General features: G+C 38.2%; 1 protein-coding gene across 1 annotated transcript; it reads left to right on the top strand.

Annotated features, from left to right (window-relative positions):
- Positions 1–43,527: 43,527 nt before the first annotated feature.
- On the top strand, positions 43,528–121,070 carry ZFAT (zinc finger and AT-hook domain containing). The gene is made up of 16 exons (XM_088534937.1): positions 43,528–43,613; positions 52,176–52,346; positions 58,980–59,243; positions 67,628–67,801; positions 74,548–74,698; positions 74,975–76,434; positions 77,673–77,905; positions 85,766–85,853; positions 89,610–89,759; positions 91,412–91,585; positions 96,978–97,066; positions 101,843–101,981; positions 107,334–107,452; positions 109,316–109,442; positions 111,300–111,430; positions 120,684–121,070. Exons 1-16 carry the CDS (start codon positions 43,595–43,597, stop codon positions 120,921–120,923), a joined length of 3,729 nt encoding a protein of 1,242 aa, XP_088391063.1. The 5' UTR covers positions 43,528–43,594; the 3' UTR covers positions 120,924–121,070.
- Positions 121,071–144,179: the final 23,109 nt, after the last annotated feature.

The following is a 144,179-nucleotide window of genomic DNA, read 5'->3' on the forward strand; positions in this document are numbered from 1 at the left end:
GAGGGGCGGAGCCTCTGGGGGCGGGGTCTCCATGCCGCGCTCCCATTGGCCACCGGGTGACACCGCCCCTCTCCTCCCTTCGCGAGCGCGCGTGCGCGCGCGCGTGCGCGCGGCGGGAGGGGCGGGGCAGCGCGCGCGCGCGAGGCGGGAGGGGGCGTGGCCTGGTTGCCATGGCAGTGACGTCAAGGAGTGCCGGGGACGGGCGGCGGAGACACGGAAAAGGTCAAACTAAAGGCGAGCAGGAGCGGGGCCGCCGCGGCGCCCGGCGGGCCGGGCCGGGGCCCCAGCGCCCGCCGAGCCCCTCCGAGCCCCTCTGCGCCCCCACAGGTACGAGCGGCGGCCGCGGCCTCGGCGGGGGGCGCCCCCCTCCCGGCGGCTGTTGGGAGGCGCCCCCCTCCCCCCGCGCGGACTCGCGCTGTGGAGAGCGAGGCCTTCAGGCGCCGCTTTTTTAATCTATGTATTTTAATTGTAGTTTTTTTAAGCGCTGCTGTCGGCGGCTGAGGGCTGCCCGCTGTCTCTCTTGGGCCCCCCGCGTGGTTGGGGGGCGCAGAGCGGCTCGTTGAGGCCGGTAAAGTTCCTGCCGGCGCCGGGCTCGCGCGCTGACCTTGGGGCCGTCCCTCCGGAGCGCTTCTGTCCGCCCCCAAAGTGGGGATGGCAGCGCTTTTCCCCCAAAAACCAGCCGTGCGAGTAGGAGCTCCGAGCTGTTGATCCGCCGTAGCCATGGCAGGTCGGTAGTCCTCTTATTTCTGCCTCTCTTAGCTCAGATGCTGCTGCCGGGGCTCTGCTCTGCCTGCAGAGCTATCCTGGAGCCCTTAACCTTGGACGGGGACAGGACGCTGGTTTAAAAAGGCAGTTTCTAACTTGTGATGCTACATGGTGGGCCCTCTGCCCTTACGGTTTGTGTTGTTGTGCGCAGTGTGCTCTGATAAGCTGTAATTTCACAGTGAAAATAGTTTTTTTTTTTTTTTTTTTTTTTTTTTCCCTCTTCTGTTCACCTGTCACCATAGCAGAGCTGGTGCCCCCTTCCACTGCAAAGGAAACTTCTTATGCAGCCGTATCTCCGATAACGGGTGTCTGAGAGTTGTTCAGTGCTACGTGTGACATTTTGGGAGGGTGCAGGAAGAGAAATATTTTTAAAAATTAGATTAGAAAAAATACTTCTGGAAGTAATGGAAGTAACTTGCCTGGTACTATTTATTGTATTTATTATTACTGGGGCTGAGTAGTTGCATTAACTGAATGTTATCTCTGGGCACCTCTGTTTATAAGAAAATCTAGTAGTAGTGACAATAAGTTCGTTAAATGTGTAATAAAAAACAAACTTTTAATAATTCAATTTGGGGACCCGTGTTTACTTTCTCACCTTATGCGAGGCCCTTTACAGAAAATCAGCTGCCCCAGGTATGTTTTTGGATTAAAAACTTCCAAACAGATGTGTTCACCTGCAAAGTAGCTACCTGTAAGTGGTTTGCATCGTGCTCCAACGAGCTGGGCAGTCGCTGCTGTAACAGGTGAATGCACCAAGCGCAGAGCTGGAGGCTGCTCTTGCTGCCGTGAATCCTGACCTGACTGAGATAAGCTTTCTCTCTTCCCAGTTTTGCTTTATACTAGCTTGGCCAGTTAGGTTACATGTCCTTTTTTTGGCTCCTGTCATGGAAGGATAAATACCTGAGCCAATTCTAAAATATTTTCAAGTTTGTATATTTAAGTCAGCATGAAACCCCAATTATCGGATTTAAAATTAAACAGGAGTGCTGTTACGTGTTGAGAGAAAGGTGATTACAACACTGCTGCTGCTTTTATGTATATGTGTGTGTGTGCATACACACATAAGCACACACTTGCACACCTACAAAACTAGAAGGAGTTTTCTGGAAAAACGACAATTCATTGTGAATTCACAATATGTAGGTGCCCTGGAAAAGGAATCAAACGCTCAGTTTCATAGCTACCCTTAGGCATCTCTAATTTATGCAAGCAGGACTTACTGAGTAACTTCTAAGTCTCACTGACCTTAGTAGCTCTGTAGAGGTCATATTTTAACACAGATAAGTCAAGCTCGAACTATTTTTTTTTTTTTTTCCCCGGCAGGAATTAGGGACAAGTGTGTGTGTACATGATCACTTGTTTTTTTGCTTTTTCTACTCCTCCGGTAACCCTTTCTTTTTTGTTGTTGTTTAGATTCTTGCTTTTGAGTGTTATTTACAATCTAGATACTTTTTCTGATTTATTTCTTTACCTAGCATCTTAGTAGAGAGCTTTTTTTAAAAAAAAATCTTTACAAAGTCTCAGTAAAACAGAACAAATGGTCAGGTTCAATGAGCAACTGTTAGAAAGACCAGGTTTAGGATTAGGGAGGGTTGGCATATGGGAAGCCAGTTTTACTCAAATGTATACAAGTGACATCAGCATTTTTCTGAGCCATTTATGCTATTCACTTCTGTTGGTTCTCAGCAGTGCCTTGTGTCTTATGTAAGCTTGCACTGTACATCCTGTCCTGCTGTTCTCATGCATGAAAATTCATTGGCATTATCTTACTGTAGACTTTTTTTTCCCTGAGAGCTGAATAGCTACTGGCTGCTTGTTGTCTTGGATTTCTAGATGCAAATTTTTACAAATATTCTGAAGATACCTGTGCCAGGAGTAAAGTACTGTTCTTCTAGGTGACATCTGAGGAATGGCCTGGAGTGAAGCACAATTAGTCCTCCTGCTCCGCTTGGTAATGGGCGCTGCGGCCGCTGTGAAGTGCTGCACATACGGAGAGAGTCGTGCAGGAGAGAGGAGTGACCGTGGCGGAGTCTGTCCTGTTTCATACGCTCGTGATTTTGATAGCTGGTGATAAAACATAAGCCAAAGGATTATGGTTTCATTAGAAACTCCAGCAAAATTAGGCGAGGAAAATGGAGGCATTTATATTCTCTTGCTTGTGCCCTTCTTGTTACAAGGCCTCAGAAAGGAATTGTGCCTTCAGATAGACTGATGCTATAAGCTTGTTCCTGAAGTCAGTGTGTGTTGTTTGTTTATTTATTTATTTATTTATTTTATTAAGAAAGATATGCCACTTGATGGGTGAAAATGAAGCAAAACCTCCACCACATTCCTTCTCCTTTTCTTGTTTGCTAAATCTAACTAAAACCTTCTGATCTAACAGTATCTAATGGTTCTTCTCTTTTTTTCTTTTTTTTTTCTTTTTTTTTTTGTTCTTGAAGACTCCTGTATCTTTTGTTAGTGCTCTAGTGGTATTATGGAACCCAATTCCTGGTTCTCTCTTTCACTGAACTCGGTTGTCCTTCCTGGCTCCAGAGCCTCTATGGGTACATTTTGTTGAGTAGATGACAAGTTTCCTTGTGAGCGCTCATACAATGCTGGAAGATGCAGAGTGTTGTAGGGGAACTGTGTAAGGAAGAGAAGGATTGAATTGGAGAAGTACTCCTGGATAGCAGAGAGAGTATGAAAGGTCTGTGGAAATGCTTGTAAAAAGAGCAATTCATGTAACTTTCCATATGTGATCTCTTCCATACTACATGGAATGATTTATCTTTGTGGTGGAGAAGCAAGGGGGGTATGTAAGACCGAACAAGGCTCGTTATCTGGAAAGGAACAGGTGCAGTGTTTGACACTCTAAAGCTAAACAAATTCTTGTAAGTGAGCTGTTCTTGGAAAGTTTGAGGAACTTTACTAATAAAGCATTTAAGAGGGACTTGAATTTTCATTGTTGGTAGGGAATTGAAATACTGCCATTGTTCTCAGTGTACAAAATGCCTAGGGCCTTCTCCCTCCTCCCTTTCCCTCCAGTACTTTACTATTTTTAGAGGATATGCAAATGTGTTTTCAAACCATATGCAGAAAGATGCATAATGATGCAGACATATGCTTTTTAGCATAGACTTGTAGCAGCTGTAACGGAAAACCTTTTTAAAAACTGTTTCAAAACTATCTGCATGTAGCACATGCAAGATAGTATGGCATTTTTTTGATATAGATATTTATGTATATATATGAGCCCACATATATGTTATTACTGAATAGCCTCCATGTTTTCTAGGCATACACAAATAAAATGTAGCCTGGATGCTTATATCCGCTAAAATCTGCTTATGAGAAAATTGGCTCTCGGAAAAAGTTTCCCACAGGATGCAGTGGGTGTCGGGTCTAAAGGTCACTGGCAGATAAGCAAAGTGAATGCTCTTTTGGATTTGATTTTCTAAATAAATAAACAACAAAAAAGTAAGTGTGGTATCTCTTAGTGATACTTCCTGAAGTGATAAATGCTTATAGACATTTACAATTCTGTTCCCACTTAGTCTTCAAAAAAAAATTAATGTTTCTGTTTGTGAGAGGAGCAAAAATATTAATTTTTGCAGTTAATATATTCATGTACTGCTAGCTCAGAAGTTCCTGGTGCAACTCAAAAAAGCCAGATGGGGTTTTAAGCAATGTCATGTACAACTTGGGAAGTGAACATTTCTGATACTAATAAAGAGGCCAGTTTGGAAATGCATAATTAATTGCAGTGTCCTTTTCAGCACGTGATAAGTTTTGGCTGCAACTTTTGCAGCGTTAATGGAGACAACTGTCGAAGTTCTGTTAATCAGTAAATTGTTTTCCTAAAATAATACTTGTGTTCTTACTCTGGTATAAAAGCATTAATCACTAGTTAATATAGAAGTGTAGTGGAAAACAAATATGAGGGGTGGTGGACTAGTCCTTGAATCTGTTAAGTTATATATGTATATCTATTTTCATATAACGTTTTAAAAATGGTTCTATGTGTATATATTTTTAATTACATAGTGAAGGATTCTTTCCAAGTGGAGTCAATTTGAAGTGGCAGGACAAAGGAGCCCCAGGGAGCAACCTTGCCATTAAGTTTATTCTCTGTGTATATCAGTGCGCAGTAAGGTGCAAAAAAACTGCTTATGAGATGGCACAAAGTCTGTGTTGGAGACGGAAAGGAGGAGGAGTGGGCAGATGGCAGTCAGTACAAAACAGGTGAATAATCAGATTGAGAACAAGCTGACGAGACCATCCCAGTATGCTGCTTGCACACTGCTTGCATTTTGTTTTAGACAATACGATAGGGATTTTTTTTTAATGTTCTCTGTTTTACAGAGAGGTAAAAAAACTTACTGTGGGTGGAAACATACCTGTCACTCTGTGGAGCTTCTGGGGTGGTGGGGAACCTTAGGATAGCTGCAAAAACTTTGACCTAGAGTTTTAGCTGGACTGAAAAACCTTCATATTTACCTCTGGCTCTTAGTGCCACCTGGATAGTATTGCTGTGTTGTGTGACAAAACATGTTTTTGAAGCTGTATAGATGTAGTAAGACACATTTGTGATATTTTCCGTACATAATTTCTGGTTTATTTAGCTATCTTGAAAACCTTTGGGTAACTGTCAACCCTAAGTGTACACTGCCTAGCTCTGGAATCTTTTCCAGTCTGTCATATCTTTCATGTACTGTTGGAAGGGTGAAGGTAAAGAAGAACAAAGATGTACTTGTATTGATAAATATATATATATTTTGTTTAATTTTTAGCATTGTGCTAGGTATTATACCAGAAGACCCCTTCTTCCTCCTTTAATTCCCGCTTCAAAAAAGCTGTGATTTCCACTAAGTAATAGTAAAGGCCTCCAGATGGAGAAGATTGTATTGAGATTCCATTGATCAACATGATGGATGATTTTTGTAAAAAACACTATAGCAAAAGGAAAGACTAAGATTGCCTTTTTTTTTTTTTTTTAAAAAAAAAAAGGGAGTTCCATGGCTTACAGCAGCACTAAATTGGAGAATACCCTACTACCAATAAAGTAGAGTAGCTTTGTCTGAGCTTGCACTTAACGACAAGAAGCACAACCCACCTGGCAGCTTAAAGTTTATGTGACATGGATAATTTTTCTGTGCTTGAAACTAAGCGTTAGTATGTGCCTGTGTTTTGTATTTCTCAAGATGCTACTGTCTGAATGATATCAGTAAAGATTTTTAACTGCATGAGAAGGTTGAGGGAACTAGGTCTATATTTCTGCAGAAGTGAAGGTTAGAAAGATAAAGGAAAAAAGATTAAAATATTCAGAAGAAATGCCCTAGATAAGATTGTTTCATGTCTTGGGGCATATAAAATCCTGTGGGAATGAGGAAGATAAAATGCTAAAAGGGTGTTTAAATCTTATGTTTCACACTGAATCAGCATGGTGTTAGAAGCCAAAGCAATTTTAGTGCAAGCTGTAAGACCTTACTTTGGCATTTTCTTATAAACAGAATATAGAAGTAAAATAAGCCTGAAATGGATCTTTTGCTGGCTAAGAATGATGAGGAGAATTGAACACTGGAGGCTTAACGTTAGTATAATAAATCAAAATGCCAGATGACCCTCTGAGGACTTTCTTTGCCCATTCACTTCATTGTTCTCTCTGCAGATAGAGCGAAGTTCAATCAAATGCAGGATCGTTATTGTTAAAGTGTTCCTGAAGACTGAGCTTTCCCTGGGTGCTTGCTTTTTTTTTTTTTTTTTTTTTTTTTTTTTTTTTTCTCTTTAGCTACTCAGCTCATCGTTCAAATTGTTTAATGCACTAGCTGAGTGTTTTTCTGTGCAGAAGTCGTGGTGAGAGTCCCCAGCTTGGGAAAGCTGTGAGGGATGTCATGTACCATTGATAACATTACAGAAAAGGCTCAAGTTTGTACCTTCTGGAAACTGCTCTTTACTGAAGCTGATGCTTGGCAACAGAAGATGCCCTGCTGACCTTTTGCAGCTTGGCAGAAAATGCTCCTTAGCGTGTGGGCCTAAAGCCTCTACCCTATATCCCAGGGTACAGATTGCTCAGAGCTGCTGGCAGTTGTGGGAGTGTGTGTTCTTTTTATTTTTATTTTTTTTATTTTTTTTATTACTTATTCCTATACAGTCTGCTGACTGACTGCTCCATATTTGATATGCATCAATATTTTTACTATATAATCATATGATTCATGTGTTTTGTTAACCTGTTGTTTTCCCAACTTATTATTAGCCCTCTATACAGACTGTGTATGATATAGTGTCACTAGTGGTGGTAAGCCTCATTACTAAAATATCCAACTGTGCAGTGTCTGCATTTACAAGTATTCTTTCTCATCATTACCTTTAGTCTATTTGTATTGAGATTCTACTTAAGTTATTTTTCAGGCAATTGAGGCAGTAAAGCTTCTTACCTCAGTGTTGCATTTGTTTCTCAAAGGATGACTAAATACTTTTTTTCAGTTAAATTTAGGTTCAGACAAGAAAACTAGTTCAGTTTTAATACTAGCCATTCAGGCAGGTTCAAATAGTAACCAGATGAGACAAGTACAAATGATTTCAAGAATGTTCTTCATGTTGTTCTGCAAACCTAACTCTCTGATCCCTCTCTAGGTCAAGGACTCTTTAACACAGCCCTCCACTGTGGGAAAACTAAGCTGTTTGCTGGCAGAATTGGGCACTTTCAGGTAGATCCAGGTCACTGGAACACTGCGAATGTTCTGGTATCAGGGAAGCTACTTTATTCTTTTGCTCACTCTTTCTGAATATATCAAGAGGACTTCAAGCCTTCCATAGAGCTAGCTGTGTTCAAAACCTAAATCAGCAATGAGGAAAAGAGATACTTTTAACTGGGAAACCTGTGATAATTTATTTACTTAAAGTATGCATCTGTCTTTTCAACACTTCCCTCTGTTTTTTTTTTTTTTTTTTTTTAGCTTAATATCTGCAGTATCTAAAATGGCTTGCCAAATCCAATACTTTTTTTGATGTGACTAATTGCAGGGCAAATATAATAGTACATATCCTCAGATGCTATGTGCATAGTTATCTGAACCTGTATTTCTCACATAATTCCAACCTGTATGAATGCACTGAGTTCAAAAGCTTAATCAAAATTTTACAGTGACCCCTTTTTTTTTTTCTCATTTTGGATGTGGTGACCGATTGACTTGTCTTGATAACCATGCTGCTTGACTTGGGAACTACAAAGCTGGTTGTTCAGTTAAAAGGCAGTTTATGCCAAATATTAACTAGCAGCAGTAAATCTCAGGAAAGAAAGATGGAAAGAGGTACTTAAACATTCCTTGCTTTTCACTGAATGAGGTTGGAATTTTGTGTGTTAACGTGAAGTTGCATATTATATCAGGAAGACCTTCTGGCCCTATTTACTGCTGGGTTTTACACACGACTAATTTCAGTGCAAAGTTTCTTATCGTTGTACTTAATGATATCTGACTTTAATTCTTGCTTATCTCTGTATTAAAAATTAGAGGTTTGTTTACACAATCATCTTTTACATTTCACTTAGTGTACTAGACATCCGTATAAAACTAGGTCTGCTGCAGGTTTTGAAGACTGTTAATCATTAATCCATAACAAGGTGTGTGTGTGTTTATATAGCTTTTTTTTATGCAGAAAGAGTAATGTTTTTGTAAGTCAACTATTTTGAAATAAAAATCATATTCGCCTTTTAGGTTTATAAAATCCTTTTAATTTGAACTCTGTTGTTGTCTGCTTCAGCCTTTACCTTTTTGCTTCTGTGTGGAGAAGGAATTCAACTGTCTTGCTACTTGCAGAGATAGGAGTTTCAGATCATTAGAGACCGAAGCACTGCATTATACTGGTTATCGGTAATACTATGACATTTTCTTTTAAGCTATTGTTTTAAGTTGGAGGTTATAATTTGCTCTACTTATTAAAAGTTTATTAAGTAGGAATTTAAAAAACTAAATGTGAGGATTTTTTTTTAAGTTGTAGGCTTGTTTCATGGCAAATATTGCCAGCTCATCACTCGCTCTTCATATATTGGTGTGATCATGAATTCATTAATGTGACAGTCCCAGTTTATTCAGCGGACGTTAATATGCTGACTTTAAGATGAGCAAAACCTCTCTTTACAATAACAGTGATGGGGCAGTAGAAGTTTAATTTTATTTTCCAGCTTTTTTTTTCTTTCCCTTCTTTGTGTGACCTTTTCCTTACGTTTAAGTGGAGCCTAAGGGAGTTGATTTTTGGTGAGTTTGTGGAAAGACAGGCAGCTTGTCTGTGTGCTTAACTTTATTTCTTTACATTGACTGGAAGTCTGTATTTGCAAAATTTCCTGAAGTCTGCCTCTGTTGTGCTCAGTAATTGATATGCCTAATTCTCATTATTTTGGTATCGATTACATTTTTTTTTTTCGTATTGAAAGATTGCAAACTTCGTCTGGAGTGATCTTGGAAAATGAATGACTTCTTAGGTGTCCTTTTTTTAAACTATGATTGTTACATTTCTGCTTAGCTAATATGATTTCCACTGGCTTCTGTTTGAAGTGTAGTCCTCTTGCAAAAGCAGCTGGGAAGTTGCAGTTAAATACTGAGTTGAAGAATAACAGTCGCAGGTATCTATAAGAAGTGCTTTCAGTAACTTGTGCACTCGCACATAAACACGCTGTAGAAAAGCTTGGGGGAAGCAGCTCTGATTCACGAGCTGAGTCAATCTCTAAACCCCTTGAAAAGATGTACTTCAGTTATTGATGCTGGTTCCTTTGGTGTTTAAAAGTTCTTGAAACGGATGATTAATGGATCCCTTGTAGAAAGTTGAATTCACCTTGCAGAGTTTTCAGCAGGTGAAATAAGAACTTTTTGCTCTTCAGAACATTTTTCTGTGAACATCAGCTAGCCTGAACTATGGAGGCTTCCTCTTAATGGAAGGAGATTATATATAGATCTCTCTCTAAGGTATGAATGCTTTCCAGACTCATCTGTGCTGTCTGCATACCAGCAGGTGGAGCTGGTGGTAGCATAAGACAGATTTCCAACCCTAAGTATAAGGTGTTTGGCAGGAAAATAACCCCTTTAGCATTTAGAAAACACACTTGCTGTGTAAGTCCTGCTCAGCTGATTTCCATGGAGCTGGAGCCTGCTCCCTGTGTTTGGCACAGAGTTCTGTGGAGGCAGTTCCATAGTAACAAACAAATACTGAAAGGTGGTTTTCAGAGACTTGTCATTGGGGTAGGCTCACATACAGAGAGTGAAAGGCAGCTTAGTGTTTCTCTATTGGTTCTTTTAAACATCAGTTTTGTGTTGCAGCTGCAATGACTCCAATTTTTTGGCATCTAAGTAGTTTTAAAATTACCTTTAATAAAGTAACATGATTTTGCTGAACTTGTGGCTGTGGTGGTAGTTAAAGTGGTTAGCATCTTCCCTGTGTTTTATTTCTTTTCACTCTGGTAATTTGTTGTGTCTCTAAGTAAGATATAATACACTTATCACTAGCTCTCCACTCAAAATATTAGTAAAAGAAGTCTTCAGTATTGTTATCTTTTCTTTTTCAATGGGGTGGAGGGGCTTGTGTTACAGTTTCACAATTTGATCAAACACTATATTGCCACCAAAATGGACAGTCCTGTTCTATACACTTCCTTCTTACTGTTAATGCTAAAAAATGTCCTGCTATACTGTCAGTTAGATCCAGTATTTAATTTTGTGGTAGTGGAAAACAAATCATCTTTTTCTCCTTCTTTTCTTTTTTTCCAGGAGTAGTTTGCAGCTAGATACAGTGATTGATTTTACTAACTTGCATCATGAAGCTCTCAAATACAAGGAAGGGGGAAGAGAGACTGAGATTTACTTCTCAGCTACCATCCTGAAGTTGCACCAGTGAACTCTGTAGTACATGTGTTTGTGAGTATTCTTTTAGTATTCTTGCCTCTTTAGGATGGTCATTGTGCAAGAGTTAAGTTGCCTTAAGTAATGTTCTTATTGCACAGTTTCTATTAGAGGTGTAACTAAGGGTTCAAGTGCAGCTTTTGCATTTATGCATTACTGTATATTTTATAGACATGTAAATTTAGGTGTTCAGGTTCTGTGACTTAAAGTCTTTAGACTTAAACTGTTTCAGGATTGACTGTGGAGGAGCTTTGCATTATCCTCTTCAGAATGCCTGTCTCCATGCAACAACAGCAACAGTGTTTGCTACTTACCTTATTTTTTTCCTGCGCTGGGGTATTATTTCAATACGTGTTGCTGATATAATGAAAGAAAGGAGTTACTACCCCAAGTGGTTCTACTTCTCCTCACATTTCCATTACTTACAAAACTCATTGGACATCTCACTGAAGTGATTCAACTTGTCCAACAATTGAAAGGTCACTTAATGAACTACATCCATGTTTTAATTTGGGTCAGGTGTGCAATGTTGACACAAGTATTCTGATGGTCTTCCATTACTGTTGTGCAGTTTATCCTGTGGGGTATCTGAAGTGAATTCCTCCTGGATGAAAACTTGGGTGATGTGCTTCTTTGTCTCATGTATTCAGACTAAGGGCAATTAGATCATGGGTAGGACCTGAGCAAGCTCTCGATTAAGACTTTCTAGAGTACGTATAGTTTACATTATTGTATCTCTAGCACCAATTGTCTGGTTTTGTAGCTCTGCTCCCATTGCACTAGCATGCCCAGTGATGTGGTTGCAGCTTTTTTTTTTTAGCATTTTTAGCTTTTTTTAGCTCACCGAAAGGTGTGACAAACACCAGAATCAGTGCAAGGAAAAGAGTAGGAGGGTTCAGGAAGAAGCCACTGGACTCTGTCTTCTGTGACTGATGTCAGTCCTCTAAAGAAACCAGCTCAGCTTGTGCCTGAGTATCTCAGAAGCTTCTGTGCCTATGTGGAACTGAGAAGCCCAGCGTTGATACCTTGTTGATACCACATTCCTGGATCCCAAGTCAGTATCTATTTTAAACTTTTCCCAGGGTCCTAGTGTGCAGTCAGTTTTGGAAGACTCTGAGTATACATCAACTGCATAAGGCTGAGCCTTTCCTAAAAGGAGGTTGCTAATGATATTTGAAACTGTAAGAAAAGCTGTTGGCCTTCCCTCTCCGTTACTCACTTTCTACCATTTCATGTTTACCTTGGAGCTGGGAGGCTGGGATCGGTTTCTGCCATTGCTGCAACTTGTATTTCTAGGAGAGTTCTTAACCACTAGCCTATTGATTAGACTGAGAGCCTTTTGTCCTTATTTTGAAATGCAGTGACAATATAAGATAATTCAAAGCTTACTGGACCAAATGTATCCAAAGAATGGGACTGCAATGTCATATGAATGGGGAGACCTGGGAACCTCCTTCGCCAAGTTGTTTTTCTCTGTCATACTGAGTTGTTGCTTAATGTTTGCAGTCCTGTGAATAAGTAGTAGGAACCAGTTTTCCTACTCCTAAGGCCAAACTACTTGTTTATTGTAAATGATATAATTCTGATTATCAGCAAAGCTCTGGAACATGGAACGGTTTGATAGTTCATACTGTATTATATTTAATTCTTTATTTAGTTTCTATAGCTTTTAAACTGAAAAAAAATAACAGCAAGAAATGAATTTGTTTACTTGGAAAAATACACTTGAAAATTTAGAGTAATAGAGTAATCAAAGGTGATCTTGGAATAGGGTTTGCCAGCTTACTCAATTTGGTAGGCTTAGCTGTACAATGTGTCTTTACTCTTCAGTTTATTTTCTAATGTATTTGAAACTTGTAGATGAAAATAGTCTTGCTATTAAATGTGTTCAGCTACAAAACTTCTGGGCATATGTAGTGTGACTATTTGAGATGCTTAGAATGCGGCCCAGATTCATGGTAACACTTGGCTATTTATAGGAAAAGCTGTGCTGATGTCATCCATGGATAATTCTTTTTTCCAAAGATGATTCAGTTCAGCATCGTGTCTGAGGGGGATTGTTTAAACAAGGTCATGGTTACTTGGAGCATATTGCTGTGGTTGGGTCATACAACTACAAGAATGCTGGTTGGAAGGGTCCTCTGGAGGTGGCTGGTGCTTGTTCAGAGCAGGGCTGTGACTAGCACTTGATGGGCTCAGCTGTAGATTTGTCCCTCCAAGTCCCGAAAAGCCCCAAGGAAAGAGAATCCAGAGCTGCTCCGTGGGAAGGAAAGCCTGTTCCTGGGCCCCACCACGCTCCTAGTGAAGATGTTTTTCATCATCCCCGCCCTGAACCCTCCAGGATGTGTTTTGTGGTTGTTGCTCCTTCCCAATTGCTCTCTCTGCCCCTGTGGAGAAGGTGTTTGGCGCTTCTGTCTTGGTCGTTCCCCTCCTGGCAGATGCAGAGAGCTCTGGGGTGGTTGCTCGCCTTGGCTTAGCAGGTGGAGAGGCCCATGTGCCTTCAGCTCTGCCCATGGGTGCTCTCCTCTCAGCCCATGGCGAGTGTGGCCATGCTGTGACCTGGGGCCTCGATGTTCTCTTGCCACCATTCCCCATCTCATCCTCAGTCTTCTTCCCTCCTCCCTCCAGTGCATGATGACACTTTGGCAGTTTGCGGAGCGTGTGCTCTAGGTCGTCATCCTGGGTGCTCATGAGTAGATTTGGAACCCATCATAGGTCCTGGGGTCCCCCATTTACCAGCTGGCAGGTGAACATAAATCCTACGCTTTCAGCTCTGAGAGCCAGCATCCCAACCAGCTCTCAGCTCACCTTCCTTTTTATTAGTTGAGCTCCTACCTGACCTCCTTGTAGCTTACCTTAGTAATTCTGTCAAAAGTACAATAAAAAAGGTGATGTTTTAGGTTGCTGGTAGACAAAATTCCTTTTTTCTTTCTTCTTGTTTTTTTTTTTTTTTTTTTTTAAAAAAGCTTTTCATTATTTAGGGAATCTTTTCTTTCTTTCTTTTTTCTTTTCCTCCTGTTAAAAGCTCAAATCTGTCTTTTCCAAATTAAGCTATATGGCTGGTGTTCCTTCCTACTGTAGTCCACTAGCTAAATGGGAAATGTTACTTTGTTCCAAGTAGGCGAATATGGCTGAAATGCGTCAAGTAGACTGCTAATACGTCAGAAGTACTTTTTTAAAATTTCTTTTAATAGCTGAAATTATTTAGGAGGTGGTGGCTTGGCTCTAAAGTAAATGCTTAAGTGAGAGAGACTGAAAGTAGTAATTTTGAGTATGTTTGTCAGATCTTATGTAAGATTGATCTGAGAATATGGAGAAGTGTTAGGAAAGCACACTCTATTTGCCAGCATATTATGTGCCTTTTTTTTTTTTTTCCAGATACTGTTAGTAAAATGAAAACTCACTTCCTGGAAAAGACTTGTAAAAATCTCAGTTTTTTAAAATAAAGCTGATAATTCTGGGAATGGTTGAGAGCTTGAGGGTGTTTTTGTCTGTTTGCATGTGTTTTGTTTTGTGTGTGTATTGTGTGTGGATTGGTTGGTGCTCAAATTGATGTCAGGATTTCTTGCTGTTCTTGTGTGGACTCTTTACTTTGGGGAAGGAGGCTGTACATGTGCACTGAAAAGTATAGGCCTCTTGGGTATTGTTGGAAAACAAATAGTTAACAGTTGTATGAACTTTTGCACAAGGACGATGATGTTTTGTAGCACTGAATGCCACATGCTTATCTGTTCATGGCCTGTGTGCCTTCTGGGTTAAGAGTGTATTCTTTAAGTGTATCATTTATGTCTTTAGTAAGTTTTAGGGTTGTTTTTTGCCCTGCTTCTATGCTCTGTACTCTTAAGAGACGATCAGATGACCTGTTGCATATTTAGTAGTCTGAATCTTCTTTTTAATTTCCAGACTGGGTGCAAGATGTTGATGGTCACCCAAAAATAATTCTAAAAGAGCTTATTTTCTACATATCTATTTTTTCTGGACCAGAGATTTTGGTTACCTTTGAAGAAGGAGAGGCAGACTGCGGGTACCAGTTGAGAAGTAAACAACTCTTCAGGATGGAACGGATATGTGTCGTGTGGACAGATAGCTGTATTACATTTAAAGTGACTTGTTTTAGTGGTTCTCACTTAAGTTTCTCCAGGAATCTACCCCAGGTTAAACAAACCTTTCACTGTAACTCTTTGCTGTGGAATGAGACACGTTCCCTTCGCTGTACATGGACCATGTGTTTTTGAACCTAGTGAGTTATATAATCAAAGTGTCTTGATAAACTCAAAGAAGGGATTGAATGCTTATGTGAAATGTGGTCTTACAAGTTCTGATGACTCATGGCTCTTCTAAATTTCACCTTTCTTTTGTGGTGGTTGTAGTGCAAGGTAGATGTCCTGTTAGATAAGTTTGAGGCATGGGGGGAGGATGAAGAGAGAAGGAAAAACCACAGTGTGTGATGGTTTATGTAAGAGTGCTATAAACTGTCCAAACCAGCAAACGTACTCACACAAGTGAAGGTTTGTGCCCCGTGCAGTGGGGAAGAAGAAAAATAAAATTCTAATATGTTTTCTTCCTTTTCTTGTGCTTCACGGCAGGTTAACCTGCCAGTGGGCATTTTTGAGGGTAAATCATTTTAAGTTCTTCATGTTACTGATAGATTTTTTTTTTTCTTTTTTTCTAGTGCATTTTGAAAGGAAAATGTTCTTGAGTCAGCCACTTGCTGCCCCCTCATATAACTATTTTGATCACTGAATACTGTAGAATCTTCCAGGTTAATTGAAGTAAAGGCTTAATTTGGCTGGATAACTTCTAGGATATGCTAGACTACCCACTAGAGAGTCAAAATGGTGTTCCATAAAAAATATGTGGTTTCTTCAGGCTGAGCCAAGAAGACCAAAGGTGAGGGGAAGGAACAGTGTCTAATTGCAGTCTTCAGTTACCTGTTAGGTTGTGTAGAGAAAATGAAGCCAACTAACTCTTGCACATGCACTGTAGAAAGTTGAGAGTGAACAGGCAATTGGCTACGGGGGCAATTCCTGTTAGATGTGAGGAGAAAGTTCTTCACGCCTGGGACAGTCAGACTCTGGATTAGGTTGTCCAGAAAAGTTGTGAAATCTCCATTCTTGGAGATGTTCAGAATTTGATTGGACAAGAACCTGAGCAACTTGATTTTATTAGGAATTTAGCTCTTATTTTGAGCAGGTAAGTTGTATTAGGTGACCTCCACAGGTCCCTTGTGCCCTTATTACTATTGTTTTCTGTGCATTGTAAGTAGCTGAAATTTAATTAGTTTCCCTTAAACAAGCACAGGTTTGGCACTTTTGTTCTAAGCTATGATTCTGATCTGCTACTGCTATGACTTTTTCACGTTAAAATCTATGCTTGTTCATGTCAGAAATGGGATCTTCAGAGTCTACTTTTCCAAAGCATGTACTGACTTACTGCTGTTAATACACAGGAGCTCTGGCTGCGTTTCTGCTTTATTGGATCTGTTCATTTCAAGCCAAGCTGTATGAAAGCAAACCAACCTGTAAGGTACTCTTGCGATGATGTCTGTGCCTGTGGGCTTTTTTCATTTTTATTTGTTTATTTATTTATTTACAGTTTGCAACACTAAAACTTTATCAGGAAAGTGTATTGGAAAAGTAGGGAGACAAGAAGTCAAAATACAAATGTCATTGTTCTTTTCTGTGGGAAAACTTTCACAGCGTGAACTCTGCTGCAGATTTGAAACTTGGTTGTATATACATTTTCTGCATACTGTCCCTGTGCCTCCAAAGTGCTTATGTTCTTTCCTCCCTTCGCATGCCCCCTCTCATTCTCCCTGCCTGCTTCTAGCTTTCTATAGATTCAATATCCTCCTATTAAAATTGAGATTAGGTGAATTAAAGGTGAACGTGCGTTTAAATTTTTGTAGGCTGTGGAGAATGAAAGTTCTGCATGTTTGCTACTCTTTCTGTATGTTTTTTGGTTGACTGCAAGAAGTGAATGTAATGGATGAAGCCAATTTCCAGTCTCGGATGCTGCACATGTGTCTGTGGTTCAGCTTGTTACAGTGCAAGAATTCACTGTGCTATGATTACGGGTTGATTTACTTTTTCCTGTTGATCCTTTGTTTGAAAAAAGGTGAGTGAAGGTTGGAGCGTTTTTAAGATCTGTTTGTTTGTTTGCTTCTTCATCCGTTCCTGCTCACAAGAGACTAAAATAACTTTATTCTGAGCTTGAGGGGGCTGAGATACAGGGCACTAGAGTGGAGACCCTTTTGAACTGGAGCTGAAACTTCTTGTTGCTCACACAGCTATTCCTGCTTTCTGTACTCTTCTTTAGCTCTCCTTTTGTCAGACGAGAGGACTGTTTTACAACAAATTCTTAGTTAGGTATATTTTTTTCTGAAGTGATTTATATACTGTTGTTGCTTTCTGCCTTCACTTAACCATCTCTAAATTCCATCTTCAGTCTATTAATAACATCCTACTGTTACTTTCCCATATGCTCTTAAGATCAGGCTCTTGTTTTGTTTCTTTTTCTTTACAATTAGTAGTATTAGTTTCAGTCTTTTTTTTTTCCCCAATTGGACCTTGAATTCTAAATCTTTTTTTCTACCTCTTGTACAAAAAAAGGTGGTTGTGCTAGTGTGTGTATAAGTGATCATAAGAAATAGAACGTGTATGTTCCTGAGAATGCACAGGGGATGCGTTTTTAAAACTACGTATGTACTTTTACCATACCTTCACTGAAGCTAATCAGGCAGTACCAGTTTCTAGTGCTACAGAGCACTTCTTGACTGGTTATGGCATCACAGCGGAGAAGAAATTAAGAACATGTCATTGATGTAGCTTTAGCATTAGTCTTTAACCAACTTGTACTACAGAATTTTAAAATTCAATTTCTTAGTATTAAAGAATTATTAAATGTTAGCTGTTTCCTTGAGTGTTTTTTTTCTAGTATTTTTTTTACCTATATGCTGTTTAAGATTTTATTTATTCCCAGAATTTAATATTTAGTTTTCAATTCTGTTCTGGCTGATAAGTATAACATAACAATTGGAGCAATAATGATCTACCTTCCTCTGTCTTAGCAACACTACTGGTCACTTGGCTCTTCTGCTTGCGTCAAGCATCTGCTAAACTGCTTTGATTGACAAGACCTTGACTGCAGAACAGAGCTCATGAGTGTGCACACACCTAGACTTCTTCCACAGCTAATTACTCCTGTCATGTTGGTGATGAAATGAAGGTTTTTGTGTTTAAAAAGAGTGGAGAAGAGAATGAAGAATCTTTCTTTAGCTTTTCTATTTCTTTCTTCCCCTGTCTTACTGAACTCTCTTTACCTACAGTGATAATGCAAGGCCAGAGTTCAGCGTGTGATAAAATTCTGGTTTATAGAACACTTCTGTTTTGGTTTTCATGGCTCTAGATTGGGAGTAGTTAAAGAACAATATATATCGTATTGGTGTCCTGTTTTTATTGTTTAAATCTTTTAATTCTTCCAAAGCAGTGACAGCTAAAGAACAGTCCCTAAGCAAGGGATCCAACATTTACTGGAACATGGCAAATGAGTATATTTCCTATATCAATAGGACTTAATGTCCTGCAGATTTCCAGTGTTCTGTATCTTGTCTTGAAAGATTTGGTAAAACTCACCTGTGATTTTTTTTTTTTTTTTTTTTTTTTTTTGCCTAGTTGTGGAGTTAGAGGATTTCACACCTCAAATAATGCTACCATTATTGCTGTTCCTAACAAACTCCATTAATGGAGTGTTCTTGTGTTCGTGATGGTGTTGGAATAATCCCTGTTTATTTAGTGTGTTGCCAAATGAGCATTACCAAAGTAATAACAGGGCCTTTATTGAAAACTGCAATATGCCATGTGCTTATTTTAAAACAAACTGTGTGTTGAGGAGAACATCTGAGGAAGATATCTAATAAGGTATTCAGCTTTGATTATTTTCATTAAGTTTTTATAGAAGTTATAACCTTCAAGAATGTCACTGTACAAAATCTGTTCTACCTCTTGTAAAACCCCTTATTAGGGCTATGATTGCTCTGTAATATGCTGTGTAAATATTGGTAGTTGAGATTGAGTTTTATAAGTCGGGAGAGACTTCACTGTATATTGGCTATTTGGTGGTGATTTATGTGTGAAAGCAAAAGGGGTCTGAGGAGAGCTTGTTCCCTTCAGGTAGGTGACCTTCATCGTTCCTCAAGAAGTGGAGGAAGTGTTGAAGGAGAGCACTGTAAGAAATGGTTCACTGCGACTTAATGCTCAGCAGCTGGATTAGTGAAATACCAGGTGCTCAGCTCTGCATGAAATAACCCATTTCATTCCAATTGGAAATAGGAATTTTCGTATTTGGAACAGCCTGAGGAAGCCTTAGTTGCAAATGACCACTGGTTTTTAGAGTACTTGCTCTCAAAAACAGTAAAGGTCAGTATGGTATCCATAGTGACCGCATGCAACTTCCCCATTAGCCTTCGTGGACTCCTGTAACAATTAGTCACTCACTGTTAAGAAGTTTTCCAGTTTCAGAAGGAACTTCAACTTGGAAACAAGATATGACTAGGTTGCTGTAACTGAGAAATTCTGAGTGTGCTTTTTATTTATTTATTCCCTCCAAACTCTGTTACAATTCACTTTTTATTTGCTGATCTGGAAGATTAAACAGATCTCTCCAAATGAACAAAGTTATATTAATGTAGTCTACATCTGCTCTGACAGGAGAATCCTCTTTGCTTATTAAACTTTTTTATTCTGAAAGAATGAACAGTGCTAAATGGGAATATATGGGGGAGGGACATTTAACTCTCTAAACTACAAAATTAAAGCATATAAGTAGACAGAATTGCATGGTTTAAAAACCTGCTAAGAGCAGATACAAATTCTTTTACCTTCCGTATCCCTCACAGTGAAGGGGGGCCCTTTCTGTATCAGCAAGAGCACCACTTAAGTCCTTTGGATATTGATGGAACATTTGGATTACTTCTGTGTGGGACATCATGGAATCAAAGCTCTTGAGAACACGCAGCATCAAAATGTGTGATGTACTTAATAAATGACTCTACTTCTTAATATTGTCTGGTAAATATTTATTTTAAAAACTTCTATACAGGTTCTCTTAAAGGAAACGATTGCAGAACCTCACACAGTTTTGTGGGAGTTTCAGTATTAATTTATTGTTGAAGATCTGTAAACTGATTCTTCCCGAGGCCATTGATTGTTTCCCTCCATCCCTCCCCCTTAATGTTTTCCTCATAGACAAGTTTTTGTTTGTTTGATTGCCATAGAGCCTGAGCTGATCACGTGATAATTTTGTCAGTGAAATGAATATTTTCAAACTCCTATCAAGTTTCTGTTCCTAACATTTTCTTTATTACAGCCATGGTTTGTTTTGCCTCTCTAATTTTCAATAAGACTTTAGACATATGAAGTGCATCTCAAAGGGTAAATAAAATGGATATTCAAAGTGGAAGTACATTTATTTTTTTGAGAGCTCTGGCAATGAGGGAATGCAGAAATAGAACTTTACAAGACTCTCTTAAAATGCATATATACTCAAACCTAAAGAGGTCTGAAAATGTGTATTAAAAGCTGGGTATTTGTGTGCAGAAGTGCTGAGTTAACATTCTTGGTTAACTTGAGAATCTGAAAATGCTTTTTGTTTGTGAATGTGTGATTAAGATTTTCTTTGGAACAAGCTGAACAGTAACTGATTGGGATGTTATGGGAGATGTCTTAAATCTCTTCTCTTCTTCATTCCCCCTCTGCTCAAGGTAGCTGACTGCTTTGCGCTGTTACACAGAGGCCGCGATGTGTAGTAGTCTGTTGCTGTAAACATCCCCGACTGGAAGCTGTAAGAGCAGTTCTAGCTTTCAGTCAGATGTTTGCTGCACCTGGCTATTCCTGGGCAACACGGGGAGGAAAAGCTGCCACGTGCATACGCACTCGGTAGAGACACAATTGAATTGACTTAAAATGAGTTAACCTGAGTGTTGTCAATATCGCACGGGTGATTTCTTGTAGTCTACTCTGTTATGAGATGGAGATGCACAGATACGGTGTGTGTATCACTCGAGATCAAACTGTCTGCTGCTCTGTGCTATGAGCTATGGAATTCTGGTTTGCTGCAGCTTGATGGCAAGGAGTGTTTAATTTTGTGTACGATTATCCAGAAACCAGGCTTGCTTTGCGGGTTCTTTTTTTTAACAACTTGTGCCATCTCTGGCATTTAGAAAATTATTATAAATGCTGTCTGATGCTTAACAGACATCTGATGTGCTTAGACTGCAGTTGTTCTTTTTGAAGTTCCATGTTCTGGATTCCTTATGAGTGGGCAGCTCTTAATGGTTTGTAAGCAAAATATATATATTTAATCAGGTTGTTTTTGTAGTAGCAAGACATAACCCATACACTTGCAGGTGGTATGGTCTTTGTGTGCACCCATCATGGCATTACAAAGGTTTATTTTTGTGTGTGTAAATAACAGCTTTTGAAAGTACTTTTTCGGGCATTAACACTTCACTAGTTAAACTTCAAAATGACATAAGGAATCATTTCAGCAAGAATAGCTCTCTGCAAAACAGATGCAGTTCTTTATTCTGGATATAAGATTTAGGAAGAAGAATCTGGGGATACTATTTCCTCAAGTTTTGCCTGCAATTTTTAAGAGGACGGGGGGAAATGCCCTAGGTGAGTAATTTACGCAATTCTTTAGGCAGAAAATATTCTTGAAATGTATTGTAGCTCTCCATTCCTTCCCCTCTCAAAATGTTAATTTTTTAATTCCCTGACACTTAAAAGACAAGTTGTATGTTCAATTTATTTGTACTATAGTAGGCCTGGTTATTATTTGATATACTTGACTAAAGTGATTTTGTAAAAGAAAAAGATGCCCAAAGACATAAATAACTTTTTTCTTTTCTTTTTTTTTTTTTTAAAAAAAAAGTTTGATTTACCCGAATAAAGGCTACTGGCATTTCTAAGCTCTGGGAAATGTATACTGAAAATTGTTGCCTTTCCAATGCTTGTTAAACAGGCAATGAATGACCTAATGTGACCCAGTCCTGTGACAGTCATTATTCTGTTTCTGTTACTTGGCTGGTCTGTCTAGTGTGAAATACAAATGTGTGTGGTAGGAGGAGGCTCTGAACTTGCATATTGATCCAGTTCACTTCTAACGCCTCTGCAGAGACTTGTTTTCAAAGGAACTTGCAAAGTTAATGCACAATCTCAATGAAAACCACTTTAAAATAATATTATCTATTCAGCTTCATAGTTTTCTGTAGGTACAAGTGCTTCAAAGTAGGATGCATATATCAATATTTTTAAAAAGAACAAATAGTGCTGGTAGTCACTTTCCAAATTTTCTTTGCTGTAAATATTTATCGTTTCATAGCTCTAGCTACTATTTGGACTTCCAAGAAAGGAAGTATTTTCTGTTAACATTCTTGTTTGGCTGATCAGAGTAAGGATGTTATCTCAGAATTAATCTAGCAGTCGTTTTGGGCAGTGTCATCTTAGCCTCTCAACACACCAGGTTACCATTTGTCTTCCTCTAAGCTTCATTCATCAGTAGGCAGTCTATCAGTCCAGGTTTGTGGCGTTTTATTTGTATGTGTACATTATATTGTACTAGTATCTAATATATGTTCTCGAACTCAGCTATCCACCACTTGAAAACAAACTTATGGGCCTTGTAACTGCTGGAAATAAATAAAATCCTACCCTACATTTTTGTTTTATGCTTTATTTTTTCAATATGTTTTAAAGAGCTCCTTTTTGTACTCCTAGTGCACTGTGAATGTCTTGGTATGTCTAAAACGCTGCCACTCGCAGTTGAGCGGAGGCTTTTCATTGACCAGCCGCAGAGTTAGGTAGTGAAGGAAGGTCATCCTGCCGTGCTGGAAGGGGCCGCTGGCATCCGAGGTGCCTGCAGGGCAGATCCTGTGCTGGGCAGGAAGGGTCCCGGGAGGCAGCGCAGGGAGCTCTGCCCATGGAGGAGGCAGATCCGACACCAGGATAACGGTGACGATAAAGCGAGTTATCAACACACAGAATTGTGTGACTTGCTTATAGGCCAAGGAGCCAAAGCTCCATTTCTAATGTTTCTTAGTGCACTGAGGTCAAAGGAGGGGGAAAAAAATTAGTGAAAGGCAGCCTGATGGCCTGGTGTGCAGCTCTGAAACTGGGACACATAGAAGTCATCCAGAAATATTAGATATGTGCTACACATAGAGGTGCAATGTATAGTTATGTCTGGAGCTGGAAGATTGTAGCATACAAAAGTCTGTAGAAACTTCTAGACTGTCCTACACTGGGTCCTTGCTGTGAACCCACAGCTGCCTTGGGCAGTGCTCTTGGTGTAGAGAGCAACAGTTGCCCATCTGGAGGGCTCGCCCCCCAGCATGAAACAGCCCGTGTCTGTGGCTCCCTGTGCCCTGTTAATCTGCAAAACACTTCTCCTGGCAAGACCTTTGTGAAGGGTGAGGGTCACAGTCACCTGAGACCTCCTCTTGGCTCACTAAGTTCTAGGAGCTAAATAAGATATATTCTTATTTTGCGAAGTAATATGAAAAGTACCCTAAAGTCCTCTAGAGGTAAGGGAATTAAGAAAATAGAACACAAATGGAATTTCGTTTAGATGCAGCAACAAAAGCTGCAAAACTGCAGCACATGAAGACAATTTATTAGTGTTAGACACCGCATGTGCACAAGTGTGCGTTTTTGAATGGGATGTCTGAAGATTATTGAGCTTGTGCCACCGTATTGATGTTCCACATATATTTTGGCGTTCAGTCTTAATTTTGAAAATGATCTAGATCTGAGGTTTTAGAAGGCATGTAGTGGGAGCATCACGGGTCCTGGTAGGAAGTGCAACAGATTGCGAATCTTTTGAGTTACGAAAAACGCTTCTCTCTTTCCTTATACCTCTGCAAACACTGTCTGGATCTGTATGTGTATGTTAATGTCTTCTGATAATTGTAAGTTTAAATGTTAGTACAGCTTCGTAATGCCAATAAGATACAACCGTGCTGCATGTGCCTGATGAGTGGTGCACATTCTAGCTCACCCAATGTATTCAAGTATGTCTGTGAGGATTCGTTTTTGGATATCTTGAAAGCCAATGCTGTATTTATATTGTTAAGCTAACTTTTAGTTCCTGTAAACATCCTACACTCAGCTATAACAAGTGGTAGGGCTGGGGGGTGGATGTTTACTTCAACTGACTTGGAAAGGCAGCTTTCCTGAATGATCAAGTGACCTATTGGCAAGACTGGAATACTATATATTTTTTCATTAGTATTCAAACAAGTTTAATGAAAATACTGTTCTTTCTGTGGAAGTAGTATGTATTTTTATAAATGTCTTAAAATTTTGAATTATATTGACCATGTAAAAACAGCCCTGTCTATTGTGAAGCTGAAATATGTATTTTTCTAATCTGCAAATAAACTGTAATAATGTACCTTTTTGTCTTGAATTGTAACTCCTGATGTCCTTAGCTCCCTTGGGATACACTGATGATAGGGAAATATTTAAAATCTAATAGCGAATGTTCAGTTCTCAGTTGTAGCAGTGATTGTTACTTTGTCTACTTGTTCATCATCAAATAAAGGAACAGATATGTTAGGTAATGCAAAAGAAAGAAAAAGTGCAACTCTTCAGACTTAAGTATTGTCCTTACGGCTAACAGAATGAGAAACATCTGTTTTGATGGGGAATATCTTGGTAGCAGAGGAAGGAGACAAGTGTCTTTGGTTTTCCATGTAGTTCTTTGTATCATGTCATATCCCCTGGAATCCCATTCCTCATACTGATGGGTTTGTTATTAAATGAATACAGCCTCAGCACTTCAAGAATGTTAAATGCTGGATTTAATGGTTCAAAAAGAACTCAAATATTTATTTTTCAGCTTAAGGAATGAAGGACATGGGAATCATTGTGAAGCCCAGCCTGTTTTCTTGGGCTTTCATCTCAGATCTTTTGTATCTCTGAATATTGGATAGGTTTAACACTTCCTGCTTATATAACAGGAGCCGCGTTAGGAATATTAAAAAGTCTTTTTAATGTAAGTGTAATAAGTAAATATCTTTCTGTTTAATTAAAATTTCAGTGTTTTCTTTTTGTTTGTTTCACTTTGAAAGCAAAGAAATTTTCATCTGTAGAAGTTCAAGTGGGCAGATTTTAGGCAAGCAATTGCATGCAGGGAATTGGATCAGAAATTCTGTAGTCACCTAGAATCACACAGTGAGAACACTGCGGTCCATTCAGCTATTTACTGTGTACGTATAGAAAAAAAAAATGTTTTCCTACTCTCATATTTCAACTAACTGTTTCTATTTGTGTAATCAGGGCAAATCTCAGTGAGTTTTCCATTGCATGTGCAAATCATGTTCAGAAGAGATCCATGTAGTAAGAAAAAACGCTTACCTCCAGAATAGAATCTGCCTTTTAACTTGTTATTATTTAATTTCCAAGAGTTAAATGCTCTGTGCCATCCCTAGCAGTGTCAGAGAGAACTTTAAGTTGGTTGTGTTCCTCTTTCTGCTTTGGGGAAACGCCACGCTCAGGATGGCTGCGCTCTGGAAGCCCTGGGTGATGCAGCAGGACAGTGAACGTGGTAACCGTAACCTCTTGCAGCTTTCCTCTCATGCTTTGCGTGCTGACATTGAACTAGCTCAGTAACATTTCCTACTCTTCCTCATATCGTAGAGAGGTGGATGTAGGATAAACAGCGCATCTTAACATCCTGGAGAACGCAGGAAATGCCCTGGCTGTTCTTTCTCCTCAGATCCATTTCCTTCCCTGGTATGTTGTGTGGCACCACAAGCAGTCACGCTAGCACAGCGGGGAGGGAGCACAGGGATTTAAGAAATACAGAGAATCCTCAAGTTGAAATTACTGCTGACCAAAAAGGTGGAAAGACTCAGGCTTTCAATGAGCAGCTTCAATCTGGAGCTACTTGGTGGTGTGAACAGTGAGTAAAAAATGTGAGCAGATCAGGTGTGGATGGATACTTGATGTGCTCGAAAATAGCGTTTGTCATAAATATCCAAAACGGGAGGCTTGTTGACTTTTTATTATACACGGAACAGATGCAACTGTTTCTGATGGTATGTTCAAAACATAAAAAGGAATAAAACCTGTTAAAATTGGTAATACCAAAGACTCTGTTGAAACTTTAATATATTTTGAGTAAATATTTAGGGCATGCGGTAGTTAAAATTTTACAGGGGCAAAACTTCAAGCCTGAAAATAAATTCTTGATGTAATGTGTACTTTACTGCAGGCTTGAGAGAAACTTTACAGTCAGTGTGGATTGGCCTTGAGATAAACAAGCTCTGGTAACATTTTAACAACTTACAAAGTCCCAATTATGTTATAATGATGCTGCTGTGATACAATTCCAGGTAGTTTGGTTCCTGCTAAAGAGACAGCCTACTTGCAGAAATGTGTCAGGTAAGCCGCTTTTTAGTGAGGATTTGAGAGGAGAATAGCCTTGCATGTGGCTGGCTTATCGTATGATCTTATGATGTGGTATCTTGTGATTCCTTTGAGTATCTTATCTTAAAAATTAAGCAAACTAAGCTTATTGTGGTGTTGCCTTTTTTTTTTCTTTCCTTTAGCCATACTTCTTGGCTAACTATATGTATTTTTTTCTAGTTTGCAGTAAAGCAAAACAAGACCAAATCAAACCTCCAGCCTTAGAGACGTGTTTAAAGAACCTAAACATAAAATAACACTGCAGAATTCAAAACTCTGTTTTACATCATGTGGTTCGTTCTTCTTCCATTGTGTCGGTGCTTTTTAAACAGATAAGTCATAATCCGGTGGCGCCAGTGATGGCATAAAACAAAGTTGGATAAATAGCTGGGAAAAGGATACAGAATGTATGACTTATAAAATTGTCTGGACGTTTTTACGTAGATATGTCAGCAAAGGTGAGTCCCTTAACATTAGTCAAAAACTGAATTCGTTTTGAAAAACATGCATAAGTAGTTAATGTATTTTTCTGTGTGGTTCTGAAAACAGGTATTTATTCTTGTTTAATTCCTTCTGTTTTTACCTTTCTCTATGATTAAAACTTCAAATATTTAATTAAATAAAAGCACCTTGGCATCTGTTTTTCTTGCCTGTTTTGGTATTCACTAACCTTGTTCTTACAGTAACTTGGTGTGCTCTCTCTCAACAAGTTATGCCAGGTTTAACCATCTTAGTTCACACTTCATAGTGGTTCTGTGTGTGTAGTAAATAAGGACGTGAAACCACTCAAGCCATCCACGTGCTTCTATAGTGGTTGAGTATGAATAATAAACCTTAACTTTGTGGAAATCTGTTCAGACAGTTCAATAACACTCCCTGTAGGTTTGTTTTTTCTTTTCTCTGTTAAGAGAAATGAGAGCACTGAGAAATGTTCCTTTAAAAAGAAGAAAGCCTAACCAAGAGATGATGTATGGTCTCCGTATGCAGAATGTGGAAAATTTGGTTTATGTCAGTCTGGTCATTTGTCGTCTGATAACATCTTTTTCTTAGTAGAAAAATAATTTCCTGTAAATAGTATGGCTTTATCTGTCGCAAAAATCTGCCACATTAATAAAGTGAAAAATTATTTTTCCAAACTTTACACAAGCCTTATCTTTCTATTACAGGAAAAAAATAAAAAAAGGCGGGGGGGGGGAGGTGGCAGGGAAGAAAGATGCTGTGTGATCCTGACTTTGTTTGAGGTTATGAAAAACATGCTGAAAAAATACACATTAAATGGTTGACGTAATACTACTTAAACACGTATTTCCAAATTTTACTAAGGTACTTGGACAGACAAACTACAGATTAGTAGAAATTTTAGTATCCTGATCTGCTTGGAGATGTTCTGCTCAATCTAAGGAAGTTGTAAACCAGCAAATTATCTCTAATTCCTGCATTAATAGCCAGCAGGCATGTTAAGGGGGAATGCCTGAAATATGGGCAGATCTGTTGTGCAGGCTCCGCCTGACACCTTGTCTTTGCTGTTAAACCTTCTGCTATAGCTGTCGTAGTTTGCTCTCTTGCCCCCTCCTACCAGCAATGGAAACATGGCATGTGCCAAGTAATTCCACTTTCTTAGGTACTCCTCTAACCATGGGCACTTCTCAGCTGCATCACGCCAAGGGCCAAGGTCCAGTCCCCTCAGCTAGGAGATGTGAATTGGAGTAGCCCTGAGAGAACTGTTTATGAAATGCTTTGTTTAATAATTTTTACTATTAAACAAAGAAGCATTTCTTCTCAAATTTTAATCTCCCACAAGAGGGGTTTCCTAGGGCAGCAAAAGAAAAACTGGATCATATTAGGAGGAGGGATCTTAGTGAGAAGTGGAGGGGAGGAAGGAGAATAACAGCAGTTTGAGATGGACCTCGTGAGTGAGGCGCATTCTCAGTGTTTGTGTAATTGGATTTGTGATTTTTCATTCAACCCCTTAACTCTCCAAGTTCTTAGCACTGGCAGTTGTGCTAATTCCAGAAGTTGTTCCTTGGGTGTTGCTCAAGCCTTGTAGTGGCCTCTGCCATTGCAGCTGCTTTGTGAGGCAGCGTAACTCGGGACTTCATGGTTGAGCCTGAAACTGTCAGAATTGCGTAAGAGATGCCGAAGCCTTTGTACCAATGTTGGCCTATGTTGTTGGGCTTTAACGTAAGAATGAAATAACTTGTTCATGATTCAGATCAAGGAGGAATTGAAATATGTTTTATCAGTGTTGATATATTTGTTTCATACTCTTAGAAACAGCAGAAATTTTCTGTTGTCTAGAAAGGGTGTTATGCCTAAGTATGGTTTATACTTGCTAGTAAATTATGTATCCAAATAGTGCTTTTGAAGCCAGTTTAAACTCCAGGGAAAGGAGAATTGAACTTTCAGTTTTCTTTTAACTTCTCTGCTTTAAAATGCAGAGATATCTTTTGAGATATCTTTGAATTTTGCTAGATAAACTTTCATTTTCCTTATGTAAATACCATAGGCTGTGCAATACATGCTGTCAGCAAATAACTGGATGACATTACAGTATTTTCCCTTATTTTACATCCTGTTTTATATCAAATTTCAGGTGCAAAACCGGCTCTAGATTAATTTAATATGCATTTATGCTAGAACAAGTGTTCTAAGCTAAATGGGAAACAAACTATTTTTGTTCCCATGTGGAGTTAATTGGGAATAGCTAAAAAAGCAAGCGGCATTTCTGACCTACTCAGCAACTAGAACAGATGCTTTCTGCTTCTACTGTACATGGGTTTTTTCAGTTGTGAGCTATCTTGCTGCTTGTTACTGCGTTCATGGAGCTGTGGCCTGTTTAATTTTTGACTTGTAGAATACAGAGTATTTGGTCCCCGACACCTAGGTGTCTAGGTGGTCTCTAGGACTCTAGGTGGTCTCTGGGATGAGCTGCTCCATCACCTTTCCAGGGATAGAGGTGAGGCTGCCCGGCCTGTAGTTTCCTGGCTCCTCCCTCTTGCCTCTTCTGAAGCCTGGAGTGACTTTGGCTTTCTTCCCATCCTCCGGTACCTCTCCTGCCCTCCACGACCTCTCGAAGAGGTTGGAGAGCGGCTGAGCAATGACCCTGGCCTGTTCTTTGAGTGCTCTTGGGTGCATCCTATCTGGGCTCGTAGATTTGTGAGTGTCCAGTTTGCCTAAATAATCCCTAACCCAATCCTTCTCGACCAGCGGAAAGTCCTCCTCTCTCCTGGTTCTCTCTTGTCTCTGGGCTCTGTAGTTCGTGGGAACTGGCCTTAGCAGTAAAGACAGAAGCAAAGAAGGCATTTAGTAACTCTGCCTTCCCTGCATCCTCCATCACCAAGGCACCCTCCCCATTCAGCAGCGGACTACCATTTTCCCTAATCTTCCTCTTGTTGCTGATGTATTTGTCCCTGAGATCTCTCGCTAACTCTAATTCCAAACAGGCCTTGGCCTTCCTCGTTGGATCTCTGACAATGTTCCTATATTCTTCCCATGTGGCCTGGCCCTTCTACCACAACATGCACGTGCTCTTTTTCTCATTCAGTTTACCCAACAGCTGCTTGCCCATCCACGCGGTCTCCTGCCCGCTTGCTCGACTCCTTTCTTGTAGGAATACTTCTTTCTTGTAGGCATTATTCTGGGGATGAAGTATTGATTCATTAGGCTCTTTATTATTATTTTTTGTATACTCACAAAATTACACTTCAGGGCTTTGTACCAATTCAGAAATCCTAGAGCAGTCCTCTTACATCATTTAGAAGAACTGGAGAGTTCCTTTAATTGCTTTCGCTCCTTCTAGTCTCTCCTCAGAAGTAAAGGATGAATCCTCCTTCTGAAGGGAAAGAAAGCGGGAAACCAGTGTCTGTAAGGCAAAATAAGGCAAAATATCTTTGATGGCCAGGGTTTGAAAATACAAGAAAAGGAGGTAATCATTGAAGCTTAAAGAAAACAGAGATATAAAAGTCTTTTTTTTTTTTTTCTTTCCCCAAAGTTTCTAGAGTACACAGACTTTATAGACAGTAAAGAGAAAAACTTCTCAGTGAACAGGAATATTTTAACATAAAGTCCAGAAATGTTTACAAAGCTCCTTTTTTTTTTATGGGAAATAACTTTTCTTTAGAGTTAAATGCAGTCAGACAGACAGGTTCATCTAACAGCAATTCTGCAGATTTGTTGTGGCTGAACAAGGGTTTTTGTTGACTCTAAGAGCTGAGTAGCTTCAGGCTCCCTTTGCTTAAATCTAGTATCAGAAACATGTACACGATTTTTTAACATTTTGAATAGGGACTGTTTTTAGTTCTGAGCTTCAAATGGATGCAGTAGGGAATATCATGTTTTGCATTTTAAGGAATTTGCATATCAGGTTTAGCTGCAGCTATGAATAATTTGTAACTTTTAGTGCGTTCACGAGAGGCCATTTTTTTAGGTCTGAAATGCTGTCAGGTTGACAAGTCTTACAAGTGCTGGTGTCCATGAGGAGGACATCTGAGCCACTAAATCCCCTAATTCAGCAAATGCTTCTGTGAAGGTCCAAAAGACCGACTGCTGTTCTGAGGATGTGCTGCATCTCTGATAAGTAAGTTGTCATAACAAAAGTTACACAGGGCACAGCCCAATTGCTGAGCAGGCTGCCTGTTTTGAGTAGAAAATGTTCACTCAGTGTGAGTCTGAACTTCTTAGATTATAAGTAAAACTTCCAAAATTATGGAAGTGACTTGGGTGAATATCTTCTGTTTTGAAACATTTACAATTCCCAAGGATTATATGGGATTAAGTGCATAGGTACCTTTGAAAATAGTATTTGCCAAAGGAACTGTGCTGCATGAAACTTTCATCTTGTGCTACTTGACCCTTCGGCAGTGTGTGGTGGCCTTGTGATTTTTATCAGAGACACGCAACAAAACATTAAGCAAAAGCAAGTATTCAGAAGACCGTGGTACCACTCTTGGTTTTAAGCACATTTAAATGTCACTGACCTACTTAACACCTGACTGGTAAGTACTGGAATGCAGGGAAACTTGCTCTTTAATTTATTCGCAATGTTACAAGAGCACTTCAACATCTTATAAGGATTTTAAGTTCTTTGTAATCACAGTTTAAATTGCTGCCTCAGTAATTCTGATCTTAAGAAATTTGTTTAGCTAGCTGGGCTTGCAGTGGTTGCTAACACTTAATCACAAGATTGAGGAGAACAGATATGTCTCTTTCTTGTAGAATGGAATATAAGTCGCTGTATTCTTCAAGGCATCTAAGAAGTCATATTTATGATCATGCTATAATTTGAAAATTTTCTGAACCAAAAATGGGATCTGATTCTACTGAAAGATAAGTAAATTAATTATATATATAGAGAAAATGAAGCAGTAGTTTGCCCATTTCTTTTAAATAAAGATATTGGGGAGGGGGAGAAAGGAAAAAAAAAAAAAAAGCTTAATGCCCTACTTTGAGCCCCTTATTTATTCCCTAGTAAATCATGATATGATAACATACACAGGTCCATCTGTGTAATGTCATGAAGTTAGTGCCACTGTCCTGCAAACAGCTGCTGTTTGGAGTGACTCCTCAAGAACATCTGCTAAAAATGAGCCCATTACTCTTGGAAACCTTCATGAAAACATTTTCTTTCTGTCAGATCTGGTTAAGCTGTTTTGTTTCCCTCGTCAAGGTTGGATACGTGTTGTGCTGAGGCAGCTGCCTGTCACGCTGAGAGGTACATACTGTTTTAACTGGGGTGTTCAGAAGGATTTTGTCTCTACTGCTGCATTGCAAACTTGGTGAGCCCAGGGCCTTGTTATTTGTGTATTTACATTCCTTCTGGTTATGCAGGAGCTCTGCTCACAGCTGTGATGATATCTCACACTAGTAAACATGCTTACATGCGTGTAAGCTCCGGCCTCCTCTGGCTGGAGGAAGTTCCCTCAGCTCCGGCCTCACTGAGCTATTTGTGATGACTCTGCCACGTACGTGCTCCGAGTTATGGTTCAAGTGCTGCTGCTCCATAACCTAACTGGACCGGTCCTTTCCAGGCCTTCAGTGCAGCACAGACTTTCCAGTTTTTGGAATTTGTTGCTGCTTCCTGAGCCCTCTTGCATTTCTCCCCTGCTTTTACCAGTTGTTATTTTAATCAACTATTTCAGGAAACAGAAACTTTGTACGGCCATTTCAGAGGCTTGGTGGCAGGCAATAAATTTTCTAATAATCTTGGCATTTCATGATAAGACTGGAAGTTTCTGGTATAGTCTTTCAGCTTTATTTTCCTTTAAGGAATTGAAAATCTATTCATAGAATCATAGAATCATAGAATCATAGAATGCTTAGGGTTGGAAGGGACCTCTAGAGATCATCTAGTCCAACCCCCCTGCATATGCAGGGACACCTACAGCACGTGGCACAGGACTGCATCCAAGCGGGTTTTGAAGATCTCCAGAGAAGGAGACTCCACAACCTCTCTGGGCAGCCTGTTCCAGTGCTCTGTCACCCTCACTGTTAAGAAATTTTTCCTTAAGTTCCTATGGAATTTTTGGTGTTTCAGTTTCCGGCCATTTCCTCTAGTCCTATCAGTGGCCACCACTGAAAAGAGACCATGACCGTCCTCTGCACTCCCTCCCTTGAGGTACTTATAGACACTGATTAGATCCCCTCTCAGCCTTCTCTTCTCCAGGCTGAACAGGCCCAGCTCCCTCAGCCTCTCCTCATAGGGCAGATGTTCCAGGTCCCTGATCATCCTTGTGGACCTGCGCTGGACTCTCTCCAGCAGCTCCACATCCCTCTTATACTGTGGAGCCCAGGACTGGACACAATACTCCAGATGCGGCCTCACCAGGGCTGAGTAGAGGGGCAGGATCACCTCCCTCGACCTGCTGGAGATGCTCTTCTTAACGCACCCCAGGATCCCATTGGCCTTCTTGGCCACGAGGGCACACTGCTGCCTCATGGTCAACTTGTCGTCCACCATGACACCCAGGTCTTTCTCCGCAGAGCTGCTCTCCAGAAGGTCAGTCCCCAGCCTGTACTGGTGTCTGGGGTTATTCCTCCCCAGGTGCAGAACCTTGCACTTGGCCTTGTTGAATTGCATGAGGTTTCTCACTGCCCAGTTGTCCAGTCTGTCCAGGTCCCTCTGGATGGCAGCGCAGCCCTCTGGGGTATCAGCTACTCCTCCCAGTTTTGTATCATCAGCAAACTTGCTGAGGGAGCACTCTGTGCCTTCATCCAGGTCATTGATGAATAAACTGAACAGGACTGGACCAAGGACTGACCCCTGGGGGACCCCACTAGCCACAGGCCTCCAACTAGACTCTGCACTGCTGATCACCACTCTCTGGGCCCTGCCGTCCAGCCAGTTTCTAATCCACCTCACTGTGCACTCATCTATCCCACACTTCCGGAGCTTGCCCAGGAGGATGTTGTGAGGGACGGTGTCAAAAGCCGTGGTGAAGTCGAGATAGACGACATCCACCGCTCTCCCCTCATCTGCCCAGCTGGTCATTTCATCATAGAAGGCTATCAGGTTAGGCTATTGTGTATAGAAGAAAATTTCCATATGGATCGTAAGCTTTTTATTTCTATTCATTTTGACTACTTAAAGTATAGAGTTATAGAGTTAAGGTACTGTATCTTAAAGACCGCTTATTAAGTGGTGGTAAGAAAAGTGAAGCTGTAATTAACTTTTATTTTAATGTTTTACTGACGAAGTTAACTTACCTTAAGCTGCAGAAGCAATAGAAGTATTGTGGGATGCACAATAAAGTCTGTAATATCCTGCTAAAATAGCCCCTTTTGATGTAGAAACACTTCAGTTCATTAAACTCCATACCTCTTTTTAAAGTAAGTACTAAAATTTATTTTACAAGCAGGCAAGTATATTCTGTGCATCTATGAGCTGTTGTGTAAGGCCAGAAGATGTGTCTGGTAGATGAGGGCCGTGCTGTAGCCCTGTGGAGGACTGTTCTTGCAGCATGAAACTGGGCACAGGTTGCACGCCTGGAAGTGGGAAAGGTGAATTCTGGTGCATGGGGATCAGAGGGTGGATTTGCCAGGCGATACTGGAGGTCCCTTTTGGAGGACTCCAAGTAGAGGACCCCAGCTGCTGCGTTGCCTGAAGGTGCCGCTGAAGCCAAGTGGTTTTGGAAACTCAGGGGTGACTGTTTTGAAGGGAACTAACTCTGCGTGCTCCAAAAGAGAACTTGGGGACAGCTATGACACACCTAAAATGTTCAGTTGTTTAATGACATGGACTTACTATGTAATTACGACTTTGCTGTCATCTGTTCCTTGCTCCCCTTCCACCAGTTTTGCCGTTCAGACACCTTCTGCCCATCAGGGTGTCATTCGTGGTTCTCTCTAGCTCAGCTGGGCCACGGTCCTGCTCTGCAGCACCCCTCGACGTGGAGGGAGCGGGGGAACGTCCAGGTCAGCACTGCCGCGCGCTGACACGGGGTCACAGAGGAGCTGCCCTTGGGAGGGACGTCCGGGCACAACCCGGGCCAGCGTCTCTGCTCCGGCAGGGCCAGCTGAAGCAGTTGCCCAGAGCCACGTCCAGCTGGGCTTTGAATGTCTCCAAGGATGAAGAAGACAAGGTGTTTTCTTACGTTCCACTGAAATTTCCCCTGCAACATTTCTAATAGAAAAATAGGCAAGGTATAAAAATATAGAATAACAGCTTCCCATACCTAGTTTTAAGTGGTAGCTCATATCTATTATTTAGATCTGATGCTTGCTTTTACTGCAGAATATTACTACAGATGGAGTTAACGCTCTTTAGTTAACTCTGTGACTGAAGATTGTGATTCCATTAAATTCTGTTATACCTGGATGACTGCACTGATTTCCAAGGATTTTTTTTTCCTAGCTTTCATTAATATAAAATGAGGTTAGAATCAGGATTCAGTTACAGTTCAGGATATAACTGGAGAAACTAAATATGTGCAGATGTAAACAGTCTTATACAACACTTGAAATGTGCACATAATATAGTACACAAGTGAGTTTAATTATAAATAATCTGTAAAATAGATAAGATATGACAGGCATGACTAGCTTATTAGCTTCCCAGTAAAAAACATGAAAGCTGAACTCATTTATTTTTATTAGATATTTAAGCAATAGTGTCTGTGCTACCAAACAAAATAAAAAAAATCCTTGATGTTAGGGATTAATGCAAGCAGACTGAGCAGATGGTTCTTAGGGACTGTACTTCACAAATCATGCGATTGTACAGCTCTTTCAGGGAAAGAAGTGAGGCAGAAAAATATATATGTAACTAAACCTTGAAAGAAGCATTTTAGTCAATGTCAAAATAAAACAGAGCATGGTTTGAAGAACAATACTCAAAAAAATAGGAGAAATATATATGTGCATAAACAAAGCCTTATTTCTTTTACCCTCCAATTTGAGCACTTGTCTGACTGGAACATTGGAGTTTAAAGAGGAAACAATGCTGAATGTTTTTAATTTGCATCATAGAAGAGGGAAAAATTACTCTTGAACCAGAATATATATATATATATATATGCACACACACATACATACATATATATGTATATATATATAGCTAGCTTGGCTTAAAAAAAAAAAAAAAAAAAAAAAAGCACAGGTAGAACATACTAGTTGCTGGGTTCTGAGAGCACAGAAATGAAGCCTGAATTTTCCAGCTTCAACTGAAAGGAAACTGAAACAGCTTATGCCATTTAAGGAGTTCAACTCCAGTTGGAGTTTAGTGAAATTAAGTGCTCTTCTGTTATGCTTGTGATGTCACCCTTACGTTTTAGTAGCTGGGGTATTAGGAAGCTGATCAATACTTGTCATTTTTAGGGGGCAGTGGTAAATGAATCTTCAGATTCACTGTGATGTTACTGGCTGATGTAGGGAGAACTGGTATTGGCAGGAAACAAAGCATCAGAACACTGAACAAGTTAGATGCCTCAACTGTTTTTTTTTTTTTAAACTTGTTTCATAATTAGACATAGGCTCTTTTAAAATGTTGTTCAGATGGTCACGGTAGTGATGGTCACACAAAGTCAGTAGAGGGGGATGTGGCTCAAGTCGCTTTGGCTCAGTCCAGCATCTTGGCTTAAATGGCCAGTGAAAAATGGGCTTGTACTTAACTGTGAGGCCAACCTGAGAGGTGCCAGAGCTCAATTTCCAATCTCCAAGAATGGGAAATTCTTCATCTAATTATCATTTTTTTAATATAAAAATTATAAAGAAAAGATTGGGATAATTGTTACCATTGTAGCTCCTTCCTGAATTCCAGGGTGATTTTTATATCACACTGCATTTGAAAGGCAACCATCAAAGTTTAATTTTTAGAATATTGCTTCTTATTTATAACAGTGTATTTTGTTTTATGAAAAAATGATAGCTTTCAACAAACAAAAGAAACAAACTGTTTTTACTTGCTTATAAGAAAATCCCTATGGCTTTCTCATCATCTGGGTGTAAGTTCTAGGGAAATGCTTACATCTGCATGTTGTTTCTTCTAATTTTGCTACATATTTTTTAACATTAAGGCAGCAAGTTCTGATTAGAAAACTTGAAGTTGTCTTAACCACAGAGCTTGATGGGTAGATGAGAACATAATACTTTTAGGTTTATTTAAAATAAAAACAAACAAAATAACAGCTACATAAAATCTGAGACAGGCATTTTATTAGCACAAGTAAACTACATGGAAGACAAAATGTAGGTAATTGTATGTCTGTGTAATATAAATTTTAGTACATATTCATCAGAGGAACACAAACCATCTAGGTAGGTATTGGTGGTGGCTCCTGCTTTCCCAGGAGAGTACCAAGGTATGCCCTTCTTAGCCTGTTAATCTTGCAGAAAATTGGGGATCAAGAATAGAACTGATATCCTGAAGCCAAACACATATTGCAAAGACACATCAAAATCCTCCTAGAAATTGTGCATGACCAGTCAGATTGGTGTAGTTTGCAGCTGAGGTCACAGCTCATCATGGTCACAGGCTGTAGAGCTAATAGATCCAAAGGGCAGCGCGATTGGTGCTGTTTTTCTCTTTGCTCTCCCATAAATAACAGCCAGCACTGTGGTACCTTACCCAGTGGGAAGACGGTAACAGAGATGTCTGTGTTCTGCACCTGTCCTTTTGCATTTTTCCATATCATCATTACCCGGTATTCACAGCTTGTAGTATGTATTTATTTTTTCAATTTGATGCATACATATTTGCTCTTCACCCAAATTACTTTAATGGGGAAGAGAATGAGATCAGGGTGCTGTTTGCATGGGGCTGTGTGTTTTGTGTACGTTAGCACACATATAAATAAGCTTCCCTTTTGAAAATGCTAGAGTTTCAAAAGGTCGTGGCAAAGTCTTTCCCCCTCCCCTTTCTCCTCACATACATTTATATTGCTGTCCAGCTACCTGGTGTTCATGTGGTGCTGAACTGAAAGACCAGGCACATACTAACTCTCCCAAATCCATTTTTCCCCTCTTTTTTCTTTCTTTTATTTTTAATAGCAGTTACAAGTTTCATAAGAGCCTATATAAGACACTCCCTTTTTCCCTTCCTCCCCTCAAAAGGCAATAAAAGAAAAAGAAAGAGTAAGTTTAAATCTGCCCATGTCCCAGCTGCTCTGCTGTCTCCAGATAGCCTGACTTCACCTACCACAAGAAAAATAGGCTGTACATTTGTAATAGGATTAAGTAAGCATAAACCTGGAAGCAGAAATGTGATTAATACACAGTATTTCCAAAGCCTGCGGTGATTATATTGCCATGCTGAGAAACATAGAATGTTTATTAGAAGCATTTGCAATATATATCTTTTTTTTCCCTTCAAGTTATTTATAATTGTTGCTGCCTTTCAGGCCTACAGGAGATAATTTTTAAATTAACAGTGCAGCATAATCAATGTCACTAGACTATACAATCCTGAGATGGCAAGAATTATGATAAGCCTTATATTAAGCTCTGGAGAGCTTTGTAAATGTGCAGCTTGCAGTACCACATTTTTATTAGCATTTCCATTATAAAGATGTTATTGGAAGCATAAAGTTAATGTTCTGTAACAAGAAAACAGCAATTATACAGTACTAAATACAGAACTCCACGTTAAACATAGTCCATAAAAATAAAATTATATGCAGTTGCTCCAAATAGATACTGTGAAGAAAAATAGGCATTCACAAGAAAAGAGTTAACTTTTTTTTTCTAAGTATAGATCTAGTTGCAAAACAATCTCCTATAATTTCTAACTGCTAAACTGCTCTAAATTTTTAGGCTTCCAAAAACACATATCATCAGCTTGAGCTGTTTTCCCTATCTAATTAATTGGAAAATAAAAGTGAAAGATAATCAAGAACCTTTTGGAAATTCCTTTGAAATCTACGTAGTGGTGGCTCCCTTGAGCCATGCAGGGATGATCAGACGGTGGGACCAGGGTGAAGGGCGATACTGTTCCCTCAAGGGTGAAGGGGAAAGGGGACTTCATCGTAAGCAACTTTTTTTGTCGTTGTTGCTTACCACATGATTTGAGGTTTCTCTCTGGAGGAAACCATTTTTCTTCACAGATTTATTTTTTAACAGGAAATTATATACCTTCTATACCCTAAATTACATACATACATACATAAAATAGTTTGAGAATGTGCTTCCTTATGTCCCGAGAATCCATCTTAAAGGGGCACTATTGAGTATCTTTAGCAGTAACTAACTCCAGCTACAGTTTTCCTGTAGTGAAAACTTTGCCAAACCCAGGAAGAACTTACAGCCCTTTTGGGATCTGTGCAGCCCTATAATTTTGCAATCCTAAAATATGCTAGAACCAGAAACTTGTGAGTGAGTTTGAATACGGTGAAAAGTAATGGATAAGAATATGATGTAAACAACAAAAAAAGTTTAGTCAAAACTTTCAAGATCCAAAATATTTAGAGAGATGATTAAATGTGCTGTGAGCAAAAAAAAAATGAATTATGTTCAATTATATTACAGATTCCACTTTCTGCAAGATCAATGATTTGCACTTTAAGAAGGAAAGCTTCTGAAGAAGCATAAAATTTGGGGGTGGGAATGGGGGAAGACCCTTATTTTTGCAAAATGCTTGTGGAAACAAAAGGAAAATAAAGCATTGAAGTATAAGGTGAAAAGTTTCCCCAAATTCTCCTGCTCAATTTAAGAATCTAGGATGAGCGTTTTTAAAAATAGCTATATATTTTAAGTACAGATTCTAATAATTTAAATTACAGAAATACATGACACTTATTTCTATATCATAGGGAAACTGAGAAAAGTGCATAGATTTTTTTTTCCTCCAGGAAAAATATTATTCCATTTCAAGAAATGTCATGTTTTCTTCTCAGAGGTTTGCAGCTTTTGCACCAAATGAGGCAGAAGTCTATTGGAAGTCTATTGTTTTTTTCACAACCACCCACTTTGCTATGTAGCCCTAATTCATATCTAGATCAGGTCCATCAGTGACGCCAAATGAGTCAGAAATACTGCAGAAAGGCGATATATCATTGTGGTCTTAATGACTCCTAGAAACTGCTTATATGCCGAAAGGAGTGGAAGTAAAAGCTGTGCAAGGCAATATTAATTCTAACTTTTTCCTGGAGTCAGATCTTTAGTGCTGTGGGTCCACTCTGTTGCACACCAAAGCAGGCTGCATTCTGGTTTTACGTAAGCAAGCGGAAACACTTTTCTAGGTCCCTGCTTTTCCTGTGTTCTGTCAATAAAGCCAAGCCCTGCACTGGCAACGGGAAGACTCCCTGTCTATCTATCTGCTGTGCTCTCAGGGAAGGCAGCTGCTCCCTTGTAAACCGCAGGTGCAGAAGCAGCCTGGAGCCCAATGAGGTAGTTACTTTGCCGCGTACATGAACTTTACAGTCCATAGCATTCCTTTTTCATTCCTCTCTTGAATTTAGAAGAGTTGTTTAAGGGAAACAGAAAGGGGAATCAGCTGGTACAGGCTAGACACGGCGGCTACAGCAAAGAACCACTGAGGGGACTGAAGGGCAGGATCGTAGCTGTGTTGGACAGGTACTGGTGTGAGCAGGAGCGCAGTTCAGTAAATAAGGCAAACAGGGCAGGAAGAGACGAGGTGAATGAGCAGGGTTGTGTTCATTCCCTGTGTTCCTCCATGGGGTGAGCGGAGCGGGGAGTACGGAGAGACCATCCTGCCCTGAGGAGCTTGCATCGGGGTTCACAAATGCCGTTACTCCTCTGTTTCCAGAAGGTGTCACTGAACCTCACCCGTCCATTGGTATCTTTATTGTCCCTTTTGAGAGGACGTCTACAATTGAGGCGGGTTATACCGTTGGGATCAGGTTTTGTGTGTGGTGAATCTGCACTCATTCTGCTGAAAAATTTTGGGGTTTTTTTAGTAAGATGGTACATGTTGGAATTTCTGCAAGAACTGGAGGGTATTTTTGTTGAAGCTAGGAAAAGAGCGATTGGGATTTGCCAAGATTTTGTTTACTTTAATCTGAGCAAGTGCTATTATTAAGAGACCCTAGCACTTAACGTTCTTTCTCCTTCTCCCTTGACCTCCAACAATCATAAATCCAAACTACTGTGACTAGGCCTAATATCAAAACTCAGAGATCTTTGCTCTGATTTTTATTTTTCCCTTCCATCTTTTTATATTAAAATTAAAAAAATGCTTCTGTTAGTGCTGCCTTTTACTTGGGGTTGTGATAGTGCAAAGGAGAATGCAGCAAATGACAAACCTTATGTAACACACATGCCCAAGCAGTGGCTTTAACTATGTGAACTAGGTTAGGCTAGCTAGGATTTAGGACAAGAACTTTTCTTGTGGAAAAATCCACCACGGCTGCTGCAGGGAGGGAGGCTCAATGACTCAAGAACCAGGGAAGTTCTTCTGGCATCAAAGGAAGGATGAAGAGTACTTACGCCCTGAAAAGAGCACAAGCCTTTCCTGTCCTGGGAGGTGACTGCCTGAGCATGCAATCGCTCTTTGATCTTTGTTTCTAGGAGAAAACACTGTCCTGTAGTCTTTTCCTCCCTTCTTGCCATGTTTTTGGGTCCCTAGCACAGCTAGCAAACCTGTTTCTGTGTTATCCTCTTTCACGAAGTGAGGGGTAAATTGTTAGGATGAGCACTCGTAGGGCACAGCCTCTCAGCCTTCATCCCGTCTGTTAGAGCTGGCGTCTGTCTGGCTCCGGCCCTGCCCCTCGGCCGCAGCACTGCTCAGTCCTTGGAGCAACCAACGCGGCACAGCTCGGAGTAAGATATCAGTGAGGCTGTGGGCAGGGCAACAGCGGGAGGCCAGAGAGGAGAACTGACCTGTTTTACACAGAACTGATTGGCTTCCTCACACCTGCCCTTCCATACTCCAAGCACCAAGCACCAAGATGTCTCTTGAGGTTGTCAGACCGGAATTACGTGTGGTGACACAGAGGCCAAGGGAGATGGGCTGCTGAGTGCTCCTCCTGTCTCCTGGGCTTTCCTTGATTGGAAAATTTGCTCTTGTTTGGATGTGCCTTTTATGCCATTTAGGAGTCGATGATGATTGATTTTTAACCCATTCCTCTTGTCTTACCCCTGTGAGTCATTTGGTAACACTGCATCTTTTGTCTGACCCTTTTGTCTTTTGGGGGGTGTTGTTTCCCACTGCTTTTCTTGATCTGGGTGTCTTGAGAAACAACCCTTGGTTGTGCTGTGTTATTAACGACTTGCTGATCTGGATGACAGCATCACCTGCCATGCTTTGGCTCCTCCCAGATGGTACATATGTGCTGCTAACCCGCGCACACACACACACACACACACCTCCAATGTATCCATTCACACCAATCTTAATGTTTTCCTCTGGCTCAGAGCTCCGCCTTGTTCTCTGCCTGCCCACTTTGTACCTGGCTTAAATGACCCCTGGTATGGGAAGGATTTTGTTGTCTGGGCCAAACAGCTCTTACATAATAAAGAAGGGAGTAAAATTTTAAAGTTGTGTGTTCGGACAAATGGCATAAAGAAATGGATAAACATCCTAATTCTTCAAATATCTAACAGAGAAAGTTAGAAAAAGAGAATGCAAAAGGGCCATCAAAATTGCAAACGGTTCCTAGTGTATCTGAGATATGCTGCGTAGGGTGCTACGGATAGCACTAACATTGCCCTCACAGCCAGGACTTGTTAGTGTTAAAGTGGAATATAGTGGAAGTGAGCATGAAATGCCCAAGAGAATGGCAGATTTGTGCAATGCCAGAATTGTGCATCTGATTTCAGGCTCTAGGGTATTTTTTTAGAAGTAGGTTTTGCATCACATAGCTGTTTTTGGGATGCTGGGAATAAAAATGGCCTACAATTTAGTGTGTCAAAATGCTCATTAAGAAATATACAGATTTGTGGTATTTTCCTGCAACTGTCTTTTACTCCTCATGATGGAATGTAAGCTGTTTAAAAAGTATTTTAAAAAGTGGCTTCTCAGTAAATGAAATATGCATGCATCACTGATCTTATGACAAGAAATTATTTAGGTTTATTATTGTAGTTAATATTGAAATGAATTCTTGTTTTCACAAATTTTGCTCTTTATGCTTAATTGAATATATTCACTTGCAGTCTAGCAAGCAGTTCAGATAATTTAATGCCATTAATGTCTAGGAAGGCTAATGCAATCTCCATGCAGCCCTTCGTTCCAAAATTAACTCTGGTGACAAACTATACAATGCTGTATTAAATTAATATCAAATGAATTCAACACTTAAGAGTGAAAATGATACAAGATGATAAAACTGATATTCAGTGAGGCTTAGTGTGGAAACGAAATGGAAAAAAGCAACACAACAAAAAAAGGACACCAGGCAGAAGTGCGTGTTCATGCAGAGTATTTGTACTGTGTCAGGAAAAGTATCTCTATTCGGGCTCCTATTGAGAATAGCAAACTAAAAGCAATTTAATGCTCGTATGCAGAGCTTGGAGTTGAATCCCAAACTGACTGCATGTGATTCACCAACCCGTTCACAAACGCGGCTCTCCCCGGGCACGCATAAAAGCTCGGACCTGAACAGACAGACTAAAGAAACAGGGCGAAATAACCGCCTGAGCTGCCTTCAAAACAACCCCCGGCAGCCGCGAGGCCCGGGCGCGTTCACCGCGCTCCGCTCCGCACCCGGCCCCGCCGCTCTCCTCAGCGGAGCGCCCCGCGCGCCGGGACGCGCTGCGCAGGCGCCGCCCAACGGTCGCGTTCGGCCGTTGGGCGCCCCGCCCTCTCCGCGCGACGTCGTTGAGGAAGAAGCCGCCGTGTCGGACACGGCAGATTCGCCATAATCCGACCGTCTCGCCTTACCCTAATCCATTAAAAATATATATATATATAAAATATATATTTTTAAAAAGAGGGTAGGCCGCGAGGGCGCAGTGCGCCACGCGCGAGGCGCGGCGCGCTGGCGCCAAAGTGATTTTGCTTTTCTTAGTATTTTTCACTTTTTTGTTTTAAACCGCAACGCTTGGCGCTGTCCCCCCTCCGCCCCGCCGTGCGCCCCGCTCGCCGCCGCGGCGATGGAGGCTGCGGCCGCAGGTGAGGATGGAAGCGGCGGAGGGGGAAGGGGGGAGCCGGGAGCGCGCGCAGGGATCCGCTCAGGGAGGACGAGCGGCGGCGGGCGGGGGGGGGGGGGGGAGGAAGTAGTTCCGGCCGCGCGTCGTGAGGCGGCTTCCGCCGGACAAGTAGTTCCCCCTGGGGCGGGACGCTAGAGGGGGGCTTAGCCCCCCGGCGCGGCCTGTGACAGGGTCCGCGAGGTGGCAATGGCTCAATACGACCTAATTACCCAGTAATTACCCTGCGGGACGGCTCTCTGACCCGTAGCGGGGGTCGTCCCCGCCGTCCCGCGCGTGGGCGCAGACCATCAGTCCTGACAGGATTTCGCACCCGCACGGGAGCAGCCTTATCAGGGAAACTTATCTAAACAGAGTTTCTAACCTGCGCTGTGTAAGGGCTAGTGGAAAATAAACTACTGCAGCTGGTTATTTTCTCACCTGGAATTGAATCAGACGATAGAAAGTTCCCCGAGAATCTAATCTTATATATATGTGTGTGTGTATATATATATATATATATATATATAGTTTGTGTAAACACACTAGTCTTCATAAAAATAACGTATGGTTATTTCTGGTGGTTGAACATAGAAAATTCCCAGGTGGCTGGTGAGTTTGGTGTTGGGACGGCTGAGCTCTGTGCTGGGCTTCGGAGCCATCTCTTTTAGGTGCCTTAAGAAAATAAATACTCAGACTTTCAGAGCCAATCCTGGTGCCGACAACCGATGACAGCTCTTGTTTTCTTCTTTACTTGTAAAGGGGGGTCCAAATGTTTTCCGGGCTGCTTGTAGTGTAGTTTAGGACCTGGAAACACAGTACTTATTTTTGGAGACTTCTGCAGCGCAGTGTTTAGCCACAGGAGGACTCTCTTGCAACATATAAAAGACTTAATCTCTTATAAACATACTCTGTTGCTACAGAGTATGTTTGAACGTGTTATTTCTTAAGGTTGAGGAAAAAGTCGTGCTTCCATTCATGTACTGATCTATTTTTGCTGTAGTCATATGTAGTGTAGTAATGGCAGTTCATAAAACAAAGTTGTAGTAGTAGCAATTAACAATCATATGCCAAATAGTGACCCTTCTACAGAGGTAAATTGATTATTCTGAACTTCCATGGATTAGTTAATTTGCTTATTTTGTTGCGTGTTTCATTTGAAATCATTTATGGAGAAAACTTTGTGATTGGCTAAACTAGTTATTAGCATATCCTTTTTAACCCAGGTCTGTGAGTTTTTTGTTGTTATTTTTAATATATTCCAGGTAATTGAAATCCTTTAGGCAGTGCTTTATTTTGCAGAACTTTATGTGACTACTGTGAGGAGCAGTCTTACAACTTTACCAAACTTTGCCCACATTTTACCTTGCCAACCCTTAGCAATGTAAGTAACAGTGGGATGTCACAGGATAAAAGATGATTTAGTGGATTTTTAAGGATAAACATACTGCTATCATCTCCTTACAAAGGATACAATTTGATGCGTTCTATTTCCCACTGGGCCTTAACGGGTTCCAAGGAAAAGCTTGAGAAGAGGGCAAGGATGCAGTCATGTTGCCTGGAAGCCGCTGGGCCTCGGCTAGATTTTCATTATTATTATTTCTAAGAATATAAATATTGACTGGTCACTGTGATTTCATTTGTCACAATTTATAGTCTTTTTTTGTATTTCTTATTTGAAATTAACTTTAATGAACTTTAACTTTAGGAAGATGTTTTCCTCTGCAAACTTCTTTGCTTCCTTTTCAAGCTATTTAGCTTTTTTTTCCCTCTGGGCCTTTTTAAAATCTTCTTTATAGATTAGCATCAAATATGATGCTTTTGTCTTCATGCTGTTTTCAAGGATTCAGCTCCTTGTAATGTTTTTAGCCCTCTCCCCACTGCTTTTAAAGATACTTTTAATCTTTATTCAGTTCAATTGCTGCAGTTAAACACAAAATCTTTGACTTTTTATTGCTCTTGTAAAAGATTTCTGAGTACTTGTTTAATCTCGGGTACAGAGTGCTTCTCTAGTAGTATCACCTTGAATGAGGGCTCTATATTTTCCTCTGGATAAAGTCAGGAACTCTTTCCCCTCACACGGTTCCTCATGCATTGCTCGTGATGCAGCTGTTAATGGTGTCTGAACGTTTGATCTTAGCCTCCTGTCCTGACCTGATGTTTGGTCAGTCTACCTAAGGGTAACTGAAGCCTCTATTATTATTATTGCTCTCTCCTTTTAACCTCTTCTATTTCATCAGCCTCTTGCAGTCACTCTGACTATAGTGCTTAGGCAGTAGACACTGCAGGGCTGACTTCTCCAAACTTCTAAACTGACTCTTCTAATGTGCTTTACTAAACCGTGCTAGTTTTCAGCCCTTAGAGCTTTTTGTTGCTGGAAGCAACTTGATAAGCAGGTTTCTAAGCTTCCTTTGACAATAGCATCACTTTACAAGCAGCACAGCCTACTTCCTTTCTTGTATACTTTGTATTTTTGTTCTGGTATCCTGCTGGTGTTACGCCTTCAACCTACTTTCTGAAAAATATGTCAAAATCTGTGTTCGCAGCTAGGCATGAATGGTTCTGCCCTAGAATTAGGTTCTTGCATTAGTGAAGAGCATGTAGGTGCTTCGCTTAAAGCAAAGGAACAAAAAGCAAAACCAACAACATATTCCAGCTGTCCTTTTCGGTTTCCCCTTACAGTTCTGCTTTCAGTGCTCCTCTGAAAGGAGCCTTCATGGTTTTACACTGCAAGGGGAGGCATCTTGATCTTTATGGCCTTATCCCCCTGTCTTTAATCTTTAACTTAACGGCTTTTCCATGATCTTAAATTTTATCGTAGATGAAGCCTATTTATCCTCTCATTTTTTGTTTTGTTTAGTTTTGTTTCCTCAGCTTGCAATATTCCTTTAGGCATATGGCAAAGTATCAATTTGTTCTGCTCACCACAGCACTGTTGTGAGTTCATGCCTCAACTGGTTAGCAGTAGCTTAAAGAGAGCTTTTAATTTCCGCACTTTTGTTTTCTCTGTCACAGAATAATTGTATTGCATAGATTTCTTGAATGCTGTTTATTTCTTAACCAGAAATACTCACAAGCTTCTGTGTATTTTAGTCTTAAATCATCATTTTCAGTCATAAAACCTAAGAATCCAGTGTGGCAGTTTACCTTGTAAACTTTTGGTCTGGTTAGAAAGTTTTGGATATTTATGACGAGATCTGTTTTCCATATTCATTTTAGTAAAATCATTTAACAGATACAGTTAACAGAAGTAGTTTTTGGGCTATTTCTGCTCTAATGGTATCAAATAATGAAAGTTTTGTATAGGTGTTTTCAGATCCTTAGTGAGGACAGTATCTTTGTTCAGTGCAGATAATATGCCATAATCCCATGCAATAATTTCTCGATGAAGCAAAATGGAGAAAATAGGTGTTAGGAAACAAGTACTATCCTTTCCTTTATCAAATAAAGAAAAATAAATGTAGTTTATACTAACATCTTTATTAAAATGATTACTAAAATGTGACAAGGTGGAAGAGGAGGTCTATATTTTTGGATAAATTTATTCCTTTGAGATTGAAGCATATGTATTCAAAACTTAGATTCATTTGAAGTTCCTTCTTTGGGAAATATAAAAATGCCCTTGACAGTTATTTGTATTTTACTGAGATTATGAAATAATAATGATTGCCTGAAAATATTAAGAATGTGTAATCGCACATTTAACAGTTTTAAAAAAGGCTGCTTCTTTAAGAAACAGGTTGAAGTGGATTTAATGAAATCCACTGAGCCGCCGGCTGCAGTAGAGCAGGGAGTTAAATGACCTGGAACAAACTGGAAATATGTCTGGTCCCGGGAGCAGCTAGTGCTGCAGAGCCGGAGCAGCAGGATTGACCCGGAGACGGATTCTGAGCTGAAGACACAGATGCGGTTTTTGTATTTTTTGCAGATTCAGTAAAGAAACTAAGTAACTGGCACGCAGGAAGCTAGGAGAGAGAAGAAAAGGGAAACTAGGGTACCAGAGGAGCTGGATATGTGACAGAAAATCCTTTCGTCTAGAGTAAAAAGTGATGATCAGTGGCTAGAGCAGTGACTTTGCAGGAAGAAAATTCTTTAGTTGCAAGTATGGCTAGCAAATAGGTGGTTATTTTTTGTTGTGGTGTGTAACTAGGTGTTAACCCTGGAAATAAAGATACATTTTCTTACTTCACTGGAGGAAAGGAATTCCTGAATCTCTCTTAGAGCAGAATGCTGCAGGACAGTTTTTGGGAATCATTCAGTGTGTGTGTCATGAGGACAGAGTGATAGCTTTGGATCTGATCCGTCTAAAATCTATGAACGCTTGAAGCTACTTTTGTCTTTGTTAAGATTTTAATTTAAGGATGAATGATTTAAGAATAATTTAAGAATGAATACTGTTAGGTTCAAATGAAGCCCCAGTAGAAGCAGTTAGTTTAGCTGGGCATGGGAATGGAAGTATAAGTTGAAATTAATAGGTGTAAGTTAGAGTAGTTGTGTTGTAAACTTGGAAATACAGTGAGGAACAGAGAGAATCTGATAGAGTATGAAAGACACCGGAGAAAGAAAGGAAATGATTAAAAAATGCTTGATAGGAAGTGAACAAAAGAATTGGAAACAAAGTCTAGTCTAATTTGAGAGCTGAAGAGCTACAAAACTGCGAATAAAAATTATATTAAAATGATACTGCAGGTGGGAGGAAATCTGTCAAACATAATGCTAATGGTGAAGGAGAAAAAGGGAAAAATGTATAATTTTCCGTTATACAGTCACACATACTTAATTGTCACTAAATAATAAGGGAAAAAAATAAGAAAGTGCTATTCTGGGAGTTAAGTAGAAGTCTTTTAATTACAGAAAGTTCTCTGTAGTAAGGATTTGATGGTGATCAGACAGCAGAGGCTTTTTTTTTTTTTTTTTCCTTCCCAAATGTGATTAGTAAGTTTAGACTACGGTAAGTTCTACTTCATATTTCGAAATTTATTACTGTGCATATTAGGAACAAAGCGCAGTTGGGTAAATATTTGTACTATTGATTGCAATATTCCTCAGGCCGATAGATGTCAGCTTAACTCTTTGTATTTACTGTGGGGTTCTAGTTGCCTTTAACTGCTACAGAACTGTAAAGGCTACTATAGAAGTTCTAAACTACTGCCCGTGTTAAAAGATGTGCTGAAATGGTAATTTAGAAAAATGTATATGATGTATATGACATAAATGCACATGGATAAGCTGTTTTTTCTTTTCTTTTTTCTTTTTTTTTTTTTTTTAAACCCAGCTGTATGTTTCTCATGGAAATACTTTCAAAAAACAAAACAAACATAGGCTACATTTTATGCTAGATGTAGTCTTATGCTTTGTTAGTTCTGGCATATATGACAATATTATGTTAACTGTGTCTCTTAATAACTTTTATTTCGTACATTTTTTTAGCTTGAGTCCTTCTCCTGCCTCCTCCCCTCACTCCCCTAGCTCTCCATCGAAACCAGGCAGGTGGTCTCTGAACTGCTTTGTGGGCCGCACAGTGAGTAAGGGAGCCTGCTTCCTAGGCTGTAACTAGCTATTTGCCCTCTAGTTACACCAGTTTTTAATTTCCCTTTGCTGAATTCTTGATCAGTAAAAGGAAAATGCTGTCGATGAATTAAGCAGTACTTTGAACCCTTTGGAAGAAAAAAAAAACATTTAAAAGACTTCACTTGCCATTTTTTGTTTTGTTTAGAAAGAGAAAATGATAATACAAGTTTCTGGGTATATTTAGCATAATTTTTGTGGGCAAACTGGAGGCAATGTGTAGTCACAATGCATATTTAGAAGCTAGTATGTACCCGATTGTCTTGGGCTGAAATTTGTGTTTGTTTACCTGCACACTTGATTACTATTTCTTTAATTCTCTGCATATTTAACTGCTGTCTAATTAATTACCCTGTTGATTTCCTACATAATTAATTATCTACTACTTAATCATAGAATCTCTGCATAGTTAATTGACTTATTGCTTATTTGATTTTTACACTTAATTGACTTTAATTCATTGCTCTATTACTATACCACCTAGTTAGCAACTGTTAATCAATTACCATTTGCTTGCTCCTGCTGTAGTTGTTTAGGCCCATGATCAGCCCAGTTTATGCTCTGCTTTTGGCTTCCGAATTTGTCTTCCGGTCATTCTTCCTAAACTCATTTATTTCCCCATTTGTGATTTTTTTTTTTCCCTTTCCTCCCATTTCACTTGCTTTTCCTGTCAGTGTCTGGGCCTTCAGAGGCATTACTGTTTACTTATACTGTTCTCTGCTACTTGGTTTATTCACTCTATTTTTACTTCTTTTTGAAGCATTGCTTTACTTGAGTCATTCCTGTGGTGTTTCATTTTGTTTTTTTGCTTTAGGTGATTACCTTATGACCTTAAGCACATGGGGCTTTAACAACCTTTAAACAACCCTTTTTGGGGCATTCTTCCTGCTCTTCCACCCTTTGCTATGTCCTCACTGGGAACACTGAGAAATAGCTGCTGTGTGGGTACAGATGAAAACTGTTGAAGGAGGAGATGGGAGGCACAATGTGGTGAGCCTGAGTTTTTAGGGGAAGAAGAAAATTGCAGGTTAGAAAGTAGTGATGGCAGTAGATAATAAAACCTCAAAATAGAAGTATCACCCAGATAGTGGAATTTGTATGTTTAGTGTTAAGTATTTTGATAAATGTTCATTTTATATATAAATTTATACATATATATGCATGTATATTAAATATGCACATATGTGTTTTTTACTTTTGTATTATGAATCTTAAATATGCATACACGTTTAGACAGAATAGTTCTCATTGTTTTAATAATGAGCCTTATCATGTTTTAATTTTAAAAGAAAGAATAAATGCTAAAACTGCTCTAGCAGAACTGTTTCAAAGGGACCTTTCCATTATATACACGCTGCAGTGGAAATAAAAATATGTGTGTGCTCAAGGCAGGCAAATGCCTGAGAAGGAACCCTGTTGATCTTACAAGGATACATTGAGCATTTTATGTATTTTACATAACTGTTTTTATGCTTAATATACTGTATCTTTGGAAGGTAGGTACTGTAAAAACAAACAATATTTGAGGTGTTTTTCAGAGGGTTTATTATTATTATTTAAGACATGTCATGTTTTTTAGTTTTGAGGTTGTTCTATTATAGCTTCCTCTTATATTTATTAATATGTTTATTAGCTATTTATCAGCTTCCTCTTCACCCCCCAAATCCCCCCAAATCTGATAGAATATAACATCTTTTCTGACTAAGAGGTGGTTTTGTGTGGACCCCAAGCAGTATTAATTATTTCATGTGGACGCTATTCAGCTTTGGGAGCCTGAGGGAATGGAAAGTTTGAAGCAGATCCCTGGGCCAGAGGTTTCTGTAGGTACTTGAGGAATCAGCATAATGTTAGAATTGGCTCCTAGTTGTTAGTTTTCACTGGGCACAGGAAGGAGCAAGGGCTATTTAAAAAATCAAAGCATTAAAACAAATCACACATGTTTTAAAATGGAAACTAAGTCTTGTGGATTAACTGTTTTCCAAAAGTTTGGGAGTGTGTTTTATTTTATTTTTTTTTAATCTTGATTTTTTTTTTTCAGTTGTTAACTTGTAATATGCAGTAACCCTTCTTTTGTCCTTTACTGTCTTGTGGTTTTGCTTTTGCTGTGGCAGCACATGTCTATTCTCAGTGAATAAAGGAGACAGAATTTTAACATAAAGAGAAAATCTGCTAAATTTCAGTTTAAATCAGTGGACAAGGAAAATTAGAATTAGTTTTAATGTCCTTCTTCATTTGGTAATGGTTAAAAATTCATTGGCTTTTTTGTTTGTCTAAAAGAGGATTGTTTTGGGAATCAACAAAAAATTTTCATAGGACGTTTAAATCAAAGGATATATGAAATAGTGTTTCTGTTAATGTCAAATATATAAAATATAATTGTTTACACCTCTAGGACCTCTAGGAAATGTTTTGTTTTGAGAGTAAATCTTCCCCTGCCTCTGCCCATAATTTTTCCTCCTATTCTTTTCAGAACTTTACCTGTTTAGATCAAGCAGATAAGATGGGTAAATGTGATTAGAAACAGCAGTGAGGTCCATAAATGTAAACTGGATGTGGAGCCCAGCTTTTCTACCTTATAGGGTCACTTTGGAAGGATGAAATGTGTTTTATACCAACATGGCACACGCATGGATTGCATGCAGTGACTTCACATTTTATATAATTTTCTATTTTTCACTATCTGAGGCTTAGAGAAGAAAATATTTTTTGTCTGTCTTTATTCCTTTTAAGTCTTATTATTTCTAAGAAGATTTGAGTAAGGATGAATTTCTTGCCCTGCGAGAGTCTGAATAGAAGTTCTAACCATTTCTTAAACTGTTTAATTTTATGATTCACTATGAATGCATTCATTTATTGGTGCAACAGTCTTTAATTACTGTCTAATTTGTGTTGTCAAAAATAAAACTCAGTACCTAGTGGTATTTTAAATTAACCACTAAAATTTACAAGTATTAACTCTGCCTTTAAACTTTTTTTTTAGGGGTCAATTCCATCTTCATGTGTAAACTTTGTAACTTATTTTCACCAAATCAGTCGGAATTACTGTCCCACGTCTCTGAGAAGCATACAGAAGAGGGGACTGATGTGGACGACATCATTATTCCGCTCCAACCACTAGCAGCACCCACAAATATAAGCAAAAATGGAGAAGGTACTTGGATAAATTGGAAAGAATGTATTTTTCAATTAGTTATTTGTGTTTTACTGGAGTCTGTCATATCATGATTTCACACTGTGCAAGGAATTACTTACATAGCTTGTTTCTATAATGGTCACTGTGTACTGCCTGCTTGAATTTCATTCCGTGCCAAGTGCATCAGAGGATGAACTTGCATAAACTCAACATGTGTCAGGGGATGATTACATTGGTTCTTTGATTTTAAATGTCAAGTATGGCAAAATCTGCTTAATAAGGCCTTAATTGGAAGCTCTGTGATAAAAATGGAAACAATGTTAGTTCTAAACAATTGAGTTTTCCATGACAAGCAGACAGTGCATCCGGAGCTCAAGGTAGAGAGGGAATGTGGGTCTTGAAGCTTAGGATAGTGGCATGCTTTGAGTTGTCCAACTCTTGGCTTGTTGTGTTTAAGATAAATAATAATTTTAATAGAATTATAGATAATAGTAGATAATTCTATTTAGAAAAGAGATGGCATAATCCATAATTTTTAGTTTTTCTTTGATATTGGTTCTAGTAAATAAAGCAGTCTGGTAGTGAAAGGTTGGATTAGTTTTTCAGAACAATTTCACTCAGCTTTGCAAGAAGTTATATTGATTACCTTTTCAATTGATTATAATTGCAACCAAGTGTAATAGTAGGGAGAGGTATAAAGTAATTCATATTTCATAATTACACTTTTCTTTAGGCTCTTATTGAACAATGTTTTTATTGTTGGCAAACCTTTTATTTAACACAACTACCATGATTTTGCAAATACTTAATCATTACGATTACTGGATTTCATGAAGTGTGTGTTTGTAATTAAAACAACAACTACTAATGTCATACTTGAAAGAATACTTTTCTTATTGTTAACATATACATGCGACATATATTTTCATTTGCTTACTAGCAAATATAGAATCATCAGTATAGGAAGATGCTTTTAATAATTGACATACAGTATTAGCCTATAGCTGCTATTTCCTCCTGTAGTTAGTGCGGAGAAGATTGCCCCAGGTTAACGTTTCACACTGCATGGTGCAGTGTGCATGCAGGGCGCATAAATACCAGAACTGCATCAACTACAGGATGAGTACCTCATGAATGCAGAGTCCATCTTCCTTTCTTACATTTTCTTTCCAGGTAACGCTTCACTCAGCTGTATTTCTGAGCACAGTGATGCTTTGTAACACATTCCTGCTCCTTTTAGTTATGGGGCAGTTTGTAAACTGCTTTTGCATTTATGGCAGGGACTCTCTGCCATTTCTGTATTGTATACTGCCAACTCTACATTTACAAAATTTTGCATTTTTCAGAACAGTGTGTAATTTCAGTACTGATCTGAGGCAGAAACTAGACATATAAGGCCTGAATAGCCTACCGTAGCCTGCAGCCTAAATAAAAGTTTGCAAATCTAATTATATAAAATATAGCATCAGATTTTTAGTTATTCTTTGTTTGATGAGTACTTTGCATAATCTGATGTGATGTTGTTTTGAACATAGCTTTCAGTTTATGGTATAGGAATACTATGATATTTGCTTCTTTTCCTCATACAGATTCATCTGAGATGGATAATTTGGTCTGAGGTCTTGTTGAATTCTTTCCCACATTATGTTTAAAATTTAGAATATTTCTCAACCGAATCCTTTTTCAAGGCATTACATTTTCCTCTCCTGATTTGGAATCTACAGCAGAAAAAACTCAGCTCATTTTTATTTCACTTTTTTTGTTGTTTCTCAGTGGTCCCTTTTGTGCTTTTTTTGCAGTTATTCAGTATTGTCACTAAAAACAGAAGTGATTGATGAACGAGCCTAGAATTTAAAACTTCTTTTCAGTACTTGTTGGCTGGTAAATGAATGTTTTTGTGTCCTTTCTATTTGTTCTGTCTAGTTTCTATTCCAAGTGTAGGTAAGCACTGCAGTTATTCCAAAATTGTTTTAGATGAATGAATGGTGAGTGCCTAATGGAGTTCTGGGTTCTGCCTGAGAGATAAATTAATAATTTTAAAAGCACTGTGGAGAAGTAAAATGCTAAACTTGTTTATTACATAAACAACTAATATTTATTACTGTAATGTATTTTATTGGCAGTGCTCTCTACTGAATTTTATTTCCTTATGCCTCTTTTCCATGCTTGTGTCATGATACCCTTAGACTTAATTTGTTTTGGTTTTGCTATTGTCATACATGTTGTCATATAGACCGCATTTTTCCAGAGCTGAAGTGTAGCCTCTTTGACTGTGAAAAAGCCAAGTGTTTACTGGTTACACTAACCAATCATACTCTGCTTTTACATAGGATTTCTTTTTGTAACTTTTCTTAGTGATTGTCCATCTCTTTCAAAGTACTTCTCAACTCTGCCGTTTTGCTTCTACTTGGTCAGATTGCTGGTGTTTTGAGGGGGAGCATGGATGGCCGAAGCTTTATTTATTCATAATATTCCCAGAAGGATTATAGAGTTAACCAAATAAAAACTATATGTTCCTCATTAGGTGTTTTGCACCAGCAACTATTATTTACTTCTTATCATAGGCTATGTCTGCATTATGTGTTCTCTGCAGCACAGTCTTCAGGCCTGATTTATTGATTGTGAGACCTGGAAGAAAGTTAAAGTATTAGAAGCCTGGAAGGTTAATCTTTTAAGATTATTTAAAAGCTAGGTGGTATGTATCTCAGCTTCATCCTGACTTGAAGATGAGATGCAACAAGAACTTATATTCTGACCTGCCCTAAGAGCTGTTCCCGAGTCCTAGGATGCACAGTAATGGAGTCTGTGTGTGTATATATGTAATGATAACAGTAATGGTGTTAGGCTGTGGATGGGATTTATTTAGCACATTCTGAATACAGCCATGTACTACTGCAATTTATATGATTAAATAAAAGAAGATAAGCTTTTATGCTCACACTTGAGGGGGGATTTATATTGCGTAATACATCCACCTATAGAAATTTATTTAGAATGCCTTAATTAACACTTTCTCAAGTGTCACACTTGTGTGACTTCCAGCAAACTACTTGTGTTTTGATGATGCTATATCTGACAGTGTGATGGCTCCCCAAAGCTATTTGTCTATACAGGTTTGGGGGAAAAGAGCCAATTGAATGGTAGGAATCTCTTACATCACCTATTCCTCTCAAATCAGAGCTATTTACCCTATGACTACGTTAACATGATTTGCTGAAAGGCTGTATATGTGTAACCTGAATTATACATGCCGTGAAGTTAAAATTGAATAAAATAACTTTACAAAATTATATTTAGGCCTGGGTTGCGGATCTCTGTTTTTATGCAGCGTGATCCCAAACAAGTAATTTGTGAAAACTATCACGTATCCCAATAGATTTTTTTTTTAATAGATATTGTATAAGGGAATAATTAAATATAATTTTTCTGTATAATAACATGAGGGCTTCATAAATGGGGATGTTCTGTGCTACACACAGGCTGAACATTTTTCAGACAATTGATTATTAAATGGACTGGTTTTGAAAAGCTTGTGTAATTTCTATGAAGGAGCAGCACAAAAAATAGTCATACATATTTTATTTCACTATTCTTTTTGAAGTGTCTTAGAATTTTTTTAATGTCTTTGAGGACCTAATTATATAGCATAGTACAGATTGTCTTCCCTGAATGTTCCCATTGTGTACCCAGTAAAATCAATGTAAAGATTTATTTCAAGGAACCTGTAGTGAGCATAAAAATCCCCAGGGACAACTGAGATTTAGAAGGAGGGAAATATTAAAAAATGCTAAGATTGTACTTTAAAAATCTTTTTTAAAGACCAATTTAAAGTGAATTTCTGACCAAGTGTGCTTGAAACAGTTGCTTGGGTGTGCCTATGTGCGCATATGTGTTTTTCCTGATATACTACTTTTGTCATTACCAGTTAAGCAGATGTTTTTCCAGTGAGGGGCAGTGTTGCTGGCTGGCTTGGTTATGTGCACATGAGCAGAGGACACGGTGCTGCCCCGGCCCCGTGTGCTGCTTATCACAGGCTGCACGTTGAGCTGCAGCTAGTGCCGTGGCCACAAACAGCTGGAACGTACGGCCATGGCCATGGTTAAACACCCGATTCTGCAAGTGGCAGCCCAAAATAGCTTGAAATACACTTAGCCCTGGAATGAGGGGAAGAAAAAAAATGAGAGAGGAATGAAATAAAGTGACTGCCATAAACCTCAGAAGTCTTGGTGGTCTCCTCCCCAGGGAATGTTCCTACCTAGCACTTGCCGAGAAGCCTTGTTAAATCTCTGAGAACTGTTGTGGACTCCTCCGCTTGGTTATTTACAAGTAGGTTTAAATTTACAATCTTAAAGTTACGGGATTGTTTGCTTCCCCATTCTGTGGGTGAGAGGAACTCTACAATCAAGCTGCTATAAGGGTGCATTTCTCACATTTCACTTACTCATGTGATTCCATTTCTGTTTTCAAATGCTGTTTTGTCTTTCATTACTTTACATTAAAATGATCAAGAAGAAATACACCTTTTTCAGCTGACTCCATCTCCCTTCTTTTTGGATATTTTGTTGGACAATTTCATGATGGTTGTAAAAGGATATTATGAAGAGTGGATAGGGTGTTTAAAGTCACACTTGGAGTCTTAGAATTTATATTCTATACTAGCTTCAGCAATATCTACATCTTCAGTCCTCGTAATATGATTTACACTGTGAAAACTTGGGAATTTTTTGTATATGCTAGCGTGAAAGTATGTTTTTGTTTATTAATTATGATGTTATTTTCTTTCAGTTGAGGCTAGTGATTGCTGCAAGTGATGTGTATCCAAATAAAAGCAGCAAAAAGAGCTTTTGAGGGCATTGAAATCATCTGTCTCTTTTTGGCTGATTATTCTGTAGCAAAACCACTTTTACCTAAATGAAGTAGTGTGGAAATTCACTGGTGGTAAAGGGTTCTATTAAAGTGAAAAGATTGCTTTTATTTCTATCTCTTAGGCAGCTTTCAGTGTTTTTCTTACTACCTTGCATTTAAAAAGACAGGTGATCAGCACTGTACCAAGATAGAGTGGTTTGTCTTTCCTGTGTTATCAATTAGGTGATTATCTCAAAGCTGTGGTCTGTGCAAGAGGGTTTTTGTTTGCTTGGAATACTTAAGGGAAGTGTTGAAAAGCGTTGAAAACCTCTTGTTTTTTTCATCCTCTGCCCTTAGGATTTTTGAGGTCATCTATTTTTCTTTTTTTTGTTTTCTTCTCTGGCAAGCACATATATTTGAAAATCATTCGGAATTATTTTTAATGTTTTCTTCTCTTATGTAGTTGGGAACTTTACGTTGCCAGTGTCAATCTACCAGACAGAATGTAGGCTGTTGGCTTAATGAATACTTGATAAAGAGGCAGTTCTCATAGTTCTTAATATACTTAGACGTTAGTGAAAGTTTCTGGAATAAGAGCGGTAAAGAAACAAGTTGCTTATGAGGAGGGACAGTTTAAGTGTTAAGCTTGTTCTTCTTGTGGACAAACATGTTCACAAACAATCTGAAACAAAAAATCTGAAAATTCAAACAATCTGAAAGTTCCTCATGAAGTATGGTATAAAGCACTAAAAAATCACACACATGGCTTCCTCCAAGATCTGTGAAGAAAGATACAGACCAATTCCTTTCATTTTTATAAAACCAGTAAAATGGGAGTAACTGGTAGCCAAACTAACTAACTGAATTAATTGGTAGTGAAAATCTTTTAAAAGATTTCATCACTATCTGGAAATTTGTCCCATTTCCTCTTATTTTTCTCGACTAAAAGTACCCTGTGGATTTAGTTGATTAAGTCAATCTCATTTCCTAAGTTTGTGACAGGATATTAGCGAAATGGCTTTTGAAATAACTAGAGTAGTGATAGGAGAAATCTAAAGACATGTAAAGTTTTTTCTATTTTCTGTGTTTCCAGTATGATCTGCTATATGTCATTGAGTTATCCCAATTTCCTCCATAGAAATAGGAAAATGTAAATTTATATACTATTTACCAAGTATCATGGATGCCTTCTGCTTTTCATTATTTGTAGTAATCATTAGGATTTTTTTTTATATGACTTTAGGAAATCTCTTTGTTTCCAACAGTTTTTCATCCTTGCCACTTCTGGCTAGAAAGTGCTACAAATAAAAAATTCTGGGTATTATTTGAGAGTAATTGTTCAATTCATTAAAAAGACAGCAAAATTTATGTTTTTAAAAAATAAACTTATTTTCTCTCTCTGAATGCATCTCAAATGTTTAAACCACTTCTCTGGGAGTGATTTAAATTAAGATGATATTCTGTGGAGTGTCAAAGAACACAGCTGAACACCTTTCTGGGAGTGCATATGCTGATACAATCATATGGTAAGCTGAATGAATGCTTTTACTTTAATTTCTAAAAATTTGTTGCACTTTGACATATTCAGTAATGCAAATGTGATTGCATTGCAGCTAGGAGAAATGCCAACAAATGTCTTCCTGTAAAAATAAGTTTGTGGGAAGCTAAGCTATTCTAATCTTCCAGTGGAGGATTTCAAACTTAAATTAATATCCTTACTTTTCAGAGAGCTGTATGGATATTAGCCAATTATCACAATAATCCTGTGAATTTTCATTAAAGCTCGTTTTCAACTTTCTTTCCCAGAGCTTCTTGTGCAGAAGAGAAAAAGGGGCAGACCAAAAGGGTCTACAAAGAAATTCTGTGCGGATGAAGAAGTGGCAGAGAACAGTAATTCTGCTCCGAGCGAGGAAGCTCAGCCTGGCTCGGAGGAAGGACCAGAACCGGCCGAAGTCTCCCCAGGCAGTTTGGAGTGCAAGAAGTGCAGTCGGAAGTTCTCAAACACGCGCCAGCTGAGGAAGCACATCTGCATCCTTGTTTTAAATGAAGGAGAGGAAGATGGAGATGGAGGTAAGAAACGATCCAGCAAAAACATATGAAGTATGTTGTACACCATTTTTTTTTCTGTTTGGATTGTTACCTGATTGGTGACAACTTGTTGCACCTAATGTTAATTTTAAATGGAATTTTCTCCTTTTCACATTCATTTGGATGAGTCCATGTCAAAAGTCAACTAGGCTTTTTGTCAAACTTACTGGGTCAGTGAAGACTAGAGTCATCTGGAGCAAATGGAACAGATGGAAAGCAAAACTGAGAAGAGAATCAGGCGTTTTTTCTGAAAGGTCGAAATGTTTATTACACAATAGGTGTGTTAGACTCAATGAAACAGTTCTTTTGCATAAGAAACTATTGCATTGCTCACAAAGAAGATCATATTTTTGAGTAAAATAAGATTTGTCCACATAGATGGCTATCATATGTCAGGGAAGAAGGATGGTGCTGTTGGGTTTCTAACGGGAAACTTGAACAGGCTTCAGTGATTAAAAATATTTATTGTTTTTGTTTGTTTTTAATGGGGATAAAAACAGGGATCGTCTTCTGGCAAGAAACTTGACCAGGCTTCAGTGATTAAAAATATGTATTTTTTTTTTTAATGGAATTAAAAATAGAGATCGTCATATGTACTTATGAAAACTGGGATACAGACTTTTGCGTCTTCTTCCGGGTTAGATATAGAAACAAGCAGTCGACTGAAAACTGAAAATTGTTTTAAGGCCTACTATTACAACAAGCAGTATCTTTTTCTTAAGAAGCAATTGCAAAATATCTCTATATTTTTCATATAATCAGAGGGTTTTTATTTCTTGTTTGTTTGCTTTTCTATTTAAAGACCACTTCTTTGGGTGACTTGTTTTATTGCATTAAAAAATTAGTGCCAAACATCCCTCTTATTTTACAATAGTTCATATGGAAGGGGGTGTTTGGAATCTTAGAGCTCTCTCTTTAATCTTGCTTTAAGATTGTTTGCAATGGTGGTGAATGTCACAGAGAGAGCAGTACATTCATCCAGGTTATCTAACTTGATCTGAGTTTTGTGCTTCTGTTAAATTTAGCTTTTTGCTTTTTTCTGTGCAATATCCTGTTGGTTCTGTTTACTGATCAAAACTTGTCATTGATTTTTCTCTACTGTTTTTTTTTAATTATTCCTTTGTGTCCACTGTGCCCTTGTGGTTCACAACTCGTATGTACTCTGTGAGATGTAGAGTATGACTTAGACGCATTTTAATTATTCTTTCTTGTATAAGATGTGTTGACAGAACACAGAAACTCTTGCTTTCATAAAATACCTAATTTTTTCCACTGTCACCAGTGGCAGGGTTTTTTAAACACCTTCAGTGCAGCTGTCTGATCTCTGACATCCTAAGTGTTAGTGCCCTTTGCTGTTTGTATGTGCTAGATACAGTGTTAACATTTGCTTTATTTCAGCAATGTTACCTTTTCTAACTGACCTATTAAAGTAAAGTTGCAGAGGTCAGAGTATGAGTTCAAATTAGCTGTTCTCGACATGCTAGCTCATTAGAGCTGCTAAACATTGTTTATTCTCTTACATTACACACTGACAGACTTCTCAAACTGCTTAATGTTGCATTACGAGCTCAAAAAATTTCTTTAAAGTTTGAACCCTTGGAATTGTGCTGTTGTCAGACTCAGTTTTCATTCAGAAAAAAATTCTGAGGATGATATGTGGACCTTCTAAACATGAACAAAAAAGCCTGAAATTTGACTGCTACAGCAATGTTGACCTTGAGCAGTGAGTCCTTGAACTTGAGGTTGCATCAGGATTGTTGGCAACTGAAGGCCATTAAACTAACGAATTATCTAAGTACATTACAAAGCTATCTGTATTTCTGATTTTCATCCTGCTTTTTCCTAACAAATTCCAGAGCGTTATTGCTTTCGATTGTTTTTTAAACTTGCTTCCTGCTTATTTTATTGAGTGCTGCCTTACTCTGTAACTCTGAATATGAAAACGCTTGGACTCAATTCTTCTCCCGTAGTCTTTGACCTCGAACTTAATACACACTAGCTAGATTTTCTGCCTTCGTCCATTGTTTAAGGTGTTGCCTTTCCAACTTGAAATTGCTTTTCGTTAGTTTTTGACTCATGTTTTTCATGTCTTGCAAAGCTTAGCATTATATGGACCTCTGATTAATAATCAAATATGTTTTCATCTGTGCATGTACAACACATGTCTCTTAGAAAAACAAACAAAACTGCATCGATTTGGCAGTACTTCAAAAAGTCGCACTTTATGTAAACTCAAACAAGAAGAAAAACCCTAAAAAACCCTTGCCCAGGTAGAGAACATTTGTGCATAGAAAGAAATTGAGAAATTCAAAGGCAGTGTTTCCACAGCTGTGGCTTCACTAAATTGTCTCTTTAATTGAGACTTAAAATTAAAAAGCATGTTTAATAATAAAACTCAAAACTAGAAAAAAGATCTACATGCACTCAAATGTTCCAGATAATTATTGCTGTTTTTTTGATTGCTTTAGTGCTGCTTGAAGCATTGCAGAACTATTGTGCTATTAAATGACAGTCATTTCACATGAAAATAAGAAAGAACGGTGAATGTAGGGTATAACTAAAAATACGAATGTGGTATTGAAAAATATAATCAAAATATTTTTATTTGATTAACAAATAAACTCTTTAAGTTACAGTATGATTCAGAGATTTTATGCCAAAATTAAAAATATTGACCAGATATACATTTCAACCTGATATTCTTTATCAAGACTAACATAAAAAGTGCAGTGAGCTGAAGATGAAGTTAAATATCAGCAGAAAGTTTCCAGGTAATAAAATATATTGCTTTTCTTCATTGAACCCCAAGGGAAGTGTTGTAATCCTTATCATATTGAAGGTGCAATAGATACAACACTAAAACAATATATTGAAACAGCGTGTGTATTGGGCAGAGAAGTAATCAGTGGAAGTAATCGGGCTCTGCCATCCTTTGGATCATCCGTGATCCACGCTGAGCTCTTGGGGAGCGCAGCTCCTTGTTGATGGCTCTCCCTCGATGCCAGGAGTCAGGAAGCCCTGTGAGTTATTGACAACCTCTGTGCAGCTCTATGTAATCTTTTGATGCAGAATGTCTGCCTTCACCTTATGGGTTTATCTGCTAAATCAATGAGAACAAAGTGTCTTTCTTGCACAGAATTAAAGAAAAATATGACCACTGTTTACAAATCCCACATATGCAGGCTCAGTAGATAATACGTTTTTAATAGAAGGCTTATCCCTAAGAAAGTTTCTGTGCTTTAAGCAAAGTGGTATGTATACTCACTTGTGTTTCTGTTTGATTAAAGCAAAATGATTTTTTTTTTTTTTTTTTTTTTGGCTAATGGGCTGGCCCTGGCTGTACTGCCACCCTGCTTGTTGGCAAAGCTGAGCAGCAGTGTGTGCAGCCATCTGGCTTCCTTCTGCCTGCTCCCAGCCAGGAAACGGAGCTGCCACTGGAATGGGATGAGGGTTTTGGGCTGTTCCTGCATTGAATCACTCCCCTTGTCGCTGCTCTGCGCTCTCTTGGTTTGAGGGACAGACAACAGACAACTGTTTTTATCAGAAGCTTTTTCCCACACTGTGTCACACATGAATCTCTGGTTGATGCGAGAGAGTGTATTTGGTAGCTGGGAAATGGGGTTTGATGGAAGACAGATTACAGCAGAACATGGATGGATTTGGTTCTGTGAATTAAACAACACTGACCTAAAAAACAGACAAATAAACAACTCTAACTTTAGATTTACAACAGCATACTTCCCATCGTCTTGGTGTCAGTACAGAAGAGCTCTCACTGGTGCAAGCAATTATATTCAAGCAGCTTAAGAAGTCACTCTTTTTCCTGTTAATATTACAGCCTCTCCATTGAAACATCATAACAGACTTTGAGAGTGCTTTTGACCTGTAAAAATTAACTTCTAATGGTCAGAGTCATGGGACAGGTGAAGCCACAGGGCTGCTTAAACACATTTTAATAGGCAGCTTACATTCTTTATGTATTCTGGTTCCTTATCAGAAGAATTTCTTATGCTGGTGCTCAAATTTGGCTATGAAATTTGTGCAGGTGATTTTGTTGTTGGTAGTAAACCAGTGGATACTATTTCATGTAAGAAATGCAGAAAATTGTATTGTTTATTTCCCCTCACCCCCTGTTCCTCACACCAAAAAGTAATGCCACACAGCAGTTTCTGGTAGAAGGGGATATTTGTTGTAATTGGGATAATCCATTTGAAGGATTCCAATAAAATGTTGATGTTAGAAATACGTGATCTCAATATCAGCCAGTAAATTACAATTCTATTAAAGAGTTTAGTGGGGAGATGAGACCATATATACACCTATAAAACAGGAATATTTTGCAAAATCATAGAAGTGTGCAGAGTAAAAAGCAGGTGAGGAGAGCAATATATATAATGAAATTGAAGGAAATGTTATCAGGCATTGAAAAGCAAGTAATGAAACTCTCAAGGCAGAGCATAATTTACAAATTTAAAAACTGAAAGCTTTGGGCAAAATCATTGCTAATGTAATTCCAGACGAAGAAGGCTTTCCACGTTTCAGTTCGTAGATGATCATTCCTCATGCTAGGCACTGTTGTCAACAGTTCTAGAAATAGATTAGTGTTATTAACAATTAATAATTTTCTGTAAACATATTTTTGTCTCAGTATGCCTTAAGTTAAAGAAATACTTGAGCTGGTTTATACATAGCAAATACTTCTTTCTAATGCAAAACGTAAATTTTATCAAGGGTTGGATTTCACTGTGTGTTTATATGATCACTGAAGATGGACACTGCGGCATAAAGCATTTTAGTCCCAAACCTTCTCCAGATGTAAGTATCTCTAGGGCATGTGCATATTCAGATCCATTATTATGCCAAAATAGGCAAAGCTAGAGCACGTTGTCAGTTCTCGTCAGCTATCTGGATGAGTTGAAGCTTCTTTTCTAGTGATTTGAGGAACACTCTCAGTAGTCTCAACCTTCAGACTTGTTTCCTATTTGTTTGGGTTCCCCACTCTATTATGTTTCTTTTCCACTTTACTCTCCCCTCTCTTTTTTATTTCCTTCTTATGGTTCTTCTGGCCAAATCATCAGACATCAAATCTACACCTCATTTCTAGTTACAAGGTCTAATCTAGGTCTCCAGTGGTGCTACTCATATTGTCCTTTTTTGAGTATAGTATTGATTTTCAGATCTGAAAGATCTAAAAAGAATGCCAGGGAAAATAGATTCCTTAATAAATTCTGAAATCTTGAATCACCGGTATATCCAACATTAAAGGAATCTGTCTTGAAATAATCTCTTGAGAAAAGGAAAGCAGTTGTAACAGATGATGAATCAAGCAGTCATTGTAGAGGAGCATCCACACTGAGAGATCTCAGAGAGATCCCACCTGCCTCAAAATGAACATCTTGGGAAGCTACCTCAACAGCCACCGGGGCTGATTATAGCCACTCTGGATTTAGTGGCTTCAAGGATTTGCCTTCTTCAAGATCATTTGAAGCACTCAAGATGTCCTGTTGAATCTAGAATTTTGTGTTGTTCTTTTTTGTTGAAGAGATATCTAGTCACGTTAGGTCTAGTTAGGTTAGACCTTATACCATGCATCACACATGATTCCAGAAGCTGTGGCTTGAGCCTGGTTAGAACTGCATCTGAGTGTGTTAGTTTTGTGTTATCTTCGTGCAAGATCTACTGTTGAAGACATTGCCTTTCTTGCCTACAGGAAAGTCTTTTGGAAAATGACGGGGCTCAGTTTAGATGCTTTTCAGAGACACCTAAGATACATGCCAGTATCTTAGGGATACAGAATTTAAGGAATGCATGCTGAGCATTCATCCGTGTAGTAGACAGTCACATAATGTTAGGATATTAATAAATTGCACCCTCATAACTTATTTAATAACAGGAAGAGTACACAGGTGCTCCTTTCTGTCAGGAAGCAGTCAGCCTGTGAAACTGCAACATTTGATATCTGATCCACGGAAATCCCCAAAGACTTGAAAACCTCAGCAGATTCTGACATCAGGTGAAACGATCTAGTGATACTTGGGCTTTTTAGTTGATTTCTAGTTGCTTCCTTTACCTTGGACTCTGTCAGCAGGACAGGCAGCAACTTGGTTCATATAATTCTGCCGCCAGTATCTATTTGTACTGGTCTTATGTATTACATCTAAACTTTATGTTTCTCCATCTCATTGTCTAGGTTTGGCTGTCCCAGATTGAAGATGCACTTAAAAAGAGATTAGATATGCAATAAAAATAAAACTTTTACTGGGTATGTCTGTGGGATAAATGGTGTCTGGAATCCTAGCACAGAATGTGGTCAAATCTTATTTTCCATTGGCAGTTCTGGCATAGAAAGAAGATAAACTTAAAATAATTTAACTATTTTCAGCAATTCATATTAGGCTGATTATTTTGTAGCTTTGAAATCCCACCCTTAGTAAAGAAAACACCCTTTGGCTTCCCTGGGATCATGTGGAACAGCTCTGATTATCTTGGAATAAAGGTACACTTGGACAATTTGAAAACATCTAACATACTTTAGTGTCTCATCTGTGTTTTCTTTAGCTATGATATCCTTTTTTTGGATTGATAACTGTAAGCATGTTGACTGTGTGATTGCACAAGGTGTCTTTTTTGCATCACTTTTCACTAAAAGCACTTGAGCACTTCACTCTTTTCTGCTTTGGCAGCTTTTATTCTCTATTGAATAGAGACCTAGGACTTTCTTTGGTCTTTCTTTTACTACTAATGTAACTGTATTAGAGAATGATTTTTTTGTTGTCCCTTGAGTCGCTTACTTTGTGCCTTGGCCCCTTTGATCTTACTACTATATATTTGTTCTTTTGTACTTGAATCCTTAGAAATCTCACATAGCTCCTACACACTTCATTTTCATTTTATTTTTGAGTATAATTTTGAGAATCTTGTCTTGTAATCTAACTAATAGTTTCTAACTAATGTTCTGACCAAATGATGCTACTAATTTGTGCTTGTGCCCATCATATTTTAGGAGACTGTCAGCTCTCTTTAAACTGTCATTGCATTAAGCTAAGATCATGTGAGACACTTCTTTCACTCAGCTAAATATTAATAAAAAATATTACTGCAATTAGAATGCTTTTACATATAGCAGCATATCTTGCCACTGCTTTGCTATTTGCATTTCATAAATCACTGCTGACACACTGCAGCTTTGCTGCTGTATTTTTTGTTTATATATTGTTTCTCTATCTCAGTAGAACAGCTACAGCACTTCATGAATATACATTAAATGACTTACTGTGGAGACTGTCAGCTGCTTCAGCTTCAGAAAAAAGCTGAAATTCATTTGGCTCATTTATAATTTTCTTCTTTACATCAGGTTTTGCTTTCTTTTACTCATTACCCCTGGAACATTTGCATAATGTCTTTATTTGCTAAAAGAGTTTTTCTAGCCCACTTGTTCTGCCCCTTAATGTAAAGAAATACATTGGTATATACTTCAACCATCTGATTTTTTTTTAAATTGTAATTCTGCTAACTCTTTTTCTATAAAGTCATTTTTTAGAATATCAATAATGAATTCTTCATTTACTTAAAGGAAATAAAGTAGATTCAAGGAACGACTTAGCTGCTTACTGATTAATCATTTCTTATATCAGATGAGTGATGTTGCTTTCTAGGTACCAGGTCCTGAGTCTGTGATAGCACAAGATGCCTCCCTTAAGAAGACAAAGATATTCTGAGCAGCAAAAGATAGAGGGTGATTTAGAAGCACAAGCCTGCAAAAGGCAATGTTATATGTCAGGAGTCGGACTGAAACACAGAACTTACTTTTTTCTTGAATCAACATTTAAAAAAAAAAAAAAAAAAAAAAAAGGTTATTGATCCAGAAAAACTGTAGGGGAAAAACTACTACTCCAGAGAGTCCGTTGGAGAACTTTCTATTTAATGAGATGGATAATGAACCAACTACTTGGAGAAATAATCCTAAAGTCACTGGAATGGTTGCTTATAGAAAGGAGAAAAATAATTTGTTCATGAATGATGAAATCATGAGAAAATGTACAAAGTTTAAAAGTTTTTGTGGGTTTTAAGAATAATTTAGGAACACAGGTGTTCCTGAGAAGATTTTTTTAATTTCTGAGTTTTTTTTTTCCAGTTATTTGAAAGTATCATATTGGCTCTATGAATGAGAGGAAAAAAATAGCTGGCTTTAGGAACTCCTGCAACACTAGTTTTTTTTTTTTTTTTTTTTTGATAACAAGCAGTTCTTTCTATAGTAGTATTAATCCTAATTAGTATGAATCCTAAGTCTTTCTATACTGGTAGCAGCTGTGTCACCTGCATTTATTTTGTATATAGTTATATTCTTTCTGATGTTTGCTCTTTAGGTAATGATTCTGACGTTGACCTTGACAGGAAGGAAGACGAGCGAGAAAAACCTGCAAAGAAGCCCAGAGTTCAGAAAGCAGAGAAAACTCTACCAACTAAGGAGGCTGAGCAGGTTTCAGGAGCTAAAAATCCTATTATAAGTGTGGTTTTGACAGCCCATGAAGCTATTCCAGGTAATCAGAATCTTCCATTATATAAGGAAATCAGATTTTAATCATGGTGACACTATTTAAGGTGTCCTTATTTTAAAACTGACAACTGCTCAAGACATTTGTTATCTGAAAAATATTTAGTTTAATTTGGTCATCTTTTATATAAATTTCTGCATCTGGCAGCTGTGCATCATTTTAGAACTACCATTATATTTCTTCATTGATGTGGCAAAGGTTTGGAAAGGACTGTGTGGTATGTATCTCCATTAACATTAATTATGTTTAGTCTGTGAATGGTTTAAAGTAGAAACGGAAAAATCAGTCACCAAGGAAAGGGAAAGTGATTTTTTTAATATCATTGTTTATTTCAGTTCTGGGTAAATGTTTATCGTAACTGTAAATCTGGTTACAAAAATGCAAAGAGCTTAGTGCAGTTTGTATGGTAATGTAATAGTGGTACTATTCTCTATTAAACTACTAGGATTATAGTTTGACAGAGAATGCTTGGCCATACAAATGAATGTATAAAATATTTCTGGAAATCACATAAGGTTTCTATGCATTAATTAAAAGATTTTTCATTTAAAGATTTCTCTCGTGTCTTTTCATGAAAGGCTTTTGAAACAATTTACACCATTGCTTTTAAAGCTAGGCCTGTATTTGTTTATATAAAATAGTATTGTATCTAGATGAAAAAAAATCCCTTTTTAATGGTATCTTGCGTCTTTTTTAGCTTTATAGTCTTTACTATTCTCCTCTTTATTATTGCTAACATTTCTGAATAGTTGTTTTTCTTGCAAATTGCGGACTGACTAGACTGCATGTTTAGTCTTATTGTTATGGGTTGGAAGCTGTCTGAGTTTACTGTGTTTTCTTCAATATCCTTTGATACTGAGATCCGTGGTACCCTTGGGCTTCGTTTTTTAAAACGTGTCCTTACTTGTGAAGATAGTAGAGGAAACTGGATGAACTGAGCTAATCCTGCGTGCTCAGGAGAAAATAAATGACAGCATCAAATCTATTGTTTGAGAAACATAATCTAAGAGCTTGGACTTCAAATTCTCAGCTGTTAAAAAGTTGCTCTTGCAGTATTGTGAATATGGGGGAATGTGGGAGAGGGAAGAAGTGAAAAATAAATTTTTTACTGTTATCCGTGGGCTGCTTTGCAGCTACTGAAACCTGACATCAAAGTTGCTTTATCTTGTTATCTTGCGTGCTCGTTTCTCTCGTATGACTGTGACTCCAGACTTTTTCCTAGCTGTTGAAAAACACTCTTTTTCCCTACTGTGTCTCCCAACTCTTTTGTTCCTTTCTCACAATGTTCAGCTTCTGCACCCATTCTGCTCTAGTTGCACTGCCCTGCCTGAGCATCCGTCCAAAAGCCTCCACTTCTCTGGGCAAAAGGCAAGATGTGGTGGAGGGCTAGGGGGCTGATATGGGTACTGATTTATAGGCTTCTACATTTGCCCTTACTCAGGAATTTCACTAGGATTAGAATTTAGGTTGTACTTCTATCCAGGTACATCTGAATCTCAGAAATCTTAGGAAGGTTGTAAAATTTCTTTTTCTTTGACATCTCTACCTGTCTGTCAAAGAGCAGGACAATTTTCAAGAAGGAAAGACACAGCAGACAGAACTATCAGAGTCTCATTTTCTTAGGAAACCAGCCTAGAGATGAACAAAAAACATAATAAATACAGTCAAGAAAGTGTAGTAAGTGTGTGATGAGGGAGAGGAATTGAAGAAAAAGAGAGATAACTGCATTCACTATCTAGCAAACACTTTTCCTCAGACAACAATTTCTTTATAGATATGCTTTCTGAATGACTTGGAAGGTTAAAACAACCTGCTTCCGCTTCAAAGATATGTGTGGATAACCTGTGTTATATACAAAAGCCTTTGATAAAATGAATAATTATTATTAGTTGTTATTAATAATATATTTAGCTTGTTTACAGCAATGACTTTTATATAGATTCTAGCTGTTAATTTCATGTTAATAAGAATAGTAATCCTTAAGTAAATGAGAGGGCCTTCAAACATTGCTTCAGTTTCATATTTTACTGTACCCCCCCTTCAGTTTATTATCTTTCTGCAGGAATTAGCATTCTATAGCCACCTGCTGTCTAGACTTAAACATGTGTATAAACACCTGTTTCGATATATAGTGCAATAAAATCTTGTTGAAGGTGTCACAGTCATTCTATCCATTAGGAAAATAGAGAAGCTTTTAAGAAATTTTGGGGTTTTATCCACAGTATAGGAATTAATTGTGCTCAGACAATGATTTTTGTTTTCCTTTCTTTTATGTGCTTTCAGGAGTAGCATATTATCTCTTTGCTGTAATTTCAGTGTTCATTACTTGGGTTTGGGAGACTGCTTAGCATCATAAGTACAATAGATACTGGCTAAATCAAGCTCTTCAAAATCTCTTTGAACAAACAGATCAGTTACTTCTTTCTGAGAAGAAACTATCAGACAAGACTAATTTCACCCCACCTCTTCTAGAATATTTTGGTGAAGGTACATGAAAGGTAATAAATTTACACCTTTAGAAATCAGAAAGCTCATATCAGCCCATAGAGTAAGTACAGTTTAAATAATAGTGGTAGCAGCTCTTCTCTGCAGTCATAGCTAGAGAGACCCGACTCCCGTAAAGAGAGGGTGAATGTTGTCTTCACGAGCACTTATTCCTTGTATGTGCTTGAAGGGAGCACAGTTTGCTGTTAACATCCCAATTAAGAGTGGAAGTGAAATAGTACAATTATATGCACATCTAAAAATACTTGATTTTTGAATGACAAATACTTTTCTTTGTAACCCACTTTCAAGGACTAACAAAGAAACTCAGTGTCAGATATTCAGTCTTCTGTTTTTATTTATTTATTATGTATTTTATTTTCTATGTTTCAATTCTCTGTTTTTATGAAGGCCTCTCAAAATGACTCCCTCCAAAGTCTCTGGCCACAAATTCCTACTCCCTGGACATCATGCATATTTGTGCATTTGGAGGGTAAATTAAAAAAAATGGGAAAAAAAGAAATGAAAGAAAATGAATTAATTGTGGGAGAGGAAAAATGGTTCAGACTGTAGCCCAATCCCTTCTCTGATCTACATCTGCATAAATCCTCGTGTTGCTACCAAGGTATCAAGAACATATACCTGGGAGGATGGCTAGACAAAAAAAAAAGGAGCTAATTTGTCTATTTAACACAGCTGTGGAATTGCAACATAAAATTTAAACTCTTACCTCAGAGTATGAGCCCGTATTTGTATTGCCATAGTCTCAAATAGGACATGGTTTGATTTAGCTAAACCAATCCAATAATCAACTATGTTGAAGGGAATAGTAATCTTTGTCCTACTGTATTCAATCTGTGTTTGTATTTGTCTTTATTTTAAATATGTTTTATTTCATAGTGAAGTAAGCTGAAGGAAAATTAAAAGCTTTTGCTGCTGTGTTGTCACTGTGTAAGATTTTTGGGGAAGAGAAGATATAGTTTGCACGGGAAGGGCTTATGGTGGGGTTAGTTTCTGTTAGTCTCAGTTTCAGAATCGTCTTGGCGAGGGTTGCCTGCACTTGAAGCACATTGCACAAGGTATTGTAGAAGCTGAGAAAATAAACATGTTCAAAAAAGGGATTGTAAGAAATGGATGTTCAGTTCATACCAAGCCCTAAATCAATAGGGTTTTTTAAATCTTCGCAAATAGTGTAGCTGTAATTTACAGGTCAATTTAGCCAAATCAATTGTCCCCAAAGATAACTAGCAGCATCTCGGTATGAAAGAAATGGAAACTTATTATTTAAAGCTTCCCAGCTTCTGACAGCTATTGAGCTGGTGGATGCATCTGGATCATTTTTTTTTTTTAATACCCAGCTATTAATTTGTCTAATCCTTTCCTGAATGCATTTATATTTTCAGTCCCTGTAACATCCTGCAGTAATTGTTCCATAATTTAACTATACACTGTGTGAAAGTGTATATTCTTTTAAACCTCCTGCCTGCTTATTTCTTTGAACTGTTCCTTGTTCATGGTTTATGAGGACAGAATGATTATTCACATGCTTTCATGGTGTTCCTAATTTTAGAGGTCTTTGTCATGTTCCTCTTTCAGTTAGCTGAGGCTGACTAAAGCTGAAGGTCCCTGAGCTTGTTTGTCCATTTTTTTTCCAAGGGAAATACTTCTATTTTTATTTATGTTAACCCTTTTCTCAGTTATTTTTCTATATCCTTTTTGCCTGTATTTTGTCTGTATCCTTGTCTGTATTTTCTATGTTGCAGGAGGTTAATGGAATTTGGATACTGGCCTAAAGATGTCTTCTTGTTTCTGACCCTTTCCAATTCCTTCCTTTCTCTTAGCCCTCTGATTGTTGATGAGTTTTGGTTTTGGCCAAATTACTTTTCTCAGGGATAGATAATAAGAGATTAGAGACTTTTACTGACTTTTAGCCAGAGATGAAGCATACTGGGTGACAGATACCTATAGAAGCTGCTCTCACAAAATATCAAGAGGAACTCAAATCTTGTTATCCCTAAATCAGACTTATTTGGAGCTGAGAATTTTGACAGAAGAGGAGAAAGCAAAAGACATAGTAAAGCAAAGTCCATTCCAAGTTTAAAATAAAGATGTAACTCAGCTAGAGGAGGGGGTTTCAGAGGGGGTATTTTCCCCTTAGTATTTGTATACTCTAACTTCATGCAATGATTTTATAGGGAGACAGGCAAACTTTTATCTTCCTTGATAGAATGTTTTGATGGTGTTTTTAATGACCAATGAGGCTTAGTAGCTGTTTGCCGCCTCCTTACACTTTTCCATAGGCATTTAGAGACAGCAGGACATTCTCCTGGGATGGGGGGCAGGTGGGTTTACTACTTATTAGGTTGTCTAGAGCCTAAAAAATAAATTTCTTCTTTCCTGGGCAAATGTTTTAGTCATTAGACTGTGATACAGGAGTGATTACTGCAGCCGCTGCTCACTTGGGAGCCCATTCTCAGGCAGCATCCCAAGTGGATGGAGGGGTTGTTTCCTAATGCAGGAACTATCTTCCCAGCATAGGAAGTGACCATCTAACAGGATGCTGCTGAAAGGCAGTTTTACTTTGGACTGAATTCCTTCCATGGTGTGATTTTGTGGCCACAACAGATTGTAATTTCAGAAGCTTCATGTTAATACTGCTTATATTTTGTAAAAATCGTCTCCAAAAACATGATGTTTGAATGGAACAGTAATGATCTTAACTTCATCCTACTGTAAAAATAAAAATTGATACATCCTTTGGATCTCTCTGTCTTCAGGTGTTCCATTTTATAGGTAACTATATGTGGATAAAATGGTGAGACTCCACTAGACTTAAAAATTCTTTGACTGGCTTGTGCTTTCTAAACTCTTGTTTATGCCTGTTTTTCACATTTCTTTGATTCTTATTGTATAATCCTTCCTCTGTCAAAAAATGTGTTCTACCACCTTTTTTTTCCCTCAACTTTTAATCAGGTGAATTGAAAAGGGATCAGATAGGAAAAGAAAATAAGGAGAAACTTTCTAAACTAACTTTTCCTGAACTTATTAACTTCAATATTTAAATCAAAGATGTCTTAATGTGCAGTGTTACTTGCTGCTTTGTACCCAGTATGTTGTAGAACAGTCTTTAATTAAAGGTCTTGTAATAGTTCTCTCTAAGATGGAAGGATGCTCATCTGCTACCACATGTTTGGTATCTTGTTTTCTGTTTGTTATCCAATGTATGGTTCGTCATTTGCTATCCATGGATAGGTATCAGCCTTGAAAGCAAAATTTCAGTTTTCTTCAGAGTTTTTCTGTACTCGTTCTTAATATAATATAACATTTTCACAAATTAAATATGTGTGTGTGTATATATATGTAAATTTATGAAGATAAAGGCATTTCCATTTAATGCATAACTTCAATTACAGATGGACTAAGAAAGTAAAAAGTAGGGAGATCAATCAATATAAGATACTTTCTTTGAAATGCTTAAGATTTTCATGATTTTTCAGTGTAAATTAACATTTATATGAATTTTCATTCACTTCAGTGGTAACTGTGGATGCCTAGTATTTCTGCAGATGAAACTTGAAGGTTGTCTGCCAGCTGTGCAGAAGATACAGAACTCCTATTAGTTATCACATCTCCAAATTTGCTCCATTTAACATGAAATCTCTGTGGGGTAGAATCTGATCTTTCTGCATCCAGTGGAGCTCCTTTAATGGAGTAAGTGCTAACAGAGACAGAGAGGTGCACTTGGAGCACACACATTTGTTCTGAGGGTTGATGGCAATAAAATATTTACTCAAATAAAAGATTTCCTAACTTCTAAATGTGGACTAAGCAGAGATTTTTTTTTTTTTTTTTTTACCATCCAACTTTATTTCTGGAACTGATTAAACAGGTTGACTGAGGCTTTTCAGAAAATGTTGTCCAAGGCAGAAATGGAAAATTTAAATTTAAATTTTGTTTTGAAATGCTAATATTTTTTAAAGATACAAGTACTTGAAAATAGGCTATTATGACACTAGGTATCAAGCAGCTTTAGTAATCCACAAAACCAGCAGTCCTATCTTATGCAAGCAGTGTACATCCTGTATGTCTGACAGAAGTGTATTTGTTTTGTGCAGGAGAATTGAAAAATAGAAAATAAAAATAGTTGAGCTAATAATTACAGAGTTAATAGATTGTTTACACTCTGTTTTAGACAACATACATTTTAATAATGTCACTTATATTGTACTTTTTGTCTTTCCTCCTAGGAGCCACTAAAATAGTCCCTGTTGAGGCTACTCCTCAAGAAACTGAACCCAAAACTCCAGAGACAACAGTTCAAGACTCTTCACAACGGAGAGGGTATCAAGAATATGCCATTCAGCAAACCCCATATGAACAGGCCATGAAATCAAGCAGGTAGTTTTGAGTTGTTTATATTCATGGTCACGCAGAAAATGAGTGAAATGCTTCCCTATCCATCTTCTTAGAAATGAAATAATCTTTTTTTCTTTTGATAAAAAAAAAAAAGCAAAAGGTAATCCATGCATCATTTGTAGAATTTTGAAAACCTGTGGTGGGCATTTTTTAAAATAAAAAAGAAAAAGAAACATTACTGTTCATTATGACCGTGTAGGAAACTTTTGCTATTTTTATATCAATACTGTAAATATAACTGGTTTGGTTTCTTTTTAGGTTAGGCCCAACTCAGCTGAAGATCTTTACATGCGAATACTGTAACAAGGTGTTCAAATTTAAACACTCCCTCCAAGCACACTTGAGGATTCATACAAACGAAAAGCCTTACAAGTGTTCTTACTGTAGCTACGCCAGTGCAATCAAAGCCAACCTCAATGTTCACATGCGGAAACACACGGGGGAGAAGTTCAGCTGCGACTATTGTACATTCACTTGTCTCAGCAAAGGCCACCTCAAAGTCCACATTGAAAGAGTTCACAAGAAAATTAAGCAGCATTGTCGCTTCTGCAAAAAAAAGTACTCGGATGTGAAAAATTTAATCAAGCATATCAAGGAAACACATGATCTTCAAGACAAAAAAGTGAAAGATGTTTTTGATGAGCTTCGTTTGATGACACGAGAGGGCAAGAGGCAGCTGCTTTATGATTGCCATATTTGTGAGCGCAAATTCAAAAATGAACTGGATCGAGACCGCCACATGCTTGTTCATGGTGATGAACGGCCCTTTGCCTGCGAGCTCTGTGGTCATGGAGCCACTAAGTATCAAGCTCTTGAACTTCATGTTCGCAAACATCCTTTTGTATACGTGTGTTCTGTCTGCTTGAAGAAATTTGTTAGTTCTGTGAGACTCCGTGCTCACATCAGAGATGCGCATGTGGATTTGCCAGAGAATTCTGTTTTTAACAGTTCTATCAATCAGAGTTTCTGCTTGCTTGAGCCAGGAGGGGATATCCAGCCAGAAGCACTTGGTGAACAGCCAGCACAAAGTGCAGATGAATTGAGTATCATGAGTACTGATGCTATTAACATACCCAAACCATCTGCTTGTGAATCAAAGGCTGCTGAGGTAAACTATAATGGTCAGCATAATGGTGACTTAAAAGGCAATATAGACCCTTCCTTAGAAACTGAAAATTCTCTGGCAGAGAATGTTGCAGAGCCACTAAGTCAGACATCAACAGACACAGCAGCCCCAAGCACTCAGTCCTGTGTAACATCGGATTGCTTTGGGATGAAAAATGGTACCTCTGCTCCCAGTGAGTTAAAAGTTTCTTCTGAAAATGAAGAAGTTGTTAATCACTGCAGTTCTGTGAATATTCAGGGTGAGGAAATCCAACTTTTGTTGTTGGAAGACAAAAATGTAAATCAAAATCAGGACAGCACAATCGCTGAGAACCTTTCTGAAGAGAAAATACAATCTCTTTCCCCTAATGAATCAGAAACAAATAAGTCATCAAATCAAAATTCAACAGAAGTCCCTCAACCTCTGCCAGCACCAGATTCTGATGCAGCCAGCAGTTCACAGACCGACTCTGCTAACCCAGTTTCAACAAATAATCAGAGTGGAGCTGTTGCCTTTATGCAGATCTTGGAGAGCTTGCAGAAGAGGCAAATGAGCACAGAGTTGTGTGAGAGGATAAGGAAGGTTTATGGAGACTTGGAATGTGAATATTGTGGTAAGGAGCAATTGAATTGTATTTGTTATTTATTTTAAATGCTGTATAGTAGCCCGTCTTTTTCAAGATCCGGTTTATAGCTTTTGATAGTTTATATATACTGTAGTAATAATTCTGTAGCTTAAGGTGGATTCTGGGGTCCAACTAGATTTAGTTTGGGCCATATAAACAGTGTGAATGAACTCAGATCTCCTCAAGAAAGTGCTAGGGGAATGCAGCATAGCAAAGCTTTGTGAGAGTCAGTTCTCTGTTGATATGAAATTTGGTGAAATGTTCTGCTAACTGCGGAAAAATGGCTTCTTTCTGTCAACCAGACTCTTCCCCACCTCATTACTTTCCCTGAGGCCCAAGCAGAACAGACATAAGCACGCACGTTGTGCTTTTGTCAGACCATGTTTTCAGTGTTTAAACTTTGTATTGACTTGATACGGAATTAAGAATCTGCCCTTTTTAATGTAAAATGTAAGGATGTATAAATAATATACATTCTGTGCATTATATTTGTATGCTGACATGTTTTTGTAACTTAGTTTTAATCAGGTTATGAGAGATGGAAAACTTCATTGTGTGATGTCAGATTAAAACTATTTTGATTTTAATTGTTTTTTGAACTAGAAAATAAGAATACACCTTTCAGTTCTAGCTGAAACTTTTTGTGCATATGTAACTTGAAGTACAGTTTTGGCTTCAATTTGCAGTCTTCATTCTTGAAAAGAGACCAGAATCAAAGTTAAAAAAAGTCATTTTTTTAAAAATACCATAGCATTGTATTTGTATAATAGATTAATTTCTAGTTAGTTTTTCTTTTTGGTGGTCTTATGCCAGAACAGCCTTTAGGAGGAAATGATGAGAAAGGACGTGACAAAAGAAAGATTTCTGGCAATCTCTTTTAGGATACAATTGCATTATTATTCTTTGTTTAGAATAAGAGCTTTAAAAGACATCATTTTTGGGAACAATTTTGTGATACATCTGATATTAAAGATACCATTAGGCTGTTTCAGGACTTTTGACACAGTCTTTTTAGACAAAAGTGTTTGTTTGTTTTTTTCCCTAAATATATTTTCATTAGTGAAGGGTCTTTAGAACAATTTGTTACTAAACACAAAAGGTACAGGACTCAAAGACTGTGATATTTTTCCTAACATAAAGTTAGGTGTATATTAGAATTTTCATTATGTCTGTTTTTAAACTGATCTTTAGAATTTACTTGTTTTCATGTCTGACTTTGTTTTTAGGCAAGTTGTTTTGGTACCAAGTGCATTATGACATGCATGTGCGTACACACACTCGAGAACATTTGTATTACTGCTCCCAGTGCAGTTATTCCTCAATCACCAAGAACTGCCTTAAGCGTCACGTCATTCAGAAGCACAGCAGCATTTTGCTGAAATGTCCCACAGAACATTGTGACTACTCTACTCCAGATAAATACAAGCTCCAGGCACATCTTAAAGTTCACACTGAACTGGTAAGTAATAAACAAAATAGCATGTTTATCTAAATTTAGTGTCATTACCGTGATGTTTGGAGTCATATAATATTTGGAGACATAGGTCATGCTTTTGAATAAAGCTGGAATAATAATGAGGTTCATGTACATGGTGTTGATTTTCTCAGCGATTTGTGACAGTGTCACTGAATGAATCACATCACATTATGTGCACCTCTCAGTCAGCATTATGAAGTTTCTGTTGGAACTTTTTGTAATTGATACAAATCCCATAAGCCTTTTTTTGTCAGTGCTGTGTGCATACCTCTGTGCAAGAAAACTCGTAGGGGTTTCTGTTACTGTACATCTGCACTCGTGTTTTTTCTTGGACTCTCTGGGTTTTGAGAGAGTAAAATGGAGCCTGGTACTATTGCTTTACTTCTTGGAGCTGAATTCCCTTCCTTCTTAAAGAGGTATTCTGTTGAGATGAAAATTTGCTTGTCTCTTCGTTAATTGGATAATCGAATGCCCATCTCAATTGCTTCTCTTGTCAAAGCCAAATCAGGTCTACTCCTTCAGTGTCCTTCATATTTTATTTGTCACTGTGTAAGGGGCTGTATCCTTGACTGGACTCTTTCTACAAGGCACTGCTCTGCATCCTCTCTGCATGTAGAACATATAATACATATGACAAGGACATGAGAAAGCAACATCTGAACTCACCCACAGTACTGTGATAAATATTGACATTACACTCCCTTTTACTAATGAAATGTGTTGTTTTAATTAAGGATATATTATTTCTTTCCTCAGATAAGGACAATTTCAGCATCACTACTTTAAAGAGCTGTTAAACGTACAGTACTTACTGTTTTTAAGTCTCTCTTTTTTTCAGCTGGGGGTAGGCTCTTGGCCAATATTTCCAACAGTTAGAGTTACTTCAAAGGGATTTGGAACGGAACACTTCACCTCCTACTCTTTTTGAGTGCTAGCTCTCTGTAACTGCAGGGCAGCTTTTAAGGAAATAGCAGGTGACACAAAAGGGATATGTTTGAATTCCACACCAAATACTATGGACATTTTAAACAAAATCTGGATTTGTTATGTATTCAGAAGGCTCACAGAACAGGCATACCTTTAGCTTGCTTTGGAATTTGTTAAGTTTATGATGTACATCTGATTGCAGAAAATCTCTATAAATGATATCTGGGATAACTTTAAAACAGAGCTGCCAACTAGGCCTCCTACCTGCATACATAAATACCTCTTTTTCAGGCATGGCGAATGTCCAGCAGCTCCCACCAGGATGCCCATTTTCTTGATATGGCCAAAAAACTTGTGAAAATGCATTTTGCATTCAAAAAGAATGTGACAGCAAGATCTTTGAGAATTATGCCTACTGATGCTTACTCTCAAAAATATTTTGAGCATTTAAATGTATCGAAAAATTAATGTATTAGAATTTACTTAGTAACTAAGCTTTGCAGTTTTCCTCGTGGTCTTTGTGCCCAATGCTTGATATATTTACTTACTGTATATGCCTTTAGTTAACAGGACACTCCTTCCAAAATACAGTATTTAACAAACTATATACACATAAGTATGGAAAGCTATTTTAATGCTAATTTTAGTTTTCAAAACCAATACTTAGTAAATGATAGAATTAAAACTTCCCCAGTATGAAAATCTCAGTTCAGTTATTTGAGCAAATGCGTGCAGCAGTCTCTTATTCAGTTGTTGCTTTTTGCTTTTTAACTGGATCCCTGCCTTATATCGTGTACAGGATGAATGCTACCATTGAAAAGCAGCTTTCTATTTTTACTGTTAATACCCATCAGGCATTGTACAGCCTCCCATCTTATTATCTACACACAATTCAAATGGTGCACTGAATTTGGTGCACTCATTTCCTAGGGAATGGTGCAAGAGAAAGTCTATGTCCTGCCCATTGCTACCGTGTTTTCCACACATCTTCGTAATAGAGGATTTTTATTTCTGAAATCTGAGAACTGAGACTCAGCTTGATTTAAGGGTTCTCCCCCCACCACCCCCACCCCATCTTCTCTAATTATTCGTGACTGTCTTTTACTTCCAAGGCTTGTGCAGTGGCTTCTGTCGGTTTTTTTTGGCATTATTTGAGCTCTGTAGAGAAATTTGAAACCTTGAAATGTGTAACACTTTGCTGTCATAGCACCTAAGGAAGGAAGTGGAGAGTTAATAGCGACCTTAGAAAAGTGAACAGAAGCAGAAAGGTATTACAGGTCTGCAGGTATTTTTAAGGACCTGATTCAAAAAGAAAGTTAAGCACTGTAATTTATAGTAATGAATAGATTAGTGTTAAAAATTAGGAACCAGGAGTGAAACTAAGCATTGGTCATGTTAGGTACCAATTTTGTTTGCAACAATCCCCAAAATGAGTTTTACAGTAGTCAGTAGGCTGAATGGATGAATGTTGGAGAGAGGTTTGTGTAAATGTCAAAGAAAATTTGTGTCTGAAATTCTTTTAAATCTCTATATATGCTTTATTTTCCAAGATAAGCACCTCTGTAAAAGTAAGCTGGGATACAACACTGCAGATTGCTCTCAGCTGACGTGTTTATGAATGCAAATGATTCTTGGCTTTGGAAAGATGCTTAGAAATGTATTATGACGTTATCCTTTTGTGTAATAAAGTAGTTAGAACATTTAGCAGAAAGCAAGGTGCTTGAGCTCTGGTTGCTCACTTGTCACTTGTCTACCTGTGGTCCTTTTGTAATAAACTCCCCCAAAATAGTATGATGATTATGGTGAGCAGTTCCAGCCTTCCTCCTGGAATGTAGGTACAGAAGCCTAATTCCATTCCCACTAGTGTTATTATTAACATTTTTGTTGGTTTTATTAGGTGCAGTAGCAGGCGCTGGCTCTGCATTTCTCTGGGTAATAATCTTTTACAAATTTTACAATTTTAGGAATTAGTATTAATTGAGTCATGGGAACTTTTGCATGGGAAATTCTCTTAGTCAAGGGCAGATATGAGAGAGTGTGATTTAGCTTAGCCCTTAAAACAGGATGGGGCTGCAGTAGTATGTCCGACAGCAGCTTCCTTTTAGAGAAGACCTAGAGCTATAATTGCAGGGAGCCTGTCCAATAGGTTGAAATGCACTGGCAGATGCTTGAGTTTTTGCTACTTGCAAGTTTTTGCTACTATGGCAGGTTTTATCTGTCATTATTGATTGTAAGTATTTCTTGATATGGAGGAAAACACATTGTATCAGCTATGGAAGCAAAAGTACCATTTTACTTTTCGCAGTGTTTTGGCTTGATCCCTCATAAAAATTACTATCTTGTTAGCTTAGGCATTTTCTGTAATTTATTACTTTTTTGAGCATTAATTTCTGTATGATGTCCTGTTATTTCTTCCTTTTTATTTAGCTCATTTATTCTTTGTTTTGGTGCTTTGACATATATGTAAGTTAGCGCTTGTATAAAAACAGAGAAGTGCTACTACATTTTCTTTAAAAGCTTCTGTAAAATCTTGTAGCTTTACATAGGTGTATAAAATATGTGAGGATCTGTATTTGTGAGGCTCTGTATTTGTATACACATATGTACATATGTGTGTGTGAGAAAGAGATGTAACAGACAAATATTTCAATATTTGGAAGGGACAAATATTTCAATATGGTAGGGAAGTGATGCCGCATGTCTCTCTTCCTAGTTCATTTTCTTTAAAGATACCTTCACTGGTGCAGTGTGCCTGAGGATCAGGAAGATAATCTGTTGATTTTTGTTTCACAATGAAGGAACAAAGATTATTTGTAAGATAGTATCATCCATTTGGCCTGACTATTCCACCAGCAATACAATTGGGAGGAGGCCAAGAACAGTCACATCTGGCAATGAGGGCCAGTATTTAGTAGAGCTTTGTTTTATTTTCTGCTCATGAAATAATATTGCTACTACTAAAAGAAGCAGAATGTATTGTTTATGTGATATTTGTCCAATTTGTGCAGAATAATATTTATTATGTCCAGAGATTGTTGAAGATCTTAATTTATACTATTAGTAAAATTGGTAACAAAGCAGGCCAAGAGTTCAACTTGTCTATTGTGAAATTAGCAGCAGAACTTCCATATAGATCATGAATTTATAATTTTATATATATGTATGTGTGAATGTGTGTGTGTATATATGTATAATTATATATATAATCCCGTATATAATCATATGCTTCCTATGCATATATTTATTTGCATATATTTATAGGATATTTGTATTGTCAGAGTGCCTCCTTATTGACAACTGCAGTATAGTAGCCTGCTAACATTTTGATACTTTGCAGGGTATGTCATATTTGGTACTGTTTGATTTATTAAATTAACTTCATAGTGATCTGCCTTTTTAAGAGCTACGTATCCAGAGGCTTCTCATTTTTCTTTTCTTGACTGTATACTGGTACTTCTGCTTATTGAATTATCTTGAAACAATTGCCTCAGAGAAACAAAATTTGCTACCGTATAATGTATGTATTGCAATATAGTTGATGCTTTCTTAGCACAATTTTAATTCATCTATATAAAGAGAAAGGCTTTGTGATTCCTGTTTGTACGGCCTTATTTGTAATGAAGCATAGCTTAGGGAAACAAGGAAATGCTGTGATAAATAGACTACTTACTGGAGAGGGTTTAAGAACATTTATGAATCTAATTCATGCCTCACCTATAGCATGTAAACTGTTCTTTCAGTCACAAAGCTAACTTTGTTTTAGAATTATTTTATCTTTAAGCTGCTTTTATTTTCCTAAATTGGCTTATAGGGAGATTAAGCAATTCTCAGGAGGTGTGAACGTGACTTTGAAACTGAAGTAGCTGGTTGGATTGTGCAGCTATTCTCTAACAAGGGTAGATCCATCTCATGATGTTTTCCTTCTGTTTATGTCCTTCAAAGGAAAACACCCTCAAGGGGATTTAAAAGGCAGGTGTCCTTTACTGGGACGCTGTGCTGTGACCTTGTCGTGCTCTGAAATACTTAGTTTGCAGTAGATCAATTCTTGAAGGCTGTTTTTGAGGGTGATGGGGCTACTCTGAAGGACTAGCACCGTGTGAGCTCTTAGAGCCGCGGCACGAACATTCTTGAGCATTCAAAACTAATGACACAAGCTGCAAAAATCTGTGACACTCACCTGGAAGAACTGCCACAGGTTTGGCTTCAGCTGGACACGCTCAGTGGGAGGACAGAGGTTGACAGATAAACTCTGAAAGCACTCTGTGCTCCTAAGTGCAATCTTCTTGTTACTACAAAGAATACCCATTTTAAAGACCCTGTACCATAGATCTTGACAGAGGTAACTTTCTAACTGCTGGAAGAAAGTGCTTTGGATTGTTTTTCAAAAAAAAAAAATATTTTGGTCGTGTGGTAAAACATGATTTTAGTGTCTGTTCTACAGCCCTCAATGCATTTACTGATAATCTTGGTCTTTTCTGTCAGGCATGGGCTTGTGGCTTCACTTTCCCAAGGAGCAATACCAAGAATTTAAAATTGTCATAAGTTATCATTTTATATAAAGTAGTGTTTGTGGAGTAGACTTTTTTCATATTTAACTTTATGAAATAACAAGGTGTCTTACTGCTTCAGGCACTTGGAGAAATACTCACTACAAAGTATGAAGAGAAAAGACTGTCAGCGCTCAGCTGCGTTTTAGAATTATACTGTATTTTTCATATAGTTTAAGCAGATTTCACAAAGCCCCTAAATGATAACTATACTTATACTTTTCTTATTCTTTTCAAACTACAAATGTGATACTTGAATTCAGCATTTAAAAGGAGCAAACAATGCTGTACAGTCTTACTAGACTTAATCTACTAATAATTATTCAGAAGTCCAAAATCATCGGATAAGATTTAGGAATTGTGGGTTATATATCTTTTGAGAGACACAGATTGATAGCTCTTTATTGGGAGTGCTCTGTCACCTCTCTTGAAGATCTCTTGCGTAAATCTAGCAGGTATTGTTTAGTCTTCCTCCTTCACCTGATATTCTCAGTGATCAAAATGATGACACTGTTGTCTCCACCTTAGCAAGATACTCTAGTCACTCTCCAAAGAAGTTAATCCTTGAGAAGCCCCCATTCCCCAGTCCCTGGTATAGCTGCTCTCATTGGAACAAATGACTTAGATGTCAGTCAGAAATTTTCTTGTGCCCATTGCCATGTTAACAGCACAAGAGCCTCATATATCATATCCCACTGTCATGAAATTTAAATTTACTGTTACTTCAACACATGTGTTCCAAAGCTATGTTTATTTTTTCATTATTCAGAACAGCTTGGTGGTTGTTGGATGCTCACTTGGCTGCCATTAGAAATCGGTGCTAGTTCATGTGCTCCTACGGTTCTGCTGATCTGAGCAAACTCTCTGCTTCGTGATTTCCCACTGTAGGTTATGAAACCCATTCACAGAAATAAGACTGTGCAACCTAGGGGTTGTAGGTCTCCTGGTTCACCATCTTCCAGTGGTTCAAATACTTCCCACCTCAAAGTTTCACCTGGTAGGTGCTTCAGTGGATGGTTTTCTGTCTCAGATGTACGTGGTACTGAATGCAAATCCCTTTATGGTATTCAAATACGTAATGTTCCAAAACCTGTTTCCCATGATAATTCTTCAATTTGTGCTTTTGCATTAAGGCATGTGTTCATTTATAGTCATATAACTACCACATATAGTCTTCTTGTCCTATTTTCCTATTCAGAGATGCTCTTTGATCTCGGGTCAGGAATTGATAGAGTCCAGGATCCATAATCTCCTATCACTTCCCAATTTCTCTTTCATAACTCAGGAGTCAATCTCTTTTTGACACAGTAATCTTCCTTCTGTGTTCTTGACAGTGTTCTCTCTTCCCAAACTAATGAGTGAAATACCTGTTTTGTAGCATCATCTTGCAGTGATCTCCTGGTGTGTTAGGTGTCACATATCTCCCACCAAGTACTATGTTACCTGGTTATCTGCCTAGTTCAAAACTATCATCTTGGACTTTTTTGCTATGTCTGTTCTTTTGATAATCCATTCACTTGTTAATCCAGCCAATGCAGAGGTGATTAGATGACCCACTCATTATTTGTTTGAGCATCTTGTCTGTTGAATCAGCTTGTGCTTCTAGAAAGAGAAAACTTTTTATGTTAGATAATGAACAGTAAGCAATAATTTGAACTGGGTAATTTTCCAGTTAATGGAGAGCTGTCCTACGTTTTTATATGAAGTTAGGTGTGTCTCTAACAACACTAAAATCACAACAGAAATTACACTAAAATTGTATTTAGAAAAAAATGCATCAAAGCTCTCTAATTTGGCTTGCGTGATGGTATTAAATCTTATTTTAATATCAGTGACACTGCTATAAGCTAGGGAAGTCTGAAAGTTTTTATTTCAAGATAGTGAACAATACTACTAGTATAGAAAATCCTGAATATTTATCAAACATTTCAAAGATCTAGTTGATCTTTTGCTCAATTTCAGACCATTAAGTTGTATTATAAATACACCTACTGGTAGAGGGCCTCAGAATAATGAGATCTGACCTTATATGTTAGGAGGGCGGATTTATGAAATGAACTGCTATCAGATAACTTTTGTTACATGACTTTTGATTCCCTAGAGAGTTAGGTGGGAGATAATGCTTATATTTGTTATTCATTTTCTCATGTGCTGTAATTTGGGGCTCTACATTAATCAGGATTAATGATGTGTTTAGATTACTTTCATATTGCTTGTTCATTTCTTTCATTATAAATGTCTTATCTTTTTTTCTTAAAAACAGAACCTTCAATTATAACTTTGTTGAGAACCATATTTTATTAAGTGCACAATGACTGTAGTGATTACACTGGTGGATTGATAACGTAATCTCTTTCTCTTCCTTAAGGACAAAAAGAGTTATTCCTGTCCTGTGTGTGAGAAGTCATTTTCTGAAGATAGACTTATAAAATCACACATCAAGACAAATCACCCTGGTAAGAAAAAAATCAGAGGAAAAAAATTCAGTCTATTGCCATAGAAGAAGAAAAGTTTAGAGTGAGAAATGTGATGTGATTATGTTCTGAAGAAAGAGAGAAGTCATATGTCTAATGTAACTGGCTTAGGTTAGGAACTGTATTAGGTTTGCAGATGTTAGAATTTAGAGTGAAAAAAATTATTGTTCCAATTGTGGAGTATATCTGATAATTATGCGAAGCCCTCTGTCGTCATCTGGCAAAGCACTTCATTTTTCCATCCAAAAGAGGACTTAGATGAATTCAAATTAAGCATTGGGAAGTCTGAAATTAAGCATTTAGGCGTCCTGTAAGAGCACATGAAACATCTCAGGAGAGCAATCAAGACTCCCATTGGCCATATATAAACTAAGAAAAATGACTTGATTGCACGTTATTTCATCTGTCAGTACTTTGGCTCGACTGTAGATTCATCTGTGTGAATCACAGAGGTCCCCAGGCTGACCTGGTGTGTGCTTGGTTAGGGTGAGGCTGGGTTTTATGCCCAGGGCCCAGTAAAATCCAGGGTCTGTTCAGCCACTTGCAGGGTCAAAGTTATTAAACCTGCAGGGCTCTTAGTGAAGCCAGCTGTGATCTAGCATGGCCAGGATTAAGCTGATCCCTAGTGGGATCCAAGCTAACCCCTGTGTCCTATTCAGACTCTGTTTATACTCTGCTTTCTACTACATTGATTTATCAGTTCAAGCACTGCATAACAGGAAGGCACTAAATCAGTTGGCTCTGCCTGAGTAAGCTGGACTTTCACTAAGCAGAATTTGGGAGCTCAGTGCCAAAGTACCCAAGTCAGTAGTGCAGGGACTGATCTAAATGTTGCTGAGCTTGAACTGTATGCAGAGCCACAAAATTGGTGTGTCCACACTGTCCTCCTAGTATCTGTATTTTGTTGGACAGACATGCCCACTGTTTCTGTGGATAATGGAAAGCTGATTGCATTGACTATGTTATAATTAGCTCCTTTTACAGTGATACTAATCACCTGACATCATTTAATATGAATCAGGCAAATACTGGTCATACTTGATCGGCCTCTGGGAAATGAAAAATTCAATTAAAATGCCTGAACTACTATATTCTTTGTCTGAAACAAAAGTATAACAGATAGAACAGTCCCTTATCCTGCTACTGCCACTAGATAGTGCTAGACTCGTATTTTATTCTTCACTTTGACCTCAGACCAGCTCCCACTTTGTCTCTTGTTCCCAAACCTCCCTGTTTGCAGGCCACTCTACAACAGTGTGGTTGGTGGAGGGCTTGTCATGCAGCCGGGGACGTGTCTCATGTAACAATTTGTGCAGTGGAAAGGCTGCTGTGCTGTACTGTAGTCAGGAGGTATGTCACCCAGCAAGCACAGAAATTGAAGCCCAAGAGCTGTGTCCGTAAAGCCTCCATGCAGCATTAGCTGGGGCCGCTGGTATATCAGCTGTACTCTACATTTCCAGGTTGCCATTGGTCTGCACTGGTCAGTTGGCTGCTGAATTATTAGTGTGTGCACTGCCTGGTGGGGTACCAGTCAACTCTGGAGCCCTGGCCGTGCTGAATACATCCATTAAAATGCTTTCAGAAAATTGAGTGGGTGTCCGAATCCTTCTGATAGTAATTTTTAGTCATCTTCTTTCTCTGAGGAAGTACAAAAAGATTGAAATATGAATGAGTGTAAAGCATTGAAGTAAATAGATGTACAAGTTATTAAATAAATTAGCTTTATCTAAAAAATAAAAGTGTATCAGTCTGCACACATTTGGGGGTTTTCACCTTGTTTTTACATCTGTATAGCATAATTTTTTGAAGCAGGAAAATGGGTTCTCTCAAATAGCGGGTTACAAAAGAAGTAGGTTTTTAAAAAATTACAGAGCCGATTATTTTATGGCCTCATTTTTAATTCATATATTGTAGGCAAATAGAACTTAACAACAAAATAGCAGATTTACTGGATATATTTCCATGATACTGAAGAAATATTGCATCTAAGATATGCCTGTGCAGTAGTTATAAAAAAAAAAAATACCTTTCATATATAGAGGAGAATTCACACAGAGCTGCTCTTCCTATGCACCCTCTATTTGTAATCAGAAGGAAATCCTTTATTCTAACAACATATTTAATTACAAACCAAATAAATCTAAAGAGTCTGGTGGTCCTGATGGTATAAACTATCAAGTACTGCAGTGGAATGAATACAGTTGTTTTGAAAATTGCAAATGGAAAAGAATATAAATGAAATGAAAAGAATGCATAATGTTTAAAGGAATTGAATTTTAAAAGGACATATCAAAAATTAATTTAAACTGAGACCATTTCATATTTATCATTAAAATGCTATTTCTGGAGCTTCTCTTGCCTTCCTTTTTTAATGTCATTCTGTGTGCCTTCTCTCTCCTCTCTTCCATTTCTGTTCATTAGGTAGAAAATACAATATTAAACTATACACTTTTCTCTTTTTTCATAGAGGTTAAATTCTGACCCCATGAAGTCAGTAGAAGAAAAATCTCCTATAGATGTTGGTAGGGTAGTATTTCAAACTATATCCAGCCTTGGATTCTTGTCCCAACTCCCAGATTTATCTACCTTTTTGTCCATAGAAAAGGATATAGTGTGACATTTAATCATACTGTTTTAGTCTGATTTAGTATGACATTTGTTAATAGTCCTGAGATATTAAAGGAATCAGCTTTCGGAGGTCCCTGTGAAACAAGTATATTAGCCTGCAGTCATGGATCAACGATCTAAGCCATGGAGAGGAGATGAGGTTTCAGACTTTTGCCTGTAATGTTTCTTTTCTTTTCACTCTGCTATCTGAAATATTAAATCAACTGGAGGAGAAAATTAAAGATAAGTGTGTGTAGCTTTAAGAAGAGATGTCCGAGGGAGCAATCTTACTGCTGTCTTCAACTACCTAATGGAAGATTAGAGAGAAGACAGAGCCAGGCTCCTCTTGGAACTGTAGGGTGAAGGGGCAAGAGACAAGGCACGTGAAGCATGGAGATCCTGCTTAGATACTAGGAAAATAATTTTTGAAGTGAAAGTGGTCAAACTCTGGAATGGACCGAGAGGGATTGTGTAATCTGCACCTTGGAATACATTCAAAACAGAATTGACTGTGAACAGGGTTGGATTTGACTTGGAAGAATGACCACGAGTTAAAAATTGACTCTGCATGGAGTAGGATTGAACAGATGACCTCCATAGGTCCCTTCCGATTCAAGTTACTGTGTATTTTGTTTTGTTTTGTTTTCTTTCATAGGTCATGATTATCAGACATCCTGATGATCATAGCTATGAAAGAAGGGAATAAAGTCTTCAGATCCTTAACATCTCTGGAAATCTTGCATGAAACCTCGAATAAAATCTTATAAAACTATTGAAGAAAATGATTGCTCTACTAGTTTATTGAGAAAGTTTACAGGCAGAAAGTGATCTCCAAACCAATGGCACACCCAAGACTTAATTTCCCCCACCTGTCCTCTAGCAGATAGGGACACTGAGTATCCAGATCAGTAGGGAAGGGAAGAAACATCCAGAAAGACCTAAAGCAAAAGATCCTAAAATAATAGTGCTGTGCTGTTTTTTTTCAGAGAAGGTATGAGTAGCAGGAGCAGAAGTAAATCTTTTTAAAAAGTAGAAATGAATCAGAACCTAGCTCTTCTATATTAGTTGTATAACCTAGAAGAAACTCCTTTATGTGTTTGTGTTTTTTATTACATTTTGCTTTTTCCTCAGAGGTTTCAATGAGTACTATTTCTGAGATTCTTGGCAGAAGAGTTCAGCTGAAAGGACTGATTGGAAAACGAGCTGTGAAATGTCCTTACTGCGATCTTTATTTTATGAAGAATGGATCAGACCTGCAACGACACATTTGGGCTCATGAAGGTAAAGCAATGGTGTTAACCATTGATTCAGTCTCACATGCCTCACAAGCTCTGTTGACATGAAAAGGAATTCAAATTTATTGCTCTACCTGAATCAAAAAATGAAAATTGAGTTGATTAGAAATAAATGCATTAGCTTAAAAGGATTCTAAATCATATATGGAACTGCATCTTCATAGCATGAGTAAACAGTTTAAGAGTTAAGTAGAAATCAATTAGCTTCTGATTCCTTTTTTTTTCCTCAAAAGAAGTCATTAGCATCCTGAAAGTACTACATAATAATTTCAGTAACAAATGAATTAGTTACATACTGAATTACTTAAAACCAGCAACTTGCTGAAATTCCTTATAAATTACTTCTTTCATAAAGTATGTGGTATTAAAATCTACTAATAAATCAATTGAAATCCAGTTATGTATGTATTTTAATTAGCTCACACTAAGCATGGTGGATAGGTAAGATGAAAAGCCCTGAAGACAATGTTCTCATGTATTTGACTTTCTAGAGATAAATTTGGGAAATTTAGCAACATACAGGTTTAAAATCTCTCAGACTGAAAATGATGCCCAATAAAATTTTATGTCTACCCAGCTTGTCTCTTTTTACAACAGGCAGAAGACAGCTGTTATGGTCTTTAGTCAGTTAATAATCTATGGGTCAGATCTACTCTGGCCTTTGAGCACAATTCTAGATCCCTTATCCATTTTCTGAATAAGCGGGATAATGGTCCTTGGTACTCCCAAACTTATAAGAGTGTTTGTGCTCATGCAGATACCTCAGACATTTATACTGTTACTGTAGATTTCTTCCAAAACCTTAACTAAGAGCTTATCTGCCTTTATATTCTAATAGCTGCCTTCACCAGTAGTCTTTAATGCATTAGGAGCTTTGGTAATGCTGAATTGTAGCCTTAGAAGAATTGATTTTATAGATGCGGTTTGTTTCTGCTGCCGTGGAAGCTTAATACCCACCTAAGCTAACTATCAGGAGAGAGCAAGATGAATCAAAGCTTTTCTTTGCATGTTTAGTTTTGTTCTTATAGACCTCCTGCTAGATCAGATATTTTCCGTCTCTTTTACATGTTTTGACTGATTTGAAAGAAATGAAATATAAGTACTCATGCTTTATCAAAACATAAATGTGTACTGCTGAGGGGTCCATTAGCAAAATTGATGCTAATTAACACTAGCCTACAGCTTTGTACATTTAACTTGGGCTTATGAATTAAATGAATCACAAACCAGTCATCTTAAAATAGGTTTCCCTTCTTTATTGCAGTAAAAGTGTAAGAGCAGGTTTGTGTATCAGTTACACTATTTATGCAGCCTATTTTTAAGTCAATAAAGGACATACCAAGACCAAAATATGAAAATTTGCTTGGTTAAACTCAGTACTTACATTCAGTGGAGAAGTATTATAGTTCCAAAAGCAGGGACCCAATTTTCTTAGTAAGTTAAATGAAGATGTCAAGAGTTCAATGTCATTTACTTAGAAGGTATAGATGAAGTTTCTTAAATGTAAATATTCAAATTGAAAATTTTGACCTTGTTGCTTGTGTTGCTCACACAATGTTAAATCACAAATCAATATCCACCCCACCATCAAAATGTATAGTTTGTTCATTTTATATACGTTTTTGTTGTTGTTTTTAGGTGTCAAGCCCTTTAAATGTTCTCTCTGCGAGTATGCCACTCGCAGCAAGAGTAACTTGAAAGCCCATATGAATCGTCACAGCACTGAGAAAACACACCTTTGTGATATGTGTGGGAAAAAGTTCAAATCAAAAGGCACGTTGAAGAGCCATAAACTCCTTCATACTGCTGATGGTAAGGGCGTGTTTTTTAAATTTGAAATTGCACTAAAGCAATAAGTATTGTGAATATAGTGGAATGTAATGAGCAACTTTTGAACACTGAGACTACTTATAAATTTTGCTTAGTCACAAAAGCCACTTGTAACTGCAAACTTCAGAATTAGTTTTTGTGGAAGACAGACAGCTAACTCTCTCTGGAATACTTGATTTTTCTGAAATTTTGGGTTGGCTTTATACCCCTATGTATTCTTACAGAGAACAGATGATCTTTGTGGGAATTTGAAAAACAGATCAGTTCTTTGATCAGTCTTTTAATACTTTTTACTGTGAGAATATTTTCAGAGTTGTCCAACTGAGGCGAGATGACTGAGGCCCATCATTGGCAAGGCCAAATGTGTATCCTCAATAGATATATCTGCATCATGCACATAGACACACAGTATATAAAAAACATTCACATAAACAATTGTACACATGCAACCAACCACACGAATTAGCACAGGCAGAAAGCACAGCACACGCACAACAGACAGTACAATATCTGATTCCGTTGCCCTTCTGACTCACCAGGATGACAGGTCATTAGTAGAAAGTATATAGAGATACGCAGCATGGATCCCTCCAGTAGTTGGCAGTAGGCCCTGTCTATCCAGTAACTGGATCCCTTCATCCCTATTTCCCCTCTCTTTTCCCATCCCTATTCGTCTCTAAACTACTTTGATCCCCTCTGTTTTCCTGCCTTTAGCTTTCCCCTAAGCACCTCGTGATTGGTTTCTCCTTCCTCATTCTAGAATGGCTTTGAGGTCCTTTTAATATGTTAACCCCTTTCTAAACTTTGCTCTTTCTTCACTGCTCTGCAGTTCCGTGCTATTTCTGAATTAGCTATATGTGGTGCCTTTTACATACATTGGATTCTGTTTCTTCATCCTCTTTGTTACCTCTAGAACCAGTTTTGCCCAGTTTCAGATCAGCATTTCTTTAACTGGCCCTGTGTGTGTTGTTTATAGCCATGGAGTCTCCAGGGCCAATTTGTGCACCATCTTTTATCATCCTAAGCCTGTACTCCACTGCAGCACATCTTCTTGAAGCGTCTTCTTGATCATCCTGAGAAGATCAGGCTTCTCAAGGCCCCTGCTCTCACACCAGGTCTTTTCTTTCCAATAATGTTGGATTGTACCTTCAGAGAAACACAAAGGTAAAGCACAGAATCACACAGAATGGTTAAGGTTGGAAGAGAGCTCTAGAGATCATCTAGCCCAACCCCCCTGCTCCAGCAGGGACACCTAGAGCACGTGGCACAGGACTGCATCCAAGTGGGTTTGGAAGATCTCCAGAGAAGGAGACTCCACAACCTCTCTGGGCAGCCTGTTCCAGTGCTCTGTCACCCTCACAAGAAAGAACCCATGGCCACCTGGTCCCTAGGGAAATGCCTGTTACTGCTGAAGCTAAGAGGAACAACTCTGCAGGTGGGTCAGGAGAAGCTGAGACAAAGGCAGCCTGCGAAGCCTTGGTCCTAGGATCTGCAGGCTCTGTACACAGCTGGTTATCATGGAGTTTGGTCTTTGATCCCATAACCTGAGCACTCATCTTCTGTCATTGCATCTGCCTGAACTCAATGATTGTGGTATATCCTTGGTGAGGACAGGACATGTAAAATTGGAGAGAAAAAAAAAAGTATTTTGTTTCCAAATTTCCAAATTCAGGTACAGCCATACTCTTATTCCTCTCTGATTGTCAAATCCCCTCAGAGTTTCATTTCAAAACCTTTTATTTTTGATTTCCACAAATTGGCAGATCCAAATAATGCAATTTGGCAATTAAAGACTTGTTCTCCCCTCTCCCCTCTCCCCTCTCCCCTCTCCCCTCTCCCCTCTCCCCTCTCCCCTCTCCCCTCTCCCCTCTCCCCTCTCCCCTCTCCCCTCTCCCCTCTCCCCTCTCCCCTCTCCCCTCTCCCCTCTCCCCTCTCCCCTCTCCCCTCTCCCCTCTCCCCTCTCCCCTCTCCCCTCTCCCCTCTCCCCTCTCCCCTCTCCCCTCTCCCCTCTCCCCTCTCCCCTCTCCCCTCTCCCCTCTCCCCTCTCCCTTCCTTTCTTTCCCATGAGTGAATGCTATTTCTTGAACAAAACAGGTATACCTGTAAGTAGTTTTTGTAGTTCATCTAAGGCTGCTTTTAAAATTTAGCATTCTTAAGAATAGCAGGGTGATGCTGCAGGAGTTTGTCTAGATCAGCAGTGGGAATTGATTTTTAAATGTTCTTTGCAGTTAAGAAGCTGTAGTCTTTTAACATTTACAGGGTTGAAGTCTTGACTCTAAAGTCAGGGTTATTACCAGAAGCCTTTTCTATCCGGTTTCATATTGTCATTGTCATCTGTGATATGTGAAGTGACTGACGCTTCCTCATTAATGCACCTATTTTTTGATTGATATAAATAAATCTAAGACTTACATTCTCTTGTCTTGCCCTTGGCACTTTCAAACACGTTCCAGGAAATATTCCGCTCCTTTAGAAAATGTGTTTGGCCATTGGCTTCCCTAGGAACAGGATGTCACCATGTGTGGACTCTTCAGACATTTTCCTAAGTCTACCTCAGTAGACTCTTCATATATTTCAAACACTTGCAGAAAATAAAATCACATTTGTCACCAGGAACGTCCTGTATGATTTGTCAGGGGTCTTTCTGCCTTTTGAATGCTTGTGATGGTTCCTCTTTGCCCAGCATCTATGTCTGTAGTGATATCACTTCAGAAGTTCTTGCTAGTGTGCATGTGATATTCTTCAGTAATTTCACAAATAATAATTAATTTAAAAGATACTTCAGCTCTTTCTGAGTCTTGTCTTCCTGACAAGCTAGGCAATTTTTGTTCAAATATCAGCCCTGCAAGGTCAGTTTAACCAGTGGAATATAAAGTAGTTTTCCATCTACTTTATTCCTCTCAATAGTGACATGACAGAAAACAATTCAGTTGTCTAGTCTCATTACTGTTTGTGATTAAAAATAAACCAGAAAAATTGGTTTGTCTTTTTTAATTGGATGCCAAATAAATTGTCTCAAGATCTTCCTTAGCTATGTTCAGGGATCCTTTCATGCTCAATATAAAATGCCTGCAACTTTTTTGATCAAGATTCAGAATCTAAAGAAAATGGATTAGTTTCAAGACAACACAGCGTATGCTGTATATGACCCCTTCTTCCTTCTTTTCAGTTTTTCTGTTTCCTAAACACTTTTTTTTTTTTTAACCAGTTTGAACAAATACAGTCTGACAGCCATAAACATTTGTGCAGAGTTGTGGTAATTCTGTATTTTATACACATCTTATAATTTGGTGGGAGTTAGCAAGAACGATGGTACTACCGAAGAGGAAATAGGAAGAAAAGAGAAAGTAAACCCCGAAAGTAAAAGGAAAGAAAATGCCTTATTTAAAATTCTAAGGGAAAAAGAAAGAAAGAAGGAAAGAGGAAATGTTTGGAGGAGAAATAAGAGAAACATACAGGGTCGGAATGTATTTATGAGTTTTACTCTTTGTAAAGCAAAATGAGCAACAGATGTTTTTTGAAATGCCAGAGAGAATCCAGAAAATTCCCCAATAAATACATCATGACAAAATCTGACTGTCTTCCTTCACTTTAAGAAGGACTCAGACTAATGATTTCAGAGTCAAAAGCAGAGTGTTATGATTACAAAATCTAATCTCTTGCAGAATACAGGGCATAACTTAATCTAATAATTGTGCATTGAATTTTTGTTGGGCTATAGAATGGCTTGAACAGGCTTGATTTAAAGACTTCAGTTGGCATCCAATCCTTTTGATTTCCAAGTAAATCTTCCTTGTCATTAATCATGTTTTATGTTAAAAATGTTGACTTTAATTCTAAATGGAATGTTCTGAACTTCATCTTTCATTAGGTGAAATTTTAGACGAAATTGCAGCTCCTCCTTTTGTGTTGTGCTCTTGCTCTTTCAGGCACGACCTGCAGCATTCAGGTTTGACCAGGAGCCTCATAAACACATAAAGAGGCTTCAAGTATACAACAATTGCAAATGAAATTGTTGTCTTGTTTGTAGAACTTTAAAAAGTGTTTTTTCTTTGGAGTGCACTCCTTGGCTGCAGAGTAATGCTTTTCTTATACTTTTAAGATCAGTTTTGCATTCTCACTCTCTTTATTATGTTATACTGTATGGAAAAGTTATGACTCAGGCTTTCACCCTGCAAAGTGCTTGATAAGTATGGGCTGTTTCCAATCTTTCAGTGACTTCTTAATATCTAAAGACACAATATTAATGCAAGCACATGTCCACAGACTTTACCCCGCATCCTGTCCAGTGTATCATTTTTGCATTTCGTCATTCAAAGGGATAAAAGTCGCAGTCAGTTTAACTCCCCACATTTTGAGAAAAATACAAATTGACATCCTCTGAGAACAGGCGAGATGATAGATCCTGACCATTATCCTTTCTCTTCTGTAGCAGCCAACTTGCAAGTCAGTGTATGTGAGGTATAAACCAGTCACAGTATAGGCTGTCTTTTGCTTTGGGGGACTGTCAGGGGACATTTCAGGTTATTCCAGAGATTTGGATTGAGAAAGAACAAAAATTTAAATGAACAAGCCAAACACTTGTCATTCAGTTTGATGTTGAGGGAACAAAGTGTGTCCATAGTTTTCAAAACTATGTTAGCAGAAATAAAATATTGGAACGCAAGGCCTCTGTATTATTTGCTGTGCAAATTTTATTTCGTTTTATGACAAAGTTTATTTCTCTGTGTATTCAAGATTAAGACTTTGGAGAGGGGGGTTGGACTAGATGATCTCTAGAGGTCTCTTCCAGCCTCAACCATTCTGTGATTCTGTGTGAAATCTCTTTGAGAGAAATTGGAGTTCTTATCAGAAGAGTAATGCTAGATGTATAAGCAAATATTGTTGTAAGAATAGTACGGTATACCCAATCAGAAATAAATCAATTTAAAGGAGAGCTAATGATATTTGAAGCATAACAATTAAGTGCTTGTGACAGAAGTAGCTCAAACACGTGACGTGACTTAACATCTGTTTTTTAAGGATTTAGGAAAGTGCTTTACGAATAGTAAAATAACTCCATCTGCAACTATAAATCATTGATTTCCTTCTTCCATTTAGGCTATACTGTTATAATCCTTTTTCTCCTTCCCTAAGTGATTATTCCAAGAGTATCTCTGCTAATTAATGCTAAAGGTGACACTTGAAACCCTTTTTCTTCTTTACTCCCTTTCGCTCTATTTTATCAGAATTTTGCAAAGCAGGTGCCCACCTCACAGTTCAGTTGTTGATTGTTCATTCTTACCCTTTTGGAAATCTTCTTTATGGAGAAATATCATAAGTAATTTTCTGAACTTAAATAGAAAAAAATACATATTTTTTATTCTCCTTTCAGGAAAGCAATTTAAATGTACAGTATGTGATTATACAGCTGCACAAAAACCACAGCTCCTACGTCATATGGAACAACATGTCTCTTTCAAGGTAAGAGAGCAAATAAATCATGACTAATGATATCTTCTTTAGAAATACATGGAGCTTTAGATAACAGCTTTAAAACTTGCAAATTTTCCTTTGTGGAGGCGATTATGGGATCTTAATATTTTATTTTTTAAGGAATTTTGAGTTTACATTCAGAGCTTTAGATAGTATACCATGGAACAGCCATATACTAGAATTATTTTGTTCATGGGCTATTAGTAGTTAGTATCTTTACTTGCCTAAAAAGTACAAATATTTTGCAATATAAAATAAATACTTGTGTTTTGTCTGACTGCCAGTCCTTGAGAGAACTAACCTATTAAGTATTTCAAAGTGTCTTAGTGCAGTAACAAATTGAATCTCATAACGTCACTGTTGATTTTCTGCTTTAATTTTCTATGAGACTTTGCTAGTCCAATGTACTATAGATGAATTCATTTATACTTGAAGAAAATTGGAGAGAGTTAATTCTAAAACACTCCAATTATCTAAAGCTTGTCTTGTGAAGGATTTTGAAGTTTGTTATTCTTTTTGATTAGATATAGTCTTTATATTACTTGTTGCAGCATGACAGTTCTTGATGTAATGAATTATGAATTTTATATTCAGGAAATATAAATTATACTAGTTTCCATTCCAGAAGAATTCAGTATTTTGTATGTATAGAAAATGTTACATTTTATCTTGTCAATTTTTTTCCTAATTTTATAACTTTCCATTAGAGTCATATCTTTTCACAGATTTTTTTTTTTTTTTTTTGGTAAATGGAAATAAACTATTTTTATCTTGTCACAGTAATAGGACAAGAGAACTTTTAATGCAGTCCTTGAAACAGAGCTGGGTTTGACCCGAGGATAGGTTGGTTTGTTGTTATTGGTTTTGTTTGTTTGCCTTTAGAATTGTTGACCCAGCACTTCAGTCTTCTGTATCAGCCTGTATAGCAGTTCAATGCATTATTAAGAGACCTGTCAAACACTGAAATAGGTCAGTTAGGAGTCAGAGGGATTCAAACCCAATTTGTTAGTTGTACATTGCCTCCTATGTAGCACTTGTGTAGAGTTTGAAGGAGAAACAAAAGAAGCAGAAAATAAGACAGATGATGCTTGGAAAGATGGGCAGATAGAGAGAGATGTGTGAAGTAGCAGAATAGATGTGGACAACCAGAGATGAACTGAATTAAGGGTTATGAAGTAACCTTCATAGTACAAGAGGCTGAAAGGCAGTGGAGACTAAGTAGTTCAAGAGAGATTTAGAAGAAGCTGAATATGACAAAGGAAGGGTAAATTAAAATAAAACTACTGCATTGATATAAAATGATTTAAACGTTTTTTAAAAATTAACTTGTGTTATTATGTGCTTACTATAATAGTGCTTGTCAGGTGTTTGAACTGCTGTTTTTATGCCTTCAATAGCTTTTTGACCAGCGTAAGCAATGTATATTTATGTTGAACCTTTCTTTGCTTTTTCTGTATCTTCAGTGTCAAGTGTATTTTTAAAGCCTCTTTTGAAAAGAGCATTTCTAATTGACATAACCTTATCCTTTTTATGTATTTTCAAGAACATCAGGATTGACATTTCAAATAAAGGAGTTCTTCTCAGATATATCTATCATTCATTCATTTGTTCATCTCTCCCTACTTAGAATCTTTGTACTTGCTCGCAGAACAGCATGACAGTCAGTGATGTGTGCATGTTCTTTTTAACTAGTAGCAAATTGTAGTGCTGAGTCTTTTTGACTCATTTATTGCAATATCAGTACTGGGCAATTTTATGATTGTAAGATACGTTTGGATAATTCGCGCTATCAGGGATATTCTCATTAAAAAATTTAACATTTTTTTTCCCTGAATATTATATTTGTATTATTACGACAGACAGCTTTAAAAATTTCTGTAACTGAAGTATCCAAGGGCCAAGGTGTTATTCTGTCCTTTCAAGAGGCCACAGTGATGTCACAAGCAAATCCAGCAGCATTGACCTGACACTGACCAATGACATAAAGAAGCAGTAGTGACATCATCAACACAGCCAGACTCATTGCCCTGACACTGGCCAATGAGACGCAGAGGCAACAGTGATGTCACAATCCCAGCCAACCAACTAGGCCTTGCGCTAGCCAACATTACAGAGGGAACAGTGATGTCACAATCACAGCCAGACGCATTGCCCTGACACTGGCCAATGAGACGCAGAGGCAACAGTGACGTCACAAGCACAGCCAGATGCGTTGCCTCTGACACTGGCCAATGAGGCACAGAGGCAAAAGTGAGGTCACCGTCATAGCCAGAAGCGTTGCCCTGACACTGGCCAATCACATAAAGAGGCAGTAGTGACGTCACAAGCATAGCCAGATGCGTTGCCTTGACACCGGCTGATGACATAAAGAGGCAATAGTGATGCAAAAAAAAAAAAGAAAAAGAAAAAAAATGGCCTCAGTGATCTTGGGGGTCTTTTCCAACCATGATGATTCTTGATTCTGTGGCATTTTCTAGTTGCCGTCCGTATGCTCCTCTTTCAGGGACACCACCAGCTCCACAGCAGTATGATCCAAGCGTCTACCAGCATCCACTTGCTTGTAGTCTGTTTCTCCTGTTGTTCTTGTGAATCTTTTTAGTGCACATGTGGAGGAAAAAAAAAAAAAAAAAAAAAAGCTTTTTAAAGATCAGGAAAAAAAATGATTGCAAAATTCAAAGAGCTGGAGTTGCTTTTGATATTATATTTTTAACTTCTACATGAGTGTACTAGACTTTATACTGACGTGGATCTATAAGCCATCAGCGTTTACTTATTAGACAGTCCTGACCTTGTTACCATCTCTCACATGCCGAAATTTGTGTTTATAGGTTCGCTCATATAAGTTACTCTGATGCCAGGCTGGCGCTATGTCCTGAGGAATGAGGGGACACTGGCATATAGAGAGCATGGGACAGCTCTGCTGTTTGTACTCACTCAGCTCCAGACGAGTTTTCTCTGTGGGCAGCAGTAAAGCTGCTGCTTTGCCACTGTCATACAGTTTGCTCAAGATAATCAACAGGGAGAGTGGTGGAGTCGTCTCCTTTGGAGACCTTCAAAACCTGCCTGGATGCCACCCTGTGCCGTGTGCTCTGGGTGTCCCTGCTGGAGCAGGGGCGTTGGAGTAGATGTCTCTAGAGGTCCCTTCCAACCTCAGCCATTCTGTGATGTAAGGAAAACAGCCTGTCAACAGGATTTCTGATTTTGCAGATACAGAGGAAACTGCAGGAGTCATGGGCGTATTCCTCTTATTTTTTTTTTCTGTGCATTATCACAATGCCCAGTCATTCTGTTTGCATGGAGCCATTACCTGTATAAAGCCTGATTCAAAAAGAAGTGATATATGTGTCCCTCTCCAATGCTATCTGATGGCAGACAGCATATACTACACACAAATATGATGAGAGTGATACAGGAACATAACCCTGTGTCCAAAAGAATTCTGCATTGTTTTCTTCAAAAAGACAGATTCAACCAGAGAAGAGTATTTCTTTTTGAATGATATAATAACTGAATGTTAGGGCATTCACTGAACAGTAAGGTTATGGAAACTTGAACACTATTTGCCTGCCTTATTTTTGCTGCTTGGAGCCTGAAAGAAGGTCGTGAGAAATAGCTTGAGGGATTTGAGGTTCTGGGCAGTGGACCCTGACTGGGGACATTTCCCTGCTTTAAGTGTGACTGATTGAGAAACGCTCCTTGACCAACTGTGTTCCTTGACCAGATGGGTCTCATTGCAGTTGGGGTCGCATCTTGCATCCCATTCTGAAGTACTTGGCTTCTTCTCCAGATTTTCCATCAATGTCTGAATTTCATGTGAGGACCCTAATGTTTCTGTCTAGCTTTGTACATACCTGTTACATATCTCAGTCAAAGAGTATTCTCAAAGCGAAAGGGAAGCATTTGGGAGTAGGTTGAAAACAGAAGGGAAAGAAAGGGATCAACCCTGTCAGGTGGAAGTGCCTATTAAATTAGATTGGCTGTACTGTCATATTGTACCCTCACTTATTTTAACTCCTCCTTTTAAGGCCAAAGTTGCTTACCGTGTAGCAGTTGAGAACCAGATAATTTACTTGTAAATGTATTGTAGTAAAAAGCCTTTTGCATAGTCAGACCTGCAGTCATCAATCATGAAAATACACAGCTCACACAACTGTGAAAAGGAGGTAGTGATTTTCTTAACTTAAAAATACTTGGTGTCTTGCACATAATAAAAAGTACCAACTTTTGGGTAAGATTTAGATATAACTTCCTTTTATACAGCATTTTGGAAGGTCTCCTTAGAAGCTGTGTAAACCAGGAATGAGCCTGTGTAGGGGGACATTGTACAGGGGGGTGCCTCTGACCGTCCTTAACCTGGACTGAAAAGGCTGACATGCAGAATCACTGAATTTCGGTAAACAACTTTTAAGGAAGTGTCTCCTGTACTTGAGGAAGTTCCTAGGACTGAGATGCTGTTTTTAAATCTTGCAGTTAGACGCTTGGATACGGCTTAGCAACCTATGATATGTTAGCACATTAATGCTTGTAACCAATTACTGATGCTCTGCCGAGATGTTGCTATGCTAATTGCTATATATTGTGATACGTAACGCGGAATAAACGAAGTCAGTTCCAGCTTCTATGAAGTTGCTGTCTGGCATTCCTGACCCGCTCCAAGCTGCTACAAGCATGTTTCTTTGGATCAAAGTACTGTGGCTTAGATCTGTTTCTAGAGAGTGTCGGGACATCTGTATTGTATTTTAATGTTGTTCTTTTTCTTTCTAGCCTTTCCGTTGTGCACACTGCCATTATTCTTGCAATATATCTGGCTCCCTGAAGAGGCATTATAACAGAAAGCATCCTAATGAAGAGTATGTAAATGTAGGTTCTGGGGAACCTGCAGCAGAAGCACTTATCCAACAAGGTATATTTCCACCATATAGGGCAATTTTTTTTTTTTTTTCTCTCTGAAGAAGGCTTGATGTAAAGATGAATGTTTGTGACATCCACTTTCCTCAGTTTACTGGATGCTATGTGAAAAAACACTGTTTCTTTTTAGTAATTCTGAAATGGCCACTTTTTACATATTGTTTAGTGTCTTTGTTCTTAGATTTATAAAGACGGATAAGCTGAAGTTTTGATTGACCTTGCCAATACCATCTACTAAGTTATATACATTTATCATTTTCCCTCACCTGTCTCTTTTCATAAATAAAGGATCAGTCTCTCCTTAAGTATATGACTTACTGTTCAATTTCTATGACATTTTTGTAAGGTTGAGCTAACAAGAAGGACACTGAACAGTAAATGGGACCAAATTATTCCCCCACTAGGCAAATAGAGTTGAAAAGATTACAGGTAAAATCAGTTAGAGATAAAAACATGGTAAGTTTTATAGTCTGGAGTTTTGGATGCACAATGTGGGTGCATGTTTAGGCCTAAGAGTAAGCAGGAAAGTCTGCTGGTAATAAATTTATGAATAACCTAATTAAATGTTTAGATATATATTAACCAAAGCATTCTCTGTGGAGGTTTTTAGGCACATGCACTGTGCTGAAGTGCCTCTCCACAGGAGCCAAACACTAGACTTCCTACTATCTTCCTTCTCAATGATTGAGACCAGGTGAGCAGCTTTTCAAGAGGACATAAACTGCCTCTTCTTGCTGCAAATAGGTGGATAAAAATGATATGCAGACTTGATTTAAGAATGAACTCTGAATTCTTGAACTAAAATAGTCTGTGTTACTTTAATCACCTGATGTGCCAATTTCAGCACAGAAGCCTAAGGTAACAAAATAATCCTGGTAAAAACATCTGGAGAGAAAGGCAACAAGGTTTCAGGCAGCATGTGAAATTCAAGATGGAATACAGGAGCCAACAGGATGGCAAGGGAAAGTGAAAATTAGATTGTAATAGTTTTCAACACATTTATATGATACCAAAAAAAGTTATATTTCTGGGCGTTAGTGTTTTGTCTATGAAATTCATCCCAACTGAAATACTATATCTGATCTTCTGAAACCTTCTGAACTTCTGAAAGGATGGTCAATGCTATTAGTTGCTTGGTTTCTGGTATTTCTCCTTCAAATAGTTAGCACAAATTGTAATTCACTCCTTCCAGGACAGCTCAGCATATGGATGCCAGCAAAGGAGACAGGTGCCAGTGGAATGTTTCCCAAAAGAAGTTTTGCTCTTGTATGCTGGACAGATGCATCAAAGCAAGCAACTCAATGTGCAATATCTTGCTGAATATAAAATATATTTAGAGATTCAGGAAGGGCAAAATTAATGCAGTTCTATTGCCTAGTGTGGGGTGAAGTGCAGAGGAAGAGGAGAAACCCAAATCACATTGGGTTGAAAGTGTTTTACTAATTGATAAAGCTGAGATTCGTCAGTTCTCGTAATTTTAGGTGTTTTCCCTATTTTTGAATAAGAACTACGGGGTGTTTTTTTTTTTGGTGTCTTTCAGGATTTTTTGATATTTTTATGGTTACAGAAGAACAGAGAGCAGAATAATTCTGTGATAATAGATAATGAATAGAACATAATTCTTGCAAGATGACATTATTTCTAAAGAGCATTTTCAAATTATTCATCTAATAAAAGCTTTTGTCTATCAAAGGCATTAATTCACATGAAAATAATACTGAAATTCCAACACAGTAAAGAACATTCAAATTTAAATCTGAGACTCCATCTTTAAACTTGCATTATAGAGGAGAGAAGCACAGCTGCTTCAAGGATAAAACTTTCAGCCAGTGGTATTTTTAATGTGATATTTCTTGGTTCACTTTTGTCAAAAAAAAAAAAAAAAAAAATTAAAAAAATAGATCTTTGTCTAGAAATTTCTGAACCAGAATGTATAGTAGAATTATACAGCTATTTTCATAGATAATGAATGTACTCAGAGAGACTCTAGTAGATTCCAGCAGATAATATTTACCTGGTCTGTAAGCACAGGTCACTGTCCTGCAATAGTGTTTGTGAAGGCAGAGCTCTACAGCATGGGGAACTTTAATTTACAGCATATCTGAACATTGCAAGAATTTAATTCTACATAGATGCTCTTAAGATTAAGTTTTTGAGATTGAATTCTGTTGATGTCAAGTTAAGGATCATATTTGTAGTGTTTTAAACAAATAATACTAATCATATGGTATTTATTCTGTCTCTTTTGAGGGCCAGAAAACTGCATGTCTGAAAATAATTCTTTTCCACTAAAACAAAGCAAAAAAACAATCATGAAGTTGTACAGAATGCAAGAGCATTTTATAATGAAAATATTGCAGTGAGATTTAAGTAGAACAACCTTTCAGTGTTAACTGTAGACAGTTAAATATATATAGACAGGCTTTCATCCCTGACCTAAGATCTCGCTTTCTCCTCCCCTCCTTCCTCACCCTACACATCATTTATATATCACCTGCTTGCACTGCAGTGTTGTGCCAGCTTTCCAGATGATCACGTGGGATTTTAGAGCAATGGAGGCTTGATATCCATGTAGCAGCTACCCAGCATGTGCCACTTAGCAGGACCTGTCCTGCAGAAAGCCATGTTAGAAGGTGCAATTCTCCCAGGTGCAGCTTCGTCTGACAACTCCCCATGCTGCTCTGTGATACATCACGTGCAGTATCACACATCATCCCAAATTAAAAATATGAGACAAGAGAAGATAACAAAGTTGAAAGTCATATAGCTTGTGCCTGTTCTTCCTATTACATATTATTTGTTGTTACTTGTCCACTGAGCTGAGGGTGAGTTGCCTCACACTTGCTCATGTTTTTTCCCTGTTCCCCTACCTGCTTATGGCTGCATTGTAGTCACTGCAAATACCTTGATTAGAAATATTTATAAGAGTATAAATTGGTAGAGTCTACTCAAGATTCCTAGAAGTGCTTATAGTATAGAAGTGATAGCAAGGTAATTTGAGCAACTGCATTGGTGACAGATGGACAGCAGTATTTCATTTATGGGCTCATATTAGAAATTAAATTAGATCAGCCAAGATTTTTAAAAAATCTTTTTTTATAGAACTCTGTGATATGACATTTATTCATTAGAATGTTAAAGTAATAAAGGAAAATAAAAGCAATGAGAATGCAATGTAATCTTCACAGGGGACAAAAGTATCATATATGCATTACCCTACAATTTGATTTCTCCTTGCTTGTTTTTTTGGTGAGACTCAGCCTTTTGGATCATTTGATAGCTTCCTTTCTTAGCTTAATTTGCCTTGCGGTGCTTGGCAAGTCACATCTAATTTTTCTATGAATTGTTTTTTTTCTCTTTGTTAATTTTCCCTAACATCCATTGTTTTGTTTAGGTAATTATGCACTCTCTTTTATATTTGTGTTTGTGCAGCAACTTGTGCGGTACATGTCTGCTTTGGGGCCTCTATGCTATTTTAGACTGTTATCATCACACACTTTAATATAATAATTGTCTTACTGAGATGTTAGGCCAGTAAATGAGACTGGGAGAGCTCAGATTGATGCCATGATGCAAAGAAATTATGGGACTTTATATTATTTGTGTACATCATTTTGTTGCAGATGGCAATTTGGTATTAAAAGCAGGTGTTCTTGGAGAAGGTAGTGATCTCTCTATATGCTACCCATTTATTTAATGAATTGAGTAGAAATTAATTTTCCTGAGCTTTGATATCAATTCACTGACCCAGAGTTTTACATTATAGGCTTAATTCTGTGCTTCCATTTGTTATTCTTTAATTAAAGTCACAGTGATGTGAAGTTGCAGCTTTAGTTAATCTGGTGTATATTCATAATAATTTCAATATCAAAATGGAAAGGTCTTCTCTCTTAGACTTTTTTTGTTGTTGTTCTAATATGGAAGACTGAAGTGGAATTAATATTTCATTTAATTTTCTACAGTATATAATATCCTTGTTCTAATAAAAATCAAGCTATTTTACTGTTGTGAACTGTTAAGCCTATTAGTAGGGAAACTTATTTCTTTCCACCTTTCTTTCCATAACCATAGAACTGAAGTCTTTCTCCAACCACCCCATTCCTGAAACACTCTGTGCAGTCAAACGGGGCTTATAACCAGCTTTTGAGACTCCATTTGAAGCAGTTAGTGCATCACTAACTTCCTGATTTATCTTGTTAATTTGTCAGAAAAATTAACTAAAAAGAGCCTTGAGCTCAGGTTCCTGCTGGAGCAGGAGGATTGGACTAGGTGATTTCTAGAATGTTCACCATTCTGTGATTCTGTGAACAGCCCTCTTAAAAGAGACATATATATTTAAAAATTATGGAAGTGTGCCCGTATTGTGCATGTGAAATATTAAGATCTCAGTGTGGTTTATAAGAAGTTAAGATCTCAGTAGTTTTTACAAGCGCTTACATAAGAAAATACCAGCACTTCTTGAAAAGAATACAGTGCCCTGTAAGATAACAGAAAACAATTTATTTAGATGTTTAGCTTGCCAGAGGCCTGAATCTTGTAGAACCGTCGAGTGTACATCCAATGTGTATTTGAAACTGCAATGATACATAACAGGATACATAACATTAAAGATAGTCTGTTGGGAACCTTTGTGATTTGAAGTAAGGATAGTTTAGTGGAGAAAAGCCCTATTTTATCATTATTGAATACATGTGCCAGGCTGTGTTTATGGTGGGCCCGAAGCTAAACATTCACAAATGCCCTCAAACTTGAAGGAATTGTCACTGTAAAACTGTGACTAGTCTCCATTAGCTTGAATTTCTACCAGAATCACAACTGTGGGAGATGTTCTGCCCAAGCTGAAGCACCTCCTCCGTTGCCAGTAATTTTTGTGGCCCATTAAGGAAATGGGACAGTGCTGGCCAAACTCAGCATTAGGCTCACGTGAGCCTGATGCAGAAGTTGGGCAGTAGCTGGGACTAACGCAGATAGTGTCTGTTCCTGCTCTTTCTTTCCATCCCTCTACACATGCCTCGCTGGGGCCCTGGGTGTAGGAATGGGGAAATAGGGAAAGATGCAGGCAGGGACATGGGATTGCTGTGCTTTCCCAGACATACAAGTTGTTCCTGACTCCTTCCATTATCATCATCCAGATTGTTGCTTAGACCTTGTTACGTGTTCAACTACTTTGTTTTTCCTCTTTTTTTGTCACCACAAGGCTATTGGAGAAGGCTATTTGGAGAAGGCAAAGTGGTTTGAATTGTAATTGTGTGGTTTGACAGAATTGTGTTGAAATTAAATAGGTCCTTATTGCCTTGAAAAAGAATTTATGTGTAAAGTAACTTAGCTTATTTGTGTTTCCTTTTAGGTGGCATTAAGTGTCCTGTTTGCAGCTTTGTCTATGGTACGAAATGGGAGTTCAACAGACATCTTAAGAACAAGCATGGTCTGAAGCTTGTGGAACACGATGGGGAGACAAAGTGGGAGGTAAACCAAAGCTACCATGGTTTTGGCATTAAGATTTTCTAAGTTTCTAAAGAGAAAATAAAGGATGTAGAATAAGAAGCATTCAAAAATATGTTTTGGAGTTTTCGTAAGATTAGGAGGACGTGTGGTTTATTTTATGTACATTTTGAATGCATATAGACCTATGACTGTTAAGCTTGACTGCTTTGATATCTGATAGTATTATCAAGGTTTTAAGTGCTTGCTTTGCTGCATTTTATGTCTTTCACCTTAAATCTAGAAAACTGAATTGACCAGTTAAAACATGGTAGGAGTCTACAGAGTAACTTTTCTGTCATTTGTTCTGTTTTTCCAGATTTGACCTTAAGTATGTAGCAGTCACAGTATCACTGAGGCAGATCAGACCTTAAAATAATTAAGTTAGACCAGGAAACTGAGTTAGAGAACAAAAACAACATAAAGTTTCTCAGTTTAAGGAGAGGGGCAGCTGCATGAGAGGGTCTTATCCTTTCAAACTTCCCTCTGTTGTTGTGTGGGTAGCAATTTGTTTTAAATGGGAGCTGTTACTGTTATGTAAGCAAGCTGCCTTTAGGTGCAGAAACTATTGCAAAAACAGAAAACTATCTAGGAAGTTGAGTTTAAAAAAAGAACAGTTGGCAAGCTTAGCAGTGAAATCTTTTTAGCTGCCTGAGTGGGCCATATTGGTTTTTCCAATGACGTGAAAAGGCAGAAGTCAACTGCAATTGACTGCCCTCCCCAGTTTAAGACCTATCCTGCGAAATTTCAGGCAATTCTAGCCTTAGGCAAAGCCCTATGCATGATATGGAAGAGTTCTCCTGCAGTTCTTGTTCAACAGGTTTTCAAAATCTGCTGATATGGTGTGAAATCCTTGTAAGCTGTCAGACAAAGTACGTTATGGACAGTTATTTAAAGAATGAAGGGCCACTGTTAGAAAAGGTAATTCTTTGAAATCTGGTGTCCACATACGTTTCACAAACTGTCTTCTGTCCACTCTTGCTTCTGTCCCCAGACCTGGTAAAATAGGAGGACCAGAATGTCTGTGATGTGGAAATGGCTCTAAGTTAAATAAATAAGTAAAAGGGCCCCTCAAAACAGGAGTACATGCTGACAGCTTGTCTTGAAAAAGTACAGTTATGCAAGATTTTTTTTCTAAAACAAATGCCATTTTTAAACTTCAGATGCTTTTTACCAGACCTGCAAAGATTAGCATTATAAATTAGTTTTGCCTAGAAGGTGTTTACTAGACCCTGGTGCAACGAAAGTCAGTTGTTGTTGCAGCTTGGAGCGGGTCAGGAATGCCAGACAGCAACTTCATAGAAGCTGGAACTGACTTTGTTTATTAGCTTACATGCAGTACATTTATATGATTCTAGCAGTTAGTGATGTAATTACACAGGCTCCTAATTGGTAGACAATGACCCTTACAGCCCTTACACTTGTTTAGCTCATCCTTTTAGTTCAACAGCTCTTTTATTCCCTCTGACCTTGGTCTACTTCCTTATCTCCTAGTCAGCAGTCCCTTTGTTCTTTCACTGAAACCTGAAAGCTGGAATTGAGCAGGCCTGCTGGGCAGCCATGTCTGCGGCGCTAACCATTCCTCTATAAGTTGTTAGTTATGAAATAACTGTAATGTAACCTTTTAAACAACTCTTTGAGTAACATCTAGGAGTATGAACCTCTACTGTAATACCATAACTCCAATGAAATTAGTAGAAATTCTAATGTTGGATTCTGTTTCACTCGTTATTTGTAATAGTCATTACAATACTTGCCATACAACATTATGCGAGAACTTTCATTGGTCTCTAATTTGCTAAAGTACAAAACAGATTTTAAATGTGTCGGATGGTTTTTGTTTTCAAGTTAACTGCTGAAGTTTCTGAAGAATCATCCACTCAATATCTCCACATCACAGAAGCTGGAGAAGATGTTCAGGGCACTCAAGCTGCAGTAGCTGCTTTGCAGAACCTTAGATACACTTCTGAGAATGGTAAGTTGCTTTTGTTTGATGGCTGAGGTTGAAACACAAGCTACATTTTCCTTTCATAAACCTCTGAATTTTTTGAGTACACTGGGCAGTACATTATCTACTATGAAACTATAAACATGGTGAGATTTGTTATCCAGAACTTATTTTTGGAGTTTTATATTTTTCTTTGAAGAAAAATAATGAGAAATGGCCCTTGTTTACAAATTTCTGTATCCGTTCAACATTTATCATACTTACAACATCCTTACAATATTTATCACACTCTATTCTGGACCTTTGTTATTAGATGGGTGGAAGTTTCTCTACTTATTATTAAATGTATAGTGAAATCAGCTGTCTTGGCAGAGTAGGTGATATGTATCTAACAGCAATTCTCCAGCTATTTTTTCTTAGTCAACCTGCCTGCAGAAGTGAGACAGTGGAATAGCTCAGTTACCGCTTTCCTAAGACAATGCTAACAAGCTTTATTCTAATGAGACACCAAACAGAAAGTCAGTCATTCAGGATCACGTTGACCAAGCAGGAGAGGCATTAAATAATATTTGCCAAGTGGGAAATAACAAAGTCTGGAAGAAAAGAGAAAATAATCAGGTTTCTAAGACTGTTAAAACATCAGAGAACAGAATAAGATTTTATGTTTGAGCTTTTCAATATATACTTATATATGTGTGTGTGTGTGTATGTATATATGTATATTTATATATATTTATGAATAAACATATTTTGCCATTATTTTGATCCTTATAGTTTTATTATACATATTTCAGAATCTCCCATTTTTAAAGGAAATTTTCAAACATGTTGTAACTAATATTTTGTAATTAATAAAATGTTAGTGACAATTTCTATGTATTATCTAACTTCTAATCAATGGGAATACTTAATGAAGAAAACTTGAGAACTTTTCTTAAACTTTTATATATCTCAGTTAAAATAGGTGAAATCATGCAATATAGTGTATGTAATTTCAATTTTAAGCATGCAACTCTAATTTGCCAAGTGAAATGATTTTCTTTAGTACTTACCAAGTTGAGGATACTTCTCTGACATCTTCTGGGTAGATATGGAGAACAGTGGTATCTTGTCTAAAGATAGTTTCGCAGAAAAACAAAACAACACAAACAAACAAACAAAAACAGGAAACATTGTCCAGTACCTGACTGGCCTCAAAATCTTTCCCTTTCACTCTACCAGAAGAGTGTGAGAATATGGCTATACATGTTTTATAAATCTACTTTTTCTTTGCCAGGGATATACACATCAAGAAGATTACTAAAAAAGACATAAAGAGAGTCAAATGTTCTGCTGCTCTACCTACGAATGATGAGCATGATCTCTCTCAAGCAATTAACTTTTTCTCTTCAGCACATTAGTGATAACAGGATTTGTTTTAGGTTGAGTGGAATTACAGATGGCCAAACAGATGGTAAACACAAATATGTAATATCCTATGTAACTACGCTGCTTATAGTGTAGAGTTCAGGTTCTGTTAAAATTGAGCTTCTGGCAAGCACACATTTACATTTCTGATGTCTTGCAGCTTCCTAATTTACACTTACTGTTATGAGTTGTACCTGTTGTTTGTGTAGTCCATATATTTTTTCATCTCTTTCCAATAGACATAAAAATGAGCAGTGTGGTTTCACTTGCTGATGCATGCCTTCTTCAGGAAAATTTGTTCTGTGAATGCGTTCTGCCATAGATCTATTATTAAAGTGTCATGTTATTTAGCTGTTGGAAATTTATAGAGTTCTGTGAATCAGGGTGAAGGCAGGAGGAAAAAGAGTTTCTGTAGCACTTAGCTTCACATACCATTTTTTACATGTAATGGTCTTATGCTTTCTATCTTTCTGGTAGGTGAAAGACTTGACCCAACAGCTGTGAACATCCTGCAGCAAATCATTGAGTTGGGTGCAGAAACTCATGATGCCACCGCAGTTGCTTCTGTGGTTACCATGGCACCCGGGACAGTAACGGTGGTAAAGCAGGTAAGAGCTCTTAGAAAAGAGTTGTGTTTTGTTTCCTATATTTGTTATGAAAAATATCGTGTTCTGCGACAAATAAATTCTGAATGACCGTGCAAGAAAGACACATGGAATTTTTCCAAACCTAATTTTTGACTGTTTGTGTGTATGTATTTGTGTTTATACATACATACTTTGTATGTGTATACATAGACATACGTATACATAGATATGTATGCATATACACACCCATATATATAGCATATATATAGTCTTACTTGTAAGATTAGGAGTGAATGGTTGTGTGTGTGTCTGTATGTGCATGTTTGTGTATATATGCATATTTGTTTGAAAATATGGCTTTTCCAAGACTTTTTCGGGGTTTTTTTAGATCAATATAACTCCATTTTGATTGAGCACCTAGTTTCATTATCATCTAAAAGAAAGAGAAGTTCCTTGGCACAGCATCCATATGTAATCAGGACAGTCTGAAATGTCCTTTTGGCTCATGCAGAGCTGTGAGGTGCTCACAGAGGCAGACTTGTAGGGTCCTAAGTTGTGCAAAAAAGTATTACTTCATAATTTCAGGCTTCAGGCTGATAAAGCATTAGGCGACGTAATTTGTGGTAGGCAATAGTTAGGCATACCTTGTAGAAATAACTTTATATATTGTTTTATTGAAGAATGTTTGCACTGTACGATATTAGTAAGGCACTTTTAAGAATGGTAAGATACAAAAAAAGTAGTTAAAAGTTAGTATTATTTTTAAATCGAGATAGTAGTGTTGTATGAACATCTCCCCTTTTGCCCAATATTTCCTCTCCACAAGTTTCTGCTATCTTTCCTTCTCTTTTCTCCATTTCTCCTCACTGTGTTCTCCAAGATCTGCTTCCTTCACCTTTCCTATTCTGTCCAGTGTGATGGTGACAGGACAAGGGGTAGTGGGTATAAATTAAAACGCAGGAAGTTCAATTTCCATGTGAGCAAGAACTTCTTTCCTGTAAGGGTGGCAGAGCACTGGAACAGGCTGCCCAGAGAGGTTGTGGAGTCTCCTTCTCTGGAGATCTTCGAAACCCGCCTGGATGCCACCCTGTGCCACGTGCTCTGGGTGTCCCTGCTGGAGCAGGGGGGTTGGACTAGATGATCTCCAGAGGTCCCTTCCAACCTCAACCGTTCGGGGATTCCTCAGGGTCTTTGTGCTCAACATGGTTGATAACTCAGGGAACCGAATGAACAGTCTCAAATTTCTGAGAGTTTAGCTAACCCCATTTAATTAAATGAGCCAAAACTCTGATTTCTTTTGAATGCCAGGACTAACTGTTAAGTTTAATCTTCTTCTGTCGTACTGTGGATATTAAACTCAGAGGGGTGCCATAGGAGTGGGGAGTCCATCGTCTAGAGAAGCAGAGTTTGAGTATTTCCTAACCATATCTCCCGAAGTCAGGGAAAGAAGGCAAAATTGCAATAAATTACATTTTGAAATGCTCCTTTGCAATAATTACCGGATACTTCGATTAAAAATGTTATTAAGGTTCTTTTTTATGAAGAGTAACAGTCAAATTTTGTGATTAAATAGAATGAATATAGAGGAGAATGATTTCAGTTCTGCATTATGTGCAAATTTCAAAACACCTTTAGCAGGAGAGCCACTGCCAACAGGCATGCTGTGCTATATTTATGACTTATTTAAGGGTGGAGTGGAGGATTAGCCATTGCTGTCTCTGTGCTGCCTGTCAATACCATTGAAAAGTGTTCTTCTCTTAAAAATGTTTTATTTCTGTGGCCCTTCTTTTAGTAAAAACCTGAGAGAGAATGGCTGTTGAACTAGAAGGTGTCAATGAGAAACTGCATTTGAGAAATTGCATCATTAAACTTAAAAAAAAATATATCATTTTAAATGATTCTCCTTCACGATTGTATCTGTTCAGTTTCTGACTCCTCTTAAAATCTATCGTCTTCCTTGTGTTAGGCTTTGAATTGTTGTTAGGCTTTGGCCATAATGCGAACAGGGTTATATTAAAATTTATTTCCTGCCCTCACTTTTTAATCCATGTATCTAGCCAGCCTTTGAGGTTACAAGCTGCTGAGCACTGATCACTTCTTTGCCTTGCCTGGGAGCTTTCCACCACTTTTGCTGGTCTCGTATCATACTGGCATAAGCAGCACTCTTGTATCACCTGAAGTATTGAATTCTCAGAGAATCTCTTTGCTACTTTTCTTTTTTTTTCCTCTCTTTAGATTCCTATTAATATAAAATCCATTTTTTCTCCCTGACTTAAAGTTGCAGAAAAGCAAAATTGGTCCATTAAGAATTGAAGTGGACTCAAGCTGAGTGGACCCTGGGCTACCTCTATTTACACTGCTTTTTTCTAGTAGTTTGCTTTGATATTGTAAACACTGTTCCTCTGTTAAATGTTTCATGTTTGTACTGGAGTGCTTACTGATTTCTTTTTCTGGTAGCCTTGGCGGCTTTTTACTATTCAGTGTGCAGCAGACTTGTGAATTTTCCAAGGAAGTATAAAGTGGAAGCCCACTGGAAGTAAAGGACCAAGGGAAGTCTACGGATCTTTTTGCCTTTTTTTTCCTTCTTGTCATGTATATTCTTTTAATTTTCTGTGTAAGTTGATTTTCAATTTCTGCAAAATTGACAGCTTTTTTTTTCAGTGTTCCTGCTTCTTATCTTCACAGCAGTAGATTCCTTCAGAATTTCAATGACACCTATTTTTAATTTGGTGGGGGGGAATCCATAAATGACATTACCATGACTGTAATCCTTTCCTATCCAAGAACTGACATCTCTTCTTTTTTCTTTAGTAGCGAGTCGCTTTCAGTGGGATATAACTCATTTGTGCCTACTACTTTGTCAGTTTTTAATTATGCTGAGTTCCTAATTGTTAACCTTGAGGTGATCTTAAGACATGTTCATATTTCACTTTACCACTGGAAAATTTATTCCACACTCTGTTCTGTGACCTTCAGCTTCTCTTGTGGATTGTGAGACAAAAAATTCATTCAGAGTGTCAGCAATATATCAGCATCATCTGTCAGTAAGTTTCCTCTCTTGTTCTCTAATGGCCTCTCCGAGTCCTTGCTGAGCAGCTTGGTTCCATTTTTTTCCTTAGCATTTATTTAGTATTCTGATTTTTATGCTGTTATGTGTTGCTGGTTGCTGGGTTTTTTAGGCTATATTATTCATTTTTCATCCGTTCTTACCTTCACCCCTCATTCCTGCTTTTTTACACTAAGAAATTTCTACTAAATCCTCAAATATTAGAATACACAAGTTAAAAAATACTTTTTTGCTGCAAATGTTACTCTGCACTATTGCTGTCTCTGTCTTCTTTCCCCTCCCTGGAACTTTCCCACGTTACTCTACTTCTCCTTTATTTTTCACCCAGAAAACTGCTACTCACACTTGGTACCTGGAATTGTGTTCGAATCCAGGTGTATTCCCTAATTCATGTTTCCAGGCATCTTGTGTGAAGCACTTGCAGTGTCTCACATGACCATGGGACTTTCTTTTGTGAATAAAGAAGCTTTTATCTTAGTCTGTAAGTCTTTTTCAGTACATTGCTACATGCTGAGTGTATTAGTTAGCTCTGATTTGTATTTTTGGGGTGTTATTTTCTGCCAAATCAGTTGACTGAAAGGATCTCGTGTTTACAGTGTTCTACCCCTACATTATTGCTCTGAGTGGTACTATGTAGTTCTACTGCATGTATGTGAAATCATGTGTACGCATCATAGTGCAGCTGAAATCCAGCTCCCAAATTGCATGTTGAGACAAAAATGGTACTTTTCATTTAGGAAACTTTACCTGACTTTGTAATAGAAAAGTCTTGACAATATGACAGCAGCCAGTCCCAGACTGAATGAGCTGCAACTTTTGTTTTCGAGTTGCAGAATAGTCTTATTTGACTTGCATTGTGCCTGGTAACTAAGAATTGTTGCAGGCTCCCTGCAGTAAAACAAAAAAAAGAGGCTGTCTGATAACGAACATCAGGATGTGCCACATATAGACAGGGTATGTCTAGAGCCTGAAATTGCATTAGTTCATTCTCTGAGAACTGGTATACCAAGCTGTCATCCAGTTTCAACTTTTTCTGACATCTAATTTGGGAGAAATCCTATTCTGTGACAGCTATGAAAACATGCATCTGCTAAGGAACACAATGCACATCAAATGCCTGAGAGAAAACCAAGATGCTAGTCTGACGTTTTACCAAAATGGCCCGAGCAAAACTCCACAGTGAAGATTTTACCACCGCATGGGACAAGAATCATGTTCTTGTCTGTGTGAATCCACTTTGGTTGCTAGTTATCCGGGTTGCATCTTCCTTCAAGACAGAACTCGCGTTATCTGGGTTGTTCTGCTTGAGGTTACAGAAAGATGCAGTCAGTAATAAGGAGGAAAAGGTGAAAGAAAAGAGCTTTAAACTTAAAGAATGACTGAGAAAGAGGCTAATAAATTCTTCTGAACAATATATCTGGGTGAGTGCTGCACACAAAAATTCTTCCACCACCTTTCTTGTAGCACATTAGCATATAAAAGCTTTAATCACAAATACAGGGCCCATGTGCTAAGTAATAGTGGTCTAAACAATCCTCTCCCGTCCCTGTGAAAGACCTCACCTCTATCTTTCTTGTGACTCTAGAGCCATCACTTCAAGCTCACCATGTTTAAAGATTGTGTCAGTTCTCCTGCAGAATTGTTCTTCCTCATCTATCTGTTTTCTATTTCAACCCTTACGGGATTTAGCTCTTTTTCTTGTTATTCAAACCTGGTGCTACCTTCAGGTCGAGTCTATGGGTCTTGCATTTAAGAGGCAACTAAATACTGCTGATTTACTCTGCATTCTCATTTTACTATGGTCTTTTATTTCAGTCATGTAGCTAGAGTGGTTCTCCAAGTTAGCATACTTTATGCTGTGTTTACCTGGATATTCGTTCTTTTGACGATTACGGATGCTGTTTTGCCCCTTTGGTTTTCATTCAGAGCACAATTCAAAGATTGCCTGTCTGCCCCTCTTGACACCATGCTGCCTTTCAGTGTGTCCACTTGATCTTCCTTTTTTTTTTTTTGCCACATCAGACAAAAGCTCTTTTTTTTTTTTTTTTTTCTACTTCAAGGCTTTTTACTGGGTTCTGACTTAGTATCCCATCTCTCATTAGTTGTGGAGATTTTGACTCCTACCTTTGCTCAGCCCATAAAGATTTAATTGCTCATTACTTTTTCAAACAACTTGCTTAATGCCTTCTACCATATTGTGCTTAGTTATGTGGATTTTTAATGAAGAGCAATTTGTACTTCATTGTCTTCTCTCAATTACTTTTCAAAAATATGATGACAGCAATTATCTGTGCTGAGGTTATTGGTGTATCGATACTGCTGCCTGTCTCATTGATAATGTACTCCTCCCCTTCCCTTTTATTTTCTGTATCTGCTTGCTTCTCTTGTTTTATACCAAAATGATAAAGTCTTTGGAGAGGTGAAATATTTCATACTTCAGAATACCTGGTCCAAGACACATCCTGATTCAGAACATTACATTAATGCTGACAGTTAAGGGATCTAATTGGCTAGGGAATATTTCCTCTTTCTCTCTCTCATTCAGAAATCACAGAAGACTGATTCTGTTTTCTATATTTCTATATTTGTACCTTGGAGGGTTACATAGACTGTACTTAGGGTTAAGCTGTGTGGTAACCTGCTTTCCAACCTTGTAAATAATCTGCTGTGAAGAGCAAGCACAGCTACTGTTTCACTAAGTAAGCAGTTTTTAACAAGGTTAAGAAAACAGTGAATTTTCCTTGGTTCACATATTATTTTGTTTCCTTCCATCTTTTTACTTTGTCATCTCCTCAAGCTCCGGTGAAATCCTACCGTGGCCACGGTCACTATCTCCAAAGTGCCAGCTGTAGAGTGCACCTCTTCCCCGGGCGTCCTGGGATGGCAATAGGAGCCTCCACAGCCTGCTGTAATTCTGACTTCCTGCTAGATCTGTGTGATTAACCTTTCTTCTTCATGGTAAACTGAAAGCCACTTTCACCTTAATAACACAAGAGAGAGGCTGCAGTGGAATTGGGTCAAGCCCTGCAAGGCTGTTTAAAATGTACTCTGGGCTTCCTATTCCTGCCAGCTTCAAAGAAATTAAAGATACTAATTACTTCTCAGAGTGACCCCTAGAATGAAAAAGCAGCTTTGCTCGTTTATTTTAAGTACTTTCTTTTAATCATGAGATTGTTAATGAAGGCACAGGGAAGTTTTTCCCGCAGGCCTTTGTGAGAAACACTTAGCCCATAGAGAATCTCTGCGGGTATTGGGTTGGTTTAGCCACCAGCAATGGAGGCCTTCAGCTTCTTGCTGCCACTCTTTAAGCAAGGATAAGCAGCCAGATGCTTTTCAGCTGCCTCTCAAAGAGAAAAGAGGTCACGAATACCTGTCTTGAAAACACTGGAAATGACAATAAAAAGAATTGAACATAACAACTTCATTCATTCTGATGGCAGCTGTCCCACTGTGTCATCAGTTTGAGGGATGTAAATTAATGTTTTGAGATTATTCCCTGTGGAACAATCTAATAGGAACCAAGATGAAGCATGTAAACACGGAATTTACTTGAAATGTAAATATCCAAAATAATTTAATGTGGTAATTTGTCAAACTAAAAGAATTCCAGAGAGCTGTCCAAAAAGATGTTAAAAGCTAGAAACACCAGGACTAAGGGCATTAGTCTTCTTTACCCTATATGACAAGGGTTAGAAAACTGCCAATAAAGGCAGGTAGGGAGGTTAAATTAACTTTCTTTATTGGCAATTTTCGTTTCAAAAGCATATAAAACTGAGTAAGTATTAAATTGCTGCTATTGAATTGAATGAGATTCTGGTTTCATTTCAATTTTATGTCAACTGTTCTTCTTTTATTTATTATTTATGTACACTCACCAAAATATGCTTAAAGTTATTTATGTGTTTTCATTTAGAGTGACTAAAGTGAAGCCGTACAAGCCCATATTCACACTGTGCATTCCTGCAGCTCAGCAAATGTAGTCATGTTTATCAAAATGACTTTTAGGGGGGCTGAGACCTTTTGTCAGAAAATTGTGGATGCTTTGCCAGCACAGGAGCAGTTACTGTGAATTACATAATTAAAAGGCCACATTTCAGTCCTGCCGATCTGTGAATTTTTTTTTAGTTGGAGATCTCAGTTATCAAGGGTCTAGTTATTTGCAGACTCCACGAGCGGTGAGGTTTTGTTTACCCTGTGTTTTAAACTTTAGCTCCTGATGAAGTTGAGGATATTCCAGCAAATCTGCTGCTGCAGCAAGTAGCCTCAGGAGATAGGAGGGCACACTTACAAAAGGGGAGTCCCATGCCAGGATTTGCTAAATTCCTGTTGCTTTCTGCAGCAATAAAAAGGAGGGAGGACGGGGGAAGAAGCAAGTCAAGAATGTCATGTTTCTTTTCTTGGCTTAGCTCCTTGCTTTTTGAGTAGGGACCCAAGTTTTGCATTATTAAAGGATAATCTTTGACATATCCCGATTTTATGACATTGGTTTTTGAGGATGGTTGCAGCCAACATTACCCATTTTTTTTGTGAAATGTTGAACTTGAACTTCAACAGGGTTTGCTTAAAAAAGATTTTAAGAAAAACATTCAGATATATATTGTAAAAGAAAAGGAGCATGGAAAGACTCTCATCTTCATCTCTATTGTGCAGTTTCATCCCTGTAATCTGAAAGCTGGGTACAAAGCCCGAGTTCGCCTCAGTAGGTGCCGTCGTGCTATTGTGGGAAGGTCAACTAAAGTGGCAAGATTCTCTTTAGAAGTTAAATCTTTCACTAGATAAAATACACATGTATTTCCACCACCGTATCACAAGCAGAATGACTTGGGGATTTCTAAATAATTGAACACCGAACATACTTGTTATTGTTCAAGAAAAAGCTTTGTATAGCCTCATGAATTGAGTGAAAGTGCAAAGGATACAAAGTCCTCAGGGCTTGCGTCTCTCTTAAGTCTTCTGGATCTGACAGAAATTTTAAACACGGAATAAAAAAGAAGTTAAAGGAAAAGCCAGTGTCGAATAATGGGAAAGGCTGCATAGAAAGAACATCATGTTAGAGCACATCATGTTAGAGCAATAAAACCCTAAATGTGTAGAAGGTCTTTTTTTTTTTTTTTTCCTTCTTAGTCTCTAATCGAAGGAGTCAAAACACATGCTTGGAAATTGCACTGTAGTTATTTCCTTCTATTACACTCCCCTTTGAAACAGCAATATGTGCTGTTAGTGACAATACGTCTTCATTATGTACATACTTCATTCTGTTTGCACTTGTGGGTGGCTTGACGTTTATGATCCAACACATAAAGCAGTTCTCTAATGAACACAGTGTTTCGGTACAGAAATCATCCAGCATGCTTTTGGATATATCTTGTATACAGAAAAATTGCTCTTCCATTCTCTCCTGAAAAACACATTATTGTATTGCTAATACTGGAGAGGCTGCATTTGTTCAACGTGACTTAGAGTTTTCCAATGTTTTGACATTGGCTGAGAGTATTGTGCATAGGAATTTGTATGGATCCACAGAGGAATAAAAATTTGTTCTTGAATTCTAATATATACTGAATTTTAAGAGTTCTTTTGATTTTGATGCCAAGTTGTGTTTTTTTTTTAATTATTATTGATGAGTAGTAATATTTATGTCATAGTATGTCATTTTTTGATTGTTCCCATCAGTATACTTTTAATACTATAAAAACTACTGCCTCACAAACAATGTGTCTTGGAGATGTATTTCAGTAATACTTACAGCTCACAATTCCCTAATAAAAGTCCTTTGATGTTCTCCATACAATTTTTGCTTTTAAGAAGTTTCTTGGCTCAGAAAAAAAAAACCTGGTGACTAGCTGTTTTTTGAGATGGTTTTGGATGGATTCTCAGTTATACTAGAGGAATCATTTGACTTCAGATTTATTTAGATAAGGGTGGTTTGAGTGAATGACTGCTGAGAGATTAAATATGTCTCCAGAGTTGTGCTTTGTAGCTGTCCTTGTGTATCTGAGATGCAGTGCATAGCATTACAAAGTACTGGAAGCAGTAACTCTTGTTAGTCAAAAATGTTTACTGTAAATTTCCAGTATAAATCTGCTGTTTTCTTTCAAAAAATCTGTTTTTCTTTCAAATTTATGTGTTGTATTTGCATTAATCACCACAATAGCAATTATTTATTTGAAAAGTGAAGCTTCTATGTCCTCTTTAATGTCTTCCTAGGTAAAAGAGGAGGAGCAATCAGCCAATCACACTCTGATGATTCAAGAGACTCTGCAGCAAGCGTCAGTGGAGCTGTCTGAGCAGCATCACCTGGTAGTCTCATCAGATGAAGTGGAGGGAATCGAGACAGTGACTGTCTACACGCAGGGAGGGGAGGCTTCAGAATTTATAGTTTATGTGCAGGAAGCTATGCAGCCTGTGGAAGAACAAACTGTGGAACAATCTGTCCAGGAACTCTAGGAAACAGTATTCAAAGGGGATGGTTACTTGATTTGTCAAAGCCAAAACTTCTATTTCTTTTCATAACACAGGCAAAATGAAACATGCAGGTAAATTTTCAATTCATCTGTTACTGGATAGTGATTTGGCTGGATGGATTGTATGAGAAATTTAAGCATATCATATACACAACTTCCTCAAATTTTGAGGGAGAAAAAATGTTCATATTTTGAGGTAAAGATTTCTTCCTTTTCTCAGAAGACCTCTCGACCTGTGAATCCTGAAAAATGTGCTTGGTCACTTCAAAACTGTGTGTTATTCTTACAGTAATAAAACATCTATAAAAGCCAGTCAGTATATCTAGAGAAATCAGTTAGTCCATCTTATAAATACTTAATATGTTCTTGACTTCACTGGAAACATTTTTTTGTAAAACTATCATGACTTCTATTTCCGCATATATGTGTAGAGTGTGTTTGCAGAGCTGTGGACCTAACCCAAATATGTAAGACTCAAGGCTTTAATTAGAAATATGCCACAGGTGGATTCTAGTTTCTACTTCTGAATTGATTCTTTGGTTTTGGAAGATATTTGAAGCCATATATGATAATTCTGGGTAATTGTAGGATGATTGTTATTTAGATAATTGAACTCTCTCAAACCCATTAAAAAAATCTCTCTCCACTACCATGCAATGAAACCAAATCTATTTGTCAGTTCCTTGAAATATTCTTTTGTTTTTAAGAAAAAAAAATGATTCAAATGATTTGTAAATGCTATAAAATATAAATATTAATATGTTTGAAAAAGAAAGCTTGTAAATACATGACTGTGTGAAAGAACTTGTACAAAAGAAGTAAATATTGACAAGAGTTTATAGAGATTCTTAATTATGCGTGTATATAGTTCCAAGATTTTCTTCATGAATCTTGTTTCTGATTTAATATTGATTTAATATTTTGAAATTTGAGCTATAAAAATTATTAATTGATGACAAAATTGTCACGTTTCTTTTTAATGCACTAGCGTTGACTTCCTTTTCACAGCTAAGTAAAGAATGCTGCTTTGCATTTTTCAGTTCAAGCATTTATTCTTCCACTGAGTAATCTCCTGTCAAAGAAGTGGCATAGTGAAGTCAAGGAAAACCTTTTGTTAACTTGAACTTATTTATGGGTTTTCTGAGTGGAAAAAAAAATTAACAAAACTTTTGAATAAGAAAATGGGAGCCAGTTATCTACCTCGTTTAAATCTGCTTTTTTTTTTTTTTTAACAATGCTGCTATTGCAGAAGTGCAAGTATTTAGTGGTTGTTTCTCTCTTGACTGAGATGATAAGGAATTTCCTTTGCTAGTGGAAAAGAAATGAACAACTATTTTAAAATGTAAGCAGAATGAAAATCTTTCAGCCTTAATGCAGCTGTGTTTCCTCTGGTTTAATCTTGCAAGTGCGGAGAAATCCCATTGTCATTAGGCTTATAGAAATGAAATCTCTTTGGCTTTTGCTGTTACTAGCTGAATGTGCTTGCAAATTTGAATGGTGATTTCTTCTATATATAATAAATTGACTAGAACTAGCCATAATGGTTTTAATAACGATTTTACATGATAGAAAGTGATGTATCATGTGTACCAGCTTGATTGATCTACATAAGTCACTTCTTTTGTAATAATTGATTAAAATTCAGTGTTGATTTGCAAAACATAACTCCGTCCCTTAGGTAAAAGAGAAGAAAAAACAGAGAAGGAAAAACAATCGCAAAGACCTTTAAAAATATATATATATTTGAAATATTCAAGGTCTTCTTTCATTTCTGAACCACATCTGGAAGAACATGCCCATACGTGGTTATTATCAAAATATATTATTAGCAAAACTTTTTGAATCAATCCAGTAGTGTATTGTATAATTATTCAGTGGGGAAAAGAAGTGGGAAAAGTATGCCATGTATCACTTAAGAATTCTTAAGTTACTTAAGTCAGTTATCTCCAGATAGACTGAGTACTTGCGATGGAGAAGTATGTATGTGCATTTGGAGAAAGGTTTTTATTTTATTTTAATTCTAGTATATCATGGCAATGCCTATGTGGTACAACTTAAAGTTTGATTTGCTTTTTGTTAAAAAGCACAAGAAATGTTGCACTTGCTTCTTTTTTTAAGAAGGAATCTTCAGTTCATCCTTCTAATTTTATGAATTCTTCAATAGATAAAATCAGGAATCAATATAAAAGAGTTTAAGGCAAAGCAATTAAGGAATCTAAAACAAAAATGTTGGTGTGAATTTGCTATTATCCCTTCTAGTTTAAAAATAATTTTTAAATCAAACGCTTTCTTAAGTTTAATTTTTTAAATGCCTCAGAGCCCAGCTTGGCTTAGAAATACTCCAGTTGGAAACACATGAGGTGCCATCAGGAAAACTTCTGCGCTGTGTTGACTGCATACTGAATTCCTACCTCCATAATTCTTGTCTTCTTCTTTCTAGAAGAACACACATGACTATAAGTCACAACATGACTATAATGCTGTGAATAAATAAGTACTTTCTCTTATGAGTACTTTCTCATACACAATGAGTACATACAATGAGTACTTTCTCATTATATTTTACCAAGTGAATGTCCAAAGATTTTTTATTACAAACAGGTTACAGAAAGGACAGAAACAAGGAGAGCTTTCTTTATTTGTACCAGATGCTTGTTTTGACAGCTTGCCACTGCTCCAGATGTCTTTTATCTGGATTTGGAACCACTATCAAGGTAAGAATTAAATTTTTTTGGCTTAATAAACTCTGCTTCAGTTACCATCTTAACAACACAGATTGTTTTTCAAAGTAGACTCCTTTTATCCAATTACTCTTTTCTGAGGGGTTAGATGACCTTTTCAGTACAGGCAGGACAGCTCCTGTTTCTAAAGATGATGCTTTCTTGCCACATACTAGTTATTTTTATTAGCACTTACTACACTGTACTCTTTTCCAGTTTTCCTTTTTCCCTGATAACTGAGGAGCAGCCTACCTTTATGCTAACATCTAGCAAACATTGCTCTTGAAGGGCTTATTCATGTGTTTTGGGGGTTATTGATGGGCTAACTCATTTGAACGGCTGAAAATGCATCAAAGGTTTCTGGCAATGTGTTGAGTACAGAGGTGAGATAGCTCTTTAGAATCATGCACAGATTTAAGCAAAAGGAAGCTCTGACAGCAGAGGCATATTTAAGGAACGGTGAGTAGGTGGTGCTTGATTTTGTCATTTTTTGGTCTCCAGGAAATTAACAGAACTAATTCTGGAAGGACCTTAGGCTGAGGAGCAGAATAAGCTTGTGTACATAAAGGGGCAGATTGGAACCTCACAGGACAAAAGCCACAGGAGACAGTTTGGGGCACAGAGGTCACACAATTTCTTCCATCCCTTTCTAATTTATTATCTTATCAGAGGGTAGTGGTGGTGGTGGTGGTGTTGTTTTGTTTTTTGTTTTTCTCCTTACAGTGTAGCAAAGAAGGTAGCATCTGTCTTTCTTCCCGATGTGGTTTGGTTTCTAGGCTATTTGTGTTGTTTGTCTGGATCCAAGCGCCATTTCTTCATCCTAGTGGTTTTTAACTAACCGTGATAACATCTTAAGTCAGAGGAATCTGGACTAATAGAGATTTTGTCCTGGATTTGTATTACTTATCTGTAAAGCATGTGGAGCAAAAGGAGAGGAGGACTGTATGTCTGTTTTGCTGCTTTTATCTCAAATTTTGGCTTATATGAAATCACAGCCTGAGCAATAGGAATTAGACCAATAGGAATTGGTATTAGACCATTTTTCTTAGTATAAAACTACATCCCTTGAGTATATATGCTTGAAATGAATGCTTTGAATGGCATGTTTTTAAACAAGGTTATGGAAGTGACATTGCTTGCAAGTTTGAGATTTTTAATATCTATTAATAAATTATTTTGAAGGAGTCTTCTAAATTACAAATTTCTGAGTTGACATCTTAGCCCTGCCATATGAAATATGGAACTTAATCCATTCAGTCTTAATAGAGAAAAATATTAATACTTCCACTTTCCAATAAATTAGTTTGCAAGATGGACATGTGCTTTATGAACTTTACAGAAAAAAAAAGGAAAAAATGAGAAGGTGAATCTCAAGAATGAACAAGTACCTTTAGCACAGTAGAGAAAGTGGTAATAGAAATAATATTGCAAGGTATTCAGTTCACCAAATAAATTGTCTGTGGTCCTAGTGGTCAAAGAATTTGTCCTGCGAACGATCCTACAGCAACTGGGTGCAGTTGCAAAATGAGGACTTGTTTTTTTTTTGATGTCGGCTTCCATCAGCTCCTTGAGTTGCCTTCTTGGCAACTCAAAATTGTTGAAACTTCAGTGAGATTGAAAGAGATGTGCAAATTCACTCAGTGAGGAAACTTGAAGTACCTGGCACTTCTGAAAATCAAGCTTTTGGAATAAAAGAATATTTACTGAACAGGCAAGACTGTCAACTTTGGGAGAGCTTTAGGTTGAATCTGATCTCTTGCAGATTTTACAGAGACAGGAGGAGAGCTATCAGCCAATCTTGTGCTTTAAAAGACTGCAAGTCTTTTAAGACAAGTCTCTCTTCTTTTGACTATGGGGGACTGTATTTCTTTATGAACTACAAAATGGCCTGACCGTGGAGCTAGTAGCTAAACTGAAAAAAGTACCAGGTTTCGTTCTGTAATTCTTTCGAGCTGAAAGTAATGACTGTTGTTATGTGTATGTAATATAATATTATTATATAATATTGTAACTAATATTATATTAATATTATATATATACACACATGTGTATTATGTGTATACATTGTGTGTAGGAGAGCTGAATAAAATAGTGTTGAAACTCATAATATATGAGGTTGCTTTAGTTTTTTGCTTTTTCTTTTTTTTGCACTAGTTACAGTTCCTGCCCTTTTGTAGGTGTATTTGAGCTCTATGTGAAAGTTTAAACAGAGGAAGACGTGAACTCATTTGGATATTACATCGTTAACAAAAGCATACTTTTCTGAGGTAGTGCTAGTATTTCTTGCTCATGTTATTATAAACTGCAGATGTTTGGGTTTTTTTTTTCCTTTTATAATCTGATCACAGTGAGGTTACTGAGTTTTACTATACACATCTTGACACCTTCTCAATTTGTGTTTCCAGCTTTCCCATCATTAGGAGACATCATTTCCATCAGTATAACAGCTGCATTTGTCTTTTTTTTCTCTTTTTTCTTTGTTTCTTCCTTGAAATGAGGACAACATTTCATCTTAGAAGACTTTCATGTTTACTCAGTGGCAGAAATGCATGTTGACACACTCTGAGAGGATCAGATTTTATGTTGTAACATAAATATGTAGGGTCATAATCACCCCTGGCATAATTCCACAAGGTCCACGTAATTAGTTAGGTGATCCTTCCTATGTCCCTGTTCAGAAAAGCCTGTAATAAACTTTAATGATTAAAAGTGACATCAGGGATTTTAAAGGACAGTGCAAATTGCAGAACTGTTGTTGAATATTCCTAACAAGAAATTTTGTTTTAGAGCTCCATTGCGTTCTTCCCAAGCAGTATCTTCAAGGTTATTGAGGTAGCAAAAAGAAAGCATCGCGTGTTTCTCCCCTGCTAAATACTAATGGGTAAAAACGTTCTGCTTATATGTAAGTATAATTCTCTTCAGTGCTGGATGGAGAAGCTCCCAGTGCAAACTTGCCATCCCAGAATGAGTTTCTCAGAAGGAGGTGCCAGCAACAGACCTGACCACTTTCTCTCTAGATTAACCAGCCAAAGGCTTTAGAAAATGGAGCATGCTGATGCTTATGAGAATGATATACTTCATCAATAAAATCCCATTAATTACTGATAGATATTTGACAAGGTTGTAGAGATCCAGTCCTCAGCTACACTGGAGCAAGAAGTTTGTCAGGATGAGAGTGCTAGAAAGAAATTACTGCTGCTTCCACATCAACTGGTCAATAAGTAGCTTCAGTTCTTTGATCTTTCTCTTGCCTCCCCCAAATCAGGTTAATGTAAGTTTACAGGTGATGATGCTAAGTGTCCATGTCTGCAGTGCTCCAAGGTATTTGAAAGAGTCAACCAGAGGAGGAAGGGGAAAGGCTTAGTGTGATAAAATAAAACTTGCAATGATTAGATGTTGTTAAGCAAAAGAAGTATTAGACCAAATATCAAGATTAATATCCTGTTGTGAAGAAGTAGAGATTTTAAAGTAGTACTTAAAATAGTAGAAGCTCCTCTGCTTGAGTTACTTGATTATTGCACCGAGTAAAATACAGTCAGACCTTCAGACTTATCCTGGTGGGAAGATTAGGGCAGCTGGCCTCAAAGATTTCTCTTAGACCTCAGATTTCCCTGTGTTTAGTAACAATAAAGCAGAAGAAAAATGACATGAAACCTGTTTTGTATTCAGGACCACAGCTAACAAGGATGCTTCTCAGACCTTACTCCCTTAAGACATTGATGGAATCTTAAGTAAGAGCAAGATTGTCACTTATATATTCTTATTCTTGTGTCACTTACTCTACATGAAAAGTTCAGTGCAGGACTTGAAGTGAGTAGTGGCTGCCAGTAAAATCTGAATGCAGAAAATATACAGCTCTGACAGTGCTATAAATGACCTTTGTATTCTCTATGAAAGTATTTTTTTTACAGCCTTGTTTGCTAAATCTGGATGGAGGAGGAAATTACATTCAAAACATTACCCAAAGGTCTGCCTGACTTCTTGACATGCTGTAATTTTTTTTTTTCTGAAAAGCTGGAAATAACTTTATGAGCCTAGGTAAATTCAGAGGGACCTAAAGGTCTTTGGTGTTTTGGAAAGAAATCAAACTATTAATGGGATTTATAGAGCAAGATTTTAAATGATTTTTGCTTCAGTTTGAAGAATATTATCTTCTGGAAAATAAGGTAAGGGGTTGTTTTGTGTCTTGCCCCCAGTGAAGTACACTATTATATTTTACAGGCACACATAAGATGCATAAAAAGCAGACTGTAAGAGCTACCTCATTCAGATTGTTATTTATGAGCTAGAGATGGAACAAAGGACAAAAATATCATAGTAGATTACAGAGCTAGTCAGCATCTTTAAATTTTGTTATGGGAATGGTCCCCTTTTTGATTAATCATCAGAGCATTTATTTTGACTGTGGCATTTGGAGTGAAAACTTCCAAATACCTCCTGGTAGCCAAAAGCTGGACAGACTTGGAGGCATTAAAAATTGAGCACAGACCTTTTGGTGCAAGATAATCTCTTCAAATCCGTATTTAATCAGTCATAACCAAATTTCTAATGGTAATTAAGTAAGTTAGAGAATTGGAATCTAGGGTACAAAAGAAGAGGTCCACCTCAATAAATCACTATGTAGCTGGGAATAAAGCACGTCCATTTTACCAAAACAACAATACTTGGAATAGCCACATGGAGTCAAAATGTCAAAAGTTATCTTCAGAATATTTGAAAAATATGTCAGTAGAGTGGTGGGAAAGTTTCTGTAGCTAGTGCGATGCTAGTTTCTGTGCTATAGTTTCTTTTAGCATGGTTTACAACTTTGGTGATTACATAGCTACGAGATGATTTTAAGATTATTTTGTTTGAAATAGAAGAACAGCTTGATAATATTTTTTTTGCAGAAGAGCTTGCTAATAAGAGCATAAGTCAGCAGTGAGACTGGACTGAGACTGGGAAGTAAGTAATCCTAAGGGAATTGTAAGAACTTCAGACTGGAAAAAGAATGGGAAAGTGAGTGATAAATTAACCTTTTTTAATGAACATGCTGTCAGTTTTCATCATGTATCAAGCTGAGGACTTGTAATACAAACCTGATTTTCAAGAAAAGGAATATCATTCTTGATTTCATCTTGTGGTTTGTGTTGTTTCATCACCACAGGTGCTTATTCATGGCTTGACAGAAGTAAGAGACATGACTGATGCTCAGGAATACCAGTAAATTGTAATTCTATTACTAAGAAAAAAAAATCCTGTGTGATTTATTCCCTGTTCTTTAATTCTGGGCTTTTGTGTGTATAACTGTAACCCCTTGATCAAAGGTCAATCAGTTATCCAGTAAAAATAGCCATCCTCTCTTTGCACAAAGTCAGTCTAGACAGCGAAATTCTATTTTAAAAATGTTTTTACCTATTGTGGTTATATTTTAAACCTTTAAACAGCGTATTGCAGGTAAGGCCTTCTCTCTCTAAGATGCAGTCCCTCTCATGGAGCTGCTTTCCTTTCCACTTTGGCTGCTTCCAGTATATGAGGGTGCAGAACTCCAGGCTAGTATCACAGTGCAAGAAATTCTTGCTAAAAAACATAAGATGTGCTGGCATAACTGTACTGCTTAGTGAGGTTGTAAAGCAGCTGGGGAACAGTAAAAATTGAAAATACCAAAGTCATTTACTGAAGTGCTAGTCAGACGTGCACTTGTGAACATAGCTGTGCTCACATTGTGGTCCTCAGGGTTGCTGCTGTCTCCTTTTGGCTAAAGGCTACCTAACAGCTTTTCCATCAGAAAAGCTCACTGAGAGCTTTTTAGATCTGCTCCCAGTAAACCAGAGTACTAGCTTAACCCAAGTCTCTTCCCTTGGAGCAGATCAGAGGACTTCACCTGAGCCCTCTGCTCATAGACCTGTTGGGCAACCTGAAGGGAGTGGGTGGTCATGAGCATCTCATAATTTTGCTGTTGTTTACCTTGCTATGGGAAAGGATGTGTTGTTGTCAAAATAAAACTGTTTATGGGACTAGCTTTGCGTATCCAGAGATACATGACTGAATACATCCCCAGTACAGGCTGGGGACTGACCTTCTGGAGAGCAGCTCTGCAGAGAGGGACCTGGGTGTCATGGTGGACGACAAGGTGACCATGAGGCAGCAGTGTGCCCTCGTGGCCAAGAAGGCCAATGGGATCCTGGGGTGCATTAAGAAGAGCGTCTCCAGCAGATCGAGGGAGGTGATCCTGCCCCTCTACTCAGCCCTGGTGAGGCCGTATCTGGAGTATTGTGTCCAGTTCTGGGCCCCACAATACAAGAGGGATGTGGAGCTGCTGGAGAGAGTCCAGCGTAGGGCTGTGAGGATGGTCAGGGGCCTGGATCATCTGCCCTATGAGGAGAGGCTGAGGAGGGTGCTGGGCCTGTTCAGACTGGAGAAGAGAAGGCTGAGAGGGGATCTGATCAGTGTCTATTAAGTACTGCAAAGGAGGCAGTGAGGAGGATGGTGCTGGCCTCTTTTCACTGGTGGCCACCGACAGAACTAGAGGAAACAGCCAGAAACTGAAGCACCAAAAGTTCCACAGGAACTTAAGCAAAAAAAATCTTAACAGTGAGGGTGACAGAGCACTGGAACAGGTTGCCAAGGGAGGTTGTGGAGTCTCCTTCTCTGGAGATCTTCAAAACCCGCTTGGACGCAGTCCTGTGCCACGTGCTCTAGGTGACCCTACGTGTGAAGGGGGGTTGGACTAGATGATCTCTAGAGGTCCCTTCCAACCTTAACAATTCTGTGATTCTATGACATGACTGTATTTTGTCAGATAGCTACTGTCTAACCTCTGCTGATAGATAGTAGTGGATACCGAGGTATCTATCTAAGACAAGCAGATGGAATTACAGGCTGTAATCATAGCTTCCAATACCAATATTGGAGGCATAGTCTTTTAAGACTATTTTAGGACTTTTAGGGCCTAATTTGTAGAGTTGTAAGAGAGAAGTATGTCTTTCTTGATTTAACAAGAGTAGTATATTTAGTGGCAAAATTTGGTATTTGTACAGCTCGCTTATGTAAGTTGGCTGGACTTCTTCCCTCTTCCCCATTCCTCACAGCAATGAAAGTCATTTTTTGTCTTAAGCTACAGACTTTGGCTGTACAATTTTTCACAGCCTAGTTCACTAGCTGTTAGCTTCTGTACTGTATGCTTGTTTCACAAAAACTTGGGGTTGCTTTTGGCTTGAGGATGTCAGAACAGCTTCACATAAAGCCGGATTGTTATTTAATTGCATATCCCAAATTGAGCCAAAATCCATCTAAACTGGAAATTCATGCTAACTCTCTGTTATATATTCAGAAGAACAGACTAGTCACTTTTTGCTATGCTTTCCCATCTCGTGACGCTCTTTTGTTGTATTGAGTGCTTAGGTTGGTCCAACCAGTGTTTGGGATTTTGCTTTATCCAGAAGCTCAGAAATTCAAAAAGACAGCTAAAGAATTTTGCTTCTTCTGACACGATAGATACTGCTTATAAAACAGAAGGCACTAAGACTTGGATACTGTATGATTTACTGCAAACTCGAACTGTTTCACTGATGCTGATACCACAAGGGTGTATGAAACTGTTTAAATCACCCTCCTGGTGATTTAAGAGGACTAGTTAAAAATATGATTTAGAAACTAATAATTGGCCTATGTGAGCTGGCAATTACGCAGTAATTGCGTGTGCTAGGAGTATGTATCATGAAAATGAGAACCAATGGGATTGTGTTGCTTGTCAGGAGATTTTGCTGATCTGGAAGTTGTAAATCGGCAGCATATAAACAACAGAACTATTTCTGCAATGCCAATGAGTTTGGCAGTTTATCCCCAGGCTCCCCAGTCTGTCAGCAGGCAGTTCCTTCGTGGACTGAGGTGGGAACTGGGTAGAAGTTGTTGCACCCCTGACCTGCAGGATGGATTCCTGCAGTAGCGGGAATATGAGATGGAACTATTGTGAAAATAGATGCAGAGCAGATGCTCAGGACTTGCCGGAGAGCTGTGCTGCTGGTTTCTCAGTGTCCAAAGGGCAAGTCTTACTTGCACAAAATAGAGCATCACAACAGCTCTCAATGCCACAGGGTTCTACCATGTTTTCAGCTGACTGTCCCGTGTTGATCTCTGTTTTCTGGTGTTGCAGGCAGGAGATCAGCTTCTAAGAAGTGAATCCAGTGAAGGAGGCAGTTAAAAAGTTTCACCAATGACATGCACATCATCCGAACAGAACTGCACTACTGCTAATGCAGCATTTCTCCAAGAGGCAACTGTCTTTTACATTCAATCAAACAAAACTTGTAAAGCTGTCTGTAATACCTGCAGACTGCAAATAGTGTCACAATCCTGGGTTATGCTTGCAATCCTTTTTTACTTTTTTTTTTTTGTCTTTTATAGAGTAAAGATAGTAGAGATCAAAGCCGCATCATTCCTTAATTAGTGACAGGTAGCCTCAACCTAAGTAAGATTTCAGTTCCTTTGTTAGCTAAAGATGATTTAAGTAATTTTAAAGTGATTTAAGTAATCTTAAAGAGGAAATTCATAGGAGGATGATGAAGATTACACAGGGCTAGATGTCCAGGCCTGACCTTTCAGAGGTCAGTACTCACAGTACTCACATGCCCTCTGAAGTGTTTGAATAACTCCGCCTGGGCCTCCATGAGGGATAGCATCCAAAATCAGTTAGTGCTTCAAGACTGTGGCCTTGGTGCATCTTAGTTTCTGCCTTTCTAACATGGGTGTCACTGTACTTGCCTACACCATGAGTAGCATAACAATGTGCTTATTAAATCAGAATAACAGTAAAAGTATGTTAGAAGCTAAAATAAAAACGCAAAATGTTGATGTTCTGGAGACATATCCTGAAAGAAATAGGACGTGACTCGAAAGGGAAACGTGAGGAAGAAATAGTCATCTGTGCCTGCTACTGGTTAGGAGCAAACACGCTAGGCAGAAGCCATAGAAAAAGACCGTATCTACATTGAATAAGCCATGATGTCACTGAAATTTTGAAAAGAAATAGTTGCACTAATGCAAGCCAACTGCTTTATACTTTTCTAATCCTCATATTAATTACTATCACACAATTGGTATAGTGGGTTGCAGGTAGATTCACCTTAATTTATTCAGTTTACTTCTTTGCAAGCTTGCAAAAGCAACAAGGCTGCATTTCCATCTAGCTTTGTGTAATAGAAACTTCAATCTGCTCAGTCCCTGCTCCAGAGCCTTGATGACCTTTCTGCTTGCAAACCAGCAACACTAAGTGCAATTAATTTCTTCTTTCACTGGAAACCTTTTGTACGTTAATCTACTCTTAATGACAGATTGGCAATTATTATCTCCTAGATTGACCCCTGAAACAAATAGTTAAAAAATAGAGGAAAAAATCAAAATCCCAACAGCAAAGTCTGGATCATGAGTTTTGTAACATGGCTTTCTTGGGCAACATGCAGGCAGGCCATATTAGTATGTATTTCTGGTGATGTGTCCTTGCTTTGGCCAGTGTGGCTTCTCATCCGTTCTGGACCACTGCATATTCCTGCCTTGACAACAATAGCTTCTGTGCTGCTTAATCCGTCCTTTGGCAGGATTTATCTGCTTTATCAGCTTGATTTAATGGGCCATCTAATGAACCTTATGTGTGAAACATCTCATCAAATTGGGTGGCAGCATATTCTAGGAGAAAGCTATTTTGAGCCGATGATGCGCAAACTGACGGTAATGTCATAGAGATTGTGCTTAAAGTAAAAGGTTTGAATTCTGTTCCATTTCAGGGTTATGTAGCCCTCAGAAAATTGCACTAAATCACTTCCTTGTGAATTTGAATCCTGCTTTACTCACATTTATTCTTATGTTGCATTTTTTCTTTTTTTTGTTTCAATTCAGAGGTCATTTGACTGTGAGCCCTTTCGTCCATGTCCATAATTAACAGTCTTAATAATAATCACTCTTTTACAAGAATATCACTATTGTCTTGCCTGGTTCTCAGAACAGATAAGAGAGTGAAGCCATCCCTTCATATCAAATGTATATATTTGCATGGCATTTTGAAGAACTGAGCAATTTGCAGAGCTGGGACTGTTTCTCTGAAGTGTTTCTCCTGGGGCTATTTCTAGTAAAAAGTGAAGTTAGAATTACAGCTTTTCTGTAGCCTTTCTACAGGGTGCAGATGACAGAGTCTTTCTATCATTCCACATAGCTAAACAAAAGAGAGAAAATTCACAGCTATGTAGAGAGGGCAAAATCACAACATTTCAGCCTTTACAGGTGTTTACAAACTAGTTCACCTTTAACTTTTCTTATATTAGTTCTTGCATTATTTTTACTTGATAAAGTATTGCTTCCTTGTTAACCTTTCAAATGCAGATAATAACTATGTAAACTAACATGAAATCTTAGGCATTATGTCACTAATGGGGATTCAACATGATTGCAGAAAAGGTGAGCAACAAAAAGATGCAGCTTATTGCAGCTTTCTGTGCTCAGATATATGCATGTCATCAAAATTATCATTTTGTTATACATAATAAAATTACAGAGAATAACCATCGTTTATTGACTATTATTTAATACTTTTGTACCTCTAGCATTTGAAACTTGAGTTCCTTCATAGCAGGTGCTTTCCATGCAGCCAAGAAAATATAGTCCCCGTACAACCAGCCTGCAAGTTGAATTCTGATGTATTTGCACTGTTCAGTGAAGTACCAAAACAGCTCAAATGCAGCCGAGAGGCTTTTGGCAACTTGGGAAGGATAAAGAGTTTGTAATCCCCAGCTGCACACCTCTGTCCTCATGGTTCTTGCCAGGTGAAGCATCTACTGAACCTCTCCTGCTTTGTAAACTGATAATTCAAGACAATCAAGACTTTCTGTGTCAGGTTCAGCACTTGCTTCAGGAGCGGCCAAGCAGCTGGAGAAGGACAGCGGCATCACCAAACACTGCAGCCATCTTGCTGCACAATCTTGCTTTCCATTATAAGTAGGAAAATGAAGAGTTAGCCCCAAATGAGCAACGCACAGAAGGTAAATTACAGATCATCTTACTCGCTCGGTATCGGATCAGATTGGCGTTCCCTGAGGTCAACCAGAGTTTCAGTATCAAAATTTCAGTAACAAAAAGGTTAGACAAACTCAGGTCTATTCCTACCACAGGAATGAAGAAACAAGCGGTCTAGAAGTGCAGAAAAAAATATGGAAAATGTAACATAAATCCAAATGAACACACAAGCAATAGGTTTTACTGAATATTCCGTATAAAGGAGAAGCACATTTGGCAGCTGCTGCTGATTCAAAATGTCAAAGATTACTTGTTAATTGACTCTCTTGCTAGGAGTTTGCTTATTACCTTTCCGCAAAGTCTATGTGCAAGACAAATTGAGCTTTGAAAAGTGCACGTAGCAGCCATGAAAGCATTATAATAGGGGAAAAAAAAATTCATGTGCAATGGCCATCAAAAGTTTGCTTCTGCTTGCTGCGCTGCCTTATACTTTCTCCCCCTTTTTATTTATTTTTTTTTAAGTTCCTTATATTTCCAGCCCTGCTGTGCAGCTTTTTAATTAACATCTCCCATTTTATAAAAATGCTGGGAGTAACACGGCTCCAACCTCCTGTCACGGAATGGGTAACCAGGAAAAAATTGTTTTCTAGTTGCAAACAGCATGAGCTGGAGCAGTAACAAAGAAATGAAAAAAAAAATCCAATGAAAGGAGATTCTTTTTCCATGGGTTTCAGTGGACTTGGGATAGAAAGCTCTGTTGGAACAAGCGCCAGCTGTTCTCCTTTAGCTATTGCGATTGGTAATAATGCTGCTGTAGTCATCTCCACTTCTTTAGCTAAAAAAAAGGGAGCCTTTTTTTTGACTTATCCCCCTGGAGAGGCTATTGCTTTCGCTAGGCCTGCTCCCAAAACAGCATTTAAAGGGCTGTGCTTTGGGAATTGCGGTCAATCCAGACACGCAACCAGAGGGAAAACACCCGTTGGAGGCAGCGTTAACACGCGGCTTTCCCCCTTCCTTGCAGGGGGACAGGCGCAGAGCTGTGCGCGGGGACGTGGCAGAGGTGGCTCCGAGCGCGAGGGGGTGACGGGCCCTGTCAGCGTTTGCCACGGCGCCGTCACGGCCCGGGCGGGCAGAGATGGAGGCACCGCTGTCACCTGGCCCTTGTGAGAGGTGGTAGAGACGCCGGCTGCCCTGTCATTTAGCAGCAGCATGAATTATTAATGGCGCGCTTGTAAAAGCAGGTATAAAATAAGCAGCAGCGGCAGAGCGCCGTGCTGCAAGTACAGTGACAGCAAGTCCCTCCCTGCTCTTCCGAAGCAGAGGATGGAGCAAGCTTGGTTTGGCTGCTTCAGTTTCTGTTTAATAATAAGCTGCTGCGTGGAAGTGATACCTAGCCGGTTATGAACAGATTCTCTGTATTTTTTTTCCCCTCTTAGCAAACGTTTTGTGTCTCTCTTCCTTCTTTTACAAAACCCTATAAATAAAATCTTGAGTGATGTTGGTAAAATTTCTCCCCTCCTTACTCTTCCAACTAATGCAATTCCTTTTTTTACTGGAAAACAGAAAAGTTTGTCACCTTATGTAAACTGGCCAAATGGGTCTGCTCTGTTGTTAAATGTTAGCTGTAATATCCATTTTTTTCTATTCACAAAACACAGGAAATTGCAAGGTCAGAGTCATGGATTGTATTTTAATCCCTGCTGGTCTGTTGTCCGGAGAAATTTCTCCTTGACTGGTCGAGTGACAAGGCAGCTCCATAGGTGGGCAGTCAATAAGGAACTGATATGATTGCATATATTGTTTTTAAGAGAATCAAGGATTCATAACCTCTTGTTTTGTACCACTGCTCTCCTAAAGCCTGGCTGAGGATTTCTTTGAATTAATGATGTGCTTCTGCTGGCCTTTAATTTTCCTTGAGTGCTCTTAAGTCCCTTCTTTCTATTTCCCCCTCACAAAGCCATTGAGCATCCATGTGACAGCCTGAAAACTGTCTTGATGGGCTAATGTTAGTCCTTTTTCCACCTGCTTTATGTTTGGAGTGCCCTTTGAACACTGGAGACGACTCAAACCATGCTACCCACAAGGCCAGGTTTTAATGGAAGTTCTCACCTATCCTTCCTCATAAGTACACTCCCTAGGACACAGCATGGTGGGCGCCTTTCAGTGCAGGTTGTGGGGAATGCACTGACCTGTTCCCATGCTGGTTTTGTTGAGCATTCGTTGGTTTCTCCTCCTACCTGGTTGGCAGCACACAACATAATTTACTTACCCCATCTCCGGCAAACAACTCCTGCGTTGTGCTGAGTAGCAACAGGAGGACAACCGAGCCTGTCAAAACGTAACAAAATGTGGGAAGAAAACGGGCATTGCCAGCACCATGAGAGATCGTAATGAATCATTCGATGTGGCCAGTCTGAGGAACTATTTTACTTTATCCTGAATGCTTTCCCTTAGACATAGCAGGCATCAGCATCACGCTGGTTTCAGGCAGGTCCGTGAGGAATCTGGGGGAGGTTGAACTCAATATAAATATCTGTGGACAGAAATTAGAGGAATTCTGTTTATGTCACTGTCTGTCTGGCACATTCCACCAGCATTATGTGCAAACACATTTTAAAGGGAGAAATAAAAGCCTCATCTTGCTCAGTTAATGGATGGAAATATATCCTCTAGTATATATAGAGCTCCAGGTTCCTCCAGCAGCATTTTCATAGCTATCTAAACAAATACTGCAAACTATTCTTGGCAGTAGATAATAAACCTTTTTTAACATACCTGTGACTGGCAAACAGTCAGTAGTGTCTATGCACTGCAGCCATGTATGGGGAAAAAAAAAAAAAAACTCAGAATCATTTTCCCTGTGCTAAATTTCTTGATATCATTTATTTTTCAAATAATTTTAAAATTACCTCATTCCTTTTCAGACATTGATATTTTGTCTGGAAATACCACAGTGTTTTTCCTCTGCACTGTCCTGTGCTAGAGCCATCCAGCCTCTGGGTCATGATGCTAAGTGCAGGCAGGAAAGTGAGAGAAGACTTCTCTTCTCCATGATGCAAGAGAAGGCCCATGTGCTCCCTGTGGCCTCAGTAAAAAATCCTGCTTCATCACATTGTAAGGGATGCTTTACACATGAAATACTGTGAGAAACAGCAATTTTCTTCTCAAAATGTTGGCACTATTAGATCCAGCTGAGATGCGGCTGCATGGAAATGCATGGAAATGAAAATGGAAATGAAAGTTGTTTTTTTTTTAAAAAAGGAAGATGACAAAAAGGAAATTTAAGCAAATATTCAGGTTCATCACTGTGGCTTGGGGAATGCAAGGAGTTTTCCAAGTGCTGGTTCACCCACTCACTAACCTGATGACTGGGACTTCAGCTCTGGCTCTCCATAGCTTTGCCTATGAACTTGATTTAACAAGAGGGTTTTGTAGCAGTGTAATAAGTAAAAGTCGTTCTCTGTGGGGAAAATGAAGAGGCAATTCATTTACCTTGTTTTATAGAGGTGTCTTCCAAAAATAATTTCCTTACAGCCTACTCTATCGGAAAGCACCGTGCAGAGGGGTGTCTCGAATCTCGTTCTGTTCAAGCTGCCATGTATAAAGTAGACAGCTCACAGCAGTGAGAGAGAGAGGTCAAAAGTGCTGTAATTTTACTTATTTACCCCACAGATTATCTTTAAAGAAAAGTTCTGATTCAGCAGCCATGTGGGTCATGAGATTATCCAGAGCAGGGACAGAATTCTCCAGGATGACTCTTCCCAACTATCTCCTTGTCTCAGATCATGTTCATGTGAGGCAAGGAGAAAGCTAATAATAGGAAAAAAAAGTCTTTTTTTTTTTGTTTTTATGAGCTAAGGATGAAACAGGTAGTTATGTGCTAAACAGCACGAGGACATCCCTGCCATCAGCACGTGACACCAGGCTCTGCTCTGTCCATGCCCCATCCTTCTGCTCCAGGCTTTTGATGGCACTTCCACCTGCAATTCACAAGAGATCTCACATCCAGGCACTCCTCATTCAGCCCAGTATGAAGGTCCAATGTGCATGTCACCACAAAATAAAGAAAACGGTGAATATAAATTTTTACACAAATTCATACCCATGCATTAAAAATTACTTAGCTCTTGACCTTGAGTGCTGTAAATCAGAAAGCTTACCCCCAACTCCACAGCATTATCCCCAATTCCCTTGCCATGTCATTCAGCATGTAAATAAACACATACTTATACATATATAAGTATTATGTATATATGAATTATGTGAGTTTGTCAGACTGCTTCCTTTTTCTTTCCCTCCCGCAAAGCACTCAGCTCCTGCATCACATACAGAAAAAAAAAAATCCAGTGCTACTGTTCCCACCCGAGACATCATCATTGAGATTCACAGCAAAGATAGGATCTAGAAGAACTTTGTTTTCTATTATCCAGCCTTGGCTGCTGCTATTTCAAATGAACCAGAAATACTTCAGAGTTTCACTCTCCGAAGTTATCACCTCCCCTGCTGGGCTGAATGTAGCAAAAAAAATCTTTGTCAAGCAGATGGGAGAAACTTCAACATGCAGCTTTTAAAGGGAATGCTTAAGGAGATGTCTGTCACAAGTAACACAATGGAGATGCCCTGGGCTGCTGCTTCCTCCTCGCTTCATTTTTTAAAGTGGTTTGTAGGTTTTGAGTGGGTCACCAGTTGTCCATTTTGAATCGAGGGGGATGTTCAAGCTTGTTGCTTTATGCCCGACTGAAGACCAGTAGCTTTAGAAGAATGAGTTGCTTGTCATGTTCTGAAAATCAGGCTATTTGCACTGGACAGTAAATTGGACTCTTGCAGTAACATGCTCCTTTGGAAAAAAGACTCAATAGGGATACGTAGGTCTCACTGTCTGGGCACTCCAAAATTCTCTACAGAATCGTGCATTTCTCAGTCTTAAAAAAAAGTTATTTTTCTTGAATCCAACTTATTGTAACTTAAGGAAATGTGTTTGTCAGGTCAGATTTTACATTTGGACTTGAGCCTGCTTTTGCTAGCAGTATATTTGACCCCTTGCCCTTAATTTAAAGAAGATATTTTGCTTGTAGAGATATTTATCTAGCAGGGACCTCCAAGGGAAATAAAAATCTGTTTTACAGATGACTTGATTCCCTGAAGGTATGAGAATCAATCACGCAAATTGCCGCATGTTCTTCACTTCGGCTTGAATCAATACAGGATTAAAACTCTAGTTTTAGCGCTGGGCAAGTAGACCTCTGTACTGGTGTTATTAATAACACCTGGGGTTGCTAAAAGTGGCCAATGTCTTAAAAAAATCTCACTTAGGTCTTGTGTTTCTTGTTTGGTATGTCCACTGCTTTTCTCTGCTGGAAGGGTGAGAACGGGGGATGAACTTTGATTTATCCTTACTTGCTGCCAGGCATTTCTAAAAAGGTTTGCTTCCTGCAGCTCAGTACCCCGTGTGTCCTGTCTGGCGTGCCCTGGCTGCAGCTGAATATTAACATGAAAATAACTCGTGAGCAAAACTGAGAAGGGTCCAGTTCAACAGATTTTCTGGAAGGAGAATTCACAGAATCACAGAGTGGTTAAGGTTGGAAGGGACCTCTAGAGATCATCTAGCCCAACCCCCCTGCTCCAGCAGGGACACCCAGAGCACGTGGCACAGGGTGGGATCCAGGCGGGTTTTGAAGATCTCCAGAGAAGGAGACTCCACAACCTCTCTGGGCAGACTGTACCAGGGCTCTGTTACCCTCACAGGAAAGAAGTTCTTCCTCGTATGAAGGTGGAACTTCCTGTGTTTCAGCTTCCACCCGTTACCCCTCGTCCTGTCACTGGCCACCACCCAGAAGAGCCTGGTCGCATCCTTCCTACAATCGCCCCTCAGGTACTTGAACATGTTGGTCAAATTTGGGATATCTGAGCTCCGCGGCACTGGTCCTTGCTCTGCCGTGCTCTTCCGACATTGCCTTGGCCAAGCCCCATGGGTGAAAAGCACAGGTGGTTGCATGGCCTGCGGTCCCTCATTCCAAAGCAGGCATCTCCGAAGGGCAGTCCGGGATGTGTCTGTATCGCTGCTTTGTTTGACTCAGCCGACACTCCAGTTTTCTGGTCCCTTCCTAGGCCACGCCATGGCCATTATGGCATTCAACAGATTTCTGGGACTACCCCTATACAATATTTAATGGCCTGCATGACCTCTACAACCTTCGTATCTTCATACAGGACTAGGAAGTCCTCTCCACAGTTTGGTGTCTGGTCAGTTTGTGATTGCATTGCAAGAGTAAAATTATCAGTTCGGTATGAAGGCTGTAAAAAACAGCTTTTATGTTGCCTTCCCTAATAATGCTCTTATTAATACCAGTAAGTATTGCTAATAATAATAAGCATTTAGAGCTGCATCTGTAACTTCACTTAAGGTTGATATTGAATATTTTCTTCCTATATGAGCTTAAAAAAAAAGGAAAAAGAAATAAGTCTGTTTCTTAGAAGTGGAAAATACTCTTTAAAGAAAGGACTATTCTTTGTTGGGATTAATATCTGCTGGCCTAGAATTTACTATGTCTTCTGACATGTCCTTCCAGTCTTAGACAAAATGCTATATTTGTCTCTCTCTCTCTATTTTTTTTTTCTCAGCCACATTAATTATCACATATTTGGTCCTTTCAGAGTTGGATATTAGAGCTTAAATGATATATTTCTTTAGAAATGAAACTGCTAGAATATATTATACCACATCAAACATTATTTCCATATCAGTGTGCTTTTGAGCTAATAAATCCATTTCAGTTGTTACTGAGTTTTAGAATGATCTCTCTTCTGCTTTAGAGGGTTGTCATTGATTTTGAAAATTTTTTGATATATATGAAATATGGTTTTGTTTAAACTTTGGAGACTTCTGCTTTAATTTACTGTAGTTCTCAAATGCTTTTGGCAGAGGAAGCAGTCTGCATCATAAAGTATTGTGGGTCTGAAACCAGACCTAATTAGGACCATTTCCCATCAGGAGGAGCCAGTCCTGGCTCTTTCACCTGATTATTATTGTATCATCATTTTCTATAGAAGCTTTTACAGTTAATTGGCATCTCTGTCCTCTGCAATCTGTCATTGCCTGAGATCTCATGCTGTTTAGTGAACTGGACTCACCAAAGACAGCCAAGCTATCCTGGAAGACAATGATCTAACCTGCTTGTAAAGATCTCCAGGCATTTTGTCCTCTGTTTAGCTATCTTTCAGGTAGAACTTCTGCCTTGAACTCTTTGTACAGAAACTAAAAGTCCAGCATTTTCTGTCCCTTCCATGTCTTTCATTGAAGAACTCAAATAGGCATCCAGCTGAGGTCTTACAAGGGCTGCATGGAGTGGCAAGATTGTATTTGTGGCCCTTGTCATCTCCTGCCGGTGCACATGTGGTGTCCATGCAGTGACCTAGGCTCTGTGAGAATGGATTTGCCAAATTAGCTGTATGAAATCCAAAACATCTTTGATGCTGCATGAACTTTTATCTATCTATGGAAGAAAATTAAGTTTTCTCTTGAAAAAAAGAAGGTTTGTTCATGATTTAGTTCTTGGTATATCTCTATTTGTTATTTAACTCCTTGCTGTATTCCGGAATCATATATGTCATAGGTCTGATGATTTGTTTCAGAACTTGTCTATGGATTTCATAGACAAGTCTGAATGGTCTATACTTTCCCCAGGTCCTCTCTATTCCCGTTTTCAGGGCTGGGAATACTTTTGACCTTTCACAGTCTCTTGGTAGTAGACCCACTATTGGCAACTTCTCATAGTCAACAGTCTATCAACTGACCTGAGACTATCCATCAACTAATCATCAACTACCTGAGACTATTCAGGTAGTTCTTTGAGGACACTTAGATTTATCTCAGAAGATTGAACGATACTAAGAATATTGAAGGCTTGAATGAGCTGTATAAATATAGGCATGCAGTGCATTTGGGATGCCAGAGCATATCAAAGTACCTTTATAGCATGCATAATTTGTATCTGTAGCTTGGGGTGAGGTAGGTGTCTTAAGCAGCAGAATTGCAAGCAACTATATGTACCTTCCCTTCTGTTCTTTCTCATTGGTGTTACTTGCTCAGATTGCTTAGCAAGAAAGGCAAGTCAATCTTTTGACTTTTTCACATCAGTTAGTCAGTAGTTTCCCATCTCCAGTGAGAAGCTAAGTGAACGCGCCCAAGCCCTTCCTTTACCACTAAAGTAGACCTTGTTTCTATTCCTGCTCCTTCAGTTCTTCTGTGGAAAGACCACTCTCATTGCACTCCCTATCTTTCTACTGGGCAGGGGTAGTTTATACTATCTCTAGGAGTTTAGTTTTCCTGAGGAGCTGCCAGTCACCCTTAGCTCTGTTTTTCTTGCCTCCTATGAAATATTACTTGCTGAGTCTCTGAGATGTGTACAAGACTGAATGTCAAACGTGCTCCTGGAGTGGGTCTACATCTGTGGAGATCTATTCTGGATCTGAACATCATAGAAGCTGCTCTTCTGAGAGTACGTATTGGAGTCACAAGCTTCCCACAAAACTTTCATTTACTTCAATCAAAATATAACATTTTTGGCACTTCTTTAAATTTCTTTCTAAGCTCTTCTAGGGCTTCTCTGCTGAAAAATGGCAGCATTAAGAGAATGTGTATTTCCAATCCAGTACACTTGGTAGTGAGCACAGTGCTGCCAAGCAGCTCTAGATCAAACTTTTCAAGTAAATTCTGGAAATGAAGTGTTGAAGATTATTAGCACATGGTTGGTTAACTAACTTAAATGACTTCCTTATGAAGGAATACCTAAATAGTTCCAGCAATTAAACCAAAGCAAGTTCTCTGCTCCCACCTGCTAAGTAATGCCGAATGGAAACTGGTTTTCACTACGTCTCCAGAACTCAAAGCACATTCTCCATAAAAGATTCATTGCTTTAAACTGGCTTTTCACTTGCTCATAAGAAATAAGTAAGTTGGCTCTAGGCCTGTGTTCGTGAAAAACAGTGTAGTATTGAAAATCTTTACTTCTTTCAAGCTCCTCTTCTGATCATCAGCATGCTGGCTCCATTCATAGCCGGTTACTGGAATCCATGCTTTGAGAATGGAAAGAATGATCTACCTCTTTAATTTAATTAAATCCAAACAACTTCTTTTTCTTTTTGTTGCCGGTTGGTAAGCTGTTTCTAATAGAAGGTATTAATGAGTCTAGCTCTATGGAAACTATATACTTAAGGACCTTTAAAAAGCTGGTGCTGGGGTACCAGTCAAAACTGCTTCTTTGCTAGTGTGCTCCAGTCTAACTGGAAAATTGCAGACAGTTCTTGCAGAGTGTTTTGTGCTGTTTTAGGGAGAGGAGAAGGCAGCCAGGCCAGGCCACTCCATAATATGGCAATAAATTTGTATTTCTTTGCCTTGCCCTCTGTTTAGGAAAGGTCTGGCTTTGTACAGCACAGTGGTACAGAAATGATAGGCATTCTCATAATGGGTCTAAAAGCAGGTGGTAGCCTAAAATAAACACAACTCATAACCAGAATAAATGCACAGAACCTGATAT

This window comes from Tinamus guttatus, unplaced genomic scaffold (genome assembly GCF_059628265.1).
Source record: "Tinamus guttatus ecotype Peru unplaced genomic scaffold, ASM5962826v1 Tinamus_guttatus_pri_ptg000038l, whole genome shotgun sequence".
Classification (NCBI taxonomy): Eukaryota; Metazoa; Chordata; class Aves; order Tinamiformes; family Tinamidae; genus Tinamus; species Tinamus guttatus.

Excerpts from the sequence above, each read along its gene's own strand:
- ZFAT (XM_088534937.1), top strand. Across the intron at positions 89,760-91,411 it reads ACACATTTGGGCTCATGAAG|GTGTCAAGCCCTTTAAATGT; the intron begins GTAAAGCAATGG and ends TGTTGTTTTTAG. Across the intron at positions 111,431-120,683 it reads CAGTAACGGTGGTAAAGCAG|GTAAAAGAGGAGGAGCAATC; the intron begins GTAAGAGCTCTT and ends ATGTCTTCCTAG.